This window comes from Euprymna scolopes, chromosome 25 (genome assembly GCF_053919585.1).
Source record: "Euprymna scolopes isolate OS-2025 chromosome 25, ASM5391958v1, whole genome shotgun sequence".
NCBI classification, from domain to species: Eukaryota; Metazoa; Mollusca; class Cephalopoda; order Sepiida; family Sepiolidae; genus Euprymna; species Euprymna scolopes.
Window position 1 is genome coordinate 74,434,299 of NC_136506.1, and position 144,179 is coordinate 74,578,477.

The 144,179-nt window shown below is 32.9% G+C and overlaps 1 protein-coding gene and 2 pseudogenes across 2 annotated transcripts; 2 read left to right on the forward strand and 1 right to left on the reverse strand.

The window, feature by feature from the left end:
- Window positions 1-1,112: 1,112 nt before the first annotated feature.
- Window positions 1,113-111,398, forward strand: LOC145247434 (heterogeneous nuclear ribonucleoprotein Q-like). 2 transcript variants are annotated; one of them, XM_080109198.1, is made up of 12 exons: window positions 1,113-1,270; window positions 48,857-49,037; window positions 77,390-77,616; window positions 81,658-81,765; window positions 87,088-87,264; window positions 88,142-88,277; window positions 89,847-90,055; window positions 94,704-94,877; window positions 95,049-95,164; window positions 96,086-96,204; window positions 106,741-106,862; window positions 110,285-111,398. In XM_080109198.1, exons 2-12 carry the CDS (start codon window positions 48,857-48,859, stop codon window positions 110,609-110,611), a joined length of 1,896 nt encoding a protein of 631 aa, XP_079965324.1. In that variant the 5' UTR covers window positions 1,113-1,270; the 3' UTR covers window positions 110,612-111,398. The 2 variants fall into 2 exon arrangements, with proteins under 2 accessions (XP_079965324.1, XP_079965323.1); XM_080109197.1 differs by having other exon boundaries at window positions 1,117-1,270; window positions 106,738-106,862.
- On the reverse strand, window positions 55,702-55,832 carry LOC145247690 (U2 spliceosomal RNA; annotated as a pseudogene).
- A 17,021-nt stretch (window positions 111,399-128,419) lies between the features above and the next one.
- Window positions 128,420-128,536, forward strand: LOC145247762 (5S ribosomal RNA; annotated as a pseudogene).
- The last annotated feature ends 15,643 nt before the right edge of the window (window positions 128,537-144,179 follow it).

Below are 144,179 nucleotides of genomic sequence, written 5' to 3' on the forward strand. Positions count from 1 at the left end.
TCAATGATTTGATCTTTGAAAACTCTACCAAATTCCTCCGTCAATTTTGGGTCTAAACACTTGAAATTTTAGATTTAGATTACTTGGACATGGATCAAACTTTTTAATTTGATTTGAGCCTAAAAGAATTGGGGTCAAAGTTAAAAATTTTGACCTCTGTGGTCTGTACCAAATTACTCAGCCAATTTTTGGTCTAAATATTTGAAATTTTACATAAAGTGCATTCAAACAGAGCAAACTTTTTAATCGGTTTTTGGCCCAAAATTTGGCTTCCAACGGGTTAAAGTTCAAAAGATTTTACCTTTGCAGTCTCAACCTATTTCAGTCAATTTTGGGTCTAAGCATTTGAAATTTTACATAAAGGGTATTCAGATATGCAGCAAGCTTTTTAATCAGTTTTGGGCCGAAAATTTGGCTGCCAAGAGGTCAAAGTTGAAAGAGTTGACCTTTGCAAACACTGCCAAACTCTTCCGCCAATTTTGAGTCTAAACACTTGAAATTTTAGATGTAGGTTACCTGGATATGAGTCAATATGCAAATAAAGTTATGGACAGTATATAGAGCCCGAGCAAGGCCGTGCTGAATTGCTTGTATAGAAATAAAAACAACAACAACAACAACAAATATCTTCAGGTTGCAATAACAATTTTATTTTTAATAAATCTTACATATTTCATATCATAAGAAATAGTTTCATTCATGTTTATATATATATATATATATATATATATTCATTCATGTTTATATATATATATATATATATATATATATATATATATATATATATATATATATATATATATATATATAAAGAATTACACGTAAATATTTTTACGAAAATTCGGTTTCTCTGTCAATACATACTCACGAACAATTAAAAAAATACAAGGCTGTAAAGGTAAAAACTATACTGTCCGCTATGATCAAAATAGATCACGATTTTTAGTTGCATCATGGTACCTTGATTTTCTAAATAAATAAATTTCAAATGTTTTTTTTTTTAATTTTCTTTATTTTTAGCGGTACTTTATTTTAAAAAATATAAAATAATAAGATATGTAATTTATTTTAGAAGAGAAGAAAATTACTTTTAAATTTTTTGAAAAACGCCTGGTTCGCGGCTAGTTTCGCCCATGTCGTAATAAGTGCAGGACCCGTATATACAAAGTTAGACGCATGTCTCTCGCCATATTATTAGGATTGTGGGTTATCATTTTTAGTTAATTTTTTTCTTTCTGTTTGGCCGATCATTTACCAAATTACATTTAAGGTATGAAAAATTGTTTCTCCGTTATCCTTTTGCTTCGTATGTCTTCTTGTTTCAATTACTTCGGGTTTTTTCTTTTTCTTTTTTGAAGAGCGCTAACCTTCTATAAGAGTGCGCTTTTTTTTACTAACTATAAAAAGTACCGGCTTTTCGGCGCTCTTCTTAATTTTAGGTCTGTTTGTAAATATTAATGAAAATAAACATTTTATTCTAAATTTTTTTTTTCTTGTAATAAGCAACATTTTAAAATGTTTTCGGGTTTTTAATACTTTGTTTACTCGTCAGCTGTTAATTTAAAATAAACGTTATTGTTATGTTGTTGTCACCCCCCCCTCCGGAAATTCGACGCACTTTGAAATTAACCCCAAAACCATTCATTGGCGGTTTTTCTGTAATTATTTTTAACCACATAAAAAAAATATATTTATAAATAAATTTTGGATTTTTAAAAATTTAATTTAATTTTTTTATATCATTTGATCCTGTTAAACGGACTCGCTTTAAGCCTAATTTCTGAGATAAGGTTGGATATAGTAGTTGTGAATGATATTAATTCATTTATTTGAACGAGCGCGGTGTTTCTTCTTGTGATTTAGTTTTGTTTGTTTGTTTTTGTTTGTTTGTTTTTTTCATTTTATAATTAATTTTTATAAATTAAAAAACAAACACTATAAATTGTGTTAAATTTGAATAAATTCTCATTGAAGATGTCGGGGTTTTGGTTTTGTTTTTTTATATATAACAAGTGACCTACATCCTCCATATTGGAGATGATGCGCTCTGTAGATGCATCCTAAGTGCGCTTAAACCTAAGACCTATATACATATTTATATTTTCTTGATACACATAAATAGATAACGAACTTCTTAAAATAAAAGTAAACGATTCAACCTTTTCTTTTATTTTTTTAATTCTGTGAACACATAAAAACTGATTTTAAATATTTTTACTTTCACTTTTTTTTCGGGTGCATTTGCAATTCAGGCTTATTATTAAAGTTGCAAAACAAATTGTATTTTGATTTCCATATTGAAGAAAAGAAATGTATATTTAGGTATGTAGTTTAAGGCGAATAAATGTTCGATTGTGGTTGTAAAAATATTAAATATGATTAATGAAAATCCGATTGGTTATTGATACCGGCGGTATTATTGAATAAATCGATTTTCATTGTATAATGTCACTTATAATGTGTGTGCGTGCGTGTAATGGTATTAGAAGTATTGAGACAATCAACAGGTAATGTTTTAAACAGCCTTATAAATGGAGAATTTAAACGAAATAATTCCGCTGTTACTGTTAACATCTGAGTTGTTTTATTCAAATTCTTGATTGATGAGGCTAAAATCATTTACTTAGAGATAGATCTAATTGATTATTTTGGTTTAAATTATGTTTATATTCTTTGTTTTTGTTTTCAGCTTCCGGTACTTTTTTGTGTGGGTGGGAAGAACACTGATTTTTTTTTTCATTGTCACACCCACTCTCCCTTTATTCCGTTTTTTTTTTTTTTTTTTCAATTAATCTTCGCTTTTTCCTTCAGCGATATATTTTTTTATATAATTAAAATAATTAGTCAAATCACTTATTTTCATGTTTAATTTAGATCCCGTCATAACTAAGTTTTTTTTTTTTTCACCAAGATTCGACCGTTTTATTTGAATAAACGACTTCTAATATAAATACATTTTTTTTATGTTCTTCTTTTTTCTGGACATCTCTGCCCTTTTATTTTTAAGTACAAATAAATTTCTGTTCAGTATTTTATTTATTTTGATGTATACAGTAAAATTAATTTTCTTTAAAAACCGAAAATCCTGAAATCAAATCTTGTAATTTTTGTTTTCGGGGTTCTCTCTCTCTCTCTCACACACACACACACACACACACACACACACACACACACACACACACACACACACACTCTCTCTCTCTCTCTCTCTCTCTCTCTCTCGCCCACTTTTCTTTCAGTCTTTCTTTTTCTCTCACTCTGTATCATTGTCTATCTCTATGAAGTGTTTACATCTTTATTAGCTGTTTTATTCAATCCTGTAAAACATTAAAAGAAATAACCTGACAGAATTTAAGTAGTATATAATATTTAATAATGTATATAAATTCATATTACGTACATATTTTTCGGTATTTCCTGCAACAATACATGAGTAAAGTTTAGCAGTGGTATAAAAATATACTTCCGCCTTAAGTTTATTTTATACTGCTACTATATATGCTATGCTCTCCCTCTGTATCGAGAACTGTTGAACTGAAAATACACACGTGGTTATATAAAAGTAGAGCTGTGTATGTGTATTTCAGCAGCTTTCTTTTATTTAAGCAAGGCCGCTGGAAAAATGGCGGGATCCTTCTATCGATCCAGTAGATATCTCACTGCTGATGCAATTCTCTAGCTATATAACAGCCAGGTATGTCCAAAGATGGAGTACTGTTGCCGCATCTGGGCAGGACTGAGCTGCTAGAAAGGACTTATCCTACCTTGATAGAGTTCAAAATAGACATTGTAGCCTCGTATATGTCCCTTTCTCTTCCCAAGATTTTTTTTTTTTTTACAGTGATCACCAGTCACCACTTATCAAGGCCCGGAAGCCACTCAGGGATAAGGGTTATTGCAAGTACATTACGTTAGTGTGAAGATTTGATGAAGTGTTTAATTAAGGGGGCGGTTCATTAGGAATTTGTTAACATTGGACTTGAAGACATCCAAGTTGTAGTCCGGAGGGAAGCAGGAAGACGGAACAAAGTTCCACAGGCGTGCAGTTCAGTTCTAAGAAAGAAGCTTTGTTCATGGAATCCGCGTTTTGATTTTGTTGCGAGTTTGCTTTATCGTTATTTTCATGGAAAGTGCTCGACTGAGCTTCAATCTATGGTCTCCCCTCACCAAACTTTCACGAAACACTCGTCTAGCTGAAAACATTATCAATAATTCCCCCTACTCTTTATCTGGCCTAAACCTAAACGTAGATTCCATGAACAAAGCACACCTCAGGTGTGTGCCACAGTGCCACACCTGTGGAACAACTGTCTTCCGTTTTCTCTGCTTTCCAGCTGACTACAATATGGTTGTCTTCAAGTCCAACGTAAACAAGTTTTTTATGAGCCGTTCCACTTAAGTTAACAAATTTACCGAATTTCCTTTACTATCAATTATTATATTGTCCAATTGACACACTTTAATCCTTATCTTCGAGTGGCCTCTAGGCCTTGATAAGTGGTGATACCTATGTAAAAAAAATATATACTCATTGGTAGGTGTATCGGAATTTTTGTAGGAATTTTTGACACCCCTAACACGAAACTACAAATAAAATATTAAAAAAACTCGTAATTTCTCTTTTAAAGGTGGGTTGTTTATTTTCTTTATGGATTATACTTCCAAAATAAACTATTAAAGTTGTATAAAAAGTAATAGAAATATTTTTTAACAAATAGTAATGAAATTAATTGAATGTTACGAGTTCAGTATTTTTCAATTTTTAAACTTTAAAAATCTATCAAAATTTTTCTATTGATTCTATTTTTACGATATTTTCAGGGTCAATGTGAAATTTTATGCTCTTTCCAATAAACCGAATATAATATTTTAGACAAACGTTTTTTTTTTAATTCACGCCCCCCCCCCCCAAAAAAAAAGTAGTGTTTTTTAGAAATTTACCTGTAAAGTCCGAAGTTTAAAACCTTTTTTTTTTTTTTTTTTTTTTTTTTTTAAACCGTTTGTTTTTGTGTGTTTTTTTTCAATGAAACCTTGGTCGTTGCTCCTTTAATTGAAAAAAAAAAATTAGGGCTTGAATGACATTTTTCGAGGAGTTATAAGCTTCGAAAGATGGCGGGTGGAATTATTCAATAGTTTTCACGAAATTTCTGACATTGCTAACTCATTAGGCGTTGAGTTCCATGGCGACCAGCAGAAAAAAAATAAGCGTCGCTCCCTTCCTGACGCATGCGCACGTAACGATTATTTGTCACATTTATTTATTTAGAAAAAGTTTTACTCTTTATGAATATTAAAAGGAAAAAGTTACTAAACATTTATTAATAATGTCTTACTTTTACAGACAATTGTTTTTTAATTTCTTTTTAAATGACGACTTTTTATCGATTTTTTTTTTAAATAGCATTTGCGGATGGGTAAAAAACGAAAAAAATAACTAACCCATTTACTGATAATTTCTCACTTAAATTAAATGTTATCAAAGTCAAGATAAGTTACTTTTCTACCTAATTGGATACGTTTTTGTGTTTTTCTTTAATGTAAAATGTTTATCTGGTTCGAAAAACGAGTAATGTTGAACGCTGCCAATAAGTCGTCATTTAAAAAGAAATTAAAAACAAATGTCAGCATACCCATCCGCAAATGCTATTAAAAAAAAAAGTCGATAAAAGTCGTCATTTAAAAAGAAATTTAAAAGCAAATGTCTGTAAAAGTGAGATATTATTAATAAATGTTTAGTAACTTTGGTATTTTTTAGATTAGGCCCACGCCCCACCTCCACAATTTTCTTTTAAATGACAACTTTTATAGGTTTTCGACTATGCTGACTACGAACATTGCATTGAAAATTTGCGGAAATAATTAGTTATCGAGATATAAAAAGTTGTATTATGCATTTTATTTTTTGGCGGCCATCTTTTTTTACGCACGTGCAATGTCAGTCAGAGATGAGTAGATTTGTTTATGGCGCGCATGCGCGTAAAAAATGGCCACCAAAGAATACAATGCATAATACAACTTTTTATATTTCAATAACTATTTATTTCTGCAAAATTTCAATGCGATTTTCGTATTCAGCATAGTCGAAAACCTTTAAAAGTCGTCATTTAAAAGAAAATTGCTGAGGTGGAGGTGGACCTAATCTGAAAATTTACCGTAACTTTTTTCTTTTAATATTCATAAAGAGTAAAACTTTTTTTTTTAATAAATAATGTGACAAATAATCGTTACATGCGTATGCGCCAGGAAGGGAGCGACACTTTTTTTTTTTTTTTTTTTTTTTGCTGGTCGCCATGGAACACAACGCCCAAGGAGTACCAAAAAGTTGTTAAACATAACATTTTCAGCTTTATCTTATTTTTTCGAATTGTGTGTGTCGAAAAATATTCATTTTTCGTCGAATCGTCTCCAGGTGATGAAAACAAATGAACGTATTAAAAGCTGAAAAACATTGTTTACCTTTCTCTTGGAATTGTATTGGTTCGTTCTTTCTGACGTCTTTTTCTTTCTTTTTTTTTTTTTTCACTTGTATAAGCAACCAGAAGTTGAAGTTTTAGTGATATGTATGCCTGAGCGGCAGATTTGCGGTTTAGTTGTACAAATATCCTCGAACCAGGTAATAACTAAAAGAGACACTTCAAAGGGTCGACACCGGTATCTTAGCAGAAGCTTTTTTTTTTTTATATATACATGTTTCATAAACATTAAATGGGTAAAATATAATCACATAATTATTAAAAATGTGATCGATCATGTTATAAAAATTTAAATCAACCCCGTTGTTTAACAAATAATGCAAGGTGAAGTTTTAAAATGATTAAATATATTTTATTTTATAATTTAACATTAAAAACATTGAACAATAAAAATACAATTTTGGGTACTTATGTATTTTTTTGGTACTGTGTTAAAATGTTATTTTGAAAGCCATTCTTAACATGGGGAGGGTGTTCTTTTTTTTTTGTTTTTGTTTTTTTTTTGTAACTATTGTGTGCTTCCACCTTACAATTAAAAAAAAAAAAAAAATCGTGAAACTTTAATTTAACCTGAAAAAAAAAAAAAAATTTATTCGTACCAAAAATGCCAAAGCGGCAAATTTTGGTTTAATTTTACAGTATTGTTCTCGGGTGCATACGATGGGAGATGGGTAATATCCATTGAAAGCGTATGGTGGTTATATGAGACAATAAAGCTGTGTATGCATTATAAATGTTTTGTTCTGTATCTTATGTTATACATTAGTACATTAAGGGTCATTTCGAGTTAAAAGTTTATTTACTACACCCATTTGAACTAGAGAAAATCATGATTTAAATGTGTATGTCTCGTCTAAATAACTAACGATAAATATCTAATATGGCCGACCAAACAGAACGGGTGATCAAAATGTCAGATCGAGCGTACCGGAAAACGAAATGAGACCAAATTGACAACTGGCCTTTTTTTTTTTTTTTTTTTTTTTTTTTTTTGCTTAAACTTTGCGCTTTTCGGATTATTTGGTTGTGTTTTATTTTCTTTGTGGATATTTTTTTTTTTCATTATCAAGGCCAAGAGGCCACTCAAGGATAAGGGTTAAAGAGTGTACAGTAGAAATTGGAAAATATAGTAATCATTAGTTTTTGCCGTTTTGTTGGGCGGGGGGGCAGAGATTATAGTTATAGGTAATTATTAACAACAAAATTGGTGTAAGTTCGTAGTCAGCATAGTCGAAAATCTAAAAGTTGTCATTTGATAGGGTATGGCATAAAGGTTTACTTCACAAGATCTCTAGCTATGGTATAGCTTAGGCACCGTCAAAAATGGCTGAAAAATCAAGTTGTTTTTTAAAACGAAATTACGTTTATTAAAATCCATTATTTCTGAGTAACTTTTTTTTTTTTTCCAGAAAGATAAAACCCTGAATTTTATCATATAGAAAGCAGAATAATGTAAAACTTTTTCTATTTTTAATTAAATTTTAAATGTTAAATTTTCCCCAAAAGTTAACAATTGGCGTTTTTTGTTTTGCACAAAAACGTATATAAATAAGTTTTTTTAAAAAAAGGTTTTTGAAAGAATTAATTTGTTTATTTCTTGTCTAACTAAGATTTAGGGTGATTTTCTATGAGAATATGCAAAAATATTATAATATAAGTACCTGGATTTCAAATAATCCCACTTATTCATATAGGCAAGCAGTTACTTAGAGTCGATTTCATTACTGTTTACATTTGTACTTGATAAAAAACAAACTACGGAAGACCAAACAGACCAAAAAAAACTTATTTTTCAGTGACGAAAATTTCAATGTATTATTAAGATTGAGACTGGCCAGTACCAGATGGGTGACCATTTGTATGAGTTTGGTTTTTAATGTGTATGTGTGTGGGGGGGGGGGCAATTTAAAGCAGAATTAAAAAAATTATTTTAGCGTGTTTGGTCCACCGTAGTCGAAAGGCGGCAAACGTTTCCAAACTTAATCGAAAAAATAATGATATTTTTAACACAAAGGGCACAATATTTATCGAATTTTTTTTTTTTTTTTTTATCGATTCTTCAAAGCATGCCCTGTTTAATAATGGTCATGCATTATTCGGCTCGCTAAAAAGAAATTGTTAATTTATTTATCAAAGTTTTTGAAATGGCTTTTTTGGTATAAATATTAAAAAAAATTTTTTTTGTTTTGTTTTGCTTAACTGAATTATTTTACTTGACATATTCACCGAATTTCACACTTCAAAACTCAAAAGCGGGATAATTAAACACAATCGAAGTTCTGATATTCAGACATCAAAATAAGGTATGCAAACAAGTTTTTTTTTTTTTTTTTTTTTTTAATCTATAATCCCGTCCCTTACAACAACACAATATGTTTTGTTCAGTTTCAGATGATTATTTTAAGCATATTTGGAACCCCCTCAAAACAAGGGGGGGGGGTGTAAGCAAAAAAAAAAATATATATATATATATAAATATTGTTTATGAAAAATAAGTACACTGCTATAAAGTTCATTCTTCTCTTAATAATCGCTGAAAATTTCGTATTGATTGGATAATTACCTGATTTTTGGTAGCTGGAAATGTCTTCTCAATTATTAAATCATTTCTTTCTGATAGGTTCATAAGAGTAGTAGTTGAGGGGCAAAAACCAGAAGCTCACAGTATTAATGCAGGGATCCATCCTGGGCCCAGCTCTTTTCTTTATTTTCTCATAACCAACCGTACGCTTTCAATGGATATTACCGGCAGATGCTATCGTGCTATTTTTATATAGATTTTTTCTTCTTTTTTTTTTTCCTTTCCATTTTAAATTTTAGTTTCACGATACCTTTTTTATTATTATTATTATTATTATTATTGTAAGGTGGAAGCACAGAATAGTTACAAAACATCCTCACCTCTCCATTAAGAATGGTTTTTAAAATAATAACGTTATCATTTCATGGCACCAAAAAACATAAGTACCCAAAATTTCATTTTTATTGGTCAATGTTTTTAATTTTAAATTATGAAATAAAATATATTCAATCATTTTTAAAACTTCATCTTACATTATTTGTTAAACAACGTGGTTAATTTAAATTAAATTTTAATAACATGATCATATTTTCAATAATTATTTGATTATATTTTACCCATTTAAAGTTTGTGAAACATGTATATATATATTAAAAAAAAAAAAAAAAAAAGCTTCTGCTGGATACCGGTGTCGACCTTAAGTGTCCCTTTTAGTGATTACCTGGTTCGAAGATATTTATGCAACTAAACAGCAAATCTGCCGAATAATAAACTCACAAACCGTCTCCAGTCGCATATGTATCTGGGTACGACGTTAGGTGTCCACATCCTCCGCCATACAGTATACTGTATTACAGCGCTTGATATTCCCAAATAGTTACCCATCTGGTATTGACCAAGCTAAATGTTGCTTAACTTTGGTCATCTGATGAGTGGTGTGTCAACTTGATTATGACACAAGTGGATTCAAGTGGAATGAATTATTGATTTTCAGACAAAAATCTGTGATTCTCTTTTTGTTTGTGTGTTTTTAATTTAAATAGTTAATAAATTTGGGAAGTACGTGAGTCATTTTAATTCATAGGTCTCTTGCAGAATTTGACCCAGATTCTCGGGATTTTCCGTCAATTGTGGCTCTGGCTCGACCGGTAATCACTGGATTAAGCCAAGCGTTGTTCAAATGTTGAAACGCTAAATCGACATTGTAATTTTGGTACTCCTGCATAGAGTGATCCGTGCTGAAATAATAACGTTATTATTTAAAAAGCCATTCTTAACATGAGGAGGGTACTGTGTTTTGTACCTATTCTGTACTTTAATCTTACAATTGAATAATAATAATAATAAAAAAATTAAAAAAACTTTAATTAAACGTAGAAATACGATTTTAAAAATAGCGCGGACGGTGAGACCACTCTCTGCATTAGCACCGTAATTTTAAATTATGTTTGCGGTGATAGAGAGGTAATTTTTCTGTTCATTTTTTTTTTTTTTTTTACAAAAAATACTTTGTAAATTTTCTTGAATAAAAACTTTTCTGTACTTTCTAACAATTTACGATTTTTTTATAAGTTTTTTATTTTTTTTAACTTATAAAAAGAAAAGGAAAAAAAACGTTTACTGCCATTTTTTTTTAAAGTAAATTTTTGCAACAAAAAACAATAATACTTAACAATTTACGGATAAAAAAAAAACAATCTTTTCTTGAAAAGAAAATTTTTGTTAGAAATTGCGAAAATAAAAGTAAATAAACAATACAAAAAGCGACTTTTCTTGAAAAAAGATATATATTCAGTAAATTCACAGTAGATTTTATTGCATTTTTATCCTTTCCCGGTTTATTTGCTTGGAAATTCGTCTGCGTCTGTTACTTTGTTCGCCTTGGTCCGGTGACTGCCGGTCGAGCCCGAAACATAATTGACGGAAAATCCCGAGGATCCGGGTCAAATTCTGCAAGAGTACCCTTATTTTGGTAAATATCCAGATACGCTACAACAGAACACCAACCACTCTAATTTGCTTTTTTATAGGTAGTTGGGATACATCAGTAGAGGCGCCTCGGGCGATTATCAATAAACTGAAAAAGAGAAGGTAAAACCTGGGAGCGTTTGACCTAAAACCTCATAGTACAAGCAACATAGCGCAGTTAACAAGAAAAAAGGCCATTTCAGAAACCGGCTAGACTTTGTTCAAATTCTATTGAACAAACAGTGAGTGCTGAAAAAAAAAAAAAACCGCTAAAATACAAACTATACCAATGAGGTCATTTTAACGAGCGTCCGTTTTCCGCCTAAAAATCCCTCTCAGCATTCTTATCTCACGACTATAAATCATCTTCCATTTATTTGTTGAAGGATGAATGTCGCTGAAGTTTAGCAAAAAGCAAAGATAATTAATGTTTCGTTTACTAAATAAAGTTTCTTTTCTTCCCTCCCTCTTTCGTAGAATTGTTGCAGTTGCACCTAAACAGCCACAAAACCAACCATTGACTAACAAGTTCTCCCTCGCCCGCTTCTTTGCACTTTTGCTGCCGTTTAAGCTTTCACATACCTCGCCACAACCCCCCCCCCCCCCCCCCGACTCTCTTTATTTCGCATACTTGACTGAGAATTTTTTCTTTCTTTTCTCCATCCTCTTCTTCACTCCGATGTAACTACAACTAAACCTTTCATTAATTTCCGTATAAAAAAAAAATCTGCGTTTTAGTTCGAAAAAAGGGCGATATTTATAAAATTTGCAGTTTCAATTCGATTTATTGGCGGACGTTTTTGAGAGTGCCCCCCCTTTTAAATTCCACAATTTTCACTTTTTTTTAAAACTTTTTTCCCGTAAAAATTGGTCGTAAATATTGGTTTCAGATTATAAAAAATAAATAAATAATTAATTAATAACTTGAAATAACTAATTAATAACCATGATGAAAAAAAAAAATGGCAACGTTCTCTGTGACCGAAAGGTAGGGGTTAGAACGGAGGGGTTAAAAAAAAAAAACGGGAAGATTTCTTAACCCATCTCTTCCCTCCTCCCATTCTCATCAATGTATCTACCCCCTCCTTCTCTCTTTCTCTCTCATCTATGTATGTATCTATTCACTGTGGTCACAAAGTCCGTGTTCAATTTAGTACAACGTTATAATTGAAAACTGAACCCCCCCCACGAGAATAGTTATAAAAAAAAATTTTCAATTTTTTTTTATAATCTGAAACTTTAGTCTGTAATCGATGATATTAATGAAACTCTTGTCATAAGATTCCCCTTCCCCTCTCTTTCTCTCTCTTTCTCTCTCTTCCTCTATCTCTCTCTCTCTTCCTCTATCTCTCTCTCTTCCTCTCTCTCTCTCTCTCTCTTCCTCTCTCTCTTCCGCTTTCTCTCTTCCTCTCTCTCTCTTTCTCCCTTCCTCTCTCTCTTCCTCTATCTCTCTCTTCCTCTCTCTCTCTCTTCCTCTCTCTCCCTCCCTCTCTCTCTCCCCCTCTCTTTCCTCTCTCTCTTCCTCTCTCCCTCTCTTTCTTTCTCTCTCCCTCTCTTTCTCTCTCCCTCTCTTTCTCTCTCCCTCTCTTTCTCTCTCCCTCTCTTTCTCTCTCCCTCTCTTTCTTTCTCTCTCCCTCTCTTTCTTTCTCTCTCCCTTCCTCTCTCCCTCTTCCTCTCTTCCTCTCTCCCTCTTCCTCTCTCCCTCTTCCTCTCTCCCTCTTCCTCTCTCCCTCTTCCTCTCTCCCTCTTCCTCTCTCCCTCTCTCCCTCTTCCTCTCTCCCTCTCTCCCTCTTCCTCTCTCCCTCTCTCCCTCTCTCTCTCTTCCTCTCTCTCTCTCTGTCTTTCTCTCTCTCTCTGTCTTCCTCTCTCATTTACAACATCCCCTTCATTAGGTACGCGCAAAAAAGTTGAGGGGGGGTGCAGTTTGAAATCCCGGTTATCATTATTTTTTTTTCTTGGGTTTCCGATAACTTTCTGAAAGATTAAAGCCTAACTAACGTTCATTTCCAAAAGGAAAAACATTAAAAAAAAAAAAAAAAAAAGTTATGAAAAATGTTTTCACGGCGACATTCAGAAATCGACAAGCTAAATTTTGTAGTTAAATAAAGCCATTGTAAAAATCCCTTAAAAGATAAATATTAGGTTTCTGGGTCTATTTCAAAAATAATTAGTAAAGTCCTAAGATATTGAATTAAAGTAAAAAAAAACAAAAAAAAAAAACTTAAGAATTTATTTTCACAAAAAACATAGCTTAATTAACCCCCAAAACGAGATTTTCGCTTTGCGCAAACAAAACAAACGAAGTCGTCTAAGAATGACTTCTACGGAAGCCCAAAATGCCAGAAAGTCAAGACTGTCTGAAAATGACGTTAGGTAGTTGAAAAGAGGCAAGGAGTTTTTTTTTTTTTTTTTTTTTTTTTTTTACAAAGGCATCACCACATTATCAAGGCCCAGAGGCCACTCAAGGATAAGGGTTAAAGAGTGTACAGTAGAAATTGGTCAATATAGTAATCATTAGTAATGAAAATTTGGTAAATTTGATAACTTATATGGAACGGCTCATCAAGAACTTATTTACTTTAGACTTGAACACAACCATATTGTAGTCAGCCGGAAAGCAGGAAAACGGAAGACAATTCCACAGGCGTGCAGTTCTAAGAAAGAAGCTTTGTTCATGGAATCTACGTTTAGGTTTAGGCACAGATAAAGAGTGGGGGAAATTATTGATAGTGTTTACAGCTAGACGAGTGTTTCTTGTGAAAGTTTGGCGAGGGGGGACCATAGATTGAAGCTCAGTTGAACACTTTCCATGAAAATAACGATACATCAGAGACAAACTCGCAACATCTCTTCTGTGAGATAGAGGTTGCAAGGAGGAGAAAAGGACATCTCCTACGAGGCTACGAAGTCTATTTTGAACTCTATCAAGGCAGGACAAGTCCTTTCTAGCAGCTCCTGCCCAGATGTGGCAACAGTATTCCATCCTTGGACTACCTGGCTCTTATATAGGTAGAGAATAGCATCAGCAGTGAGATATCTACTGGATCGATAGAAAGATCCCACCATTTTTCCAGCAGCCTTGGCAACAGATTTGATATACGTGTTCCATTTAAGATCAGGAGTAATGGTCAAGCCCAGAAGCTTGTCAAAACTTGAGGCCTCCTGAAGACGAGAGCCATTCATTTCAATTGATGACAAATGTGAATTAGAATGTTGATGATGTAAAGAGAGAAGCTTGATTTTAGATGCATTAAAAGTAACGAGCCACTCCTTTCCCCATTGTGCTGGCTTTCTTTCTTTTTTCCGCAGCCATGCATCCATACATTCCCCCCCCCCTCATGAACCTTTGTATAATTTTTACCACTTTTTAATTTAATTATTTTTCTGTGTTCTTGCTTTTAAATTTTTTTTTCAAGATTATATGAAACTTATATTATGCTGAAGATTACACATTCATTCAGACAAGGAAAATATTAGAATCTTACATAAAAATTATGCTAAAAATAATTTTTAAAAAAAAAAGTAGAAATATTTTTTGCAATTATAATTTGTTGTGTGAAAATATTTAAAAAAACAAAAAAAAACAAATCTCAATTCAATGATAATATCAGTAGTTTGAGAAATGAAATTTTTTTAGCGTTATATCAAATTCGTTAATACGGACTTTAGGGGCTTTTTTTTTTTTTGTAATATTCCTGAAAAAAAAATTTTTTTTGCTTTCATAAAAAAGCAAAAATAAATTCATTTATTTTTTCTTTTTACTACTGAAAACCCTAACTTTAGTAAAAGTGATTTTGTTTAAACAAAATATTACATTTGTACCAAAGTTCAAATAAAACTAATGAGTTGATTATATTCCATGATCATTATTTGATAAAATATTGAAAAATTCATTAAAATTGGTTAATTTCCTGATTTTTGGTGAATGTTTAATAAATGGAGGTCTCAAAATGTTTATACATTTTTTTTGAACATATATATATATATATATATATATATATTGACTGCATAAATTCCCCTCTAGACCAAAGTATTGTAGATTTACAATAACAGATGCCACATGTCTAGGTTATTAACCACTATCTTATGTAATTTTCGAACACAACTTAAGACACATTAAGTCATTAGAATAAAATGCTACATTGCATTCTAGGAGCAACACAATCACAAAATCTCTATAGAAGGGAGTTCCTATTTTTCTCTATGAATATTCAGTCCTCCCACTGCTATTAGTTGACACCGGGACCTATTCCACATTTTCTAACACTGCTTACATTGCACCTATCATAACTGATTATTAGCTACATACACATAACATAATCTTTCCATTACCCGATTACAAAAATAATAAATTCTCCCTTCTAAAAATCCGCCCCTTCTGATTGGCTCAGTTTTATCGTTCTACCCTGTAGTCTCCTATATAATATTTTGACTGCATAAATCCCCCTCCGGATCAAAAGTATTGTAGATTTGCAATAACAGATGCCACATACTAATGCACTACGTCTAGGCTATTAGCCACTATCTTATGTAATTTTTTAACACAATTTTAGACACATTAAGTCATTAGACTAAAATGCTACATTGCATCCTAGGAGAAACGCCATCACTATTGCAACATCTAAAGAGGAAAGGGTCCCTATTTTTCTCAATAGATATTTATTTATTCCTCCCACTGATACTAATTGACACCAGGACCTATTCTACATTTTCCTACGATACTTACATTGTACCTATCATAACTGGGCATTAGCTACATAAATGTAACATAATCTTTCCATTACCCAATTCAAAAAATGATAAATTCTCCCTTAGAATCCACCCCATCTGATTGGCTGAGACCGGACAATTCTGTTATTCCAGAATCCACTTTTTCATACATAAACACACACACGGGTACTTCGTCAGGTGGTAACTGCGACGGATAGGAACTTCGAATCTCCTAACGGCATTCTCTGCAATCACTGCTATCCGTAGTTGTTGTCGTCTCGCCACGTTTTGGCCAAGTATACCTCTGGCACGCTTTTGAGTAGGATTGAAACCGCTATCTTCAAACAAAGGTCAGGAATTGTTGGCTGAAACGTGAAAAACAACAACCAATAAAGATGAAAACAACAACTAATAAAGATGAGAATAATAGTCCGAAATAAAAATAAATTAATATTAACATTTTTTTTTTTTTTTTTACCTTACCTCCACCTCCACAATTTCCTTTAAAATGACGTTTCTAGGTTTTCGACTATGCTGAATAAGATACTCTCTTAAGTAGTTTTCAAGATATAAAGACATGCATTATGCACTGTAATTCAGTTGCCGCCAGATTTGTATGCACATGCGATAACCAAATCTACTTCTCTCCGCCCAACACTGCCACACCCCCAATTGGGGGGGAGGGGGTTATAGTTTTTGCAGGTGGGGATGCTGACAACGAATATTAAGGTTCAATTTGAGGCAAATACTTTGACAACCTCCCCCTCATAAAATGGGTTGTCTATTCCGAAAGTCATTCTTAACATTAGGATGTTGGGGGTTGGCCACCAACAGCGACCATAGTTTAATTTATTACGGGGGGGGGGGGGACTTCCACCGAGCAACGCCGGTTAACAGGTCCTGCTAGTTTAGAATATTTGCCTTTCCCACCACCAAAAACATTTTGTACATATAGTGTGCACAGTAATAAGATAATATAATCTCAATTTTTTTCTTTTCAATTTTCTTATCAGTTTGTTTAATGCCAAACATTTACTCGCTATCTTATATATTCCAACAAAGATCTTTAAGATTCTTGCTGTCCCATTAAGTGCAATTGTTTGAATCTCTCTTGCACTTGGTTCACCAGGTATATTTGCCAGGTAGTTTTTTTAAATTCTTTTCATGTCCAGTTGCTCATATAATTACTGGAATGATAGAGATCTTCCTAAGATTCCAGTTTCTTTTCACATTATTTATACACAAGGCCTTGCTTCTTTCTTCCCTCTCGGTTCTGTTCAATCCAGCATCGTTGGCGACACTAACTTCTACTAAGGTTGTTTCTTTCTCCTTCTTTTCTCATCCGAATGTTTGTGTACATATTATATTACATGAAATATAAAAATGAGCATTCTTTAAATCCCTTCAATTCACGAATTACTAATTTATTGTTTGACTAGCTAATTATTTTATTTATTTATTTTTTTTTTTTTTTACTCTTATTCAGGTTTGTTTTACAATCTACAGAGGCATGAAAAAGTGGTAAAAAAGTGTGTGTATATATATATATATATATATATATATATATATATATATAACAAATAAATTTTATCAAAGGCAAGATAAGTTACTCTTCTACCTATTTGGAAAAGTTTTTAGTTTAATTGATCAATAATCATAGTGTTTATTGATATGTGTGAACAAGAAACATAGCGGCGAGATGACTCCTAAATGTGTGAAGTTTGTAAAATGAATTAAAACTAAAACATTATACAAAATACTGTTTAAAAACCACCAGATATGTTACCGTGATATATATCTGGTGGGTTTCTAACAGTATTTTGTATAATGTTTTAGTTTCAACTCATTTTTCCAAACTTCACGTATTTAAACAGTCAGCTTGCCGCTGTTTGCCTTATTTGCACCTACAGATAAACATTGTATGGTTTTCAAACTAATTAAACACTCTAAAGTGAGTAAAACCACTAAAAACTTTTCCAGGTATGTAGAAGAAAAACTTATCTTGCTTTTGATAACATCTATTTGTTAGATATTTGCTTTTTGGACTCTTTTTTCATGCCTCTGTGGATTGTAAAACAAGTCCTCTTATTCTATTGAAGCTGCTTTATGGTTCACAAGAGTTTCTTATATAAATTATTTAAATTCATGCTAACCAGTGATGCATGTTTTTTTTTTTTTTTTTTTTTTTTTTGCTTTTTTGTTGTTTTTTTTTGTTCATGTTTGTCCTCAGGTCAAAGGAGCCTATCTTTGAAAATCCGTGCATTAAGGATTCTATATTTGTTTGAATTTTTGATATATTAATACTGTAATTTACTCAATTTTTATTTTCATTAATCAATTTTTTTTTTTTTTAATGTATGTCTTTTGGGGTTTTCTTTCTTTATTTTTTAGTATTTATGTTCTAAACAATTTGTATTGTTAAAAATTATTTTTTAAATGAAAATATTTTCATTTTGCAAAAATTTAGTTTCATTGTTTACTATGAACTTCTCATAATTTTTGTGGTGGCATGACTTTGCACATTTTGAAAATGTTCCACTAAATTAATTTCCGTGGCAAATTATTTTGTTTATTGTTTATCAAATATTTATTGCATTCAAAAATGCAATGACATAAAATGAAATTTAAAAAATTACTCTAAGAAAAAAATTTAATTAGAAAAATTAAATCCATCAGAATGCATTTCGATATCTTCATAAACAATATGTTGATATTTAGAAAATAATTTTGGAGCATTTGAACTGTTAGATGGAAAGTCATTTAAAAAATTTGAAATTTAAAAAAAATTTGGAAGCATTTGAAGTGTTGAATAGAAAGCCATTTAAATTGGCTTTAAAGTTCTTAGCAAATCCAAGCTTCTCTCTTTTCATAATAATCTTTTTGACCTCCATCTGGCCCCCAATTGAAATAAATGGCTCTCATTTTGGGGGAGTACCATGTCTTGACAAGCTTCAGGAACCGACCTTCACTTCTGTTCTGAAATGGAACACATCCATCAAATCTGTTGCCAAGATCGCTGGAAAAATGGTTGGATCACTCTACTGCTCCAGTAGGTATCTCACTGCCGATGCAGTCCTCTATCTGTATAAGAGCCAAGTACATCCTACAATGTAGTACTGTTGCCACAATTCCACATCTGAGCTGGAGCTGCTTGGCACGCCTGATCTTGTTTTGATAGTTCAAAACCAGTTCGAAACCTAGTAGGTGATGTCCTTTTATCTTCTCTGCAACTTCTTTCCTACAGAAGAGATGTTGCGAGCCTGTCTCTGCTCTATTGTTATTTTCATAACAAATGCTCATCTGAACTCCAATCTATGCCCCTCTCTTGTCAAACTTTCACAAAAACACTCGACTACCTACAACCACTATCAACAATTTCCCACTCTATCTGTGGTTGAATCTAAACGCAGATTCCATGAACAAAGCTTCTTTCCTAGAACTGCCCGCCTATGGAACACTGTTCCACTGGCCTGCTTCCCAGCTGATTACAATATGGAAGCCTTCAAGTCCAATGTAAACAAGTTCTTGTTGAGCCGTCTCTTTAAATATTTCAAGTTTTACCCAATGTACACTATTAGCAATTACTATACTACTACCTTAAATTCATTGATCCTTATCCTCGAGTGGCCTTTGTGCCTTGATAAGTGGTGACTCCTTTAAAAAAAAAAAAAAAAAAATCCTCACTTAATGAAAAATTGAAAGCAAATCTTTTTTTATAATAATTTCATTCGAGTGATATGATCAAATGTGGAGCTTTCCAAATCCAAGGTAAATTTAGGACGCTAAATCTCCACAATCAAATTCACGCTCTTTCTTTATGAAATTTAATTAGTCATTTTTAAGACTATTTTTATTTATTTAAAAATTGAGTAGAAAATCTTGTTTAACGCCTTAAAATTAGAATGATTCTTAAGTTAATTAGTACAGTCAAAGAAAAGTTAGACCATGAATTTTAGACCATTTTTCAATTTCAAAGTTTTAACGTCCCAAAATTTACCTCTTAAACAAAATTGAAAGGTGAATTTAAGATGCTAAAACCTGCAAAAAAAAAAAAAAAAGTTGAAGATGTCAGCTTTAAGATAGCTGATATTGAAAAGTATTATCTTAACCAAAATATTTAAAGTTTCAGAACAATATTAGGCGCAAGTGCACTTTAGTTCACCTAAAGTATGTTTTTCGTTTTCAGGTGATGTTTTTAGGGTAAAAGGGGAGGCAATCCAAAATTGATGCTTGTGTTTTAATCGAACAAGTTCACGAAAGGAAATATCAAAACAAACATTAAATAATGATACATTTTTTGAGTTAAATTAAAATTGTTAAAAATGTGGTAATAATTGCAAAATAAATTATATAACATTCAGTTTAGAAATGGATGGAATGTATTTTTTGTATAACTATATTTAAAAAAAACATTTCTTTAATAAGTCTTAAGAATTGTAACTGATTTTTGGAACATTTTGATATGTATTAATTTGGGTTGTCTTCCCTTTATGCGAGTAAACCTCTTCCAAAAACAAATGTTTTCAATTAACTAAAATGAACTTGTGCCCAATATTGTTAAATTAATAATTTAATGACCAAACAATACAGTAATAATTAGTTTGTATTAGTAGGGCATAGTTTAGTCAATGGTCATTAACTTATTAATTGAACCAAATTGTTAAAAACTATGACTAATTTAATTAAGAGAATGTTTTGTAATATTAAAAATTCCCATCAGCTTTTCGAGGTCTGTGTTCCTATCCACTTGTCTCCTCACAAAGCCAAAGTTAGACAGAAGGTCAGTTTTTTAATATAGGGGAAAATCTAGTTCCCCAAAAGGAGGGCGCTTTGGTTTGGAACAAAAATTAAAATTGTTCTCCTCGACACTGGCCTTGTTTAAAAAAAAAAATCTAAAAAGATTTCTCCTTCTCTAACCGAGGACAGAATAAACTAAGTGTAGCATCATAAAAGATGCTACACTTTTTCCTAGCCAAAAAGCGTGCGTTAATCTGAAAATAGTACTGTTGCTTACTAAGGCCAGTGAATAGTAATCTGTTTACATTTCAAAATTTTTTGAGATGAGGATTGGTTATTTGTATTATTTGGATTCATCGGACTACTGTTCTCATCTTGAGTGTCATTTTTATAAAGTTTCGGTCAATGTAACCTCCAACTTTTTTCAGGTGTATTTTGTCGAACTCAGGAATGTTTCTGTCAAACTCTGGAATTTGGACGGAATTTTGAATGGAAGCTTTTATTTACTTCACGGGGGTAGCATGCTCTTGTTGCATCAGCCATGAGTGGATAGAGGTCTTAAGTAATTTGCAGTTATATTTTGCAGTCGCCCACACAGAGAATTGAACCTTCAACCTTCAGGAGAAGATCACTTTTACAATTAATTTTTCCAAGTATTATAACCACTGTGCCACGGGTCCCTGTGGACTGAAACGTGAAAATCACACTCCAAATGAGAACAGTAGTCAAACGAATCCAAGTAATTCAAACATTGGTTATTCATATTATTTGGATTTTTCAGATTACTGTACTCATCTTGAGTGTTATTTTCACGTTTTGGTTGATGTAACCACCGAGCTTCTTCAGGCGTATCTTATTAAACTCTAGGGAATTCAGTTGTAAGTTACACTCTTCTGGAGGTTGAAGGTTCAATCCTTAGTGCAGGCAACACTTGAAAGTATGATTGCAAAGTACTTAAGACTTCTACCTAGCCATTGTTGACAGAACGAGAGCATGCAATTCTCGTAGATTAAATAAAGGGTTTTGTTCGAAATTCCCAAGTTCGACAGAAAGATTCTAGAGTTTGGCAAGATACCCCTGAAGAAAGTCTGAGGTTATATCAACCAAAATGTTGTGGAACTAACAGTGAAGACGAGAACAGTGGTTCAAATAATCTAAATAATGAGTAATCAGTTTTTCCTTGATAACTGCTAAAACGTAACAAGTGAAGCACGCATGTTCTCCCGTGAGTGCACGGTGAACGAGGCATAAAAAAAATGACTAAGTTCAGCATTCTCCCTCCCCGGATTTAGCCCCAAAAGTGCTCAAGGCTTTAACATATTTAAATTTAAGTTCAGCACCATGCAAAACTGTTAAGTAAACATACACAGAAAATTTTGGACAAATATGGTAAAATAGTCTCAAATGGGGTGTTTTTTATTAGCCCTAAAAGAGCCCCTGGGGCACACACACACAAGCGTTATCGCGATGTCTAGGCAAACAAAATTATATAGAAATCAGTTAGTTACAACTTTTTAGAAAGTTTTATAAAAATCCGAAGCATCAATTTTTTGTTTTAGTAAGCACAAAAATATCAATTTTAGCCATTTTTAACCCAAAAGGCACTCGTAACGGGCAACCAGTGTTTTCCTGGAAAAGCTGTTCTATTACTTTTTTTACTCGTATCATGTTTAATGTTTGTGCAAAAGTTCAAATATTCCAAGTCATAGTTATTGAGAAAAGTGCGGACGGACAAGGGTGAATTTACAGGTTCGCCCTACTTTTGTCGGGGGACCATTTAATTAAAATGAGATTGTTGATCATAAACAGTTTTGTAAACCTCAATACCATAATCCACACAAACCATCTTTTTCTTTTGTGTTCTAGCGGTAGGTATTTATTTCCTTCCCATCACAGGAAGATGTAAGACAAGGTTGAAAAGTGGGGATAGTCAAACCAGTGCTCCTAAAGTAGGAGCACTCTGTAACATTGCCGTTACGTCACAAATGGACAAACAAATAAAATATCAGTCGGCATTTTCTTTTAACAAAAGCATTTATTACCGTTATATTCCGCACTACTTATAAAAAAAAAGTCTCTTGCTTCCACATGTTCATTTTACCAGGAACTCATTTTTCCTTCCTCTGACCGTATGCTGGTCACAACTGGCCCATTCTCGTCCTTACTATTTACACATCCGTTCTTCTCAACACTGATTTTGTTTGTCCTGAGCACGTGTTGCATTTCTTCTTTTTCTATCCTTCCTCTTCTCGTGCACACTTGCTAATTTGCATATTGTGTGGTTCTGCTACTGCTGGCCATCCTTCACTGCTGCTGATATTTTCCATGTGTTCACACGTACTGTTACATCTGACCTTTTAAAAATTGCCTGAGCAGTCCCAACGTCCTCAGTCAGTAAGCAATAACTTCCTTCTACCCAAGACGGAAGGCAACAATCTGGGAGAGTGGACCTCCTAGGACAACCTAGAACCATACCTCAGCGTGACAGATGCAAGGTCATTCCCTACTCAAAAATGGCAAAGACTGCCAAACTGCATTAAGGATGTATCTTTGACTGGAATGAATATAACCTACCCAGACACTGTCAAATGGCATTACAATGAAATGTAGATCTATAGAAACACTGATTTTTATTAGTTGAAAAAATTTTTCCAATAATTTTTTTAAAATTGTTTATTAAAGTTGTAAATCTATATATCTATAAAAGTGAGAATGTGTGGGAGAGGACACTTCTCAACCTATATACTCAACAAATTTTTAATCTACAGACTTAAAATTTGGTATATAGGGTATTCAGGCATGCGGAAAACGTTTTAATTGGTTTTTATCTGGAAAAGGACTGCTAAGGGGTCAAAATTAAAAAAAATTGGTACATGGGGGGGGGTCATCAGATTTTTATGTTTGTCAGCTGTTTCATGACTCGTTCCCACAGAAGATTACTTATGTTAAAAATAAGCAGGTTTGAACACACCTTTTCAAGATAGTGTCAAGCTGGCCTAATGGTTATCGTAAATGATCTCAGCTTGATTATTTTTTTTTTACTTATAAAAAATAGACTGCTTAAAAAAAATACTCGCATGCCTCAGTTTCTTTCTGTGTTTTTTTAAGGAATTTGATGTTCCATTTAATAACTACGGTATTTCTGTTTATAATAAAAAAAATTCTGCACTAAGTAAAATATAAGTGTGCATATTTTACGATCGGGCAATGCCGGACGACCTGTTAGTTTGTAATAAATTTCAAATCCAGTTATAAAAACACTGTAAAATGACTGATTTTATTTTAAACTAGCAGTGGGTGCCCGGTTATAAAATACACTTCAATATATTTTAATTCATGCAGATTTTGTATTATTACAGAGCCAATATTCTATTCAATATTATATTGTACCTAATATATAGTGATTTCAAAATAACTTGAGTGCCATTAACTAGAATCGAAACCAAAACATTTAGCGCTCCAGCCGTGTTTCCTATTATTTGGAGCTATCGAAAGATAAGAAAGATTAAACCACTTCAAGTTATGAAAGAATTTTTACATATGCACAAAAGTAATAGAAATATGTCGACAAGTTTAAATGAACACTTTGCATTTCAACTTGCCAACTTGTATGCGTTATTCATCCGTCCAAACAAATATTTTACTTATAAAGCATCCTTGGTGTATGATTATTTCTTAATTTCACTCTTATGTGACCAGTGGTTTAAGAGTTTGGTGCTAGTGCACTTACTGATCCGCGCTATTTTTAAAATCGTATTTCCAAGTTTAATTAAAGTTTCATGGGTTTTTTTTTATTCAATTGTATGGTTAAAGTATAGAATAGATACAAAACACCCTCCCCATGTTAAGAATGACTTTTTAAATAATAACGTTATTATTTCAGTATGGATGTGCACTAGTACCAAGAGTTTATTGGTTAAATATTTTCAGACACACACACACATCTACTGTTTTATTTATATAGAAAGTTAAATTGTAAATGTGTAATTTGAAAAAAAAAAAAAAAAAAGAAAGGTTACTCTTTTTTATACTGCAAATCCATATCCCCAGACTATATTTCTCATGAGTGTGTGTGTGCCTATGTATTTTGACAAAGCAAAATCTACCAGAAGTCTCAAAGTAGTTGCTAAAAAAAAACAAAAAAAAAAACACACAAGATGAGAAAAACTTCAGGTTTGATTGTTATGCTGACAGCAATACTTCTCATTTTACTTAAAAAAAAAAAATAAAAAAAAATAAAAAATTCATACGTCTCTGTTCATTCCACTTTTTTTCTCAAAAAGCTACTTGGCCGATGTGACTGAAATTTTGCATGAACTTTTTATATGAAAAGGTGCAGCAAACTAAGTATTGTAACATCCATACGATACACAGACTAATAGGGATTAATCATGACAATACCACATTTACTCTATAAATTTATTCGAAAACTACTAAAGCAATCTTGTTGAAATTTTGTATGGCTCTTTGTTTATAAGGTGTAGTGATTTAAATATTATGCACAATTAAATTAATAGGAATTAATAGTTAATAAAAAAAAATTAGTTCAAATTTAAACATATTAAACCATCAATTTGGCATAAGGCACTCATTCTTAGTCAACATTTTTTGCACATTTTTCACAGACAAAATGTCTAGTGTATGTATGTATGTATGTATGTATGTATGTATGTATGTATGTATACCGGCGACTAAACTGGTTCCCCCACCAGACTTGTTTGGTGAGGATGGCGGCTAGTCTCCCTGAAGGATTAAAAACAAGACCTTCCAAAGGGCGAATGAATTCTTTTTCTGGGTCAACGGCCAACTAGCACCATGTATATTTGTGTGTGTGTATATGTGTATTGGGGTGGAGAGGGCTCCCGTAAGCCGTGGTGAAGGCAACCTTTCTAGGAGAAGCAAATTTCTGATTTAAAAAACCATAAAGCGGAAGACCAGTACCCGCATTAAGCTGGTCTGCAGTTTAATTTGTTGCTGGCTATCTTGCTCTTGCTTGTTGCTGGATCTCAACATTTTGAACCGAGAGAGAGACTTAGCTGTCGTACAAAGCTAAGACTCTGTAACATCATCTTTGTATAGATACTCCCTCAGGTATTTGGGCTCATGGATTTTAAATGTCTGAGGGAGTGGCACTCGTCTGACAAGACGTTGCAATCATCATGTATATATATATATATATATATATATATATATATATATTAATCATTCCAATCCAGATGTAGTTAATTCACACGCATAAGTGTTTTTAGTACATCTTATATGTTCCGTTGAATAGTGGAAGACCACTAAACAACTCTGAGACAAATGTGTGTTACTTAAAAAAACTGTTAGAAAGTTTTATATATGGAACTAGCAGGACCCGTTAACTGGCATTGCCCAGTGGAAACATCACACAGATCCAAAACAGGATCATTAAAGGACCCCCACCCCCACCCCTCACTTGAAAACAAATTAAACTACAGTTGTTGGTGGCCACTTCCGTCCCTGGAAAATAGTGGACACTGGCAGCCGTGGTCCAAATGAAATAATCTGGCTTCCACTATCGGGCATTGTTTTCCAGTGTCAGTTAGTGGAAGCCACTGTCTGTGATTGTCAGCATTCTTGGGTACTGGCGATTAGTGCTGGTTTGGAGCAATAACCTGCAGGTACTGGCAGATTCTACAAAAATGCATTTAAGGGGAAAACGTTATTACATATTTATTTGTCATACCTAAATCAGTATAACTTCAAAAAATTTAGAAAAATGGTCCATAAGAAAATAAGTAAAAGCACTAGTTTTCGAAGTTATGGACTCTCACTGTATATTAACTCTTTAGAGTGATCAAAATCAGTAATGGATAACTTCCCTCTACTGATGACAGGATCTTTCAAGTCGGCCATCATTTTTCCTGATATACTGCATTTTATTTTTTTTTTTTTACTAAAAGCAGCTCTAGCACATCTTTTACTAGTCAACTTTTAGGGCATTCATTGTCAACATTAAGCTCAAGAAGGAATTGAATTAAATTTCAGTTTTACGTCGTCTTTTTTTATCTTGTTAGGTGAAAGTACAGAATAATTACAAAACCCCCTCCCTTCTGCATGTGGAGAATGTGTTTTCTAAAAAATGAAACAAAAATAACGTCTTAGAAGTTTCGATAATTGCTCAGAAAAAGAAAATTTAATAAAATACTCTGCAGAAAGTAAAAGTGGTAAAAACAAAAAACAAATATATAACAAATAAGTGTTTCCGTAGCCTATAAAATTTACTTCAAAACCTACCTGCATAATATCTTGGTGTTTTTAACTTATTTTTAAGCGTTTATTCAGTTCTAATAAGAAAGTGGCGACATAAGTCACAGCTTTGAAGCCAAGGTAATCGGTCAAAAAAAGAAAATTAAATCAAATCGTCAACAGGAAAAAAAAAAAAAAAGAAATATAGCATCACTAAACTCTTGATAATCACTCAAAAATAGAAAATTAAATATTGGTACTCGTAAAAGATTTTTTTTTTTTTTTTTTAAGGGCCGTTTGGGGGTGGGGGGCAGTGGTGTATCGGTATTTTGTGCATTTACATTCCCAAACCAATGTTAAAGTGCAAATAATTCTAAACCTGTTGTTAGAGCTCATTGTAGTAAAATTATAAGGGTTCCAGTATTTTAATTTTAATAATTTTGAGCAAATATCAAAACTTTAACGAGGCTATAAAGGTTTTTTTTTGTTTTTTTTTTTTTTAGAGAATTGCATCATGTTTAGAAGTTGATTTAATTTTTTATGTTTGTGCTATTATCAAGTGTTAAAAGATGTACATATATTTTTTTTTCGCATGTATGTTAACATGCTGAATTATTAAGAATAAGTTGCCAGTATTTAATTTTCTGTTTTTGAGTGATGTTTGTATTTTTTAAGCACTATTGTCTCCTGTAGAGAAGTGTTTTTTTTTTGTTTGTTTGTTTTTTTTTTTTGTTAGAATGTATTCTCAGAATCCACCACACAATTTTGCCACAGTAATCTTTAAAAAGTATATTCCAGTTTAATTTAAGCTTTACAGCATCTGTTATTAATTTGACAGGTGAAAATATGCAATATTTATAAAACACTATCCCCTCCTCACATTTTTTTTTTCCTAGCGACACTATATTGTAATGTTCTGAAGTGTTCATTTAGAATGATCTAATTCCAGGATAAGAGAATTAGTGGGCAACCTATCAAAGGCAGCGGACTTTCCCAAGGGAGACTTTATTTTTTTTTTTTAATATTCTACTACGGGAAAATAATGGTATATTTGTATGTATTGGCCAGTTATGCCCACTGTGTCGAACATGTAGAATCCCTCTCGGTATCGACTGGTTGCAGCAGTAGGTATAAATATTTAGAGGGAAAAATAGGTACTACTTCCTCTAATGATGTTTTAATTGTGATGGTGTTGCTCTAAGGATGTAATGTAGTATTTTATTATCATGATTGACTGTGTCTGCAAAGGTGTTCGAAAACTACGTAAGATAGCGTCTATTAGCCTAGCTGTATTGAATTTGTATGTGGCATTTGTTGTTGCAAATGTACAATACTTTTTTCCAGAGAGGAATTTCTGCGGCTACTTTATTAATATAGAGATGAAAAAAGGGTTTGGGAAAGAAAAAGATAAGACTAAATGGAGATGTGTAAAGTCTGCAAAAATAAATTAAAAATCACTTATTCTAGTGTTTATAGGCACTCCCCCCCCTACCCCAACTCCCCAAAAAAAGAAAAATAATTGAATTCAAAACATGTGGGAAATGTCTTGCATCGTCATAAGTATGTATGTACATTGATAGAGTACAAAATAGGCTTCGTGGCCTAGTGGGTGATGCCCTTTTTTCTTCCCTGCAACCTCTCTCTCCCACAGGAGAGACGTAGCGAGCCTGTCTTTGTTTTATCGTTACTACCATGGCAGGTGCTCGTCTGAACTCCAATCTCTGGTCCCCTCTCGCCAATCTTTCACGATAAACACCCACCTAGCTGAAACCACTGTCAAAAGTTTTCCCCACTCCTTATCTGTGCCAAAATGAAAACGTAGATTCCATGAACAAAACTTCTTTCTTAGAAGTGCACGCCTCTGGAACTCTGCTCCAGTTGCCTGTTTCCCACGTGACTACAACCTGGATGTCTTCAAGTCCAATGTAAACAAATTCCTGATGAACTGCCTCCTTTAGTAAGACACTTTATCAAATTTCCAACGCTAACGTACTGTACACACAATAACCCTTATCCCCGAGTGGCTTTCGAGCCTTGATAAGTGGTGACTTCCTTGTCAAAAAAAAAAAAAAAAATGTATGTATATGTTCCTGTGGAAATATTCTTTATTCACTTATATTTCCTTTTTATATATAACAATCCTTATTTCCGAAGCTCAATGTAATTACAGAGCATATCATGAATAAATGACAAGTCTGTAATCCAAATTTCATGATGCTGACCATCTTAGAATTTATTCTTTTAATTCAGTTGATATTCACAATTCTTGAGTGTTTTGTAGCACAAAATTATTCACTTAATTATTATATCAATTAGTGAATCTATTTTGCCCTTAACTCATCAGAAGAAATAACAATCAATCGTTTGGACATGATTAAAAAAATCTGAAAATTGGAAGAGAAGCTGCAAATACCTTATAGTTTGTTTACATTTTGAACTACACACACATTGTATAGGTTAGCATAATTAATTTGGAGCCAAAAACTAGATCGAATATCTGGAACATTTTTGTTCTCGGGTTTAAGAGATAGTGCTTGATCAACACTGCTGGAGAGCCATCTATAATATAAATCTCACCTGTCTGTTTAAATGTATGTATATATGTATGTGTGTACGTTTGCCAAAAACTTTCAACAGAGGCAATAGATTTTCACAAGATCAGTATCGTTTTGAAACTCGACCCTTCGGACGATAAATTTTAAAAAATTGGCTAAAAACATTAATTCCTTCACAGGGCAGTTTTCTACAAGGAGGGTTTTTTTTTTTTTTTTGCGTCACCATTTTTGCAAGTCATTGTATCGGTTACTATGACTTTACTAATTTCAATGTTCCAAACTTCCGGTCGTGTCATGGAGTAGGGGTAAGGTGTCAGGTTTTCTTTCACTTTCTTTTTCGCCTTCGCGTCACGAGTTCGAGCTTGCCTGCCTACTACCACTTTTTTTGCTCAACACACACTTCCAAACACCTGGGCGATGCCGGACACCCAGGCTAGTAATTTAATATACTGTCTTTTTAAATTCCCAAATCAGTACTGATGAGCCCTGAAATAACATTAGGACTATTATGAATTCATGAAAAGCAAATTTGATTCAGCAATTGCAGGAAATTGACTTACTCACTGGTAAAATAATTTTCCAACAAAGGAGATCACACTAGATTACCCGTGACCCGTTGGGTCAGTATGTTATATTAGCTATGAAATTAATGTATGAGCGTGACACTTGTGACATAAAGAAAATAGTTTTTTTGTGACATAACAGAGACATTTCTATGAAAGTATATTAAAATGAAAAAAGAATAAAGATTTCTATGAGTTGTTCTGTTTATAATTGTTTATTTTTGAGAAAAAAAAAAACTTACAGCCATTGAATTATAAAGTGGTTTGCCATGCTTATAGATAAATGTGCACTGAACAGATACCATAATACTTAAAGTTAAATTCAAATTTTGATATATCTTTTAATTTAAACGCGAAAAAAACAATTAGGACACTGAAAACATACACAGTAAGACAATACGTTTTATTGTCGCGTTGATTATTTATTTGTAACGCAGATTAAAAAAAAAAAGGAACACATTTTTGGGATTATTTATTTATGTTGGTAGTGTAGAAGAAAATGCATGAATGTTTTTAAGAAAGGTGTAGTAAAAAATGGAGAATAAATTTTTTAAAAATGAAGGCGGTGGGTAAATCGCCGTTATAAAATGCTTTTATGGTTGTCAACGGGTTAAAGTAGATTTATTTGTAAGAAAATTGTGTTAAAATAACTTAAACGTAATACAGAAATGAACGCTGTAAAAAAAGCAGAAAGTATTAACAATTGTTTATTTGGATAATTTAAAAACGGAAAAAAAAATTGGGATGCTGAAAACGTACACAGTAAAACAGTACATTTTATTATTGCGTTGATTATTTAGTATTTAATAGGTTGTATATATGAAACGGGTCGATAATTATATGTATTATTTGTAATCATGTTTTGCGTTTGCTTCCCATATTTTGAAGTTTTTTATTCAATAAATTTAAGATATTTGCTTTTCTTAGGATGTCCGTTTGTTCAAACGAAACCGGTCCCACGATTTGTGTTTATTTGTTTACGCTGTTATGGATCTATGTTTATGTACGCATATGCAACCAGAAGTCGTAAACCGGGTGTTGGGTTACAACATCCGTTACAAGGTCATTTGAGTTTTATAATTATATAGATAGCATTACAAGTTGATTTTTTTTTCTTTTTAGATAATTGTTATTTTATCAACTTGCATGAAAAGAGCTATGTAAAAGATGCTTAAAACCGTTTGAATTATGCAAATACCATCAGTAGTTCCAGTTATGAGAATTTTAAGTGCCAAAATTTAGGCTTTTCCGTGGACATTTTTCTTTGGAAAAAGTGGGCGTAATTACGGACCTCAACATTCCAAGAAATTCGGTAATTTCGCCACCATTTATTTATTTTTCAAGCTAATGTAATGAAACTCGGCACTCTTATGTAAAATTGTGTGCTCTTTCTGGTTATACAGTCAAATCTGATGCATCTCTTTACCATAAGATATGAATTATAAATTCAGATGTAAAAATTTTAATTTTTTTAAACTGGTGCATGGTATCATACAGTGGGTGTCTATTCATGTACAAAACCAAGTATTATAGTGGTATTTAAATATAGCTTTATTGAGAATAGGCATTTTCCTGCCTCCTCACTAGATGAGAGCTTAATCTTAAGTGTAGCCATTGAATGCCGAAAGAGCATTCATGGCCAGTATTTACTACTCCCCCTCAAAAAAAAAAAAAAATTGAGTAGATATAAATTAATCTCAGAAATAAATCAAAGAAAATTTTTCATATAAATTTTGGATTTATGTAAAAGATGGAAATTCCCATAGTCGACCAGAACTTATGCATTTTGAGACCAGTCCAATTTTCAATTTTGTAAATCGTCTATCTGGCCCAAAATATACCCCTATTTTCTTAGATTCAACCATAAATCGTACTCTACATGAATCCTCGGTGTAACTTTCACAGTACCAGGATACCAGGAATCCTGATAAGCAACAATTATATATTCACCAGTTGATGGTAATTTTTTGTCATTTCTATTATTGTTTTACTGAAAAATTCAATTATGTAAACAAAGAAATAAAACGGTAATTTTTTACCTTATTTCCACCTTAACATTTAAAATGATTACTTTTATAAGTTTTAAGGTATGCTGAAAACAAATATCGCATTTAAATTTTCTGCAAATAAGTAGTTTTCCGGATATTAAGCAATGTCATTTCTTATGTTATCGCTGGTGGCCATTTTGGTACGCGCAAGCGCAACCCCAAGATAGTCACCATCAATAACGTAAGAAATGACATTGCTTAATATCCGGAAAGATATTTATTTGCGAAAATTTAAATGCAATATTCATTTTCAGCATACCCGAAACCCTTAAAAGGTAGTCATTTTAAAGAAAAATGTTAAGGTGGAAACAAGGTAAAAATTTACAAAATGCATCACAATGAAATTCTTTATTGAACCGCCTAATTATTTAGATATCCTCAGTTAAAAAAAAAAAAAAAACGGGTTTGTTTTACAGATTCGAAAAAATGGTTTTGACAATGAGTGAAAAATAAATTCAAGTTTCACAATATCTTTTTTTATTTAATTGTTAGGTGAAAGTACAGAATAGTTAACAAAACACCTTTCCTTCCCCATATTTAGAATAGATTTCTAAATAATAACGTTATTTCAGCATGGTAGCATAAGTGCACAAGTACCTTTTATTTGTTACAAACGGGGGTACCCGGTGTTGCCCGGGTGTTTAGAGGTATGGGGAGTGGGTAAATCAAAATAAAAGAATAAGCGAAGTAAGAATCCTGTTTAAATAAAAAAAAAAAAATGTTAAAACTTAAAAAAAAATAAAAAATAACGTGATGCAAACAAACGATGTTAAAATTTCTTAAAATCAAAAAAAACAAAAAAAAAAACAAAGCGTGATGGGGAAAAAACGAACGTGATAAATAATGAACAATGTTAAAACTTATTTAAAAAAAAAAAATCTGAAAAATAAAAACAAAAAAACGGCGAACGCGAAAAATGGCATAAATAACTCTGTTTCAATACAGTATTGTTTGAAAATCAAATTTGAAAAACTTGAAAATAATTTTTTTAAATTGACAAGTCAGAATAAAAAATGTCTAGTCTAGTAAGACGAAACAGTTTTCTATTTTTAAGAGAATACTTTAGTTAGCATTAGCGCTTAGTGAGCCGTTTTTCTGTTAATTTCTATAAAAGATAACATCTTAAAGGAATTTCCGCACAATTAATAATTCTCAAATATTTACATATTATACATGAAAATAATTCTGAAACTATTATCTATATATGAAAATGGATGATATATGCCGATTTATCTTATCAATTTTGAAATATTCTTCGTCAACTTTGTTCAGTCATAACTTTGCTTTATGTGGTCGTAAAAATAAAAATCAAACACCAGTACAGATGTACTTCTTTGTTTATATAGCCTGTAAAATTTCAGCCTTATACAATCAAATTTAACCCTCCTGTGCATATGTATCCAAATGTAACGTATGAAATGTAAACATTGAAAAAACTGTTTCCCTTTTTTTGCTGCCGTCATTTTTTACCGTTTTTCATTTTTAACTTGGAGCATAAAAATATTGAATGCATAAAAGAAAAATAAATTAACATCATTGGAATGCTTATTCTATTCTCTTTTCATCAATGTAATCGTTTTAAAAATTGACTAACAAATAAAAAAGATATGACTTGTTGAAGCACATTAGGTATGTAATATTGCCGATGTCCACGAAAATACAGCATACGCTTGTAATGCTAGTACAGGGTGTCCCAAAAGAAGCTGACGGATTTTAAATTTCATTAACTTCCTCAATATTTAAGTTATGCTTACCAATTTTCATATGTAGGTAAATGAGCCCTCCATGATTTTTTTGAGATATAGTAAGATATCATAGTCTACTTATTCTAATTTTATTTGCACAACTTAATCTAGGGTATGTTTTTCACAAGGTCCAATTTTAGTTATGAAAAATGATGTTACTCAAATGTCCACCATTTTCATTTTCACACTCTTGTGCTCTCTACAAGGTATTGTCCAGCACATCACTTAATGTTTCAGGGCTTCTGGCCCTAATTTCCTCCTCTATATTGTTTTTAAGGGTATTTATTGTAGCTGGTTTTATTGCATTGGGAGTAGGGGAATTTCTTGTGTTGAAGTTCCGTTGACATTCTTTTTTGAGTTTCTGATATTGACTCCTTCAACCGAAAATATGACTATGATAAATATCTGCTCCTTGGTAGTGTAACGACTCATGAGGACATTGGAAGGGTTACTCGAGGATCTTAAAAATAGAAAAAAAAAATTATGGATTTAAAAAAAAAAATTTTTTTAACCATCAGCTTTTTTACGACCCCCTGTACATACACACACAGGGGGTTGTAAAAAAAGCTGATGGTTAAAAAAAATATATTTTAAATCCATAACTATATAATATATATATATATATATATATATATATATATATATATATATATATATATATATATATATATAAGAGAGACTGACTTTTCACAATAATGTTAAAAAAAAAAAAAAAAAATTTTACCACAAAAATCAAAATTATACAACTATTTGCCAACCTTAATAAGCAAGTGTACTCAACGTCTGATGTCACATTCTGTATGTAGCTTTAATATTGTTCTAATGACTCCTCTAGTATGATCAAGTTGATTTGTGTTCAAGTATAGTAATAAGTTAAGGACATCATTGAAAAAATTATTTCTTTTATTTATATATATACTAGCGCGGTGCCCGGTGTTGCCCAAGTGTATAAAAAAAAAATTAAAAAATCCTGGTAGGGAGGTAGGCTCGAACCGGAAGCCTTAAGGCGAATAGCCTGACAACTTGCCACGAACTACGCGAGGAGAGAAGTGAGGAAGGGTGAAATTAAATGTTTAAAAAACGAACGTGGACGTTTGGTTTTCTAGGTCAAACATCACACCATAGTAGTAGAGAAAATGAAATCACAGCGCGAATTTTGTAACATAATAAAAAGATACAGACGATCTCGTTTCGTATATCTGAGATATTATAATCTAAACACTATAAAAAGTTGTAAGATTTAGTGACCTCCTCCAAGCGACCCCCCCCCCCAAAAAAAAAGGCCTTTGGCAGACATACAAAAAAAATGCACACAAACACACACACATTTTTGCTTCTTTATTATAAAGTAGTAATATCTATGTATCTGTGTATACAACTCTGCTACAGCCCACACCACTGGACCGGTCATGATCAAACCTTGCATGATGATTGTTTCCTATCTAGGGATGGTGCACACTATTTTGTAAGGTTAAGGTCATATTTGGTGAGGCTCTTCATAAACTCCCCCACCTAGTGATGGTGCACACAGTTGGGGTATCTTTGCGATATCTTTGATAAAAATGTGTTTGTGATACTAAACAAATGTTAACCATTGTGATTCTTTGTAATTGTTTCAATTTTTATGTGTAATGATATAATCGTCAACTTTGATATAACCTTTGCTTTAAAGTTCATACTTGGATTTCAGTCACTTCAGAAGGTAGTAAAATATTTTAAACATCTTAAGCAATAGTTGCTTTAAAGTTCATACTTGGATTTCAGTCACTTCAGAAGGTAGTAAAATATTTTTAACATCTTAAGCAATAGTTGCTTTAAACATCCACTTACTGCAAGGGTTCCCGCGAAACGGGTACCCAAGCATATAGTAAAGTCTTGCACGAAGTGCAGTTATCTTAGCTAGTATCATGATATTTATAGTTATTGTGTGTGTATTGTAACTAAATACCCATTGAAGTAAGTTTTTTGTTTTTGCTATTAATTGAATATTGAAAACTAGAAGAATCTGTAGAAATACCATGGAATAAGAAATATATTTAATCAACAAATGTTTTCATAAAACTGATATTTTCTTTCTGGATAGCACAGAAAAATTTGTTTTTTAGACAGAAAAAACAATAGCCTGCAGCAAATTTTTCTATGAAAATAATGTCTTTTGTATTTTACATATAAAACTTACCCTAATGAGATACTCGGAAAGTAACATTGTGCTACATAGTTCAATACAAATAATAAAATCACATTGTAAGAAACAATCTTTAATTTACTCCTTCGGTTTAGCACATCTTGGAAAACATTTTTTTGCCCGGTTTCTTTTGAATGTTCCCTTTTTTATGTAACATTTTGCTGACTTCTTTCTTCAGTAAAGAACTGCTGCACATTAAAATTAAGAGTTCCTTTCTCACCCCATTATTACAACACTGATCATATGTTATTAATAATATTTGGAAACGAAGATACATCAAAGGAAGGTCACTCTCCTATTCTTATCCAAGGTTGCCAGATTGGCCTTTTTAACGCCAAATTTGGCCTTTTTTGAACCAGTCTAGCATTCAAAAAGTTGTAGTTGACATTTTCAAAGCGTAATAAACGTTCTAAGAAACAAGAAAAATATTATATAGATAAAATAAGTGTAAATTTTTATTATCACAGATATGGTATTTTAGCCAAAAATAAAAATGAGATTCTACTTTTTCAGGTGATGACATGTGAAGAGATTGAAAAAATACATCTGCAGAAAAATGGAATTAATATCCACAATAGGAACATGTAACCAATTTTTTTCTCAATATTAATGAGACATATTGGGAGGAGAGTCGCTATCGCCCCTCCTCTCCATCCTTTATTTTTGTCCCAAGAATTAAACAAAACGGTTTTTGTTTCTTGCATTTCAGTGTATTTAATTTTCTTTTTTGGTTAGTTTTTGGTTATTTGGATGTAAAGTTCTCTTTTCTTTTTCAGTTTTTTTTTTTTTTTAAGATAATTGGGGTAGGAGTAAGGCGTAGGGATGCAACAAACTTTGCTCATTTGCCAATTTATGTTTCATGGGCGAAGGAGTGTGCTCTGGGTTAATTTGGCATCCTTTCTAGCAATACACAAAGGTGGGAGTGGAGCTGACTGTGACGAGAAGCAAATGCTTATATTTTATGCTACATTTATAAAAGAAAGTGATCCTCACTCTAAAGTGTGTATGTGTGTGTACACACACTATCTTTATCCAGTCACGTGTTGTTGTGGCTCAGTGTGGTAAACAAAAGAAAAAAAAAAAGTGCATGTTTCTTATATGCATAATTTCATAATACTTTTGGATACACAACAGCTGACAATCTCACAATTGCGCTCTCCAAATAAAGATAGGGAAAATACTGAATGAAAGCCACTAAACATATAAGGAAATATACAGGAACACCCCATTTCATAAAAACTATCCCAGTTTCAACACTTCCTGTGTTAATATATATATATATATATATATATATATATATATATATATATATATATATATATATATATATATATATACATATATACACGGTGCCCACAAAGTCTGGCTACACTATGCAGCCAGACTTTGTGGGCACCGTGTAGATTATGCAGCCAGACTTTGTGGGCACCGTGTAGATTATGCAGCCAGACTTTGTGGGCACCGTGTAGATTATGCAGCCAGACTTTGTGGGCACCGTGTAGATTATGCAGCCAGACTTTGTGGGCACCGTGTAGATTATGCAGCCAGACTTTGTGGGCACCGTGTAGATTATGCAGCCAGACTTTGTGGGCACCGTGTAGATTATGCAGCCAGACTTTGTGGGCACCGTGTAGATTATGCAGCCAGACTTTGTGGGCACCGTGTAGATTATGCAGCCAGACTTTGTGGGCACCGTGTAGATTATGCAGCCAGACTTTGGACACTGTGTGTGTGTGTGTGTGTGTGTGTGTGTGTGTGTGTATATATATATATATAGATTTAAAAAAAAACTGCATTTATAGAAATGTAATATGAAAATTTTCCTCATTTTTTAATTGGTTTGTGTGCGAAGTACTGAACCATGTAAATGTGTTTTTGTTTCAAGAAATTGTTTTTGTTTTAACACTACTTGTGTTATTTTGAAATAATTAAAAAAAATAAACTTTTATTTATTTATTTATTTTTTTAACCCTTTTGTCATGAAAAATTCCACAATAACAATTCAGATAAATCGTATCAGTTTAAAAGTATACAAGTCGGTAGAAAATTGATTGTGTTTGAAAGTTATTAAATGTAATATTTTGGTGGTACTTTGGCTTGATATCTACAAATAAAATATCTGCACCAGGCACTTTATTTTGATATCTACAAGAAATAGAGGAAGTGCGCTTAAATTCACCAAAAGTAGTTTTTGTTTTCATTTTCAGGAGATTTATAATCGCAGAAAGGAAAGATAATCCAAAATTACTGTTACAATTCTTAAGACTTTTTTTAATCTAATTAAAAAATTTATTTAAAAAAAAAATTTTTTTGTAAGTTATATGAAAATATACATTCCGTCTATTTTTTTATAATCTAAACTAATATTATTTTCAAATATAGAATGCTATATTTTATTTTTAAATTTTGAACATAATTTATTTTTAAATCTTTTTGCTAAATTTTTAACAATTTCAATTAAATTCACTGTTTTGTTATTTAATGTTTTCAGTTGTGATACTCTATTGAACTTGATTTGAATTAACTGAAAAGTTTGGTTAGAAAACAAGAGGTAATTTTGGATTATCTTCCCTTTCCACTAGTATAACTAGGTATGACACTTAGTTTTGACACTCATAACAAAAAAAATACGAGTAAAAACTTGTAAAATGAAATTAATTCATTGTAATTTTTACTCTATATTGAAGAAAGATCAGGGTATAAATCGCTTATTAACATTATTTATTTTACACTCCATAAAGCTAGTGAAATTTGATTTAAATATCGCAAAATGACAAAACCTTAAAAAATTACAAAATATAACAATGTCAGCAAATTTAAAAAAAAAAACATGTAGTAGACTGGTGGATATATTACACATATCCCCCAGTCGTACAAAATAGGAGTAATTAATTGAATTGAGAAAGGAAAAATGAATCGCTTTGAGGTAGGAACGAACAACGCGTTTACTTGAATTAAACGAACTAGGATTTATTTTGTGAAGAAACAAGTGAAAGAAAAGGGTACTACACATGTTTAGTTTGGCGTGTGTCTCTCGCTGTTTACTGGTGAGAAGGAAAGTCTATTGTCGTAGAGAGAGAAAGAGAGAAAGTCAATCCAGTTTGGTGTGCATCTCTCGCTGTTAGCTGGTGAGGAGGAAAGTCTATTGTAGTATAGAGAGAGAATGAGGAAAAGTCAATCCAGGCCATGGAGATAGAAAATGTATAAAGTGTACATACTGTCTGTTAGCTCGTGCCCCATACATAATAGCAGGGGGATGTGACGCGCGCTCGCCTCCCTTTCGGGAGGCGGCTGGTTCACCAAACCTCTCAGCTCGAGAGCTGGTCCAAAAAGAAAGATGCTGCTTATTGCTCTTGCTTTTATAATTGTTTCCAGTGGTCTTTTGCACATGTGTGGATTTCCTTTGAAAGGGAAAGTGACGTTGTCCTTGTGTGCGTACGTGTACGTTAGCGTGTGTGTATACACGTTAATGTGAGTGTATGTACGCGAACGTTAATATATCTACTTGTGTGTACATGTGCGCGTATGTTTGTGTGTGCGTATGTATATGACAAGAAATATGGCTTCAGATGTGAACATATGATAAGAAATATGGCTTCAGATGTGAACACGTGTTTTTGTGTGAGACTAGGAAAGGCTCCCACAAACAGCTAAATTAAGCATTAAAAATATAGGAAAAAAGCCCATACAAATATACATTATACCTTGTTAAAGTTTTGGTTCAATCATTAATTAGTCAAGTGAAATTATAACAGTAAAAGTCTTGAAATATTATGAAGACATAATATAGGTGTGCATCTAAAAAAAATAAATAAATAAAAAAAACTTACCACATTTAAGCAGCCAACACCATTAACTTCCGGTATCCTAAGTGACAAATTTTTCTTTGTTGATAACAATTTATTAATTTTCAATATCGTAATTTGTAGCCTAAAAAAAAATAATATTTTAATTATTTTTAGTAAATACCTCTTTATTCTAGGAAACATTAAATTTTTATGAGAATTTCTGTTTGTATATTTTATTTCAGCTTATATATAGTTCAGATTTTTTTAAATGTCTAAAAAAAAAAAATTTTTGAATTAACGAAATTGATCAATTTGATTTTGCAGAGAATTTTCAAAATCATGTTTTCATTGTTTATGTCAAAATACGTAGAAATAAGATTCAGTTACATTTTTCTCGTTTTTAGCTTTTTGGAATTTTTTTTTAAATTCATCGCTTTTATGGAGAGTAAAAAAATATATATATATAATTTTCTTGAAAATATTGCAAAAATTATGATAAAGCAATTTATTTTACAAGTTTTTATTGTAATGGGGGTTTAAAATTCTGCCTTTTATTATGGTCATACTTAAGTATAACTTTTCGAAAAATGAAAAAATATATATACTTTCAGAGAGTTAAGATGCACTTGTGCCAATCTTTTTTATTGTCATTCAGAAAAGGAGGGGTTAGTTTTAAAAATTTTAATTTGTATTAAACAAGCATTTCAGCCCGGCGTTGGCTGGGTATTTGGAGGTGTATGTTAAGCAAAAAAAAGAGGTCAATTTTTTTTACCTTTGACCCCTATTATGACCCCTTAAAATTTTTTGTTTTGGGCTCAAATCAAGTTATTAAGTTAGATCCATGTCCAAGGAACCTATATCTAAAATTTCAAGTGTGTACACCCAAAATTGTCAGAAGAGTTTGGTAGAGTTCTCAAAGGTCAAATCGTTGAACTTTGACCCCTTAATCGCCAAATTTCTGGCCGAAAACCAATCACATCGATTTTCCCAAATCTCAGCATCCTGTATATCAAATTTTGAGTCTGTAGACTAAAAATTGACAGTTATTGTGTAGGGAAATGTACACACATACACACACAAACACACATTCACAGATATCTAGATTAAAATGAACTGTGGTGCTTTTTTTTTTTTTTTTTAATGCTTTCTCTGTATAATATCTAGTTTAATTGATTATTTTATTCATTCATAAGAATATTTAACACATGTTCAGCATAATCAATATCTAGGGGCTGTCAGTTGAAAACTCTTTTTTGCAGGCACTTGTTCACACTAAAAAGAAACTTCTCCAGTGGCTTGTAATTTTAATAAACTAACACAACAAATAATTACAACACCTTATTCTTTTATTTCATCTTGGCATTTTTTTATTTACTTGGGAGTCACTATTTATGAAGGATAAGGGTTAATGAATGTAAGGTGGTAGTGTAATAAGCATTAATAGTGTAAATTGGGTAGAATTTGATTATTTATGGGAACAGCGCAACAAGAACTTGTTTACATAGGATTTGAAGGCTACCATGTTGTATTCAACCAGGAAGCAGGCCAGCAGAACAGTGTTCTACAGGCAAGCAGTTCTGAAAAAGTAAGCTTTGTTCATGGAATCTGTATTTAGATTTCGTCATAAAAAAAAAAAGTAGTGGGGAAAATTGTTGGTAGTGGTTGTAGTTAGTCAAGTGTTTTGTGAAAGTTTGGCAAGGGAGGACCATAGATTAGAGTTCAGTCGAGCACTTGCCATGAAAATAATGGTATACTGATAGAGTAGACATCATTTTATTCATCTGCTCGATATGCTTCCCATTTTTGCTTGTGCAGTATAATGGAATTTCAAACAGATGCATCTCAAGTGAAAACACTATTATATACTTGCATGCCATGTCGAATTTATAAATTCCAAAAGTTATGAAAAATGATCAAGTAGAAAAATAATTTCAAGTAAAAATAAAATTTATCAAATTATGGTTTTATTGTATATGTTAATGTGAAAGTTCTTAAAATGCAAAGATAACTGCAGTCTTATTTTGACTCGCCTCCCTTGCTCTCCTGGAAAATTTGCCATTCGAAGATAGAAAATGTCGGACCACTCGTATCTATGATTTTTTTTGTAAAAGCTAGATCTAGCACATCTACTAGATCATTTTTCGTAATTTCTGGAATTTACACTAATTTCGACATAACACGTAAGAACATAATAGTTTTCAATGGTGTCATTTCTGATGAGATTTACATGCTTGTCAATCCAAACCTCATTATCTTGACAGACAACCTTTTACTCTGGCTGTTCCTGAACGTTTCTAAAAATATTCAGTACTTTACAAACAGAAAATACAAGGTGTCTTCAATAAGCTTCCAGAGGAACTGGAGATGCATAAGATTTGCACAAATGCACCAGTCCACTCCATCTTTGTCACAGACTATTTGATCAAGATGGGCATCAAGAGGATTCCTCACCATCTCTCTAATCCAGACTTTGCTTCCTGTAACTTTTGGTTATTCCCTAAGCTCAAGGAAAATTTTAGAGGCTGTCGTTATGAGACAATTAAGGACATGAACAGGTTGTGACGAGGGTCATTGATACTCTTACACAAGAGGACTTCCATTGGGCCTTCCAGAAACCGTTAGAGCGGTACAAGTGCATTGTAGCCGGAGGAGATTACTTCGAAAGTGATCAGAGTTTTATGTGTGTACTGTCAATAAAAGGAACCTCATATTGTACCAGCTGGTATACTCTACCTTCAATGTTCAACATCTCCCTTTATTAAGTTAGTTTTTTCATAAAATTTGGTTATTGATAACTTTTTTCTTACTAACTAGATACTTAAATCTGTTTGAATAAAAAAAGATGTCATTTCAGATTCCAATCAATTTTTTTTTTTTTTTTTTTTTTTTTTTTTACATAGGCATCACCACATTATCAAGGCCAAGAGGCCACTCAAGGATAAGGGTTAAAGAGTGTACAGTAGAAATTGGACATTATAGTAATCATTAGTAATGAAAATTTGGTAAAGTTCATAACTTATATGGAACGGCTCATCAAGAACTTATTTACGTTAGACTTGAAGACAACCATATTGTAGTCAGCCGGAAAGCAGGAAAACGGAAGACAATTCCACAGGCGTGCAGTTCTAAGAAAGAAGCTTTGTTCATGGAATCTACGTTTAGGTTTAGGCACAGATAAAGAGTGGGGGGAATTATTGATAGTGTTTACAGCTAGACGAGTGTTTCTTGTGAAAGTTTGGCGAGGGGGGACTATAGATTGAAGCTCATTCGAACACTTTCCATGAAAATAACGATACATCAGAGACAAACTCGCAACATCTCTTCTGTGAGATAGAGGTTGCAAGGAAGAGAAAAGGACATCTCCTACGAGGCTACGAAGTCTATTTTAAACTCTATCAAGGCAGGACAAGTCCTTTCTAGCAGCTCCTGCCCAGATGTGGCAACAGTATTCCATCCTTGGACGTACCTGGCTCTTATATAGATAGAGAATTGCATCAGCAGTGAGATATCTACCGGATCGATAGAAAGATCCCACCATTTTTCCAGCGGCCTTGGCAACAGATTTGATGTACGTGTTCCATTTAAGATCAGGAGTAATGGTCAAGCCAAGAAGCTTGTCAAAACTTGAGGCCTCCTGAAGACGAGAGCCATTCATTTCAATTGATGCCAGATGTGGATCAGAATGTTGATGATGTAAAGAGAGAAGCTTGGTTTTAGATGCATTAAAAGTAACCAGCCACTCCTTGCCCCATTGTACTACGTGCTCAAGATCAGAGGAGAGAGAATTGGAGAGAACTTGGTCGTTTACTGTCTTATATGTGCTACCATAAATGGTAGTGTCGTCAGCATAAATGTCTATAAATGATGTAAGGGTGTGATTTGGAAGATCATTACTGTAGATCAGGAAAACAGTTGGGCCCAGGATGGACCCCTGAGGAACACCGGCATTAATGCTGTGAGCTTCTGATTTTTGCCCCTCAACTACTACTCTTATGAACCTATCAGAAAGAAATGATTTAATAATTGAGAAGACATTTCCAGCTATACTATAGCTAGAGATCTTATGAAGTAAACCTTTATGCCATACCCTATCAAAGGCCTTAGATATGTCAAGAGCAATTGCCCTAGAAAGGTTGCCTCCGTCGAGAGATTTGCTAATCCTATGAGATATAACTGTAAGCACATCAGCTGTAGATCTAGCAGAACGGAAACCATATTGAGTGTCACTAAGAAGGTTATTTTTGTTGAGATGGTTGATTACTTCTGTATTTAACACAGAGTCCAGCAACTTACTCATGACGCACAGGAGACTTATTGGCCTGTACTGAGAGGGGGATGAGCGATCACCTGAATTCTTAAATACAGGGCATACTGATGAAATTTTCCAGGGAGATGGGAAACTATTCTCCTTAAGACAACGTTTAAACAGTTTTGTAAGTATGGGCGCTAGTTCAGGTTGAAGTTTTTTGAGTACTATAATTGGAATACCATCAGGGCCAGTTGCTTTACTCGAATCAAGGTTTTTGACTAGCTTGCCAACATCACGTACAGATATACGTATATCACATAGCATGTTTTCTGATACAGGAGGAAATATTGGGGGTTGGCGGCCTTAATCGCAAAGGGTAGAATTAGCTGCAAAGTTCTTGACAAAGAGTTTGGCTTTGTCTGATGCTGACGAGATTACCTCAGATCCATTGATAATAGTTGGGATGGAGCACATGCTTCTGTTCAGGATTCTGTTTGCTATTTGCCAAAACTGCTCAGCTACTTTGGACTTAACAGATTGATCATACAACTCTCTTGCGTTCTTTATTACTTTCTTACAATGGTTGCTGGCAGTCCTGAAAGCGGCTTTAGTTTCCATACATCTATTACGTTGGAAGTGAAAAAAGTGATTTCTGTGCGCAATAGCAGCAGCACATTCTGGAGAGAACCATGGCTGGCTGTTAGGTTTTTGCTGAAACTTTTTCGAGGTTATGAAACGGTCAATACCTACAATTAACCATTCCGTCAGGTCTAATACTACAGAGGACACACCTTTTTTAAACATGGAATGCAGAGGTAGAGCAGATATAAATGTACGGAAGCTATCCCAGTCAGCCTTAGTGTATCGATATACTGTACGATGGAGAGGTATGTCTGGGGACTTATTACATTTCATTTTTATCTTAATTGATACAACAGAGTGGTCAGAAGATCCAAGAGGCGATAGAACAGAAACTGAACATAGTTCAGGGCAAGTTGTGAGAATAGGTCTAGTAGGCTCGCATACTGGCCGTCATTGTCGGGCACACGGGTGGGTTCCTGAACAATCTGAGTGAGGTCATAGGCAATGGAGAAATCATGACAGAACCTCCCCTCATCATCGGTCTTGTTTGAGTGGGTCATCCATTCGACGTTGTGAACATTGAAGTCTCCACATACGTGAATGTTAGCTGAAGGATAAGCAGATAGGACTTGGTCAATTTTCTCAAATATGCTTTTTAAGATAGTAACTCCGCTGTTATGGGGGTGATAGAGAGTAAATATAAATGCCGTAGTGTGAGCTAAAGCAACCCGGAAGCACATATAGGGTAAGTTAGGATCTTCCCTGGAGATGTCCCTACCACATGGAAAGCTATCTTTAATATAGGCACATATTCCATGCCCATGGCGATCTTGTGGGTCAGATTTAGAAGTTAAGTTAGAGTATCCTTTAATTGCGAACTCTTCTAGGGAAATAGCCTGTCCAATGCCAGTTTCACTTAAAAATAAAAGGTCTGGTTTAGTCTCCTGTAATTGGGTTTCAACCTCTGAAAGGTTATAACGTATACCCCTGATGTTGGAGAAGGAGACATGGTAGTAGGGGTCTACGTTGGAAGTTGGAGAACCGGGTTTAATCGTGTATTTTTTCTTGAAACTTGTCATGATGAAATTTTGGAATTTGTTGACTAGGTTTTAGCAATTTGTGGACTAGGTTTTAGCAATTTTCATATTTAGTCTTGAGAGACAATGTATACACCCTGTAAATGTAGCTGTGCATGTGAAGCAAGGGTTACAATCTCCAATCACACCTCTTCTGAATCAGCACTGCTTTAATCTAGTGGTCAGAAGTCCACGATATTGGAAACAATGCCGAGATAAGTGGAGAGCACATACAGCACCTGTAATTCATAAATGGTCAACCATTTAGTATTGACCATGCTCAAGTTGCTTAACTTCAGTGATTTAATAGAAACCAATGTATAAATGTGATTATGTTGTATTAAATATGATATAAATTACTTCATATAAACACTGTAACAAAGTTAAGCAACGTTGAGCCTGGCCAGTACCAGATGGGTGACCATTTGGGAAGGTTAAGCGCTGTATGTACCTTCTGGAAAAGTTGGGCGTGGGGCTAGCACCTTCACCCTGTAAAAAGAACTCCTTGCTACAAAAACATCTACAAAAGTTGTAGATGGCCTATGCCTCTCCAGGGGCTCAAGGGCTATGGTTCGTTTTTAAGAAAAGAAAAAAAAAAATGTATTTTTGAATTTTTTGTGCATATGTTTATATGTATTTGAATAGGATTCTATTTGTGTGTTTGTACATATATATTTTAAAAGTGTCTATTTTTAGAGCATTTATATCGACATTGGAAACTTTTGTGGTTGGGTCGTCCACAATTATAGCAAATAATTTTATTCTTTTTCTTGAAAATTACTTTTGGGGAACACGTTGCGGTGAAGTGCATAATTTGGAGGTGTCTGTTTTCGCGAAGCATTTTTGAACTTCAATAATATTGCTGGAGTCCCGGGCACGCCGTTAAATTGCGACCATTTCTATCTTACTAACCAAATTAACCAACTAATACCTAACATAATGTTTCCAGTTTTTGTTTTAAAAAAAATAAAATAAAAAATAAAAATGTATATTTGAATTTTTGTGCATATATGTATTTGAATAGGATTCTATTTGTGTGTTTTGTACATATATATTTGAAAAGTGTCTATTTTTATGTGCGTCAAAAAAAAAAACTCCATGTGATTTACAGAAAAAAAAAGATAGCTTTTTGCATACATTATACCAAGATATTAATTCTTTTTGACCAATGAGAATAAAGACAAATCCCCCCCCCCCCAAAAAAAACAATTATTTTATTGTTTTATTTTTATTTGTTCATTTGTTTGTTTTTATTTATTTATTTTTTTTTCTTTCCTTTTCTCAAGTCAAACCAAAATTGAATCTGAAAGGATTTTTCCATTATATAAAAAAGGGGGGGGTGTAAAATGTTTTGGACTCCTAATGGGGGGGAGGGGTTAGAGATTTATTTGCTGCTCACCTCAGCAAAATGTGGCACAAGGTGGGAAAGTGGGAAACCAGCAGGCTCCCCTAAAGGAGGGGCACTCCTGCAATTGTAAAAATTGCCTGAGTAACCCCGTCAACATTCCCCGGTAGGGGCGCCTCAGGCAGTAAGCTATAAACTTACCCCATCGGAAAGCCCAGTGGCAAGGCCTGGGAGGGTAGACCTCCTAGGTATTACCCAGGCGGCGTACCTCAGTCCGACAGGTGCTGGGCCGGTTCCCGGCCCCTCACCTGTCTGGCTGAGTGTCAAGAACGGATCCTTGACGAGTACTTCTACCCTGTCTCCCTGCAGCCGAAGCCGCAAGTAATGGGGGGGGGTATGACACCAATGACTTTGACAATCGTTTTTATAACCACCGGCTGTGCTAACCAACCAATGAAAATCTTCCAAAGTTACTATAAAAATTGTTGAATTTTAGATTCAATTAGTTCGCCGTTAACTACATCACAGACCACATTTGATTCTTGGCCGCCATCTTTGTTACTGGAAAACACTTTAGTCTCAGTATCGAGACTGCACTCTGTTCAACACTTAATAGAGGTTTCCTATCATGAGCTACATTATTACTACGGCTATGACTAGAGAATATTCTTTTCATTATTTTGACTCTCGAGTGTATATCAGTTAATCTATACGATTATAAAACTCAAATGACCTTGTAACGGGGGTTGTAACCCAACATCCGGTTTACGACTTCCAGTTGCGCATGCGTACTTAAATAAATAATCAACTCAACAATAAAATGTATTGTTTTACTGTGTACGTTTTCAGCGTCTCAATTGTTTTTTTTTGTTATTGTTTTTTTTTGTTTTGTTTTTTATTCGTGTTTAAATTAAGATATATCAATATTTGAATTTAACTTTAAGTATTATGGTATCTATTCAGTGCACATTTACCCATAAGTATGGCAAACTATTTATAATTCAGTGGTTGCAAGTTCTTTTTTTTTTTGTTTTTATTTTTTTCAAAATTAAACAATTATAAACAGAACAACTCATAGAAATCTATCTCTATTCTTTTTTTTATTTTAATATACTTTCATAGAAATGTTTCTGTTATGCCACAAAAAAACTATTTTCTTTGCATCACAAGTGTCACACTCGTACGTTAATTCTATAGCTAATATAACATTCTGACCCAACGAGTCACAGGTAGTCTAGTATCTTATATGTTTTTAGATAGTGATGTGGTTCTCGTTAACTGTCTGTGTCGGATATATACTCGAGTCAAAACAATGATAAGAATATTCTCTTGTTACAGCCCTAATTATTACGCAGCAAAATAAATCCTATAAAGCTTCAAACAGGATATCTTTGTAGATGTTAGTATTCACTATTTTTTTTTCTTTTGAGGCAACAGCAAATAATTATAGAAGTTAACTTTAAACATATTAAATCAAAATCTTCATTTGCAAGGTGGAGCGAGAAAATACTTTAAAATTAAACGAAAGAAAATCCCAGGCAATGTGAGATAGATAGTAGTATCTAAATCTATTTGGATGTGAAATGAATGCTTGAAATTAAATTATTAATTTCAGCGCTTGTTTATCCAATGCATTTCAGGTAAAAACATTACATTTGTATTTATCGTGTGTCATGGCAGAATTAGTATAAATTTAAAAAATTATGAATAATAATCCAGTAGATTTGCTAAATGTATTTTTAACAACAAAGAAGAAAAATCATCTACAATTGCGTTGGTTTTTAAAAATAGCAGATCCTTAATTGGTCAATTAATGTCAAGGGTTACCTCCCTTGTTTGTCATGCAGAATTTGTAGCACAACTCTTCCACAAATAATGATTCGATAAATTTTATATTTACTTGTAATTTTCTATTGGATCGTTTTCATAATTTTAAAAATTCATACTAATTTTACCATGACATGTAAGTACTTAATGTCGTCACCTAAAATGCATTGGTTTAAAAGATCGATATAAACAAGCACCTTAATTTCGTTTGCGCATATGATTTAGCTTCTTCTTTTTTTTATTTCATTGAACTGTTCTTTTCTCCTTTCAGATGGCGGAAAACGGACAGGAAGAAATGGACCCCACTATGGAAGATCAGCTCCTTGCTGATGAAGAATTAGGGGGCTCCAATGATGTCATGGAAAATGGCCACACAGAAGATTATCAAAAATTAATAGACCATGGCATTGATAAGAAAGTAGCTGATGAACTCATTAAAATTTATAAAACTGGTAAGTTATTTCAAAGCTTGCCATTCAACAACCTGGAAAATTAAATTATACATAGATTCCCCGTTCTTCCTTGATATAACACGGACTCGTAATAAAATTCTTTTTGTTTAAGGGGTTAACTTATATCAGTGGTTTCCAAGCGTTTTTACATAGTGGCACACCGAAAGTTATCTTGGCGTTTTTGGCTAGGATCAAAGTGTAGTATCTGTTCTGATACTACACTTCGCCTTTTCTGACCTCGATCAGTGTAGGAGAAATCCTTCTAGATTGAGGCAATTTTATTTTTGTTGCTATCCAGAGTTCCCCTTTTTGTAGAGCTGGATTTTCCCGACATTTAAAACTGACCTTGCGTCTAACTCTGCCCTGGTCAGGAGGCAAGTAAATAGGTATGTAGTGACACACCATTGAGCTCTTTAAATTTTCATGGCAAAAAATCAAAACCTTTTTTCATCTATAATATAAATCACACCTGTCTGTTTAAATGTAAAACGTTAATTCCTTCACCCTCAACTGGGCACTTTTCTACAAGGAGGGGTCGCTTTTTTTCGCCAATATTTTCAAGTCCTCCCCTCTTTTCGATTGACTAGCCTTAATTTAAACCTTCGCCACTTCCGGTTTGACGATGGACGCAACGGTAAAGACGTCACTTTTTTTTTTTTTTTTTTCGCGGTACGCCTGTCTGCCTACTACCACTTTTTTTTTTTTTTTTCTCTGCTCAACTCAACACAACTTCAAACACCCGAGCAACCAGGTTAGTTTGCAATAAAATAAAGTTTGGCTTGAAAGCTAGGTTGGTGTTAGTAGTGAAATATTTTTTCCCCTAACTTCAAATCATTGCTTCATTGACTGCACACAATATAAGTTGGAGAAGAAATGTGTGTATCATCAGTGAAATTACATTTCAAGCAATCATCACTATAAAAATTGATGAACTTTGTTTTTTTTTGTTTTTTGTTTTTTTTTTTTTCTCTTGTGAAGTTATACAATTGGTGTTGCCATCAACGCATTTTCTTTTTAGAAATTTATCTACAATTAAATAATGACGTGAATCTAAAGTTGAACAAAAAATATAAATCAAAGAATTTTTATCATATTCAAACATTGTTTCTGAATTTTTGAGATGAGGATTGATTATTCATATTTGGATTCATTGGACTACCATTCTCATCTTGAGTTTCATTTTCACGTTTTGAACGATGTAATCTCTGCTCCGATCTTTTTCAAGTGTATCTTGTCGAACTCGGGAACGTTTCTGTCAAACTTGGGAATTTGGACAGAATTCGAACAGAACCCTTTATTTACTTCACTAGAGTAGCATGCTCTTGTTTCATCCAATAGAGATCCTTAGTAATTCACAAGATACACCTGAAGAAGGTTGGATGTTACATCAACCGAAACATTGTGAAAATGACACTCAAGATGAGAACAGTAGTTCGATGAATCCAAAATTATACGAATATTCAATCATGTTTTTCCCCCAATTAAAACGTTAATTTATAATACTTAAATATCGGAAAAGAAATACTTACAAAGAATCTGTTGATATTGTAAACGAGATTATTGAGATAAAGTATATCAACACTTACAAATGTTTAGTATTGGAAAATTAAAAATATCTAACCATTTAAGCAAACAGTTTACCTAACGTTTTTTTTTTTGTTTATAAATTTAAAATCTAATCTCACATAAGTAATAATGTGTGAGTTAGTATTAATACAAACAATTCGACTTATAACGATATAAAAACATTTTTTCACCTATAATAGCATGTAATTTCAGTCTATAACCTCTTTGCAACATACTAATAATTATTCTATAACTCACTGTGCAGCGGCGTTTTTCGCCAATATTTTCAAAAGTCATCCCCCTCTTTTCGATTGGGTGAGAACCACCGATTTATATTATACTAGCGAGGGTACCCGGCATTGCCCGGATGTAGAGAGGTTGTATAGTACAATCAGAAAAGAAAAAAATAGACGCTGCCTGGATGGAGAAAGGTGTAAAAAAAATTTAAACCAACATTAAAATAATTCAGTTTTTGTTTTAAAAGGAAAAAAATCCCATTATGTAAGCCTCGAAATAAAAAAAAAAAAAAAAAAAAGAGTAGGCAGGCTGAAACCTGTAACACAAAGAAGGAAAAGGTGAAAAAAAGGGAAACCGCTTAATCTGCGCGGCCACGATGACCTACGACTTTGCTGCTGTTCAAATTAAGGTAATCATTGAAAACACGTATGATGACTTTGCAAAAATGTCAGCAAAAAAGCGACCCCCTCCTTGTACAAAACTGCCCAGTTGTGGGTGAAGGAATGAATGTTTTTGGCCAATTTTTCGATTTGTTATCCAAAACATCAAGCTTCCAAACGATACCAATCTGATCAGGATCAATTGCGTGTGTCGAAAGTTTTTGTGAGACACGCACATACACACACATATGCACATACATTTTGTTTTTTATATATATACTAGCGAGGGGTACCCCGCGTTGCCCGGGTGTTTGGAGGTGTGTGTGGTTTTGGGTAAATCAAAACGGGGGGGGGGGTTAAAATAAAAAAAAATGTTTTGGTAGGTAAGTATGAGGATCGAACCTGAACCCTTGAGGCAAAGTTGGAAATTAAAGTGTGAAAAAAAGCAGTGCAACGGTTTTAACCATTGGGCCACCGCGAGATGCTAACGGAAACATGTTTGAATTTATTTAATTACTTGGATTTGGCAGGTGCACGTTTTAATGACTTAATGAGGTCAAGTTTGACTGCGGGGTAGTATTTCATTTACTGCAGGAATGCTTTTTTTTATTTTTATTTTCCCAAGATGTTAGGAAAAAGACTAACCCACATGCAGCGAGCGACAAATGTTGAATATTTAGCTTCCCGAAGTCGAGCAAATTAAATAGACAGGCGAGCTCCGTTGTTAACTCTGAGATATTACGATTTCTATGTGATATAAAAAGTTTTAATAAGTTGTGAACCGACCGACCGCTTCTCTGAAAAAAGCCTTTTGTAGACATACAGAAAAAGCAAACACACACACATGCATACATTTTCGCTTTTATATTTATAGATATATATACTAGCGGGGTTGCCCGTGTGTTTGGAGGTGTGTAAAAGTGGGAAAAAAAGTTTTGGTAGGTAGCTAGGATCAAACACAAAGCCTTGACGCGAAGGTGGAAAAGGGGAAAAAAGAACTGGCATCTTACCGCTTGGCCAGGACGGGAGAGTAACTGAAAAGCGTTTGAATTTAACGATTAAAAACTTAAGTGACAGTTGCGTGAATTTAATGAGGTCAAACATCACACCATTGAAGGAATGAAATCCCACATGTAACTTTTACTGCGAGGCAGTTTTTTGGTTTTGTTTCCCCAAGATGTTGGGGGCAAAAGCCAGCTTCCCATAAAAAGGGGAGTGTCCAAATGAATAGTAATTGTGTGATATAAGGGGTTTCCTACACATCGATCAAACCTCATTGCTTTCTGGACGTTCCTGGCACAAAAGCCGGGAAATATGCCTCCGCTTCTGGATTAGTTTCGCTTTTATATGAAAAAGCCAAACAAACATGAGATGAGATGAAACAGCAAGATTTTTTGTAAAAGTCGATGTAAATAAATCTAGATGCAACGTGCGTTTGCAAATCGTAGATATTACAATATAGGGTGTATATAAAAAGTTCTAAAAAAATAGTAAACGAAGAGACCCGGCAAAAAAAGCCTTTGCTGGATATACAAAATTGCGCACTACTTTTGCGTTTTATATATATAGACTAGCGAGGTTGCCCGGGTGTTTGTAGGTGTAAAAGAAAGAAAAAAAGTTTTGGTAGGCAGGTAGGCTTGAACCTGAATCCTTAAGGCGAAAGCGGAAAAATAAGTCTGACACGTTACCACAACGCTAAGAAGGCAGAGATGTGAGAACGGTTGAAATTAAGCGATTAAAAATTTATGTGACAGATGTGTAAATTTAATGAGGTCAAACATCATGCCATAGTGAAATGAAACTTAACTTTGGCTGCAAGGAAGTTTTTTTTTTTTTTGGTTCTGTTTTGTTTCCCTAAGTTGTTGGGGGGGAAACCGGCTCCCCATAAAAAATGGGAGTGTCCAAATGAATAGCAATTGTCTGATATGACGGTTTTCACTGCATTGATCAAAGCTGTTTTGCTTTCTGGACGTCCCCTGCAGGGAAGCCGAGGAATTGCCTTCATGTCATCAGTTTCATTTTATTTATACTAAAAAGTGAACAAACACGCAACAATGGAATAACGCAAATTTTATAAAAGTCGGTCAAAATAAATCTAGACACGACGTCCCTTTGCAAATTGTAGATATTATGATCTAGTGGGTATATAAACAGTTCTGAGAAATAGTAAACCCCCCACCACCACCAGAAAACTCACCCTCCCCAAATGCCTTTGCTGGACATACAAAAATGCGCACTCCGCTTTTGCCTTTTATATATAGACTAGCAGGGCTACCCGGCGTTGCTCGGGACCGTATAAACAATGAAAAAACAAAAGCAGATATTGAACATATGTTTTATTCTTAGGGGAGAGGAATCTTTCATCTCAAGTTTTAGCGTTACAAACAAACATTTGTCTTTTATATATATAGATAATGACAGGTTTTTTTGGGGCCCCCCCCTCGAAGATAACTGATCAGTTGACCTACTTCTAGTGGTCCGTTTGACGTGAAATTTCGATATTTGTCATCCGGGTGATGGGGCTTCAATATGATACCAAATTTGTCAAGTTTGGTTCCGTCTTTCAAAAGTTTTAGCGTTACAAACAAACATACATACATACACACAGACGTTTGGCTTTTATATATATAGATTTTTTTTAGTCTGTCCGTTCCACTTTTTCTCAGAAACTACTCTGAAAATTAGTAAATTTTTTGCTTGTTACTTCACTTTCTTTTTCACCTGAATGACAACTATGCATATCAGTAATAGCCTTCCCTATAGATTGAATAAGTGTGATGCAGGGTTGGAATTGTGAGTTTTGTTTTTTTGTTGTTTTTTTATCCAGAAAAAGTGTATTTCTGCTTAAATTGCTAATCTTCGCACTCTGTGTCCCATATGAGTTTTGCACCTTTTTGAGTGAAATCAGTTTTTATTAATAAGATCAAACATTGTTTTTAGCCAGATTGCTAGAGCCTTACCTCCTTATTTTTTTTTTCATCACTATTTGGCTGTTTTTTTTTTGTGTATGTTTTTTTTCTTTATCTTTTTTATTTTTCTGTTTTTCTCTCTTCCTTGTCTTGCCTTTCTTTACTGTTAAGTTTTGTCTGAAAATTGAAAATGTTAATTTGGCCATAAAAGGTCAAACTTCAAACAATTCATGGAGGAAGTAAGACGGTTTTTGTTCATTAAAGAATTACTTCCTGTCTCTTTCCCTCTATTCTCACTCAATCTTTCTAAATTTTCAATTTTTTTAGTTGAAACTGATCAGTTCTTCCCACCCCGTAAGCATGGTCAGATAGAAGTCTGTATTATTTCGGGAAAATTGTCCTTTCTTGACTTTCATTCAGCCATGCATATGGGACTGTTGTAGATGTTACTGGTTTCACAGAAATTAAAATAATCTGGAATTAATTTTATTTTGTTTTTAAAATCTATCATTATTATTTAAACTTATAATGTAGAATATTCAATATTTTATTTATTCTAATTTCATTTTTTTCTGCGTATTTATAAGTTAATTTTTTTCTGCGTTCTTATTTAGACTTGATATATGTAAATTTAAATATTTAAAGGGAGACAACTTTGTCAGTGATTAAAGGGTGATAATTTGACATGATTAACCAATTAATGTGTGCGTTTCTTTATAAATAAAAATAAAAAAAACATGCTCTCGCCATGCTCATTGATGAATTCTAGAAAGTATTTTACATGCAAATCAATAAAATTAATAGAATTTCCTATGTACCCTCACTAGTTTATAATAAATACTCTAAACAACTTTTTCTTTTTCTTATATTAACATAATTTTAACTGTTTATGCCTACTAGCACGAGACACAAGTTCTTGCTGTCTCTTATTCTCTATTTGAGCAATCTCTGTTATTTCAAACCGATTCATGTCACTTTGGCAATCTGGGCCTGTCAGTCTGAGGCATCTGAAATAATTCTTGTGGTATTATTTGAAATAAAAATAAAATGGTTTTGATCTCAACTTTGAGTTGTAAAAGTATGGAATCGAAAGGTTGACCTTTAAAAAAAAAAAATACTTGCCAAAAAATAAGTTCTTTATTTTTTTCTTTTTCCCAACCCCTTTAAAAATATAAAAGAAAAATAATGGTTCTTATACATAATTCAACCTAATTTACAAAAAAAAAAAAAAAAAATACAGAAAAATTTTTGATGTACCTGTCATGGAGCAAAAAGAAAATGTTATATTCCAAAAATTGATCAAGTAGGTTGTGTGTGTGTGTGTGTGTGTGTGTGTGTGTGTGTGTGTGTGTGTGTGTGTGTGTGTGTGTGTGTGTGTGTGTGTGTGTGTGTGTGCGCGCGCACACAATCGTTTTATTTGTACAGTTTAATAGTATATGGTAGGCATTACAAGATTGAGTTTGATCTCGGTAGTTTGAATGTAGTTATCTCCCTTTATTTTATTTAGTACCTATTTACTATGCCTCCTCACGGGACAGAGTTAGACACCAGGGTCGTTTTTTTAACGTGGAGAAAAGGTACAAAAATTAAAATTGTCTCAGTCGTGAAGGATTTCTCCTCCACCGAAAGAGAACCAGACATGGAAGTGCAGCATCTGAAGAACAGATACTACACTTTGATCTTGACCAAAAGGCCAAGAATATCAAAACCCTGTTTTTGCTACCTCATAGAATTTGATTTTTCAAATATGAAATTTTCATTGTGATGAGTACGTACATCATAAACATTTTTCTGTATGTTTTTTTTTTAATCTTAATGCATATAAATATGTATAGTAATGAATAGTAAAATATGAATATAGTAAGATAAAAATCTAAAAATAAAATAGGTTTAAGGCTCCTGAAATTATCTGCAAGGACCCGTGGCAAAGTAGTACTTGGTAAAATTTGGTTGCGAATTACATTCTTCTGGAGGTTGATGGTTTGATCCTTAGTGCGGGTGGTCTTGGATATGATCTAAAACTATATCCGATGGTGAGGTCCCAGCTTGCGGGCCTTGGAGTGTGGAGCCACCCTTTAATTGCCATTGCTCCCAGGTCTACTCTGACCCGGAGTGGTAGTACATGTTAGGGTCCCAACTATAGGTTAAATAGAATCCGACTTAAAAAACAAATATACCTCATTAAAAATCGTTCCTCAAAATAACTAGATTCGGTATTAAATAACCTGAAAAAGGTTGATATGCCGTAAAACAAAAACAGCCAAACCAAACCTCAGTGCGGGTGACACTGAAAATATAATTGCAAATTACTCAGGACTTCTACCCAGTCATGGCTGATGGAACGAGAGCATGAATAAAGGATTCCGTTCAAAATTCCATACAGATTCCCAAGATTTCATAGCTCAAAAAGATACACCTGGAGAAGATCAGGTTACATTGATGAGAACATTGCGAAAATGATTCTCAAACTTTATTTCTTATCCTACAGATAATTTTTCTTCCACAATAAATTTTCAAATTCTGAAAGTTCAGGAAAAAAAGTGTATTTTAAAGAAACTCCTTTCGAAGTACAATTTAGATGTTGAAAATCCTTGCTACGACCAAAACTATAAAATGGAGTGTTTTGACTCTTGCATGGATCAAATTCCAAAACCAATTTTAAAATTAGGGGAGGGGAGGTAAGTCTATTACCATTCGTAAATCATATTTATGCCAGAAGAAATTCATCAGATCATTTATAGGTATATTAATTCATGTGTCCACATAAAATGTTATACGGCTATGTTTTATCAATTTTCAGTATTTACTTAGTATTCAATATGCGAGTAGTTAGTAAGTTCTGAAAATATATTGCAATTAAGGTACATAGAATTTTCCATGTTTCATATACCTATAAATAGATAATAAATTGAAGTGAAATGGCAAACGACTGTATCCACAGAATAGCGTCTTCATGGAATAACAATACATAAAATTATATATTTAAAAAAAAATGTACTCTAAGTGTTAAAATATGCTCCACTGACACACTCACCAAACAAAATAGAGGTGTGTTATCCTATACAAAACAATAAAATAGGAAATAATAGTCAGCTGAACCTATGTTTGAGTGAAGGCTGGACATGGGCTAATGGAAACATTAATACATGAGTAGGAATAAAAATGAATTTGAAAGTTTAGCTAAACTAAGCACTAATTGTGTATATGTATAAAAACATAAGTTAACATTAATACTATGTATTTTGTCCTGACCATCTATATCTATCTATCATATATATATATATATATATATATATATATATATATATATATATATATAAATATATATATATATATATATATATATAAACAAAACGAGCGAGTCTTTGTATGCCCGGCGGGGGGGGGGGTACTATTGCTTAGAACTTTTTATATACCATGTAGATCATAATATGTATGAATTGTGAACGCGCGTCGCGGTTAGATTTATTTACGTCGACTTTTACAAAATTATTGCTATTTCGGTTTCTGGCATGTTGCTTGGGCCTTTTCGTATAAAAGCGAAACTGATGTGAAACTAAGGCGCAGTTCTCGGCCTACGCGCCGGGAGCGTCTAGAAAGCAATGGACATTTGATCAATGTCGGTGAAAAACGTCATATCAGACAATTGCTTTCATTTGGACACTCCCCCTAATAAAGAGGGAACTGGTTTTCCCCAACACGTTGGGAAACAAAACCAGACAAAGTTGGGTAAAAACAAACCCAAAAGAACTATCCCACAGTTAAAATTAAGTGCAGAACTTAATTTCCTTTGACCTAATTAAATTCGCTGCACACCTGCCACTTGTGCGTTTATAAACGTTTAATTGAAATTGTTTTAAGTTACCGCTTGCCCACGAAGGAAAAGTAAGTTAAGTTCGCCTCAATGTTCCGGGTTTGATCCTACCTACCTACCTACCAAAACTTTATTTTATTTTATTTTATTTTATTTTTTTCCTGATTTTTTAAACAAGTTTTTTTTTTTTATTTTACTTTTTCTTCTTTTTACATCATGTTTGCTGGGGTTTTTTTCTGGGGGGAGGGTCCAATTTTTTAAAAGAAGTTTAACATAGGGTTTGGATCCCCCCCCCCCCCCAATACACACACTTACAAACTCTCGGGCACCCATGCTAGTCTATAATATAAATCTTACCTGTCTGTTTAAATGTATGTATGTCTGCTTAAAACTTTCGACAGAGGTAACAGATTGTTACAAGATTGGTATCGTTTTGAAGCTGAACCCTTCGGACAACAAATATCGAAAAATTGGCTAAAAATATTAATTCCTTCGCTCTCAACCGGGCAATTTTCTACAGGAAGGAGTCGACTTTTTTGCCGAAGCCCTAAGGTGAAGTTTGAAAATAAAATTGGGCAGCCAGAATGAGTTAGTGAACGATGTTTGAATTTATTTAAGTAAGAACCAAATTGACAGGTGCGCGCCCGGAAGTCGTCGATCGTTACGACGACGACGTAGGTTTGTTTGTTATAAGCGAAGTACAAAAAAAAAAAACGTTTTAATTAAGCGGTTGGGTGGGGTAATCAAAACATCGGGAAAAAACACAAAAAAAAACTAACGTAAGGCAAACGAACGATGAAAACAGAAAAACGAACACGTGAAAAATGGCTTAAATAAGCCTGTTTCGATATTAAAATTAAAAAAATCGGTGGGTACCTGGGTGTGCGGTTGGGGGTGGATAAGCAAAGTAAAAAGAAAAACAGAAAAACAAACGTTACGTGAAAAATGGCTTAAATAACACTGGTTCAATATTTAAATTTAAAAAATCAAAAAAAAGACATCTCACACCACGATTCGAACCCAAAACGTTTAGATAACGAACCAACTCACTAATCAACTGACCTAACGCGACGTGCATGAAATTTGCTCAGTTTTTCAACTATATTAAATAAATCAGGTCATGACGTCATCTGCCGCATGCGTAGATCCGCACGTCGTCACGATAAGACAGTTTTTGTTGACACCCCCCATCCCACCCCCGTCGAAAATTGTTGATTTTGGGGTGAAAAAAATGAACGTTTTTGGCCAATTTTTCGATATTTTTCAAGCGAAGGATGGGGCTTCGATATGATACCGAGTTTGAATTATCGTCACGTCTGTCGAAAGTTTTTAGCAGACACACAAATATACACACATACATACATACATTTTCGCTTTTATATATATAGACTAGTGAGGGGTACCCGGCGTTACCCGGGTGTTTGGAGGTGTGTGTGTGGAAACTCCGGGGGTGGGGATTAAAAAAAAAAGTATGAGGATCGAACCCGAACCGTTGAGGCAAAGTTGTAAATTAAAGTGTGAAAAAAAAAAAACATGCGACGTTAACCATTGCCCCCACCGTGAGATGCTAACGGAAGCACGTTTGAATTTATTTAATTACTTGGATTTGGCAGGTGCCCGTTTTAATGAGTTAATGAGGTCAAATTTGACTGCGGGATAGTATTTACTGCTGAACGCTTCCCCCCCCCCCCCCATGTTATAGGAAAAGGACTAACCCACATGTGGCAAGCAACAAATGTTGAATATTTATCTTCCCAAAATCGAGCAAATTAAATAGACAAGCAATCTTCGTTGTTAACTGTGAGATATTACGATTTCTATGTGATATAAAAAGTTGTGAACCGACCAACAGCTTCTCTGAAAAAAGCCTTTTGTAGACATACAGAAAAGGCAAACACACACACACACACATACATACATTTTCGCTTTATATTTATAGATTTTATGTAAACTTCTTTCCAGTTAACGAAAGAAAAAACATTAAGAAATTTACGTGCAGTGTTTGAGCCTACAGGCCACATCCTTGGGGAAAAAAAACCCCAAAAAACTATCAACTTACCCACAGTAGAATTTTCAAGGCCCATTGTTCTATCATTGTTGCTAAGCAACAACATGGGAAAAATAGCTTTACCGATGATAAATTAAAATAACGATTTCAATTATCAGTAATTATCAGGGGGTATTCTGAGACAAAACTTAAGATCACTCCCAAACTTATACACTAAAGTTTTGTAAATTTTAAAAATCTGTTCGGCCGTTTCAGAGTCTATAAGGAATGAACTTATACACACAAAGTTGCATTTATATAATTGTGGAGATATATATGTATATGTATGATTGTATCGTTTCCTAGGTATAAATCCACTAAAACTCTGGTGTTTATCAAAAAGTGCTCAATGACGAGCCAAGCATAATTATAGCATATTTATTCAGCCAAACATAATTGGCTACATAACTCCTTTAGAGAAGCAGCATTTTCAGGCCAGATTTTATTTCTTATGAAACCAACTTTTCAATAGTTTTTATTTTATACAAAATTTTTCATTTAAATCATAGTAAAGAAATGTATTGAGAAAGGGGTTGAAAGGGAAGGGCTTAAAATCTAGGAGGCTATATCTATAAAAGTGAATGTGTCTGTCTGTCTGTGTGTGTGTGTACATTTCCCTATGCAATAACTCTGTCAATTTTTAGTCTACAGTATCGAAATTTGATATACAGGGTACTGAGATTTGGGAAAATCTACGTGATCGGTTTTCGGCCAGAAATTTGGCTGTTAAGGGGTCAAAGTTACAAAATTTTGACCTTCGAGAACTCTACCGCACTCCTCCGACAATTTTGGGTCTAAACACTTGAAATTTTAGATATAGGTTCTTTGGACATGGATCTAACTTAATAACTTGATTTGAGCCCAAAACAAAGGTTAAGGGGTCATAATAGGGGTCAAAGTTTAAAAAAATTGACCTTTTTTTTTTTTTTTTTTTTTTTGCTCAGCATACACCTCCAAACACCCGGGCAACGCCAGGCTGAAATGCTAGTATATCTATAAAAGTGAACCTGTCTGTCTGTGTACAGTTCCCTACGAAATAGCTTTGTCAATTTTAAGTCTACAGACTCGAAATTTGATATATAGGATACTGAGATTTGGGAAAATCTTTATAATCCGGTTTCGCCCAGAAATTTGGCTGTTAAGAGGTCAAAGTTCGACGATTTGACCTTTGAGAACTTTACCAAACTCCTACGCCAATTTTGGGACTAAACACTTGACGTTTTGGATAAAGGTTCCTTGGGTATACATCTTACTTATTAACTTGATTTGACCCCAAATCTATAAATGTTAAGGGGTCATAATAGAGGTCAAAATTAAAAAAAATTGACCATAGTTTTTGCTCAACATACACCTCCAAACACCGGGCAACGCCAGGCTGAAATGCTAGCATATCTGTGAAAGTGTCTGTGTGTTTGTGTGTCTGTCTCTCTGCCCGTCTGTGTACATTTCCCTACGCAATAACTCTGTCAATTTTCAGTCTACAAACTCGAAATTTGATATACAGGGTATGAAGATTTGGGAAAAATCTTTGTAATCCGTTTCCGCCCAGAAATTTGGCTGTTAAGAGGTCAAAATTCAACGATTTGACCTTTGAGAACTCTACCAAACTTCTCTGCCAATTTTGGATATAAACAATTGAAATTTTAGATATAGGTTCCTTGGACATGGGACTAACTTAATAACTTGATTTGAGCCCAAAACAATAAATTTTAAGGGGTCATAATAGGGGTCAAAGTTTTTTTTAAAAAAATTGATCTCTGCGGTCTCTATCAAATTACTCGGACAATTTTTGGTCTAAACATTTGAAATTTTACATAAAGGATATTCAGAGATAGGGCAAGCTTTTTAATCGGTTTGGGTCGAAAATTTTTAGTTACCAATATATAAATGTATGTATGTATGTTTGCATGTCTGCCTAAAACTTTCGACAGAAGCGTCAAATTTTTACTAGATCAGTATTGTTTTAAAGTTCGACTTTCAGACGACAAATATCGAAAAATTGGCTAAAAACATTAATATCTTCACCTTCAATTGGGCACTTTTCTACAGTGGGGGGGTCACTTTTTTTTCGCTGATATTTTCGAAAGCCATCCTGTCCTTTCGATTGTCTAGCCTTAATTTACACCAACGTCGCTTCCGGTTTGGCGGTGGTCGTAACAGCAAAGACGTAAGGTTTTTTCCCTGTTCTTTTCCTCCTTTGCTGTATGGGTTCGAGCCTGCCTTCCTACTACCACTTTTTCTTTTTTGCTCAATATACTCCTTCAAACACCCGGGCAACGCCGGGCTGAAATGCTAGCATATATATATATATATATATATATATATATATATATATATATATATATATATAGTAATTTATAAAATATATATGGCGATTAAGCTACACTGAATATTCTGCGTTTCATCCACTATAGGATTCGTCAGGCTTATGCGCGAATTCTGTGGTTGCTTCTTGTTTTTATATGTTGAGGATTTCTAGTTAGCCAATCAGCTTTCTAGTATCCACCGCGCCCCTTCCTATCAGCCAATGGGCATGCATTTTATCGAACAAAGGATCTGTTTTAGAACTAGGTTAGTGGTTTAAGGTAGACGTTTTCCTTCCTTTTTTTTTTATATATATATATATAAATATACCTATGTGTACACACACACACATGCACATATATATATATATATATATAAAAAATGTTTATTTAATTTATTTATTTGTTTGTTTTCTATTGTTATTGTTAGTTTTAAAGCTATTTTGTATCGCTATCCTAGAGTAAGTTTTATTTTGTGAACACAGTTGTTTGCTATTTCTCATCTACAGTTTAATAGAATTTGAGGTTCTTTAAAGTACAGGATAACAAATTTTTCATGGAGGCATAATTTACATGGGTCGTCTAAATGTATGCACGTGGTAGCTTGTCTCATTATTTTCCATTCGACTACCGGCGAATGTCCGCTTTCTTTGAGTTCCCAGTATTTATTCGCTGGTGTTGTTTTTATACAGTGTTTTTTATTTTTGAATGTGCTTTTGTGGCCATAGTATCGGGTTTTGAAATCTAAGGAAGTCATGCCTATGTAATATTTCTTGTTATTCGGGTTTTCTTTCGCAAATATTGTTGCTTGATAAACTACGCTTTTTGTTAGGCATTTATTTTGGACTGGGCAAAGTGTGCGGTGTCTACAATTGCATTTATCTTGTTTTATAAATTACTAACTAGCTCTACCTACGTATTGAGCACTTTTGAAGTAAATACGTAAAGTTTACGCATAAATCTATACTTTCGTATATTAGGTTTATGTGAGTAAATGAAGTAGTTATATATATATATATATATATATATTCAAAAAAAAAAATTTGTTTTAATAATTTAATAACACACTTGGTATGTAGATTCAATTATTCCCCTCCAAAACACACACACACACAACATAAATTAGATAAACAATATAGGTTTTATTTCATTTGCCATCAAGGTATTAACTTCGATATAACTTCAAAATAACGTTACCAGTTCATACTGTTTTCAAGAGATTTGAAACGCCCCTCATTTGACAAAGAGGATTTTCCTCAAAATATGTTATGGACCACAGTCACACATTAGACCGCTGCGTGAAAGTTTTCACTTAAGATTTATTCTGGTTAACCCTTGGACTACGATGGTATTTTCACACACATTGCCTACGAGCAGTGTAAATTTTTTCACATCACATAAAATCAAGTCTAGGGTGTTTGAAAAAGTTTTTTTTTTTTTTTTTTTTTTTTTAATCAATACAAACATTAAAACATGGGTTTCATTCATTGATTAATGCAGTTAGGGCAAAGAAGAATTCCATAGTCCTTGTAGAGACTATTGTTGCAGTTGTTTGTAATAGAAAACTAGGTGTTAAAAAACTAACAGCCAGCGTAGCCTAAGGGTTGAAATAAAAAAAGAATTTAATTAAAAAATATATAGATGTATATGAATTTACACAAAAAACTCGTTTTTATCTTCCCTTCTCAACACTGACAACTTTTCCATTTCTTGCAACATGATAGCCTTCTAATACATCTAAGAATATTTCTATCATACGTCATTAGTTATCATTCCAAAGACCAAAAGATGTAATTAATTAATTCATACGTCTTTATTAGTTTTTTTTTGTTTTTTTTTTCCATGCAGACGCCTGAGTTTTTCTTAAATTGGGTCTTACATGCGTTTCTATAAATAGCGGAAAATCACTAAATATTTCTATCAGATAAATGGATGTTCCTCAAAAACTATTAGAAAGTTTATATAATATGAAAAAGTAAATGGAGATATGTAAAGTCAGCTAAAACATAAATTTAAAAAAACTTATATACTTAAACTAAGTACTATATATATATATATATATATATATATATATATATATATATATATATATATATATATATATAAGCAAAAATGTGTGTTAGTGTGTGGGCATTTTTGTGTATGTCCGTCAAAGGCTTTTTTCACCGGGCTTCTCCGTTGGCTCATTCCTTAAAACTTTTTATATAATGTCTAAATCATAATATCTACAACTTAAGAATGAGGGTCGCGGCTATCTTTAATTTGCCCGACTTTTACAAGCTATTTTCGTCTTTGTTACGCTTTTCAGTATAAAAAAAACCGATGATGGGGCGGGGGAAACAGAAACTGGCTTGTACCAGTAAAATATATAGGCCACTATGAAATAATTGGGATCATTAAAGAAGAGCAAATAATCTATCTATCGCAAAAACTTTCAACAGATGCGACAAACACTCACAAAATAAGTATTATTTGAAAGCTCAGACTCTCTGATGACAAATATCTGAAAATTGTCTAAAAACATTCATTCTTTGACTATTAACTGGGCCGTTTTTTTACAAGGAGGAGTCACTTTTTTCGGCAACATTTTTGCAAAGTCATTCACAACTTGCAAAGAATAAGCTTAATTTGAACGTTGTATGTCACGGTGGCTGCGGTGACTAAACCGGTCACTTTTTTTTTTACTTTTCTTCTCAGCGTTACAGGTTCGAGTCTGCCTGCTTCTTACTACTTTTTTTTTTTTTTTTTTTTTTTTTTTTTGCACTTGCATGGGTACTCGCTGCTATTTTCATTTTTTTTAGGGGGTTTTGTAACGGTTTTAGGACTCTGTTGATCAATACCCTTACCATAAAACCTCCACACCCAGGCAACGGCGGGTACCCCCGCTAGTCTATTATATAAAAGGCAAATTGTGTGTTAGTATGTGTTTGTCTGTGTCTTTGTATGTCTGCCAAAAACTTTTGACACCCACAACAAACACTGACAAAATTGGTATCATTAGAAAGATCAATCTCTCAGATGACAAATATCAAATAATTGGTCAAAAAGATTAATTCTTTAACCTTTTTTTTTTTTTTTTTTTTTTTTTTTTAAGGAGGGAGGTCAGTTTTTTGTTAACATTTTTGCAGCTATTAATGCCTCACAATCTCAATGTACATTTAAAAGCCGTTAGTTTGAAGGCCTATGATTTCACAAGTGCACCGTGGCAGTCAGTTAACATGTTTGTTTTTTTTTTTCACCTCCTTCTCCTCTTTCGTGTTACAGGTTCAAGCCTGGTTACTGCAGCTAAATTTTTTTGGCCACACGGGCACTCGCTATTTTTTTTTTTTTTTTTTTTTTAGGGCTAGGGGTGGTTGCCCAGTAATTATTATACTACCTCTCCACACCCCGGCAACGCCAGGTACGCATGCTAGTTAAAGGAGGAGAAAATAGGGAAGATATAGAAGAAAGAAGGAAAGTAGATAGAAACAGTAACTAGAGGATACAAAAGTACATATATAAATAGATTATATTTCTGTGGAAATATTTCTTCAATTATATTTCACCTTTTTTATATACGAATCCTTAATTTATGAAGCTCAATGTAAATGTAGGGCATATACCAAACATGTCAAAAGATAAAATAAAAGGTAATTGCAAGTTGTCTTCCAATTTTCAGATTTTGTAATCATGATGTCTAAATGCATTTTATTTTCTTTTAATGGATTGATTGTTGCTTTTTCATCTGACGAGTTGAGGGCAGAATAGATTCATTGATTGATATAATGATTAAATGAATGATTTTGCGCTACGAAACAGTTGCTGTCAAGAATTGTGATTGTCAACATAATGAAATAAATTGTAAGATGGTCAACATCATGAAATTTAGAATATAGACTTTCGTCATTTGTAATATAAATTATATATGTCTGTGGATTATATTTTAAACTAGCTGTACCCGACCACGCGTTGCTGTGGCTGAAATCTAACAAAACATAATGGGCAAAATGTATGATTCTTATGTTCATGTTTTCAGTACCCGTGGATATTGCTTTTGCCATGTCGTAGTACTGAAAATATCCAAAATGCACGCAAAACGATAATGTATAAGTTAATAATTAAAGGGAATATTTTTGCGCAGGAAATAGAAATGAAACTTATTTCTCATGTATTTACGGCAAATGTCTTTCACATGACAAAACAGAAATGGCTGCCGAAAGCATTTGTTTTGTTGAATCCTAGAATGCATAAGTTAACAATAAATGTAACTTGTTATAATAGTGTTTCTAAATACAAATCAACTCTTTATAATAACAAATAAACAGTCTTATCGGATCAAGACTTCAATAGACCAAAAATGTAAGTAGGTATAATTGTGTTTTTAAATATAATCAACCTTTTGCCTGTATGATCTCGTTACAATAACAAAGCACCTTTTGTAACAGCCGACCCGTACAATGAAGACCCCCCCCCCCACATAATTTGACCTGAAAGTAACGGGAAAAGAATAGCAAGACAGAAATTTAAAAAAAAAAAATACTGAAAATTTACTGATTAGATAGATATTCAATTATCTAAATAGAACTGGCAGTTTGTAATGTTTATTTATTATTTTTTTGTTATTATATTTTCACCCCAAACAAGGCACATTGCCACTTTGGTGTAGGGGGCTACTATCAGGGGCAACAACTACTAGGGTACTATGTAGGGATTTGGGCAGCCAGATTTCTGTTCATGTTACACTTGAACTTCTGCACTTCAGTATAGTTGGGGAAGCAGGGACCTGGAATGGAATTCCAATGATCTTTTATATCTAGGAATCTCTACTGTGTGGGGGTGGGATTTAGCTGCCTGTTGGGTTTGTCGAGGGTGTTTACATCGTGGGGGCACAAGTGATTGCAGTTCGTCAGAGCATTCACCATTAAAATACTCGTAGAACAGGCAGAGGGATGCAACGTTTCGTGGATGGGACAGAGGCTGAAGCTTAGATACCAGTTCAGAGCCTATCAGATTTGCGACTCTCTTTTGAACCTTGTCAAGGAGCAAGAGACTAGTAGCAGATGCACCGGCCCAATATGACAGCAATACTCTATACATGGGCGAATGGTGGCCTTATAGAGGTACAGGATACTTTCGGGTGTCAGTAGTTTTCTAGCATGGTAGATAGAGCCCACCTTCCTTGCAGCGGGCCTAGCAATGCCTTCAATGTAATTGTTCCAACTCATGTTTCCTGTGAATGTTAGGCCAAGGAATTTGAAAGATGTACTCTCAGATAAAGAGTCGTTGGCCATTGCTATTGGTGGTAGAGAAGGCTTCTTGTAATTATTGAAGGAAACAAGTTTAGTCTTGGCAGCATTGAACGTGACCATCCATTTTTGTCTCCATTCCACTACAGATTGGAGGTCATCCTCTAGTGTTTCTGCCATTTCTTTAGATACATGTGCATTTGTTTTCCTGTTGTGCCTGTTATAGAGTGTGGTGTCATCAGCATATATACCCATCTCGGAGGCAATTTTGTCGGGGAGGTCATTTATGAATACCAGGAACAGTAGAGGTCCAAGGATAGACCCCTGGGGCACTTCTGCATTTATATCATATTGTTTAGATGTACGACCATCAAGGACAACCTGGATTTTTCTCTAATCTAAGAAGGATTTAATTATGTTAAGTATTCTACCAGTGATACCGTATGATCTAATTTTCCTGAAGGGACCCTCATGCCATCTCCTGTCAAAAGCCTTAGATATATCTAGAACTACCGCTCTACCCTAGATTACAGTTAGGATGTCTGCTGTGGAATGGGCTTGTATAAATCCATATTGTTGGTCAGTCAGAAGTTTAGCATCTGTAAGGTGATGGACTAGAGCATGGTTAATTAAGGTCTCAAATATTTTGGCAAAAAGTGGGAGGAGGCTAATGGGTCGATAATTTAATGGGTCAGTTCTTTCGCCTTGAATACTGCTACCACAGAAGCAGTTTTCCAACAGCCCGGAAAGCAAGATTCATTAAGGCATTTGTTGTAGAGTTTGGAGAGAACTGGAGCTACTTCGGCTGAGCATTTTTTTAATAGCACAGCTGGGATGAGATCGGGTCCATATGCTTTTGAAGTGTCAAGGTTTTTTATGATATCATGCACCTGAGCAGGGGTGATTTTCAGATCGTTTAGCGTGGCGTCTGTCCGCATAGGAAAGTCAGGTAAGGGGTGGTTGAGAGGGTCCAGTGTGGAGTTTGAGGCAAACCGACGGGCAAGCATGTTAGCCTTCTCGGTTGCTGAGCAAACAACCTCATGATTGTTGGTTAGTGGGGTAATTGTTGATTGCCCATTATTTACTACACTGTTGTAGATTTTCCAGAAGTCACGAGTTCCTAATTTTTGTGCTTCGATGTGTTTTTTAGTGGTTTTAGTAAATTCTCTCTTAGCTGTCGCTATTTCTTTCTTAACGTTACTTCTAGCTTCTATATACTTCTGTCTGTTTGAACTGGACTTATGTCAGTTAAATCTGCGGTATGCATGCTGCCTTTGAGCAATGGCAGTTGCGCAAGTCGAAGTAAACCATTGGGGAGAATGGAGCTTGCTATAAAATTTCCGCATAGGAACATGTGCTTCAATTTAAGTTTTAAACCATTCAGTGGTCTCATTTGCGCACTGTTCAACAGGAAGAGAAAAAATATTTTCCCATGGGGCATCTCTGATAAGATCTCTGATGGCTTCCCAGTCAGCCTTTTTGTAATATCTCGTTGTTTTGAGAACTGGCTCTTCAGTTTTGGCTCTAGAGTTTAGGGTGATTTCAACCATTATCATGTAAGATCGGCGTTCCCAAGTGGGCTGTCGGCATTCGTTATACAATCATCGGGAACTGTGGTAAAAAATTAACATCTAATAAATGTTTATGCAAAGTATTTCAAAGCAAAAGTTGTTTTTCTTTGGTAATGCATGCTGACAAGAACACATGCGCATGACAAGAACACAAGCACACAGAAACATGTAAATGTAAACAAAGTAACAGGCCAAAAATATATTTTTTTAAAAAAAGTTTTTAAATCTAAATATATTGTAAGTTTACCAAATATCTATATTAAATTTTCTCCGGAGAAATTGCAGTGCGATAACATTTAATATATCTGATTGCAAAGCATATAAAAACAAAAGTTGTGTTTTTTATTTACGTACACAAGCTAAATCGAACACGATAATGGGCATGTAAATTTATTGGAGCTCTAAGTATGTGGACATATTTTTCTCCGTAAAAGTTTTGTGAAATATTTTTATGCATTTAATATTTTTTTCTGTGTTGCAATAGTTATAAAAACATGTTGTAGCTTTTGTATCAGGCCCATCGCTGGGCCAAATAATGTTTCTTAGTGACACCGTTTTTTTTTTCTTTTGTTTTTTTTTATTTTAATAACTGTTTGTTTATATAGAGATTAGAATGAGTATATTCAGAGTTCAGCCAATGAGAATTGCCAGAATTTTAGAAGGGAGAAATTATTGTTTTTGAATTGGGAAATGGAAAGATAATGGTATGTCTATAAGTTTATGATTCAGTTACGAAGGGTGCCAGGAAAATATAGTTGTATGTATATTTCTTCTCGGTGATGACTGGGGACGGTAGAATTTAGATTTAGAGGGGGAAAATAGGAACTACTTCATCTGAAGATAGTGCGATTGTGGTGATGTTGCTTCTAGGATGAAATGCAGGATTTTATTATAATGAATAAATGTGTCTAAAATGTCGTTCTAAAGTTACATAAGATAGTGACTAATAGTCCAGACATAATAAATTTGTATGTGGCATCTGTTGTTGCAAACCCACGGTACTTTAGTCCAGAGGGGAATTTCTGCAACCAAAATATTTATATATTATAAATATGTAGATATACTGGCAGAATACTTGTCCTAGTTAATAAAATTAATTTCCTGAGCAGAGCCATTTTGTTCCACTTTTTGTCTCCTTCACAAAGATTAAACTAAATACGCTACTATATCTTATGTCTAGAATCCTTATTCTAGGAAAGTGTCAAAAATGTCATGTTTAAAGCTTAAGCGATCCTTAAGATGAAATGCAAATTCAGGGAATCTTGCTTAATTATTGTGTAGTGATTATGGAGCCAGTTTAATGCACATTGCGAACATTTGAATTTTCAAATGGGAATTTTCTATGCCTATATTATTCTCCCTAACACCTCTTTGAATGAAAAATTTGGGAGTATTTATTAATTGACTAGCAGGGATACCCGACGTTGCCCGGGGCCATAAATAGAAGAAACAAAGTTCCGTTTGGACACGCCTGCTATACTAAAGATGTTGAGCACTTTTTCATAACTATATGTCAGTTCCATCACAGACAACGTCGATACCCTCACCCCTATCCAAGTACATGGAGAGGGGAATTTGGTAACTATACTTTAATGTATAACAATTTTAAAAACAAAAGACACAGTAATCCTATTTAAAAACGGATAATATCACAAAAATGCAATCGCCCTAAAAAAGAAGTACAGCAGAACCCTGGGATGCGGCATTAAAAATTAGTAACAAAATACAGTGCAGCATAGAATAAAGATGTACATAATCAAATAACAATATAAGTAACATCGTAAGGTGGGGAAAATGCCGTAACCAGGCGTCAGACAAACCACATCGTAACCTGAAAAATCGTATCCTGAGGCCACCGTATCCTAGGGTCACCATTGTACTTGATCACCTCACCACCAGATTGTTTGGTAGATTGGATACAAGAAGCTATTCTCAGGATATTGAGCACTTTTTGATGAGCAAACTTTTACAGTTCGTTGCAATGGCCATGTTACTTAACAGTCCATAAACTTCGGGATTTTTTTTTTTTGTTTCCTTCAAAAATAGAAAAAACTTTAAAATAAAACAAACTGAAAACGATTCATTTCTAAAAATAACAAAAAACAAAAAAAAAAAATATATGGCCTATGCTGAGTGCAAACCTCGAAACAATAAACCCGTAAGCGAACAATGATGTTATGACATTGCAAATTTATGATTTTAAAACGAAAATCTGTGTAGATTATAATTATTAAGAAGGAACATTGAAGGCAAGATTTTTACCTAACTTGCCCTTCAAATAAATTTATATTTGTATCTCAAAGAATTGACGTTTTTATTTTTTTTGTTTGTTCTTTTTTTTTTTTGTAATTTTGAGAGGAATCCAGATCCGTTTTTTTTTTTTTTTTTTCAGTCGATATCATATTCATCGTGGGTTGTTTTGTATTTTTTTACTTTTAGCGAGACAAACACACACTAGCAGACAAGTGAGATTTATATCATAGATTTGTGATGACAGGGAGGTGCGTTGCCTGGTCATAAGAAAAAAAAAAAAAGAAAAAAAACAGGACTTTGGTGCCATTAGCCAGAAAAGAAACTAAAGGTAAAATTGGGTAGGCAAAAAAAAAAAAATGGCGCATGCCATGCATGAACTCGCATAACTTAAGTTAGTAAGCAAACGCTTTATCGATCGGCCCACAAGGACACAGATGTTATCGCGTATCAAATTTAGCTATTTAAAATGAAATCGCATAACAAAAATTTGCGCATGTGTGGTTTGCAAACTGCATTGAAAGCAAGTTTTTATCTGACCTCTTCATCAAACAAAACAACAAACATTTCTACACAAAATAATTTACAATTTTTTTCAATTTTTCAATATTATGTGTCTGAGAGATTGTTTTTTCTTACGATATCACGTTCATGCCTGTACAATGCAGATGACATAAGTTTTTTTTTTTTTTTTTTTTTGCAAACATACAAACACATAAACAATTTAGATTTATATAATAGAATAAGATGTCTGTAATATTTATTATGCACAATTTTGATTAAATTTTAATATCTGAATGTTTATGAAGACTTTGTGACTACTCCCATTTCATCAAAGTTATTGTTATTGATCCCGTAATCTGCCAGGGTCATAGGACTGCTGCATCGTGAATAAGCGGTGGACCAACTGGCTCAACTTGGGAAATGGCTGGGTCACATCTAAGCTTTTCCCTGGCCAATCAAGGATGTTGTTGGCCCATTTCTTCATCTATTCGTTATATTTTCTTTTTCCCTGGACTGTTCCTTGCAGGATAGTATTTGCAAGTCTTTCTGAGCATATTGTGCCCATACTATCTGAGTTTCCTCTTTTTCACCATGATCAGTAGGTCTTCATAGTGATGCACTTGAGTCACTTTTCTGCAGACTTCATTGTTGGTGACATGGTCCTTGTATGAGACACCAAGGAGTCTTCTGAGGCATTTCATTACTTGGATCCTCTTTTATAGGCCTGCGTTCAGTGTCCATGCCTCGCATGTGTAAAGCATGATTGAGATACATTAAAGTAAATTAAACTAAATATATCTCACATTTACACCTAGCAGATCTGTTCCAATGATCAGTTAATTAATGCTGGAGATTCTCCAAACACAAACATGTATACATACCTAAGTTATATGGACATCTCTTTACATTGTTTTTTCCATCATTTCCGAATAAATTAAACTTGCTTTCGTCACTGAAAAATACTTTTGCACAATTTTCATATGGCCACATTACATACCTGTTTGCAAACTCTAATCTCTTATTATTCTTCGAACTAACAAGTGGTTTCTTCCCTGGGGTTCCATTAAACAGCTCTATTTCTTGAAGTCATCTAAAAACAGTCTGTCTTGACACGTTAACACATGCAGTACTATTCATAACCCTTTTAATTTCTGTGCAAGACTTAAAATGGTCCTTTAATGACATACGCTGCATTATTCGATTTTCTCTTGCCGGAGTTTTGCGGGGTCTGCCGGTTTTAAAAGCATTAACTATTTTGCCAGTATCATTGTAGGATTTAACAACCCTGCCTATAATACTCTTGGAACGTTTCACTTTCTCTGAAATCTCTCTAATTTTGTTTTATTTTACTTCAGTCGAAGTTCTCAGAAATCAAGGGGCCCACAACCAGGGGCTAACACTTGAAGTCTATATGAGATACATAGATATTCGAATGTTCCAATAAAGTTCTTTATTTCTCAAACACTGAGTTAGTAAAGAAGTTGAGAACATAATTTTCCTCTCCCCCAATTAACCATTTTTATACGTTGTAGTATATCTTTCATTTTGGTCTTACTGGATTCCAGGACAAGAATTTATCTAGTCTGGTGGAGTATCCAACTTCATGCTATTACTTGAGGTAATATCACTTGGAGAAGGTGCACCATTCCTCGGAAAAGCTGTGGGGTAGCCATAGTGAGATCTTATTTGGGCTGCGAATACAAAATGTGATTTTGAATATTTGGTCAGGGTTTACTTCTATGGAAAAAGTATCCTCATGCCAGATTGTTCTGACAAACTCCTGTACAGAGAGACCTTAGACACTCGAGGATAGTGTCTAGTAGGCATTCAACTTTTCCTTGTGTAGCTTCACAATAGATTGTCTCACACAGTAATCAAGTTTTTGGCATTTTGCCATGTTGCCGACTGATGCAGCGTTTACAAATGACTAAGTAAGATTTATTCTTTAGAGGAAATCAAAAAATTTGAATATAGCATGCTGTTTACATTGTTTTTCTCCATTTTATTCCTTACTTTTGGACGTTCCTATTGTGAAAATAAAGAAATAAATGTTATAATTCTTTTCCTGTCCTTTGCAAATGATTCAAATTTTAGTATGTTATTATGGATGATATTTATTTTTAAATGGAAATCGCTCCAAGGCATCAGGGTCAAAAACTAGCCAATGATTATTGTTAAATGCATGGATTTTTAACAAAAAAAAAACAATTCTTCTCCCTTTGCCAGAAATATAACTCAACCCAAAAGTCTATAAACACGTCTAGGATGGTAGATCTCCTATAATTGGACAGGATATCAGCCGTTTCAGTCAACAAGGTGAAGACCAATTCAAAAATGTCTCCAACTCTGTTGGCTTTGGAGTTAAGCCAGGTTGTTTTAAGGTTGTTTTTTTTTTACCCAGAAAACAGTAATTCTTCCCCCTTTGTCAGAAATATTGCTCATTGAGTGTAAAGGACTAAAAGACAAAATAAGGGAAGTAAGTTATGAGGTTGCCGAAAGAAACCCATGATTCACTTTAATGAATAAACTCTTCTGTTGAGAACAATGTATGAATGTTGGGAACTCTGTATAGCCAACGTGACCTTTTTAAATACTCTAAAGAAATGTAAAATTTGAGGACACATGCTTGATTATATTTGTTTTCTGACTCCTTATATTCTACAACGCTATTAAGTCAATTATGTGCATCCTTATATCAGTGTAGCTTGTATAATGGAGACTATTTTAAAAAACTTTCACTTTTTCACCCCAAACAAAGCATATTGCTACTGGGAACGTAAGTGGATACTATTTAGGATCATGTCTGACAGGAGATTGTGAAGAGTTTTTCTTTTTTTTTTTTCTTACAAAGCAGTCACCACTTATCAAGGACCGAAGGCCACTTGAGTATAAGGGTGATAGTGTAGTAATCATTAATGGTGTCAATTGGGTAAAATTTGGTTTAATGCCTCAAGAACTTGTTTATATTGAACTTGAAGGCTACCATATTGTAATTAGCCGGGAAGCAAGCTAATGGGACGGTGCCAGTTTTAGAAAAGGAGCTATGGTCATGGTATCTGCGTTTTAGATTTAGCCACATAGAGTGGGGTAAATTGTTGATTAATAGTTGTAGCTAGTTTTGTGAAAGTTTGGCAAGGAGAACTATAGATTGGAGTTTAGACGAGCATTTGCTATGAAAATAACGATAGAGCAGAGACATGCTCGTCAAGTCTCTTTTGTAGGAAATAGGTTGCAAGGAAAAGAAAAGGGCATCACCTGCTAGGTTTCGAAGCCAGTTTTGAACTCTATCAAGACAAGATAGGGCATGCTGGGCTGCTCCTGCCCAGATGTGGCAACTGTACTCCATCCTAGGACATATACACATAGAGGATTGCATCGGCAGTGAGGTACCTACTGTAGCGGTAGAATGATCCAACCATTTTTCCCACGATCTTGGTAACAGATTTGATGTATGTGTTTCATATCAGATCAGGAGTGAAGATCGGTCCCAGAAGCTTGTCAAGACCTGGTGCTTCCCCAAGACGAGAGTTATTTATTTAATTGGAGCATGATCAGGGGTCAGAGCGATTATGATGAAAAGAGAGAAGCTGTGTTTTAGATGTATTAAAATTAACCAGCCACCTTTTCCCCATTGCACCACATATTCAAGATCAGAAGAGAGAGAATCAGAAAGATCATGGTCATTGTTGGCCTTTGAAGTGTTGCCATAGATTGTGATGTCGTCTTCATAAATGTTTACAAATGATCTAAGAATCTAATTTGGGAGATCATTGATGAAGATCAAGAAGAGAGTTGGGCCCAGGATGAAACCCTGAGGAATGCCAGTATTGATATTATGAGCTTCTGATTCCTGTCCATCAAGGACTATTCTTATAAGTCTATCAGAGAGAAAGGATTTAATAATTGAGAAGACATTTGGAAATTTTGTGAAGTAGACCTTTATACCATACCCTATCAAAAGCCTTTGATATGTAAAGAGCTATTGCTCTAGAAATGAAACCTCTGTAGAGAGATTCACTAATCCTGTATGATATTGCAGTTAGCACCATCAGCTGTAGATCTAGCAGAATGGAAACCATATTGCATGTCACTGAGTAGGTTATTTCTGTTGAGGTGGTTGACCATTTCTCTATTTATCAGATTCCAACAACTTACTCATGACACACAGGAGACTGATTGGTTTGTACTGAGAAGTAGATGACTGATCTCCAGAGTTGAGCAGTGGCATGTTTGGTCACATTGCATTTAAACTTCAGCAGATTAGTACAACCAGGGAAGCAGAGGGAATTTTAACATCTAGCAGTCCGAAGGAAGAAACTATTATAGAGATGGCTCTCTGGCATCTAAGAATCTCAACAGTCAAGAGACGGAATTTTGCCACTTGGTTAGTTGGAAGTATATATGTCGAGGAGGTACATGTACTATTATTAACTAAACTCAATTTCATTAAACACAGAATTTGTCAGCAAATTCACTCCAGCTGATAGATTCACTTGACTTTGTATAAATTTTGGGTTTCTCTTTTTTAATAAATTGTTACTGTAACATTAGATTATTTAGGTAAATTTAATTGTCCAATAGTTCCATTAATTTTATTTTTATTCCCTTCTTTAATTCTGTAATCTGAACTTTCCAGGAGCTATTTGAGGAAGTGACAATCCCTAAGAATGGGTTGAGTTGGTCCCTCTCATAGAACATACAGGATCCCAGATGATGGTCAACAGCAGCAAAGATGGTGATCTGTAGCAGCAAATACTGTGAATGAGAGCTAATTTCAACATCGGCTTTGATGGTGTGTAACCATGTCTTTAACCGGCCTCTTGGGCGTCTGTCAATTCTGGAATGCTTCTGGAGCTACTGTTTTGTGGATGAGCTCTCCTGGGCTGTAGTACTCAACATGACTGAACCAACAAAATCTCTTTTTTTAAAAGAGATTGGTTGAAGAGGATGATCCTACAGCACATCCCAATTTGGGCATTGGAGGTGAAATAGACCCGCAAAGTTCAAATGAAGCGGTATAAGTCAAATACTCCCAGCCTCTTGAAATATGTAACTCTCATCAGCCAGGTCTCATAACTGTAGAGAAGGATCATCCGAACAAGCGTCTGATCTCATATCTAGACTTTTGTGCATATTGTGATCTCAGGTTGAGACCATAAATTGTAGATTTCACTTCCACTTTAAAGCTTACATAGTCATCTCCAGACATGGACCAGACTCTTAAATCTTAGAGCAACTAGTCAAGGAGGTTGAAAAGCTCCAAAATAATCTTGGTCCTTAACATGTCCCAGATTTCTTTTTAAATAATAACAAGTCAGAGATGTGATTGAAAATTGTGCAGCACTTGCTTTATTATAAACACCTTCAGCGCAACAACCATTTGAAACAGTGTCAAAAAAAAAAGAAGCAAAATGAAGAGAGAAATATTCTAAATTAATGTCTTTTTAAAATGTTTCTATTTTTATGTATTTACTTATTTTATTTTTGTTGCGTTAGGTATGTTTGTGTGAATGTAAGTTTTTGAGTAATTTTTATTTTTATTTTAGGTAAACTCTCCCAATGTGATCTCGATGATAGAGCGATGGATGCTTTAAAAGAATTCCCTGCAGATGACGCTGTGTCCGTCTTAAAACAGTTTTGTGATAACAGCTTAGAGCACGTTGCCAACAAGAGTGCTTTCTTATGTGGCCAGATGAAGATGTTTAGACAGCGGACAAAAATTCAAGGGGTACCAAATCCTGCTGCAAAAGGACCTGATGAAGCAAAATTAAAGGTGCCTATCTTTTTTCATACTTTTCTCATTCTCTCTCTCTCTCTCTCTCTCTCTCTCTCTCTCTCTCTCTCTCTCTGCTTTTCTCCCTCTGTCCGTCTTCTCTCCCTCTCCCTCCCTCTCTGTGTCTTTTCTCCCTCTCTCTCTCTCTGTCTTTTCTCCCTCTCTCTCTCTCTGTCTTTTCTCCCTCTCTCTCTCTGTCTTTTCTCCCTCTCTCTCTCTGTCTTTTCTCCCTCTCTCTCTCTCTCTCTGTCTTTTCTCCCTCTCTCTCTCTCTCTCTGTCTTTTCTCCCTCTCTCTCTCTCTCTCTCTCTCTCTCTCTCTGTCTTTTCTCCCTTTCTCTCTCTCTCTGTCTTTTCTCTCTCTCTCTCCCTCTCTCTCTCTGTCTTTTCTCTCTCTCTCTCTGTCTTTTCTCCCTCTCTCTCTCTGTCTTTTCTCCCTCTCTCTCTCTCTCTGTCTTTTCTCCCTCTCTCTCTCTCTGTCTTTTCTCCCTTTCTCTCTCTCTCTGTCTTTTCTCCCTCTCTCTCTCTCTCTCTCTCTCTCTCTCTCTGTCTTTTCTCCCTCTCTCTCTCTGTCTTTTCTCCCTCTCTCTCTCTGTCTTTTCTCCCTTTCTCTCTCTCTCTGTCTTTTCTCTCTCTCTCTCTCTGTCTTTTCTCCCTCTCTCTCTCTCTGTCTTTTCTCCCTCTCTCTCTCTCTCTCTCTGTCTTTTCTCCCTCTCTCTCTCTCTGTCTTTTCTCCCTCTCTCTCTCTCTGTCTTTTCTCCCTCTCTCTCTCTCTGTCTTTTCTCTCTCTGTCTTTTCTCTCTCTCTCTCTCTCTGTCTTTTCTCCCTCTCTCTCTCTCTCTCTCTCTCTCTGTCTTTTCTCCCTCTCTCTCTCTCTCTCTGTCTTTTCTCCCTCTCTCTCTCTCTCTCTGTCTTTTCTCCCTCTCTCTCTCTCTGTCTTTTCTCCCTCTCTCTCTCTCTCTCTCTCTCTCTGTCTTTTCTCCCTCTCTCTCTCTCTCTCTGTCTTTTCTCCCTCTCTCTCTCTCTGTCTTTTCTCCCTCTCTCTCTCTCTGTCTTTTCTCCCTCTCTCTCTCTCTGTCTTTTCTCTCTCTCTCTCTCTCTCTCTCTCTCTCTCTCTCTCTCTCTCTGTCTTTTCTCTCTCTCTCTCTCTCTCTCTCTCTCTCTCTCTCTGTCTTTTCTCCTTCTCTCTCTCTGTCTTTTCTCCTTCTCTCTCTCTGTCTTTTCTCCTTCTCTCTCTCTGTCTTTTCTCCCTCTCTCTCTCTCTCTCTGTCTTTTCTCCCTCTCTCTCTCTCTCTCTGTCTTTTCTCCCTCTCTCTCTCTCTCTCTCTGTCTTTTCTCCCTTTCTCTCTCTGTCTTTTCTCTCTCTCTCTCTCTGTCTTTTCTCTCTCTCTCTCTGTCTTTTCTCCCTCTCTCTCTCTCTGTCTTTTCTCCCTCTCTCTCTCTCTGTCTTTTCTCCCTCTCTCTCTCTCTGTCTTTTCTCCCTCTCTCTCTCCTATCTTTTTCCCTCTTTCTCTCTTCCTCTTCTATCTTTTTCCCTCTTTCTCTCTTCCTCTTCTATCTTTTTCCCTCTCTCTCTCTTCCTCTTCTATCTTTTTCCCTCTCTCTTCCTCTTCTATCTTTTTCCCTCTCTCTCTCTTCCTCTTCTATCTTTTTCTCTCTCTATCTTCCTCTTCTATCTTTTTTTCTCTCTCTATCTTCCTCTTCTATCTTTTTTTCTCTCTCTATCTTCCTCTTCTATCTTTTTTTCTCTCTCTCTCTTCCTCTTCTATCTTTTTTTCTCGCTCTATCTTCCTCTTCTATCTTTTTTTTCTCTCTATCTTCCTCTTCTATTTTTTTTCTCTCTCTATCTTCCTCTTCTATCTTTTTTTTCTCTCTCTCTTCCTCTTCTATCTTTGTTTCTCTCTCTATCTTCCTCTTCTATCTTTTTTCTCTCTATCTTCCTCTTCTATCTTTTTTCTCTCTATCTTCCTCTTCTATCTTTTTTTTTCTCTCTATCTTCCTCTTCTATCTTTTTTTTTCTCTCTATCTTCTTCTTCTATCTTTGTTTCTCTCTCTATCTTCCTCTTCTATCTTTTTTTTTCTCTCTATCTTCCTCTTCTATCTTTTTTTCTCTCTCTATCTTCCTCTTCTATCTTTTTTTCTCTCTCTATCTTCCTCTTCTGCCTTTGTTTCTCTCTCTATCTTCCTCTTCTGCCTTTGTTTCTCTCTCTATCTTCCTCTTCTATCTTTTTTTTTCTCTCTCTATCTTCCTCTTCTATCTTTTTTTTCTCTCTCTATCTTCCTCTTCTATCTTTGTTTCTCTCTCTATCTTCCTCTTCTATCTTTGTTTCTCTCTCTATCTTCCTCTTCTATCTTTGTTTCTCTCTCTATCTTCCTCTTCTATCTTTTTTTCTCTCTCTATCTTCCTCTTCTGCCTTTGTTTCTCTCTCTATCTTCCTCTTCTATCTTTTTTTTTCTCTCTCTATCTTCCTCTTCTATCTTTTTTTTCTCTCTCTATCTCCCTCTTCTATCTTTGTTTCTCTCTCTATCTTCCTCTTCTATCTTTGTTTCTCTCTCTATCTTCCTCTTCTATCTTTGTTTCTCTCTCTATCTTCCTCTTCTATCTTTGTTTCTCTCTCTATCTTCCTCTTCTATCTTTGTTTCTCTCTCTATCTTCCTCTTCTATCTTTGTTTCTCTCTCTATCTTCCTCTTCTATCTTTGTTTCTCTCTCTATCTTCCTCTTCTATCTTTGTTTCTCTCTCTATCTTCCTCTTCTATCTTTTTTCTCTCTCTATCTTCCTCTTCTATCTTTTTTCTCTCTCTATCTTCCTCTTCTATCTTTTTTCTCTCTCTATCTTCCTCTTCTATCTTTTTTCTCTCTCTATCTTCCTCTTCTATCTTTTTTTCTCTCTCTATCTTCTATCTTTTTTTCTCTCTCTATCTTCTTCTATCTTTTTTCTCTCTCTATCTTCTTCTATCTTTTTTCTCTCTCTGTCTTCCTCTTCTATCTCTTTCTCCCTCTATCTCTATCTCTTTCTATCTCTACCTCTCTCTCTATCTCTATCTCTTTCTCTCTCTATCTCTATCTTTATCTCTCTCTCTATCTTTATCTCTCTCTATCTTTATCTCTCTCTCTATCTCTATCTTTATCTCTCTCTCTATCTTTATCTCTCTCTCTATCTCTATCTCTTTCTCTCTCTATCTCTCTCTCTATCTCTATCTCTCTCTATCTCTCTCTCTATCTCTATCTCTATCTCTATCTCTTCTATCTCTGTGTCCGTCTCTTTTTTTCTCCCTGCTTATTAATAACTTATAATAAATCCAGTGATTATAGGTCTTACAAAATATTATTGGATGTAATATTTTATATAAGACTATCCCAGCTAAATAAAATTGCTCAATATACTAGACAGCAAATAAATCATAATTTAGGAATTTCAAATTTGTGATTTGAAAAAGTTAAATTTCAAATATAGAAATTTTATTGCATGCAAGACAAAGAATACAGTATAGTAAAATATATTTCCTTGATACATGAGTTTTCAATGTTTATACATCTCCTCGGAGGAAAATATTAACAAATATTATAAAAGGTTTGCATCTTATTTGCTATAGGTAATAAACATAGAAAATTAAATTAAATGTTTTTAAAAACCTTTAATTTAATTTTCTATGTTTATTCCTATTAGGTCATTGTTTGATCTCGGAGATACAGAAGCACTGTTTTAGTAAGTTTGTGTTCAGATACATGTCCAAACAATTGCATAAATTAGCTGCAAGGAACTATACAGCATTTTGGTTGTTACATGTTGTAGACGACGTATAACATGTTGGTGTATGATCCATTAAGTTTGATTGAGCAACATTGAGATTAAAAAAAGAAATAAAGTTTTTATATAACGATTTTTATGTTTAGTCAAATTTCATCAAATAATACTTTTTATATATATATATATATATATATATATATATATATATATATATATATATAAAGTGAAGAACTGCTTGAAATGATTTTTTTTTTTTTTTTTTTTTTTTTCACTTCTTGTTTTTTTTTCTGCAGGAAATATTAGCCAGAACAGGTTATACGTTAGATGTTACAACAGGACAAAGAAAATATGGTGGCCCTCCTCCTGATTTTACCGGTACACCTCCAGGATCCGGGCATGAGGTAAAAAAAAAAAATAAATCCTTTTTTTTTTTTTTTTTTTTTTTTTTATGCATTAAAAAATATTAAAGAAATCTGAAAAATTTAAGATTTAAGATTTTTCTTTTGTTAATTTATAAAAGAAAATTCTTTAATAAATGATTTTTTTTTTAATTATGTGAAATGTGATAAAATCGTATGCTGATGCCAAATTTTTAAACTGAACTGCGATGGGTAGCAAGCGTGAGACAGTCTTGTGTTGCCCATCTTGGAATCTGTGACAATTGCTACACATGAAATACTAAATTTATTTATTCAAGTAAATCATCTATACTGCTGTTATGTTTCTGAATTTTTTAGATGAGGAATAATTTATTTGTATTATTAAGATTCTTTGAACTACTGTTTTCATCTTGAGTACACATCTCAGCATCACTCAGTCATAAAATATACTCAAATATGATATTTTAATTCATGCAAATTTTGTATTCATTATTATTACAGAACCAATTCTCTATTGCATTGTACTCTATAACAATTACATAACTATTACATTATATTACATTACATTATATTAATTCTCTATTACATTACATTATATTACATTAATTCTCTATTACATTGTACTCTATAACAATTACATAACTATTACATTATATTACATTACATATAATATATATTATATTAATATTAATATATATTATATACAATTACATAACTATTACATTATATTACATTACATTATATTACATTAATTCTCTATTACATTACATTATATTACATTAATTCTCTATTACATTGTACTCTATAACAATTACATAACTATTACATTATATTACATTACATATAATATATATTATATTAATATTAATATATATTATATACAATTACATAACTATTACATTATATTACATTACATTATATTACATTAATTCTCTATTACATTACATTATATTACATTAATTCTCTATTACATTGTACTCTATAACAATTACATAACTATTACATTATATTACATTACATATAATATATATTATATACAATTACATAACTATTACATTATATTACATTACATTATATTACATTAATTCTCTATTACATTACATTATATTACATTAATTCTCTATTACATTGTACTCTATAACAATTACATAACTATTACATTATATTACATTACATATAATATATATTATATTAATATTAATATATATTATATACAATTACATAACTATTACATTATATTACATTACATTATATTACATTAATTCTCTATTACATTACATTATATTACATTAATTCTCTATTACATTGTACTCTATAATAATTACATAACTATTACATTATATTACATTACATATAATATATATTATATTAATATTAATATATATTATATACAATTACATAACTATTACATTATATTACATTACATTACATTATATTACATTAATTCTCTATTACATTACATTATATTACATTAATTCTCTATTACATTGTACTCTATAACAATTACATAACTATTACATTACATATAATATATATTATATTAATATTAATATATATTATATACAATTACATAACTATTACATTACATTATATTACATTAATTCTCTATTACATTGTACTCTATAATTATTCTTTGAACTACTTTTCTTTCTATAATTATTCTTTGAACTACTGTTTTCATCTTGAGTACACATCTCAGCATCACCCAGTCATAAAATATACTCAAATATGATATTTTAATTCATGCAAATTTTGTATTCATTATTATTACAGAACCAATTCTCTATTACATTGTACTCAATATATAGTAGTGATTTCAAAAGTAAAAAAAAAAAACTAGTGTGCCATCAGTTAGAACTAAAACATTTAGCGCTCCAGCGTGATTCATTACTACAGATGGGTATCAAAACTTTAAACAATAACCAACTCTAACATATAAATATATATTTGCGCACACGTAGAGGAGCACTTTGTCGATTTATGCCTTCCAAGTTCCAATTTTTCGATTTTGACCATTTAACAGCTGTTTTTATCTGCTAAAAACCAAATTTAATTTGTTCCACAGATCCAAATCCCCTATATATTAAGTTTCAAGTCTGCAGACCAAAAATTGACAGAATAGTTTGGTAGATACTGTTCCACACACACACACACGCACACAGAGGCAAAGTCACTTTTATAATTTTTGATAATACATTTTGGTTTGATAATTTGAACTACTATTCTCATCTTGAGTGTTATTTTAATGTTTTAGTCTATATAACTTCTGACCTTAAGGTATATTTTGTTGAACTCAAGAATTTTTCTGTTTTATTCAGGAATCTGCAGAGAATTTTGATTGGAACCTCTTATTTAATCCATAGGGGTAGCATGCTCTTGTCCCATCAGCCATGACCAGGCAGAAGTTTTAAAGTAATTTGCAATTAGTGTTTTTGAGATGAGGATTGATAGTTTGTGTTATCTGGATTGTTTGGAATACTGGTTTCATTTTGGTTGTTATTCTCACAGCATTTCGGCCTTCTTTTAGATGTGTATCTTTACAATGGCTGTTATTAATGGCTGTTGTAATAGTAACACCCCTTATCTTCAAGTGGCCTTCGGGCCTTAATTAGTGGTGACCTCCATTTTCACCATTCACGAATAATAGCCATTGTGAAGATACACCTGAAGAAGGTTGAAACGTTGTGAGAATAACAACTAAAATGAGACCAGTATTCCGAAGAATCCTGATAATACTAACCTGCAATTGTATTCATGCAATGAACCGTGGCACAACAGGTAAAGTACTAAGTTAAATTCACTTAATAAAATTTGTTTATAGCTTGAAGGTTCTATCCTCAGTGTAGGTGTTACACTCAAAAATACAATTGCAAATTACTCATGATTTCTACCCGATCATGGCTGATGGAATGAGAGCATGCTACACGCATGGATTGAATAAAGTGTTCCATTACAAATTCTGTGCAGATTCCCGAGTTCGATAAAATACATCTAAAGACGGTCGGAGGTTAATCAGCCAAAACATAAGAATAACACTCAAGAAGAGCAGTGAAAATAATCCAAATAATACCGACTTTTAGTGTATTATCAAATTATTTTACTAACAAAAATATTCTGTAATAATTTTAACAACTTTAATAATTTTAACAACTTTAATTAGTCGTGTGCAGCTCTCATAACAGCTCAAATTGACCCACGTGGTCCTCAGTGGATCCTAAGTTTGACATGTCTGGTGTATAAGAATTAGCACATCACTCGAGTAACAATAAAACGTTTACTTGTTTTTGTTTTTTAATTTGTCTCTTTAGTATTGAAAAAAAAAAAAAGCAATAAGCTTTTGTTAGTCAATCCAAATTTTAGTTATTTTTTTTTTTAATTTATCTTATTTCACTGGGTGTTAAGTTAAAAAAAAAAAATATCCTTCCAAGTTTATGTTTACGAAACACAGTTTTTTAATCATAAAATTTTCCATGATTCATATCTGTATGATTTCTGTATTTGTTGTGGTCCGATGTTGCGATTATTGTATGTGTTCAAACTGTTGATCCATCGATCATTCTACGCCCACACTGGTGGTCACATAACTTGATTGACAACTCAAAAAAAAAAAAACTTACCATGAACAATAGCAAATGTTTGTTGAAACACGGATGTATGATAATAAAAATGAAAGGTCATGTCTCTTTTATCGGCAAGACAAGATAAGTTTGCCTGGTGTTAAATCTTTCTCTTTGCAGATAGAGGGGGTGTCTTATATGTTACTAGTTAAGGCTACAAACCACTCAAGGATGAAAGGTGATGAAATAGATTGTCAGTTGAATAATGAAAAATATTGTGAGGATTTAAAATGATGAATGGAATGAAAATTTGATCGGTTACGAGTATGGTTTATGATGAATATTCATTGACATTAGATTTGAAGATGGCTCCGTAGCCTGGAGGGAAACAATCCCATGGTAATGTGTTCACAGATGGAAGTTCTTGAAAATCTTATTCCATTTAAATTCTGTTTGATATAAAGCACGCAGAGGAAGAAAAGAAAGTTTGGGTTTGTATTACTGTACACATAGATTCGAAAAAGTTGTAAAAAACAAATATATAACAAATAAATGTTATCAAAGGCAAGATAAGTTACTTTTCTACCAAAATGGATATATTTTTCGTGTTTTTATTCAATGTAACATGTTTATTCAGCTCGAAAAACATAGTGTTTACCGATGTATTGGAAAATTCAAGATGGCGCCTGACTCTCTCATTAATACAGTAAGTTTGGGAACAGGTGTTTATAAATAAAAAAACTAGACAAAATATTGTTAAAAAGTCGCTCAATATATGTTACCATGACATAGGTTGACCTATATTCGGCGGGTTTTTACAGTATTTTGTCTAGTTTTTTTATTTATAACACCTTTTCCCAAATTTACCGTGTTAAAGAGAGTCAGGCGCCATCTTGAATGTTCCAATACTTCGGTAAACACTGTTTTTCGAGCAGTAATACAAACCCGAAAGTTTTTTCCTATTGAACACCGTCCATGGAAATAATGGTAGATTAGAGAACGACTAGCAATATCTCTGCTATAAAGGGGGGGGGGGGCTGTAGGAAGAAGAGATCACTTATACTAGATTGCAAAGTTGATTTGTCTCTTAGGAGTATTTGAATTTGCAAACACTTTTTTTTTCTTTTTCTTTTTTTTTTTCTTTTTTTTTTTTTTGCTTTATATTATTAAGGTCAATGCAAAAAATTTAGCCGGTTAAGTTTCCTCTTGAAAATGAAAAACTGTTTTTGAACATTTTTATTCATAACGATAACAACCTTTGCTCTCCAGAACTTTATTTCATCTGTCAACGAGCTTATAAATGCTTTGCTTGTAAAATTCTTTAGGTTTTGATGCAAAATCTGAATAACTTGTGTTCAATCGTCTCTCGTGATGTTAAGCTAAGGCCATCTAAATCGTTTTGTGATTCTCAATATAAATAATAATCAGAGAAAGCTAGGTCAGGACAGGAGAATATGGAGGATGGGGCAAGATTTCCCAACCAAATTCTCCTAGGAGTTCTTTGGTCAATAGTGTTGTGTGAAAACAAGCATTATCATGATGGAAGATGATTCTTTTTCTGTTGACTGGAGAATGATGTTTTGGGGTAAATGTGGGTGAGAATAGTGCAGAAAAATATAAGTAATGCTTTAATAATCTGAAAGAAAAAGTAATCAGGTAATATGTTAAGTAATAACAATATGCATCAAAAAAATTAGTCGTTTAAAATGACCCTTCTACAAACCGACAAAAACTTTTACATGCGATATTCAATGGAATTATTGTGTTCCTTTGCTTATTTTTTCAGGTTTTTTGTGGTAAAATTCCCAAGGACATATTTGAAGATGAATTGATCCCTTTGTTCGAAAAGTGCGGTAAAATTTGGGATTTGCGGTTGATGGTTGACTCTGTTTCTGGCTTCAGCCGAGGGTACTGTTTTGTTACATATTGCGAGAGAGAGGGAGCTCATGAGGCCAAGAAACAGGTTCTTATGCTTTTTTTTTTTTCACCTTTTTGTTTTTAAAACAATGAAAATTAAATACAAAAAAATATAAGCTATAAAAGAAATTTAACATTTATATAGAACTAGCATGGATACCTGAAATTGCCCGGGTATGAAGTTTAGTTTGGACACAGCTGCTATACTAAAGATAATGAGCACTTTCATCGATACCCTCACAACAATTTCAAAAGTAAAAGAAAAAAGAAGTACGTGAGAACCTCCCCCACCAGATATTTTGGCAGAAGGGATATGAAGAGAAGCTATTCTCTGGATATTGAGCACTTTTTGTTGCCAGTGTGCTGGACACCCCCCCCCCCCCCCCCAAAAAAAAAAATTTTTTTTTTTAAGTGCCATCTAATTTCTTATGACATTATCATGTGAACTGCGTGCTTGCACTTGAGACTTAAAAAGTGTCTATTTAACATTCCAACTGACTACTGTTCATGAGCTTTTTTATATCTTAAATCATATTTATCATTTTATATATGATAATATTTTTATTTATTTTTTTTTTTTATTTGCTTGACAAGAACCCAGTCACAGCAAAAGCTTGTATCATATCTTTAAGGTAAATAAATGTTTATTTTAAAGAGAAAAAAACAAATATCACTTTTGTCTTAATTACATTTTAAATTTTAATATTCTAATTCAGAATGATATTTAAAAAAAAAAAAAAAAAAAAAAAAAAGTGCCATCTTATTCAGATATAAAAATTGAAACAAAGGCACATTCCATAATATTATATTAGAAATGGTGGGGGGGGCTGGGCTTGTAAACCTTTTTACTAGAAAGCTGATTTTATCACAAATGTTACAAATTTGTCCTTTTCAAAATGACTAAACTTTCTTTCATTTCTCAGCTTGACAACTATGAGATCCGAAAAGGAAAGCGGTTAAAGGTGAACATTTCAATTGCCAACGTTAGGCTTTACGTTGGCAGCATTCCAAAGAGTAAATCGAAAGAGGATATCAGAGACGAGTTCTCCAAACTGACAGGTAAAGATACTTTCATCTTTCAACATCTCTTTAACAACACAACATATTAGGACATTTTTTTCTTCTAGACTTTTTTTTTCACACACACACACACACGCATATATATCAGTTTATATGATTTTTTTATGTATATTTTCTTTCCATCCCAAGAGATATTTAGATTTTTTTTGTTTATTTATAATTAAAATGTGAAATTTAAGAAATCTACAACAATGTGAACTTATTTCTTTAAAGATAAGTATTTATTTTTCAAATAAATCTTTAAATTAATTATTTTCATTATATTTTATCTTCAACTGTATTAATTTTTAGCACTTCAGGGCAATATTTATTATTTTGGTATTTATTGCAAAGAAGATGCTATGCTGAAATAATAACTGTGACAAAAGAATATTATCATTATTTTGACTCTCGAGGACATATCCATATGATGGACTTAGTCATTTCTTTTTTTTGCATGGTGCAGAACTCAAATTTACATATGTTAAGGCCTAAAACTGCACCGTTTTGTTCATTTTCACCAGGATTTGACATTCTCTGGTAGCTTTTTGGGGCTAAATGGGGGGGGGGGCTGAACTTAGTCATATTTTTTTTTTTTTTTTATTCCTCGTTCACTGTGCACTCACGAGGGACCATGCATGCTTCACTTGTTTTATTTCAAAACTAGGGTTTTTAGCTCCTTTAAAACTAAAAAAAAAGTTTGGTATTTGTACAGTTTAATCAAGACATTAAAAAATAAAAATATCAAAAAAAAAAAAGTTTAAATTGTACGTATCTGTTATGGAATGAAGTTCCCCAGAAAAAAAATTTCACTTAATTTCATCAAGTAGTTTTTATTTTACATCGGAAAAAAAAACAATTTATGATACTGAGGAAAAGGTCTGATTTTTAGAAAGAAAAACTTGTTATTAAAGATGGGGAGGGAGTGTCGGCGCTTTACATGGAGTTATCTCCCCGTGGCGTTTATAAACTCCAAACAAAAATTTAAACAAACACCAAGATGTCTGCCTCCAACGCGCTCTCATAAAAATGTGTTTTTCTGCTGTAAAAAAAAAAAAAAAATACTCGAAATTTATTTTTCAGAGATCTTCATGTCAAAACTGATACGTACAATCTAACCTTTTTCGATATTTTCATTTTTTAATGTCTTTAATAAACTGTACAAGTATCAAAAGTTCAATCCCACTGACTTAGAATGGGTATTTTATACCAAATTGATGGTTGAATATGATTGAATTTGTTCTCATTTTTGCATTATATACTATTTCCTATTAATTCTATACTGTACATCGAACAGAAATTATAACACTTACTTCATTGCACGTTATAACAAAGGTCCATACAAAATTTCAGTCAGATTGGCCGGTAGTTTCCAATAAAAAGTGGAACAGGCAGGCAAGCTAAGAGAAATATAATATAGATATTTTTTATTTTAATTCCTATATGCATGTGAAGACAATTTAATATTTTTGTACTACAAAAAACAAAAAAAAACAACAAAAAAAAAAGTTTTCTAATTGATAAATATATATTGTCATGTGTTTTCTTTGTTTCTCTTCACTTTTGCAGAAGGGTTACTCGATGTAATTGTATATGGCTCAGCTGATAACCCGAAATGGAAGAACCGAGGTTTTGCTTTCCTGGAATATGATTCACATAAGAGTGCATCTGCCGCTAAAAGAAGGTTCACCTCAAGAAGTTTAAAAGCATGGGGCGGTGAATTTGTGGTAGATTGGGCAGATCCTTTAGAAGAACCAGATTCATCAACGATGTCCAAGGTAAAATAACAAACAAAAAAACATCTATATATATGTGTGTGTTTGTATGGCTCCCAAAAACTTTTTTCAGCGGCATCGGACTGGATCCAAACCGGTGCCATCTGAAAGAGCAATGTCTCAATCAAATAATATGTGAGAATTAGAAAAAAATGGTCAATTATTTTCTATAGAAATAGACATTTACAACAAGGGAGGGGAACAAAAAATCATTCCTTCATAATGATTTAGACAAGTACACATGTGCAAATGATGTTCTTTCTTGAAGTGGTTTGAATAGAAAAAAAAACATGTTACTTGGCTGACTTCATCGTGGAGCAGTGGTTATCGAGACCACATAAACTTCAGGTTTCACGTTCACGTCCATGTAACCAATTTTTTTTTTTTTTCTCCAATTTTTTTTTTTTTTAACAATTAAACAGGGTTATTTATGTGAATTTTTTTTTTTGCTTGTTTTATCTCTTTTTTTCCCATCGAGTAACCATGCTCTTTTTTTTACGCCTGGCTTTTGCTCAGTGTCCTTACTACACCACCTCTCCACACCTGGGTAACACCGGGTACCCCTACTAATCTATAAATATAAAAGCGAAAATGTGTGTATGTATGTATGTTTATAAAAGGCTCTTTTCGCTGGACTTCTCGGTCGGCTCATTCCTTAAAACTTTTTATATCACGTCTAAATGATAATATCTATGACTTACAAATGGGGGTCGCGTGTGTATTTAATTTGCCCGACTTTCACTCGCTATTTTTTTCCAGATTTTTAGATCGTCGCGTATATCTTTCACTTTTCAGTATAAAAATGCGAAACTGGATTCAAATCGGCAGTTTCCGGTGGTCTCCGGGAAGCGATGTAAACATTTGGTCAATGTCGGCTTTTTAGCGTCATATCAAACAATTGCTTTCATCTGGACACTTCCGTAATAAATCGTATCCCAAACATCGACCTAAGTTTAAGTAAATATAAAAAAAAACATACTCATCCAATAACTTATCATGATGATCTCGATAAAATCAAAGAAAAGTATCCAGACCACACACACATCTATACAGATGGGTCCAAACAAAATAACGCAACAGCCAGTGCAGCAATAAATCAATCAAAAAACAATCAAACCTCCCAAAAATAACCTCAATCTTCAGTTCGAATCCTAGCTCTCAAACTCGCCTCCAATAACAAAAACAAATTTATAATCCTTTCAGACTCCCAATCTACTCTAAAAGTGATTAAAAATAAAAAGATGGACAACCCCCTTATATGCAAAATTACTCCAAAAATTAACTGAACTAAACAGTAAAAAAGAAATCATTTTCTGCTGAATACCGAGCCATTCCGGTATTAAAGGTAATGAATTAGCAGATTCTGCAGCAAAAACGCCTTAAATCTCCCAATTGGTGCAAATTTTAAAATTCCATACATAGATCTAAAAAGATGTATCAACGCATATACAACAGATAAATGGCAAACCTACTGGAATGAACACCCTAACAATAGACTTCAAAAAATCATGCCAAAAATCAAAAAACAAGAACAAAATACGAAACTAAACAGAAAAGAAGAAGTCAAACTAACAAGAATAAAAATAGGCCATACTCACTTAACCCACTCATATCTCCTAAAAAAAGAAAGCCAACCCATCTGTATACCTTGTCAAACACCACTCACAATCAAACACATATTAATTGAATGTACTGATTTTGTAACCGTAAAAAATCGATTCTACAAAAAAAACAATATTAAAGAGTTATTTGATAAAAACAATCCCCACATCATACTCTCATATCTTAAAAAAATTGGCCTTTATAAAAAAAATTTAAAAGAACCCTTTATACAACGGTCCTGAATATGACCGACAACTATATCCGATGGTGAGGCCCCACCTTGCGGGCCTTGGGGAGTGTGGAGCCACCCTTTAATTGCCATTTCTCCCAGGTCCACTCTGACCCGGAGTGGTAGTACCTGTTAGGGTCCCAACTATGGGTTAAATAGAATTTGACTTAAAAAAAATATATACTCCATTAAAAATCGTTCCTCAAAATAACTAGATTCGGCATTAAATAACCTAAAAAAGTTGATATGCCGTAAAACAAAAACAACCAACCAACCTAATAAACGGGGAGCTGGTTTCCCCCCAAGTTGGGTAAAAACAAACAAACAGAGTTATTGACCTCATTAAAAACTGTCCCGCAGACAATGTTAACTGCTGACTAGCTATTGTTTACGTCATCATAAGGCTCGCTGAAAATGTTAACTCCATGATTTCCACTTGACCTCATTAAGTCATTAGGTGTGGGCACCTGTCAATTCTCTTCCTACTTAAATAAATTCAAACGTCTTTCAGTAAGTCTTTCTTGCTGGCCGAGTGGTTAACGTGTCATGTTTTTTTTTTTACATTTTATTTTCCAACTTCACCTCGGGGCTTCGGGTTCGATCCTACATACCTACCGCATCAGACCAGGTTGAGACTGGTACCATCTGAAAGAGCGATGTCTGCTCGACTAATATGTGAGAATTAAAATAAACGCTCAACTATCTCATATAGAAGTAAACGTTTATAACAAGGGAGGGTCGGAAAAAATCGTTCCTTTTAAAACAACTTTGACAAGTACGCATGCACGTCAGGCACTTCTTCAATTGGTTTAAATAAATAAAAAAAAATGTTATTTCACTGGTAGCGTTTTTTTTGTTTTGTTTTTTTTTAAGTTTTAACATTTAAACAGGGTTAAAAGCTTTTTATTTGCCAAAACATTTTCCTTATTTCGAGGCTTACATAATGTGATTTTTTAAAAAAATAAAAACTGAATTATTTTCAAATTCACTTTAACTCGTATTCATGTTTCAGCATTTTCCGTAAACCGTCCAGGTGATGCATATTTGAAAAATCATTTAAATTTAGCAATTAATTTATTTTTAACTAAGAAAATGTTATGAGTAAGAAAAGGGCATTTTGCATCGCCATCTTGGAGAAACAAAGATAACTCTACAATAATTCAAACTTGCTAAATTAGTGTTATAATGCCTACGATTTTGCATCAATCATTTAAAAATGATTTTCTTCATAAAACTAAAACTACTTGATCAATTTACGTGATAAAGGTATGTAATAAGGCTGCTTGCAATGTGAAAATTAATTTTTTCTAAAAGATGAAACATGAAAGGGATGAACAAAACCAAATAAGATTATATGCAATATTTTTCTTCAAAAGCTTATTTATTTTTCAGTAAATATTTCGCATACTCTTAATAGTGTCCGAGATGGAAATTGATATTTTGGGAGAAACCCTCAACTTCTCAAGAACAAATGATTTGTTTTTTTTTATCTGGAAGAAAAAAAAAAACATCTCAAGATGTTTGCATACTAGGTTCACAGATAATATTAAATTCAGCAGAAAATTTTAATTAAGATATTTTATTTGTTTTGTCTTATTTATGCAGGGTTTTCTGTTGTTATTTTGTTTTCTTTTGCATTATCTTTTTTTTTAAATTAATATATTTATTATTTTTTATAATGAATGATGGTAAATGTGAAGAATAGGCGATTTGAAGTCTGCAGCAAACAATGTCAGATAAAAATTTTGCATGATACTTATTTTTTGCATAAAATAAAAAATAAAATGTTACAGTTTTACTGTTTTGAATTTATTTTTAGTATTTAAAAAATATATTACATTATGAAATATTTATTGATTTTTTTTTTTTTTTTTTTTTTTTTTTTTTTGCCTAACGCCGGTTGCTGTGGACTATGACTCGCCTGTTCTTTGGATTCTCTCTAGGGACTATAAATTCAGTTTACAAAGACTTTATCTTGTATAAAGATATATCTGCTTTTACTAATACTTAAGTTATATAAATCTAACAAGTTTTTCTTTTCTCTTTGATGTAAGCATTGTGTGATGTAAATTTGTACAGCGCAGATTTTTTTTTTTTATTGAATAAACATTGATTTATTTAAAATTCAAAATAACTCAGTTTCTACAATATACATTTTCTGACATGGAGTCAGTTTGTGTTGCTTGAAAATTAAAGCCTTTGTGATCTTAAACAGTGTTTGTTTTGTTTTTTTTTTTTTTGCACAAACTTACTCCATGCCTGATGCAGACGTTTATCATTAAAACGGAGTTGTTTTTAATTTTTAAATAAACTAATATTAGTTGGGGTTTTTTTTTGTTTTGTTTTTTTGTATTGGCTTCTGAACTTATAAATTCAAATTCGAACAACACTTATATCGAAGAGAAAAACAAATTTCTAATTCATTTCATGCGAGCTATGCGTGATCCTCCTGATTGGAACATTTGAAAAAAATAAATCACTTTTAATCCCACACAGACTTTGATTTCCTAATCACACCATGTCATGAGGAAAGAAAAAGGAAAAAAAACAGTGATTTCATGCCTGATGAAAATGTAAATGTATATCACTGAAACTGAGTTGATTTTAAATTTTTAAATAAATTAATATTTAAAAGAAAAAAAATTCATAGCAAGTAACAATTTTTAGCAACTTTTAATTTTATTATACAAGAATTTTGTGTTCTCATTTCTGCATTGTTTTTTTTTTTTTTTTGTTTTTTTTTTGTCACCCCCCCCCCCAAACTGTATCAAGCATAGGTTTAATAGATCTTTTCCTCCTTCTACCATGTGTTTTCTTTAGGTAAAAGTGTTGTATGTTCGCAACCTCACATCCGACGTTACAGAAGACCTTCTCAAAGAGAAGTTTGGTTCCTTTGGGAAACTTGAACGTGCCAAAAAAATAAAAGACTACGGATTTATACACTTTGAAGACAGAGATGACGCATTAAAAGCAATGGAATCTCTTAATAATCAAGTATGTATTTCTCTGGTGTACTCTTCATTTTAAAGTTTTAACTATTTGTCAATATGTATACATCTTTGTTCTAGCATAATGACTGATTTTTCTTTTTTTTTTTTTTTTCTTTTTTTTGATATATTTATATCAATCGATCTGTATATATATATTTTTAAAAAATATATATAGAAAGTAGGTGGTATGGCAATAGAAGTATCATTAGCTAAACCTCCGACGGAGAACAAAAAGAAAGAACAACGAAAAAGGGAACAAGAGCGTAGGGGACCTGTTGGCATGTATCCGGGGTGAGTTCCAATAATCCCTAGTTTATGGCATTTAATTTTATTTTTAATATTTCAAAATCTTTTATGTTTAATTATTATAATTTATAAGTTATTAAAATTGAGATTCTTGTCCAGAATTTCCTCTATATTCTAAAACAAAAATAACGAAAAATCTGTATAATGTACATACTCATGACAAAACAAAAATATCATATTCCAAAATTTATGTAAATTAATTCATTATTTTTATATTTAAATAAGAAAATCAAATTTTATGGGTATTGGAGGAATGACTGTCTGGCCCACCATTTTGTAAAAAAAAAAGAAAAAAAGAATCTCAAAAAAACAAGAGAAATAACTGAAAAATCGCTCAAAACTTGTAATGCATATGAATTCCCATTAATCATTTTAAAGATTTTCCTTTTAAATTTACAGGAATTTTTGAATGACATTTTCGTTTCATCACAAGCACGTAGATAGTACAGATTTTTTTTTTTTTTATGGGAGAATTCTGGACAAGAACCAAAGTTCTTTTTTCTTTTTTTTTTTTTTTTAAGCAAAAAATAATTTAATCTGTTTTTTAAATAAAAATTATAACGCGATCTTTGAATTTTTTAAAATACAATTTAAAGAAAAATCTTATACAAAATCTGAGAACAACTTTAATCTTTTTTTACTTAAATTTTAATTTGTATTATTTGGATTTCATTGTACTATTATTCTCGGCTTGAATGTTATTTTCACAATGTTTCAGTTGATGTAACCCCCGACCTTCTTCAGATCAAACTTTGTCATGAAAATAACAAGATTCCAAATGATACGAATAATCAATCCCTCATCTCAAAAACTTAGAAATGTAAATGCCAATTTTCAACAAGAAAAAATGCCTTCTGTCAGGTTTGAAATATTTAACTTACATATTTCCAAAATTGTATTTTCTAGTTATGATGACTACTGGGGTATGCCACCAGGCCGTATGCCGCCTCCGCCACCCCCAGGTCCTGGGCGTGGCATGAGACGTCCTCCTCCCCCACCACCACCTCCTGGTCGAGGTGGTTATGGTAAGTTTTTGGTTATGGAACGAAAAATTACTGGTTATTTTGAACATATTCCAATTAGTCTTTTGTCTAAGTGGTTTTGGAAACTTTGCATGATATAAAATGATCTTTAATTAAATTTAAACCTTATCAATTGTTTTCTGTAGCTACAAGTAACAAGAAAATGTCGCCTTACCTCATTAAAATAAGCACCGTCTGTTGGCAGATGCAAAATTGGGAATACACAAATAAATTTTTTTTTTTTTTTTTTTTTTTTTAAGATTAAGCGCTATGCAAAAATGTAGTCTTGCAAATATAAAGTTTGCCGTACTTCTGCAAATTAGTGGGATTTCGAACATAGAAATATCATGTACTTACATGTCATGTGGAAATTTGTATGAATTCCTAAAAATTTGAAAAATGATTCAGTGTAAAAATAATTACAAATGAAAATAGAATTTGAGTTTTATTGTATGTTTTTATGTAGAAGTGTGTGACCAATTTTGTATGACGAACCGATTTATCTCCCTTGCTTTCAATTAAAATCCATGGTTTTTCTTTGTTATTGTAACAAACTTTGGAAATTGAAATAATGAATTTTGAGTGAAACTAATGGTAACTATTGTCATGAAAATATTCAAAAATTACAAAAAAAAAAAACAATAAGATAGAAAATTAATTAATGATGAAAACGGTTTTCAAAGGAAATTAGTCAAAATTAAGTTTTGCTAAATTAGCCAAATATTTTCAGTTTTGAAAAAATATTTACCTCCCTTTTGTGACAATTCAGACTCTCCAGTCTTTTTTTTTTTTTTTTTTCAAAACTCAATTTTCACTAATTGTCTTCGAAAACTGTTTTCATTAATAATTAATTTTCTACGTTATCGTTTCTCATAATTTTTGGATATGCTCATTACTGTGACATGACAATTTAGTAGATACTATTGGTTTCACTTGAAATTCAATTTTTTTAATTTTGCTACAATAACGACGAAGAACCAAATCCACTATTTCAAAATACAAAATGTCAAGCATGTAATGTGTATCATTTTTGTTGAAAATACATTTAATAGATTTTCTACTGAATCATTTTATTGGGGGGGGGGGGTAACACTAATTTTGACATGACATGTATGTACGTAATATTGTTTTTACTTGAAATGCATTGATTTCAAATCCACTATTCTGAAGAAGCACAAGTTTGCCGTTATTAGCAACCACAGCTTTGATAGTTGGGCGTTAGCACATAACATTTGGGTTTTGGATATAAACTCTGCGATATCAATCGGGCCACCTCATCTTAGAGGTGAGAAAATATTGGTTTTGAACACTGATGGGTCTTCTATTATATAAAGGACATATGTTTGTGTTTGTATGTCTAAAAACTTTTGTCATCCGCATCTGACCGGCACAAAATTGGTACCATATTAAAGGGCAATGCCCCGGATGCTTAATACGTGAAAATTAGAAAAAAAAGATTTGTTCTGTAGGCGTCAACTGGACCACTTTTTTTTGGGGGGGGGGCGTTTTTTCTGTTTCTTTTTGCAAGTCACGTATACGTATTAAACTAAAACTGTTTAAAACTCTTTTTTTTTTTCTCTCTCTCTTTTTTTTTTTTTTTTTTTTTTTTTTTATCGCACGGGCACTCTCTGCTATTTTGATTGAAAGAAAAGTTGTTGTTTTGATTTATTGGAGGGAGGGGGGTCCAGCGCATGGGCAACGCCAGGCACCCACCCGTCAGTCCTTTATAAGTGATAAAGAAATTTAAACTACATCCAACTGACTATCCAGGATTAAAGCTTTCAGAGTTTTGACACCATTTGGCTGATTATTTTATTAAGTGACGTTGAATCTGGTCAGTACTAGACAAGTGAACATTTGTGAATATCAAGTGCTCCCTCTGGTGCAGAAGTTCTAATAGCTCTCAACAGGTAATTGGTTACATGTAACAGCTTACAAATATAGACTGGAAAGATCTTTGTGGACTTGGCATTGAAGATTTATTTTGAGGTGGCTCAACCCTCCCCAAATGAATGCTTTTCCTGATTAGATAACGTAATCAAGCAGTAAAAAAAGAAATTGTAAATTTAGATACAATGATGATATTATTTGGATTTGAATTTCAAAACTTTTTTTTTTTTTTTTTTCTCAAATTTGTATTCTTCTGTTTATTCTCATCTTGAGTGTTATTTTCACAACCTTTCAACCAACCTTCTTAAGTAATAGAAAAATCAAAGTTGTCCTCGACGGTCGTACATCCAAACAATATGACATAAATGCGGGAGTACCTCAGGGGTCTATCCTTGGACCTCTATTATTTCTGATATTCATAAATGACCTCCCTGATAAAATTGTTTCGGAGTTGGGTATATTTGCCGATGACACCACTCTCTTTATCAGATATGAGGGGAAAACAAATGAACACATATCCAAGGAAATGGCAGAAACACTAGAAGATGACCTCCAATCCGTAGTGGAATGGGGACAAAAATGGATGGTCACATTCAATGCTGCTAAGACTAAGCTTGTTTCCTTCAATAACTACAAGAAACCTTCTCTGCCACCAATAGCAATGGCCAAGAACATATTGCCTGAAAGTACTTCTTTTAAACTCCTCGGCCTAACATTTACAGGGAATATGAACTGGAATAGATACATTGAGAGCATTGCCAAGGCTGCTGCAAGGAAGTTTGGCTCCCTCTACCGTGCTAGAAAACTACTTACGCCTGACAGTATCCTATACCTCTATAAGGCAACCATTCGCCCATGTATGGAGTACTGTTGTCACATCTGGGCTGGTGCATCTGCTTCTTGTCTCTCGCTCCTGGACAGGGTTCAAAAGAAAGTCGCCAACCTGATAGGTCCTGAACTGTCATCTAGGCTTCAGCCTCTGTCCCATCGACGAGATGTTGCATCCCTCTACCTGTTCTACAAATACTTTAATGGTGAATGCTCTGACGAACTGCAAACACTTGTACCTCCCCGACGTAACTACCCCCGACAAACCTGACAAGCTACTAAGTCTCATCCCTTTACAGTAGAGATCCCTATGTGAAAGAAAGCCTTTTACTCCAATAGTTTCTTCCCCAGAACTGCGGGTCTTTGGAAATCCCTTCCGGGATTCTGCTTTCCCAACTGCACTGATATGCAGAAGTTCAAGTGTAATGTTAACAAACATCTTTCTACTCATCTCCCTTCATAATGACCCCGCTAATTAAGTCCCTAATAGTAGCCCCCTGCTTCAAAGTGGCACTGTGCCTTGTTTGGGGTGAAAATTGAATTAAAATAATAAAAAAAATGTAACCTCTGGCCTTCAAGTGTATCTTGTTGCAATCAAGAATCTTCCTGTCAAATTCAAGAATCTGTACAGAATTTCAAAGGGAACACCTTATTAAATCCACAGGGGTAGCATGCTCTTGTTCTATCAGCCATGACTATGTAAAAGTCTTAAGTAATTAAGTAGTATTGTAAGGATAGGTATGAACATCCATAAAGAAAGCATACCCGACCCTGGTGCTCGGCACCGAGAGAGAGAACCCAATATCAACAACCAATCAGTTGTACGATCGTTTCTGTGAGGATACAAGTTTATTTGAATAAATTCTCATCTTCAGCATCGGGATTAGACATCAAATAGAACCCTTAAATATATGATCAACATCAAAGTGAAAATATCACATTATTATGCGGCAAATCAAGATTATAAGCTAAAAAGAGGTAAAATAATCTATTTAGAGAAAAAGCGATATCAGGCAAGTAGATATATAATAATAACAAAGGGTTAAAATAATTTTTATAGGCTGTTAACATTTCAAATATCAAGTAGATAACACGATGACAAATTGCCGAGTAGAAATTATCAATATATATATATATATATATATATATATATATATATATATACACGTAAAATAATATTTAATAATATAAATAAATACGTCCCATAAAAAATAAGGGCGGTCCATTTATACAGCTAGTTTTGAAAAAATGAATACGAAAAGCTTTCTATGTTATTAAAAGCAGCTTGTTAGTGGATAAAAAAACATCTTACTAAATTATAAATGGCAATCGTATTTTGAGTGTCGCCTGCACTGGGGGATTGAACTGTCAACATCCAGAAGAGTAACTTTATTTACAACTGAATTAGAACCAAGTTAGTTGCTGCTTTTTTTTTTTTTTTTTTTTTTTTTTTTTTGTTCATCAATTTTATAAAACCCTGGCTATTCCTTGCTTACAATAATTTTATAAACTTAGCACCATTTTAATGCAACTCTTACATGTCAGTTTTATATGCATTTTGGGTCAATAAATATTCAATATATTCAATGTTCTGAAAGTGCATGTATAACAGAATCTCATATAGCTGGCCACCCAACATTGCCCGGTCATAAAATATGCTGAAATATGGTATTTTAATTTATGCTGATTTTGTATTTATTATTATGGAGACAATTCTTTATCATATTCCAGTATATAGTCATGATTTTAAAAGTTGGAGAGAAAAAATTACTCGGATGCCATTCACTAGAATCGAAGCCAAAACATTTAGCTTTCCAGCATTATTCGCTACAAGCTAAGACGACTTGCATATCAAAGCTTTATAAATGAACTGACTTAAAAGTATATTTGCGCATGCATAGAGAAGCACTTTAAGTCAACTTATGCTTGCCAAGTTCCAATTTTTCAATTTTGGCCACTTAGCAGCTCTTTTTTTTTTTTTTTTTCTTTTTTTTTTTCCTTTACATACTAAAAACCAAATCAAATTTGTTCCACAGGTCCAAATCCCATATATATTGGCTTTCAAGTCTTTAGACTAAAAATTTACAGTTTGGTAGAGACTATTCCACACACACACACACAAGGCTATTTCCATTACGGCATAATCGCGTTGACACTCCGGTTCTCATCAGATCACCAAAGTTAAGCAAAGTTCAGCCTGGTTAGTACCAGATGGGTGACCATTTGGGAATTCTAGGCACTGTATGTGCTTTCTGCTTATCTCGGTATTTGTTTCCTTTGTCGTCCTGTACATACACTTCACTTGCCACTGGTATTTAATAATGTCTACTCAGGAGAGGTGTGGGTGGAGATTGTGCACCTTTTGCCACAATAATTTCACGCACAGACACCCCTTCATGGGTATCCATAGTCTGCCAAAGACTGAAGGAGTGTGCGTGTGTGTATGTGTGTATATACACACACACACACACACACACACACGTGATAGCATCAAGGAGAGTCTGGTGAGCTTTCATATTCCTGTTGACAGTTGGGAGTCCTTAGCGTATGATCGCAAGCAGTGGAGGACACTGATATACATGGGTGCAGAACACTTTGAAGCAGCCAAAATAGATCGAGCGAAGCTTTTTTTTTACAAAGGCATCATCACCATTATCAAGGCCCAGAGGCCACTCAAGGATAAGGGTTAAAGAGTGTACAGTAGAAATTGGTCAATATAGTAATCATTAGTAATGAAAATTTGGTAAATTTAATAACTTATATGGAACGGCTCATCAAGAACTTATTTACTTTAGACTTGAACACAACCATATTGTAGTCAGCCGGAAAGCAGGAAAACGGAAGACAATTCCACAGGCGTGCAGTTCTAAGAAAGAAGCTTTGTTCATGGAATCTACGTTTAGGTTTAGGCACAGATAAAGAGTGGGGGAAATTATTGATAGTGTTTACAGCTAGACGAGTGTTTCTTGTGAAAGTTTGACGAGGGGGGACCATAGATTGAAGCTCAGTTGAACACTTTCCATGAAAATAACGATACATCAGAGACAAACTCGCAACATCTCTTCTGTGAGATAGAGGTTGCAAGGAGGAGAAAAGGACATCTCCTACGAGGCTACGAAGTCTATTTTGAACTCTATCAAGGCAGGACAAGTCCTTTCTAGCAGCTCCTGCCCAGATGTGGCAACAGTATTCCATCCTTGGACGTACCTGGCTCTTATATAGGTAGAGAATAGCATCAGCAGTGAGATATCTACTGGATCGATAGAAAGATCCCACCATTTTTCCAGCGGCCTTGGCAACAGATTTGATATACGTGTTCCATTTAAGATCAGGAGTAATGGTCAAGCCCAGAAGCTTGTCAAAACTTGAGGCCTCCTGAAGACGAGAGCCATTCATTTCAATTGATGACAAATGTGAATTAGAATGTTGATGATGTAAAGAGAGAAGCTTGGTTTTAGATGCATTAAAAGTAACCAGCCACTCCTTTCCCCATTGTACTACGTGCTCAAGATCAGAGGAGAGAGAATTGGAGAGAACTTGGTCGTTTACTGTCTTAGATGTGGTACCATAAATGGTAGTGTCGTCTGCATAAATGTCTACAAATGATGTAAGGATATGATTTGGAAGATCATTAATGTAGATCAGGAAAAGAGTTGGGCCCAGGATGGATCCCTGAGGGACATCGGCATTAATACTGTGAGCTTCTGATTTTTGCCCCTCAACTACTACTCTTATGAACCTATCAGAAAGAAATGATTTAATAATTGAGAAGACTTTTCCAGCTATACCATAGCTAGCGATCTTATGAAGTAAACCTTTATGCCATACCCTATCAAAGGCTTTAGATATGTCAAGAGCAATTGCCCTAGAAAGATTGCCACGGTCGAGAGATTTGCTAATCCTATGCGATATAACTGTAAGGACATCTGCTGTAGATCTAGCAGAACGGAAACCATATTGAGTGTCACTAAGAAGGTTATTTTTGTTGAGATGTTTGATTACTTCTGTATTTAACACAGATTCTAGCAACTTACTCATGACGCACAGGAGACTTATTGGCCTGTACTGAGAGGGGGATGAGCGATCACCTGAATTCTTAAATACAGGGCATACTGATGAGATTTTCCAGGGAGATGGGAAACTATTCTCCTTAAGACAACGTTTAAACAGTTTTGTAAGTATGGGCGCTAATTCAGGTTGAAGTTTTTTTAGTACTATAATTGGAATACCATCAGGGCCAGTTGCTTTACTGGAATCAAGGTTTTTGATTAGCTTGGCAACATCACGTACAGATATACGTATATCACATAGCGTGTTTTCTGATACAGGAGGAAATATTGGAGGTTGGCGGTCTTGGTCGCAAAGGGTAGAATTAGCTGCAAAGTTCTTGACAAAGAGTTTGGCTTTGTCTGATGCTGACGAGATTACCTCAGGTCCATTGATAATAGTTGGGATGGAGCACACGCTTCTATTCAGGATTCTGTTTGCTATTTGCCAAAACTGGTGGGAACCAAGCCTCTGCTCAGCTACTTTGGACTTAACAGATTGAGCATACAACACTCTTGCGTTCCTTATTACTTTCTTACAATGGTTGCTGGCAGTCCTGAAAACGGCTTTAGTTTCCATACATCTATTACGTTTGAAGCAGTGGAAAAAGTGATTTCTGTGCGCAATGGCAGCAGCACATTCTGGAGAGAACCATGGCTGGCTGTTAGGTTTTTGCTGAAACTTTTTAGAGGGTATGAAATGGTCAATACCTACAATTAACCATTCAGTTAGGTCTAATACTATAGAGGACACATCCTTTTTAAACATGGAATGCAGAGGTAGATCAGATATAAATGTACGGAAGCTATCCCAGTCAGCCTTAGTGTATCGATATACTGTACGATGAAGAGGTACGTCTGGGGACTTATTACATTTCATTTTTATCTTAATTGATACAACAGAGTGGTCGGAAGATCCAAGAGGCGACAGAACAGAAACTGAACATAGTTCAGGGCAAGTTGTGAGAAAAAGGTCTAGTAGGCTCGCATACTGGCCGTCATTATCGGGCACACGGGTAGGTTCCTGAACAATCTGAGTGAGGTCATAGGCAATGGAGAAATCATGACAGAACCTCCCCTCATCATCGGTCTTGTTTGAGTGGGTCAACCATTCGACGTTGTGAACATTGAAGTCTCCACATACGTGAATGTTAGCTGAAGGATAAGTAGAAAGGACTTGGTCAATTTTCTCAGATATGCTTTGAAAGATAGTAACTCCGCTGTTGTGGGGGCGATAGAGAGTAAATATAAATGCAGTAGTGTGAGCTAAAGCAACCCGGAAGCACATATAGGGTAAGTTAGGATCTTCCCTGGAGATGTCCCTCCCACATGGAAAGCTATCTTTAATATAGGCACATATTCCATGCCCATGGCGATCTTGGGGGTCAGATTTAGAAGTTAAGTTAGAGTATCCTGAAATTGCAAACTCATCTAGGGAAATAGCCTGTCCAATGCCAGTTTCACTTAAAAATAAAAGGTCTCGTTTAGTCTCCTGTAATTGGGTTTCAACCTCTGGAAGGTTAGAACGAAGACCCCTGATGTTGGAGAAGGAGACATGGTAGTAGGGGTCTACGTTGGAAGTTGGAGAACCGGGTTTAATCGTGTATTTTTTCTTGAAACTTGTCATGATGAAATTTTGGAATTTGTGGACTAGGCTTAAGAGAGCATGTAGGAAATGTCAAACCTTGCCACCCAACCATGGAGATCTCTGGATCTGTAAGGTGTGTGATCGGGCTCTGTTCTCTAAGGCAGGTTTTGTTAATCACATGAAAGCCCACGATAATGCAGGTTCCGCTGCTGTTAGTTTCATACAAATCAGTGAACGTTTTCAGTGTCATGTCTGCTTGAGGGTGTGCAAGTCGCTGGCAGGGCTGAAAAGTCATATTCGGGCACATGGACTAAGGGAGTGGCTCTCGTCTGACAAGACGTTGCAATCATCATATAATAGTAATATTGAAACAGGCTAATTGCAATCATCTCTTTGGAGACAAAACAAATATTCCTTTGAAGCGTTTGCCATGACTATATTTTCATACTATTAGTAAGCTGTACTTCTATTTTGAACATTGTTGAAGTAAATACTAAAAAAGATATGCATTAGATATTATTTGACAGTATAAATATACAATATGAAATGGTAATCCAGTAGTAAATAAAACTGTATCTTTGAATGGGTGTACAAAAAGTCAAATGTTGATCAAACAAACCTGCGACTACAAGTATTAAACACTGATTATCGTAATGAAGAGCAACCTTCTGATGAAAAGCGATGAGAACTGGGCAGCAGGCGTGTATCTGTTGATTTAGAGAAATAGGTTTCCTTATATTAAACTCAAAATGTCAACTTCTAGTATATTTGTGTATTTCTCGCCTATATGTAACTTTTATAAATGCACATTACATTTTTTTTATTATTGTATTCCAATCAAATATTTATTAGAATTAGCAATAAAATATTGTTTCAAATATTAAAAATATGGTAAATATTACAAAAAGTTCAAAGCAAATATACAAACTTTTCTATTTTTTTTTGGTGCTTTTTTTTTTATTGGAAAAAAATTTATACATATAACTTGATCAATCGTTACTTGCTAATTCAGTATTTATATAATATATTATTAAATTTATGATTTAGTATATTTAATATACAAGGATTCATTAATATTCGTAGTATATAGTGATTGTTCCGTTTTCCTGCTTTCCATCTGGCGATTATATGGTTGTCTTCAAGTCCAATATAAACAAATTCTTGATGAGTAATCCTCTTAAGTAATTCAATCACTGTACAGGGCAATTCGTTTTGATTTTTTTTTTTTTTTTTTTTTTTTTTTTTTTTCCATATCAGTGTTTATGCAGAATAAGGACCATGCTATCAGAATTTTCCAAGCAGTTTACATAAAACACTGAAACGTGTCAAAACATTAAGCCATTTAAATCGCAGCATCCGGTGTTATTAAAGAGACATTTATTTGCTGCCATTGTTTTATTTTTTAAAAAATAAACTGAATAAAGAAAAAATATCGTAAAATCTTTATAAAAAAATTTTTGATGTGAATTGTTTGTTATTCAAAAAATAAGTACTCATAAAACTTACCTAAGAATGAATTTTTTTTTTAATTACATTTTAATTTTTTTAAAGTTTGGAAAAAATTGTCCATTATATTTTCTTTGTAACAACAAAAAGAATATTTTCATTTTTTTTTTTTTTTTTAAATTAATTTTTTATTTAATTATCTTAATAAAAGAAATAATATAATTCTCATTGAAAAATTGCACAAAAAAAATATTAAATTTTTGTTTGCCACCTTCCGGCATTTAACATAAATTGCCCAGATTCTTCATAAGTGCCTTCATGTCAGCTTTGCTACAAATGCATGTGTGATCCCCAACTTGTGTTCAAGCATTGTCTTTGCTTGATCATTTATGAGTGTACAATGAAAATAGTCAGATACGTTAAGGTTTTAAGCAAATCTTGTGCAACTGCCACCCTTACTCAAAAATTAAAGTGGCTTCCAAAGATGTAGACTTGCACTATATCAAATCAAGTCCATACGCACCCATGTGAATCATTTACCGTTGTACCTTAAAAACAGATTTCAAATGTTGTAGCTTTATGCGTTATTGCATTATAAAACCTATTTCTTAAATTATTTTCATGTTAAAACTTAATTTTAATGAGATTATAAATTTTTAGCTGCCCTAAATTATTCTAGCAAGGTTTTTTTGTTTCGATTTTTGTTTGTTTGTTTTTCCCCCATTTACTTCCTTTAAGCAGATCCCTATTACGATGAATATTATCCATATCCTGAAGAGTATGACTATTATGGAGCTTACGCACCTCCACCACCACCTGGTCCACCCAGAGGTCGAGGAAGAGGTGGCGCTTTACCACCCCCTGTAAGTATAATCATCACATTTTTTTATTATTAAATAAATAGACCATCAATAACCCATTGGGAAGTGTGTGTGTGTGTGTGTGTGTGTGTGTGTGTGTGTGTTAAATATTTTTTAAAACCATTTCTTTTGAAATTTTCAAATATTTATGAAATTATATACTGATGTCAAGATTGACCTTTCCCTCTGTTTTTCTCTCTTTACCCCATTCTTCTCTCTTCCTCCTTCTCTCTTTCCTCTCTCTCTTTCTCCTTCTCCTCCACTTTTCCCCTCTCTTCCTCCTCCTCTTTCCCCCCTCTCTTCCTCCTCCTCTTTTCCACCCTCTCTTCCTCCTCCTCTTTCCACCCTCTCTTCCTTTCGTCCCCTTTCCCCTCCTCCTCCTTCCCCCTCTCTTCCTACACTTACCCCCTCTGTTCCCTCTTCTCTTCTTCCCCCTCTTTTTTCCTCTTCCCTTCATCCTCTTTTTCCCTCCTCTTCCTCTTTTCCCTCCTCTTCCTCTTTTCCCTCCTCCTCTCATTTCCACCTCCTCTCATTTCCATTCCTCTCATCCCACTCTTTATACTGATATCATCCTACTATTTCTCCTCTTTCTCTCTTTTTAATTATTTACATCATTCCAATCCTCTCACCATTCATCCTGTATTTGTCACTCACCCTTCTCTTCACCATCTTTATAAATTTGTGTACAAATAAGTATGCATGGTGTGACAACATCAATTTTTAAATATGTCATATCAATTGTTTATCAGAAAACTTATGTCGTATGAGATATTAGGGTCTCTTTACAATATCAGCCTTTCCCTCTGTTTTTGTTCACACACACACACGCACGCTCTCTCTCTCTCTCTCACCATGTAAAATTGCATCTCATTATTTTCTACAAATAATAAACTTCAAACGTGCATTTTCACAACGCATTTTTTTTTTTTTTACTTTTATTTTAATTCATGAAATATTGTTACAGGTGTCGCATGTTCAAACTATGCTCACTATTCTAATAGTTGGATAATTTTTTAACCTTATGTTCGATGTTTTCTGTAATTAAATGTCAGATTTTTAAGAGTTTGATTACTCGAGTATTCCTTCCTAAACTTATTTCCACACTAATTATACATACCTAGCATGGCCTGGGCATTTTTTACTTTAAATTGTTTTTTTTTTTTTTTTTTTTTTTTTTTTTAATAGGATTTTACGAGTTAAATTTGATTATAATATACATTATTTTTAAAACTAAATTCAATACTAAGACTTTTTTTTTTAAATGAAAATAATAAAATACTAGCAGGACCTGTGAAGACACCACAGGACTCATTCATATGTAATATATTGATGTTGGCATTCTGTAGATATTCAGTGTTGTTAAAACTGCAAAAGTATTTATCCAAGCTAGCAGGGACACCCAGCGTAGCCAGGTTGTAAAATATGTTTTAATTCTTGCAGACTTTGATTTTATATATATATATATTATGAAGTTGCAATTTCAAAAATAAAAAATATATCTATATGACTTGGGTTCATCAGCTTGAATCAAAATCAAATCCCAAACTTATATATATATATATATATTTAACTTCAGTTCTTTCAGTTTTAATCGAAACCAAAACTTATAAAGAATTCTTGATAAAAATATTTATTAAAAAAATAGATTATGAAGGTGCCCTTAGTTAAAAGTGAAACCAATACTTATGAAGAATTCTTGATAAAATTATTTTTAAAAAATAGGTTATTGGAGTGCCATTAGCTATAATCGAAACTGAAACCAAAACTTATGAGAAATTCTTGGTAAAATTATTAATTACAAGAAATGGAAGTACATAACAATTAAACGACCCTGATGTAAGCGTGACACAGAAAATAACCCTAACATGCTATCATATCAATATATAGATAAAATATTTCCTCAGACTCGGGTCTTTAGTGAATTATAGTTTGTTTTTTTTTCCTGTACATTGTCTAACTGTAATCACACGTTACCAGTGTGCTCTTTTCAGAAAATCTAGAAAATAACTGTCTCTGTTCGACACAAAGAGAGATTGGCTATCACTGTTATTCATCGTTATAGCTCAACAATCAAGAAAAAATTTGTTAAAAATAACGATGTCTGTGACTCCTTGGAATTGGTCAAAGTCAGCCATTCTATTTGATTCAGGTACTTGTACAGTTTGATCAGGACATTAAAAAATAAAAATATCAAAAAAAAAAAAAAAAAAAGGTACGTATTCATTATGGAACAAAGTTCTCTGAAAAAATATTTCACTTAATTTCATCAAGTAGTTTTTTTTTTTTTTGTTTTTCTTTTTTTACAGCGAAAAAACAATTTGTTATGATACCGAGCAAGAGGTTCGATTTTTAGCAAGGAAAGCTCGTAATAAAGATGGGGATGGAGTGTTGGCGCTTTACATTGAGTTATCTCCCCATGGTATGTTAAAAAAATTCCATAATGGCTGACTTCAACAGGATCTCATAAAAACGTGCTTTTCCACTGTAAAAAAAAAAAAAAAACTACTTGATCAAATTAAATAAAATTTGTTTTCCGAGATCTTTACTCCAAAACGGATATGTACAATATAACCTTTTTTTTGATATTTTCATTTTTGAATGTCTTGATTTAAACTGTACAAGTACCTTGATTTATATTGTTTTGAAAAAAAAATCTCTTAGCATAGAATTTGGCTTTAAAAATGATTTCTCATACTTTTTAATTCTACAGTTCTTAAAAATCATAAATAAAGACTGAATGAGAAATTACATTCAAGTTAAAATGCAGAAATTACCTATCTTACTGATATGCTTCAGCTTGATCAAAACCGAGGAGTCTCTCCATTCTGTATTTCTTGATACATAAATCAATTTCTAATAAAATTTGGTTTTGCTTATATAGCATTTTTTGATACATATTGAAAAATAAACAAAAATCTATATAAAGTACATATCCATGATGGAACAAAAACATTGTATTCCAAAATTTGTGTAAAAGATCAAATAGTTTTAGTTTTATTTTATTAGCATCAAAAGTGACTCTAGCTTGCCATTTTGAAAAAGAAAATCTCAAAAAACAAAGGGAGATAATTCCTACCTACTAAATTTATGTTATAATGCCTACAAAAGTCTATTGATCATTTAAAAATAATTTTCTGTATGAAAATGAAATTACTTGATCAATTAGGTGGGGGGGGGTTGTTTGTTTTGTTTTTTTTATTTTCGTTTGGTCATGGGCATGTAGGTCAGAGTTTTATTTTTTTGTTTTTTAATATCAGGAACTTTGGACAAAAACTCATCTTTTTATATTGAAATTAGTCCAATTAATGAATGAAGAGAAATAATTCTTTTTTCGTAGTCAAATTAAAAAATTTAAAACGCCCCCATCCCTTCTCCAAAAAAAAATTTAAAAAATAGATTAACTTTTTTACTGGTGTCTCTTTCAGCCTGCTCGAGGCCGGGGAGGCCCTCCATTCCGTGCTGCTCGTGGCGGATTACCTGTTGGCAGAGGTGCCAGGGGTGCCCGTGGAGGTCGAGGTGGTGTTCCAGCCCGTGGAGGCAGAGGCGGTGCTAGTCCCCAGAAGGCTGTTAGGGGCGGCAAACGAAAGGCTGGTTCAGATTTTAGCCAAGGCCAGTCAAAACGACGTGTGGTATCCGATAATTGGGGTGCCCAACCCATTGCCCAACAGCCTCTGGACCAGTCCAACTATGGTGGTGGCTACACGGGCAATGATGCCCAATGGTATCAGGATTCCTATGGTGGAAACTGGTAGATGCTTTTGTCATCTTGGAAAATATCACTCTTCTTTTAAGAAACAACAAAAAACAAACAAAACAAATTCATCCTTTCTTTTTACTTGTTTTTCGTTTTGAAAACTCACTCACTCTTTCTCTCTCTCTCTCTCTCGTCTCCAAAAAATTTGGGGAAAAAAAATTTAAACAAAACTACTTTTCCTTTCTGTACTAATTTCAATCCATGGAAGTCCGATAAAATAATCCTGTATCAAAATCACGAGAGAACCAAAATTATCCTCTCAAAATTTTTTACCGCTTAAAAATTGTTGAAAAATTTTTAAACGCAGTCCTCTCCACCCTTTCGTTAGCTCTTTTAATTTTTAATTATCTTTCCCCAACCGCTTTTTTTTTTTTTTTTTTTTCCATTTCCATAAGCAAAATGCTGCAAAAACCAAATTTGATCCATTTCATTTTATTTTGTTTCTTTTGGAAAAAGAAATAATTGGATTAGCTACGAGACTCATTTTGGATGAAATTTGTTTTTTTTTTCGCCCTCCATTTTGGTTATTGCTTTCATTTTTAGATCAGCCATCCCTTTTACTCATCATGCATATATTTGGGCAATGTTAAAAACATTTGGCAAATCTTTTCTTAATGTCTATAACATGGCCAAAAAAAAAAAAGAAAGGAAAAACAAAAGATGAAAAACCAAACAAAAAAATTCTAAAATTAAGAAAAGACAAAAAAGCGGTCTTTGTAAGTTGACCAAATTCTAACCAAATTCAAAATTACTATCTTAACCAAAAATGAAAAAGAAAAAACAAACAGAAGAGAAGAAAAAAAAAACCCTGCCAATCGTTTTCTGTCCATTTAATATTTTTGATGACTGTTTTTTTGTTTTTTTTTTCAAATTGTTTTTGTTCATTAATTGACCAATAATTTTCTTTTTCTTTTTTTTTTAAATAATTAATTTCAAACATTAATACATTAAACTCTTTTTCTTTTTATTTAATTTTAAACGCTAAGACTAAACTTTGTTTTTTTGTCAATTTTAATTATTTCAGTAGGGAGAAAATTAAATGTCTTTAGGGTGCCATTTCCTCTCAAGGCCTTTTTTTTATAAAAGTTTTGGAAAATTTATACATTTATCTGCATAAGTTTTTGCTGCCATAAATTATGTTTTGTATAACTTTTTTTTTTTTAAGATCATTTCCTATAGGCTTTCATGATTATAAATTTTATAATGATTCAATGAAATTAATTTTATAAAAGCTAAAATTTTTAATTACAATAATGATTTTACTCCCTCATTTTGTATGTAAAATAATGGTTTTATTATTTAACCTCAACTATTTTTAACAATAAAAAAGAAAATGATTAAATTTTTAATTAACAATAAATATTGACCTTTCTCTCATGTGACCTCATCTTCTATATAAAATAGAGCCATGTTTTTTATTTCCTCTTCCCTTCTTATTATTAATAGCCTTTTTTTTTTTTACTACAAGGTACACAATTAAATCTTTTGTCACTCATATAAAGCAAATATTTGTCTGTTCTAAAAAGAAAATTGTATTTCCAATCCGTTTTAATATTTAATCGTAATCAATATTTTATTTTTGATTAATCATAAAGGGAAGGAGCTTTTTCCCTCGCACTTGGAAGACTTCGCACAATGATCCATAACATCAAAAACAAATTTCATAACAGACAATTTTTGATATTCGCCAGTAGTAAACCATTTTTAAGCGTTTTCATTGGCTAATTTAAAGTGGATTTTTTTTTTAAGAAATATTTTTAAATAATGACCTATTTTAGCTATTTATGGAATATCATAACTACCAAAACAATTGACATATAACTATAAAAATAAAACCGATTACAATAATTATAGTTGAAAATGATAATCTATAGATTAATTTCTGAAGAAACAAATCTAAACTCGCTGTCATCACCAAGCAGTGTCATGTGCATTATAACATGCATTCTGGCTTAGGTAGTTAATGGTGTCACCATTTCTTAATTAGCTGGTGGCTCAATTGGTTAGCGCGCCATACTTATAGACAGATGTTGTGATTTGGAACCTCACCCTGGGGCATAAGTATTATTTATTTTTTTTACTATGATTATTTTTTTCTCCCTAAAATGAACTTCAACATTTCGAATTACAATATTCTTTAGTTTTACATTTATTTATTTTTCTTTTTTCTTATTTAATCTACATAATTCACATAAATTTAGAAACCCAGGTAATGTTGCATATAAAAATTTAAAGGAATGTGAGAGAGCTTTACTCTCACATCCAAAAGTTCTTCCATAACACTGGAAACAAATTTAGTAAAAACAAAATTTCGAAATTACAATATTAAGCTGACTGCTTAGCTTTGTGTTTATTTATTTATTTATTTTACTGTGATTTATCTAATTTACAAAAATTAGGTCCGGTGATGCAGGGTATCCCTGCTAGTACGTTATGAATCTAATCTGAAATATCTCCTTCCCTTCCATAATAAAAAAAGTCCACCTAAATTTTAACTCTCACAACCTGCTATTATAACTTAAAGATTTGAATGCCGTTTATTTTTTATTTTACCTCCACTATTTTTTCTCCAACTTAAATTTCAATCGTTCTCATTTAGGTATTCGTTGCATTTTTAACTTATTTTATTTATTTTTTTAATCAACCTTTTTTTTAAGTAATGTTTGAGATGTACAAATTTTATATTAGACTCTAGAGTTCATTTATGAACCTCTTGTCCATCTGGATTCTTACGAATACATCCCAGTCCTACGCATCCTTAACTCATCCCATCGGATTTCCTTTTCAAACCGGATTATTCAAATTTTTAATTATTTAAATAGATCTGAACCCGTTTTATGTCTTGGAGTCGTTTTCGTTTTGGAGAGAGAGAAAATGGAAATTATGTTGTCTCGAGTTCTCTTGAATCATTTTTACTTGGAAACTTTCTATATGGCGTTGTTCTTTCTGTCATATCGACTGATTCTTCTCCGCGAGAGCTGTCTTAAAATATCGATCCTTTTTAAGAGTGCTTCCTCATTAAATTTTCAACCATTTTTCGGAAAAAAAAAAAAAAAAAAAAAACATACAATCGTTGTTCATTGGATTGAAATATTTTATAAATTCATGCTGACAAAAAAAATTGATTTTTCTGCTCTTTCATATGACAGGAGTGCATTCAAAAATCCAGGTTTTCTGTTGGTTTAGTAATATTAATCAGCTGTAATACTTGACATTTAAACTTTAATTCAAGCCATAAATTATTTGACAGTCTCAAATGTTCACAATCTTTTTTTTTTTTAAGCGACAATTAATAATGAATTAAAATGGCTGACTTGTTTACTATTCATGATGGTGAAATTCAAGTGCTTCTGTAGCCATTAACCAGCATATTGTTGTGTATAGGGATTAACATGTTCAATAATGGGCTGGGAAACCAGGGTTCAATCCATACAAAAAATTCGAAAAAAAAAAAAAATGGTACTTGATTCTTTCTTGCTAAACACCCAACGTAGTTGTGGATCAAAAGTAAGTAAGATCTACCTATGAAAAAGAGTTGCACCATCCCCTACATCTTTATGTAATAGACGAGGAAAAGAGAACATTCAGGTCACCCTCAAGAACATTCGATTCATTTATTGTCTTTTCAACAGAGTAATTTTTGTCTTGAATTTAAAAAAAAAAAGAAGGTAGTCAAGTCTTATGGTTTATTTATGCTCTTAAACTGAGGGAAAACCTGAATTTTAAAATGCAACCCAGTTGTATCAGAGAACCCATTTTTCTGTCTAGAATAATCATTTTTATGTATTTGCTACAAAAACCAAATACAAAATTGGTCTTTTTTTATATAAGATGTGTGAATTCTAACATTTCTTTATTATTAGTGTGACTTTTATCTTGTTCTTCATCAGCGTAAATGACTTGGATTATTATTATTATTATTATTATTATTATTATTATTATTATTAGTATTATTATTATTATTAGTGTTGTTGATGTTTAAAAAATACATTTTCATTCTACCCTCCTCCCCATCCCATTAAAAAAAAAATAAGATTTTAAAGAAACTGCTACCTTCTCATCATCCATTGTATCTTTTTCTCAAGTTGCTGTTGATTCTATGAGGAGAAAGACAATGAGGAGGAAAAAGATATCCTAAATATTGTCTTTTCCGTTTCTTTCTCCGATGTTCATTTCATATAACTGTGCTGAATGCTTCTGAGACTTTGCTTTCCATCCAAACATCTCACGGTTTTTATCTTCCTTCTCTCCTTATTTAAAGGCTTCTCTGTTAGACTCTCCACATCTGTCTGCCTATTACTAAGTGTCACTCTCTATCTCATATATATATATATATATATATATATATATATATAATGTATGTATATGCGTATCTATCAGGTTAATATTTTCCAGAGGTAAAGCAAACAATCAATTTTTAATAAGGTTAATACAAGAGTGCTCAATGTCAAAGTAGGGCAAGATATACTTATTTGTTTTGCATAAGCATTAATATGCCTCCACACATTCATGAGCATGTTTCGGTCAGGCGATATTGTTTATACAAAAATTTATTTAGTTTGTAATCTTACAGACTAAGCTTTTGTACAAGCATTATCACCTGAAGAGGTCTGTAGTTACTAGTAACTAGCTGACCGAAACATGCTCATGAATGTGTAGCGGCATATAAATGCTTATATAAAACAAATAAAAAGTGTATATATAATATATATATATACACACACTTTTTGTGTACATGTTACAGAAGATCAGACCAACCTCTGTACCGTTTGTTTCAAATTCAAACAAAGATGTATATAGTTGGTCACCTATGTCAGTTTCTGTTTATAGCTCTTTCCAAAAAATGTTTTTTTTTTTTTTTTGGAAAGACCAATATGAACAGAGGCAGGAATAAATTTGAAATTAGTGACAATTGTTTGGATTTGAAATCAACGGTACAGATGTTTTTTCTGATGTTCTGTAATATATATATATATTATGTTTTTTTTGGTTTTTTTTTCAATAAACCCCTTTTCTCAGCCTGTTAATTTTTAAGTGAAGCCATGTCTTAGAGCAGACCATTCAACTAAAAATGTTGTGGGAGAATTAACAGAAACTTTCCCTAGAACCATTTTTTTTTCCTCTCACCTTTTAATTTCCTTTAACATTTTTTCTCCCCACCCCACCCCACCCTTTCTTTTCACAATCTGACAATGGCAGCTATCCCTTGATAAGAACAGAATTTTTTTTTTTTTTTACATTAGCAATTTTACAGATTTTTTTTGTCAAAGATTATCTTGGTTTTACTTATGTCTGGTTGAAAGAGCATTTCAGCACTGATAATCTTAAATGAGGATTATCCTTTTTCATATATTTTTTTTTATATTCTTACATGATTGAAACGGACATTATTTCCTTTGAAAAAGTGTCCATGTTTGTTCTCGTGTCATCTCTCACATGTCCTCCACACGTAGTCGATTCTATCGTCAGATTTATAATCATATACTAAATTGTTTAGTCGAAAAAGAAAAAAAACTAAATCAAATGTACAAAATAATTGGGTTACGATCAAACAACTTAAGATGAACCCACATTTCTTATGAGAAAAGCACTAAATGCCCAAACAGCTGCTGTTGTATTCATTAATGACTATATATATATCTCAGTAACAAGACTCAGGTTCTAATTTCTGTCTCATCGGATGTTTACAATGGCCACTGCAAACAAAAGCAATCTTTTTATTCATCAAAATGTTTTAGAATACTATCCTCTTTTCTATCTAGGATAACTTGTATATTGGGTGTATCAGTGATACAGTGAAGGCTGAGCCCTTACCTAGTCTTCTCTCATCCAACTCAACACCAACAGATTAGGATTTGCTGAAAGCATAAAGGTCATCCTAAAGATGAACCGGTTTTACTAGTATGGTCATGTGGGGGCGGTAATCCTCCTGGATAAACCATTGCAGAAACATGGGTGTCTTAAATTGCAGGAACGTTGGCCAACCAAGGAAAATTTGGAAGCCAGTAATTAGACGGAGAGTGGAATTTAGAAACTGTTAAACTGTAAGAATTACATAATATCAAACATCTGACTTCTGAAGGGTGGGGGTTAAAATGAATAGAAGAATTTTGTATTAAAATACTTTTTAATGTTCTAAGGATGTGGAGAGAAGATATCAAGTTTACAATCTAAATTCATCATCACTTGATTCCATCCCCCATGCAAGCCAAAAACAAAAGTGATACAATTCTTGTGACCGGCTTGATGCTGCTGTTGACATTCGTTTCTTTCACAATTCTTTCTAGAATACAGTACTTATCAGGAGATACTACATGAAGGTTGCCAACACCTGTAAATGAAGGTGGCTTAATGCAATGAGCTGGATTTAGATTTGTCATGCTCATGTTGTCCACCTTGTTACTGCCACCTCTCATACCATCTGATATCAAGTAAAGCACTAGGCAAGAAATACTTATATTTTAATATATATATATATATATATATATATATATATATATATATATATATATATATAAACGCAACTCCAAAGCAAAATTAACAGAATACTGTTTGGTTCTATATGAGAATATATTTCCAATAAATTCATGTAGCAAACAGAACCACTTTCAAATTTAGAAAATATATTTAAAAAATAATTGGGCATTTTGCAGTAAAGCCAACAAAAGAAAAAAAAAAGTGGTTAAAAAACAAAAGAATTTTTACTAAAGGCAAGATAAGTTACTCTTCTGCCTACATGGATGAGTTTTGGATGTTTTAAAGTGTTTGTTTACTTTGAAACGTAGATATGTGGGTACCTATTGGGTGAGTTTTTATCAATATTTTGTTTAATTTTCGAGTTTGGAGCAATTAGCAATGCTCAAAAGATGACTTGTCTGACATTTTTTTTCTTGTTCTAACGTAACACTCAGTGCTACTTATGTTTCAAAGTAAGTAAACACTTTAAAATGGGTTAATATATCCAAAACTTATCCAGGTAGGTAGAAGAGTAACTCCTCTTGCCTTCAGTAATATTTATTTTTTTATATATTTGTTTTTCACTTTTTGTTTTGTTGACTAGATTAGTAAAATGTCTCAAATTTGAATTTAAAAAAAAAATAGACTTTAATGTACATGATTTAGAACATGCACATCAAATCATAAACACAAATCGAGCCTATATAAAAGATACTGTAACTGACATTTAAAAGCTCAAATGGCAGTTTATAATAATTTAAGCCACCACCACCCTCAAAAAAAAAACAGCATGCTTTTTCTCTATTCAAAATATTTCTTTAAACGTAAAAAACGATAAATCACATTTTTGCAATTTCAAAAGCAAAAAAAAAAAAAACATCAATGTTTTGTGAAGATAGGTTTGACCAAAATCTTGCATTTTTTCTAACTTTCATGAATTCAAATTTTATAAAACCCTATAAATTTAAATGAAACTGATTTTAATCTATCATACAAAAAAAATGTTCAAAAACAAAAAAAAAAACATTTTATACATATTGTGTTCTTCTAAGTAACAAAAAAAATATTCTGGAATGATTTTATTAAATGACTTCAATTAAACCACGTGCGGCCATTTTGAGAACATAAATATTGATACCCCCTCCCCCATGGCCTTCAGCGGATCCTGATTTTAAAACGTTTAAACTGGAATATTTTGAAAATAAATGATTTTTGTTTGCAGTGACTATTTAAGAACTTCATCCCCCCCCCCCCATCTTTTAAAATAAACCCTAACCCTCTATCTTTATATCTGATAATCCATCATAATAAAAAATAAATCGTACTAATGTAAATATCAATTGTTGAATTGGATTTATTTTATCTTTTTAACTATGGATTTGTTCAGTTTTGTCGTATTAGCGCGAGTCTGTTTTCGTTTTCTGGTTGATAGATTAGTATCAATAATCAATTAGATTTTATTCTCTGTCAACTCTGCGTCAAATTTTTAACATTCCTTAGCTGTAGCAAGACAAAAGTTGTCTTGGTGTCAAAGACCACCCTAACCCTTCCTCTAAATCTGAGACTTTTCATAAAATACCTAATTATTCCATCCTATAAATTTAAAAAAGAAAAAAAAAAAAATTGCTTTATTTCACTGTGTGTGTCTGTCGACAGAAAAACTATGATTAATATTTGATAGCTTTGTGGGTCTTGTGCTCGTTTCAAAAGCCATAACTGTCTACATCTATTCTTTTGATCCTTTTTTACATTGTGTATATATGAACATATTTTTTATACATTTTGTTGATTTTCATTTCTTACATTAACTTATAGTTTTTATTTTTGTTTGTTTTTGGGGGGTTTTTTTCGGTGGGGTGTTTCTTGTTCAGAATTTCCCCTATATTAAAAAAAATAAATAAATCTGTGTGATGTACATACCCTTGACAAAACAAAAATATCATATCCCAAAGATCATGTAACTTGATTAAGTAGTTTTTTTTTGTTTTGTTTTTTTTTTAAGTAAAAAAAAAAATCAAATTTTATGTGTATTCAAGAAATGACTCTCACCAACTATTTGAAAAAAAATATCTCAAGAAGTAAAATACTTCATACTTATTAGATTTGTTGTAATGCCTACAAATTCCCATTAATCACTTAAAATGATTTTCTTTATAAAAATAAAACTACTTGATCAATTTGTGTGATGTTTTTGTTTTTTTGGGTTTTTTTTTATATATTATCATTTCATTTCATGATGGGACATATATCATACCAATATTTGTTTATTTTTGTTTTTAATATAGGGGAATTCTTATAAGAACACTTTTTAAAATTAGTGCTGTTTATTAATTTTATCTTTTTGTCTCTTGAGCCAGATGTCTGTCTTATTTACTTAAACTAGGTTGCATAAGTCCTTTTCTTCTCATACATATGTCAGGCAGATTTCTTTTTTTTTTTTTTTTTTTCTTTTTTTTCTAGTTTCTCAACTTTTTTTTACTAATACTTAAGATTTTTTTTTCTGCTAATGGGGAAATTCATTGCTGCTCCAAAGAGCTCTTTTTATAAATTTAAATTTATGAATATATCTTTGATTTTCTTTGAGAACCCATTTTGGCTATTATTACCAATATCATTTCAACCACAATTATTCAACTATTCACATGTATATATATCCTTGCAAAAAAATAAAAATTGAAACAAAAAAAATACAACCTCCAAATTCCATATATTATCATTCACGCATTTACGAAATCATTTGACTTTTATGTTGCTTATTTTACTGCTTTTTTAATATATATGACATTAATTTTTTTTGTGTAGCATCAGCCTACAAGAATCTCCAGTAATTTAGAATATACTAAATACTTTATTCGAAATGTCCAACCAATTAATCAGCAAAACAATAATTCTGATTTCTGGCTATTGTTATTGGATTTCTTGCAGCCTGAGATTCAATTATAGATAAGACAAATGTTATTTACTAATTTTCTTTGTGATTTCTTCTAAATTCCTGAGAAAAGTCTTAATTTCAGGCTTAAGCTTGTTAATGAAGTAGTCATATTGTTCTAAAACCCATTTACTTTCAAACGGTTCAAAATTCATTCTCAGGGGGTTTAATGTTAAGCCAGCCAAGGAAATTATACAAGATTATACAGAGTAGAATTTTTAGAGTGAGCTTGCGAAATATCAAAAACGTCGTACTCTTGAACAAGGAAAAAGTTATGTTGAATAAAAGTGGATAGGAATAGTATATACTTTTACATATTTATAGTGTTTGTTTTTTTTGTTTTTTTCATTTAAATTATTGCTTAAAAGCATTTGAGTGTTATCTAAATATTTTTAATCTATTACTAATAGTTAAGCTTTTTAATCCTAATTTTGAAGGCTTCGAGAATTTTCAATTTGTTTATTTTCCTTTTGTTTTATTTTAGTGCTGTTGACAAGAATTTTGCAGATTTTAGATTTAGGGTAGGAATGTTATTTTTAAATGTTTGGCTGTTGTACTAGTGTCGAAGTCTGAAACTTCTTATCAAGAAGTTGGGAGACAGTCACAAAGAAAATTAGCAGATAATATTTGTCTATTATTTACAACTGAACATGTCAAAAGTCTGCCTATATATTATAAGTAGAGACAAATTTAATTTTTAGCAATTATCTGTGCTAACTGTTTTCTTTTTTTTTTGTTTTTTTTGGTCTTTTATAATAAAACAAACTTTTTTTAAAACGTAGGAAGTTTTAATTTGTATTAAATTTGATTTGAATTTGTAGATAGTAATTATTGATGAGCTGATTTTTATTGATTTTTGTCTTCATATATACTACCTTGGTCTCTTGAAAACAAACCTTTGTATGCATACATATACCAATACCCACTCTTTAGATATACATTTATTTATGCTAATGCTTTTCTTTTTTTTCTTTTTTTTTTCAATATACTTTATGTATTTTATATATAATTAAGATTACTGCCAATGTTTTGTCATTTGTTTGAAAAAAAATTAATACTAAAATATTTTGTTCTTAATCATTACATAAAACTGAATTTCTATTCAACAGAAAATTTAATAAAAGCAACAAAAAAATTGATGTAAACGACCTAATATTAAATATTGTTTCCTGTTCATATATTTAGACAAACCAAACATTTTTTTTTTCTAAAAAAAAAAAACAAACTATCCATCAATTTTTAATTTGAAATTTTCCTCTCAGAAATTGTTTCGAGCCATTTTTGACCTGTAGTCTCTCTCTCTCTCTCTTCCCTATCTGGCCATGTCATTTGTATGTTAATATTTCTCAGAAATAATGATACAATTAGAAATAAATAAATCTGCTCAAATTGAAATTTTTATCCCTTGTTATTTTTCAAAATCCCTCTTTGTTTCCAAATTTTTTCGTTTATTGTAATATTTAAAAAAAAAAATCGTTTTTTTAAGTTTTGACAAAATTAAAGAAATTTAAAAAAAAAAATTTTAATATAGATTTATAAAAAAAAATTAATTATTAAATCACATTGCTTGTGGAATTTTTCCCCCTAATTTTGTTTTCTCCCCATTTATTTTTCTACTGTATCCAACTGCATTTTCTTTTTCTTGTTGCAAAATATGAAATTTTTTAACTTCATTTAAAAAAAAAAAACAAAAAGAAAAAAAAAACAGACAAATATTTGAAGATCGTCTTGTCTTTGGTCTTGGCAGTACATGAAGTAAAAACAAAATATAATATGTATGAAAATTGTTTTACTTAATTTTATATAAGATAAATGTAGTGAAGTAGTATTCGTAGGGTGAATCGGAAAAACAGGTAACTCAAAGTCCACAGAAAACAGTGGCAGATAAAAAATATTATTTTTCTAAAAAAAAAAAAAAAAATCAATAAATATTTTGTAGTGTATATATTTTTATAATGCTAAAACCAAATTCAAAACGGTGACATAACATTTTAATTATTTGATGCAAAAAATAATTAAATATGATACATATTTTTTTTACCTGTCACTGCTTGCTTTGAGTCGTCTCTTCTGATTCGTCTATTATTAATGTTAATGTGAAATATTTCATTTCAGTTGTTTTTCAGTCATTATTCTTTAATTTTTACACCGGTTTTCTTCATCAAAATATCCTTTCCTCTTCCTCTGGGTGTGTGTCTACTTCTCTCAATCAAGATGTGTATTTGTCCGTCTCTCTTTTTCTTTCTTTTTCTCTCATCTGTGTATATATCTCTTTCATACCTCATTCAAATAGTGCTAAAGCTACATGCATTTTATTACTCACACACATATATATATATATATATATATATATATATATATATATATATATTGTAAATATCTTGCTACGGTGTGCAGACCGTTTCAATCATATTAGATATCAGGCAAAAAATAAATGAAGGTACAACTAAAAAGGTTCCAGACCTTTTCAAATTTGGAGGAGAGAAAATTTGCCATGAGTGGCGATTGGCAAAAATTAAAGTTCTTATCAACGATCCTTGTTAAAATTCAATTATTTTCAATTTTTGGATATCTTCCCACCGGAAAGAGATATATTCTTTTTTCGATTTTTCTGGATATCATTTCCATTCGCTGAGCGGTCTTTTTAATTTTAAAAGAAAATGATAACAACAACAATCGCTTCTGATGATAATCAGATGCACCGATAGAAAGTGCTTGAAGAATATGATCAAACAACTTTTGGGTACCATATTATATAACATACCAGCTGAAATTAAAAAGACCGCTTGGCAAATGAAAAAGATAGCCAGAAAAATCAGAAAAAAAGAATAACTCTGTCGTGTTTAACCAGATGTGCTTGAATAATGACTTGCTGCCAAAATATATATTTAAATATATGTCGGAAAACCCCTAATTTCACTTATAATAGTTTTACATATGTATTGAGCACTTTGGGGAAAAAAATTTTGGTTCAATACATTTGAATTATATATATATACATATATATATATATATATACTAGATAAGACTTTGTAACTGTGGTAAAGGCAATTTATCTAAGATAAAACTCGGACAAAAAAAACGAGCCCTTTCTGATATTGGTTCCTCATAACCAGACTATTTCTGAGCTGTGAAGGCAACCCAACTAAAAAAAAAAAAGTAAACTTTGACTTAAAAACCTGAGAGTCTGCTATGAATGAATTGTCTCATTCAATGTGTCATTAGACCCTCCTTACCTCATTCAAAAAGTGGATTATGTGCCGTGCAAGCTCAATTCCACTGTAAAGAAAGTCATGTACACGTACCTTTCAGAGTTTCCCTTTCTTTTTTTTTTTTCTTTTCTTTTTTTTTTTTTTTTTGTATCTTTAGTACCAATCTTAAAAAAAATCTGACTGGTGGTCACATACTCCACTAAATAGACAGCTATTATTTTATATATATATATATATATATATATATATATATATATATATATATATATATATATATATACACACACACACATATATAATTAGAAACAAGTTTTCTCTGTAGCTGATAATGTAAACATAAAACCATAACCTCACTTTTTGGTGTGTGGAGATAAACTCTCCAATTACTGATGCAAATACTCAACACATCTAACCACACTGAAGACTTGTGATATGGTGAAACAGCTGTCTGTGAATGAATATAAATAATATAAATATGTTGTTATTCAGACTGTTTTGCTACATCACAGCTATTCAGTGTGGCTAGACTAGCAACTGCCTCAAGCCAGGATCGAAAATCTACCACCTAGACGACGGTTGGCTCTACTAACCATTATGCTATATTGGTTGCTGCTAAGTAGGTAGGTGAACTTATAATGATCAACATTGTACAAATGCCATAAGCTCCGTTTTTTTACGCAAAGCGCCTTGCATAATATGCTGGTGTTAGTTAATTTCGCTCACTGATATACTTTCTTCTTTTTTTTTTATTAACACAGGAATCACCACTTATCAAGGTCCAGAGGCCACTCGAGGATAAGGGTTAATGGGTATACATTAGTCAATGTGATTATAGCATAGTAAACATAAGTAGTGGGAATTTTGTAAATTGGATTACTTAGGGGGACGGTTCATCAAGAACGTGTTTACATTGGATTTGAAGACAATTAGATTGTAGTCAGCTGAAAAGCAGACAATCGGTAGAGAGTTCCACAGGCGTGCAGTTCTAAGAAAGAAGTTTTGTTCATGGAATCTGCATTTAGGTTTAGGCACAGATACAGAGTGGGAAATTATTGTAGTGGTTTTGGCTAGACGAGTGTTTTTCGTGAAAGTTTGGCGAGGGGGGACTATAGATTGAAGTTCAGCTGAGCACTTGTCATGAAAATAACGATTAAGCAGAGACAGGCTTGCAACGTCTCTTCTGTGGGAAGATAGAGAGCATCATCGGATTGTTTTGCTGTATCTCTCCCCCCCTCACACACACACTCACATATTTATGTTATTTTGATTGGATTTTCAAATTCCTATTTCTGACACCTGAATTATCATGAGCAAAATTAACTTTAGCCGTATTTGTAGGCAGCTTCACTTTACTTGCACAATATTGTAAACATGTGACACAAAAATTAAACGTAGGCTGAACACTTTTGGTTGTAAGTGCAGTGACTGTTTTGCAGAAAACAAAAATAAAATGCAAGTTACTATGCTGAGTAAGCCTAATCAGAGGAGTCCTTAATGTAGGAAGGATTGTCAGAGTTAACTCCCCTTATCAGATTGAAAGTAAAGATGTTAGCATGACTATTTTCATTTTTTTTTTTAATCTTTCCACGCCTGTTACTGGTTGTGTTTGTGTGTAATAAATTTACATTTCTGTGACCACAAAGTTGATTAACAATCATGGGTTTTATTTTTTGTATTCAATTTTTTTTTTTTTTATATATATATATATACATCTGCAAATTTTTACTTTTACTTTTTCCATAAGTGTCTTATACGTGTTTCATTGTGCATACAGCCGATACTACCATCACACAAATCATCAGACAGATAAATATTTGAGACAGTCACACGTAAGCTCTGTTCAATTAAATTCGGAATGGTGCTGTGGAATGTTTTTTGCCTGCAATTGAGTATATTTATCTTGTAGTGGATATCTTTCTTCAGATATCATTTCTTAGTGTTTTTGAATTTCTGGAATTCAGTTTTTTTCTTCCTTAAAGCAACAAATTTTTTTTTTTTATTCCATCCACTTATGTGTGGCTGTCTCTAATATTTATCTGTCTCTGATTTGTGTGATGGTAATATCGGCTATATGCACAATGACGTTTATGGAAAAAGTAAATATAAAAATTCGCTTATATAAATAATTGATTATAAAAAATTTTAAACTTGATTGTGGACTGACTTTTGTTGGTAACTGGAATGTAAATTTACAATATATATGCTCTGGAGGTGATAATATATCTTCATTGAGCCTATTATTAACATTTTGGGACTATTTTATAAAGAATATATACTTTTAAAAAGTATACATTTATATTCTCTCTCTCTCTCTCTCTCTCTCTCTCTCTCTATATATATATATATATATATATATATATATATATATATATATATATATATATGCACCTTTTTGATTATGTATTGTTATAAATATATGCATGTATAGTGTGTAAAAACACTTGAAATTATTTTGTCCTTCAAATTAAAATTACTGAAAAGCATGTTGCATGATGGGATAGATTTCTCATCATTAACTCTGCTTAAAATTGCATACTAACACTTATCTTTTTTTCTTTGCATGTCACAATACCTGTTTGTGTTCCTCTCAACCCACCTGCCCACCTTACTATCATAACCATATATATTTTTTTTTTCTTTTTATTATTTATTCACAAACACATTTTCTTTTTTTCTGTATCTGATTGTTGCTTACTGGCTTCCCCTTTTATTTCTAACACATTTGGGAGATTTAGTCAAAAGCTCTGGCATAGGTAACGCAAACACCTGGCCTTGCGGGCCGGGACGTTTTGAAGTCAATTAGGTTTGGTCAATGTGGGCGAAAGCCTTCATATCAGACAATTGCTTTTTATTTGGACACTGCCAGAGTGTCCCCTTTTTGGGGGAACTGGTTTCTCTCTCTCTCTCTCTCTCTCTCTCTCTCTCTCTCTCTCTCTCTCTCTCTCTCTCTCTCCCCCTTAAAAAAACGACCCTGTGTCTAATTTGCTTTTGTAGAGAAACAAATACCTATTTAATAATTGAATCGAAAAAGGATGTTTTGAATTCTTTTTTTGTGATGTTTGGTATCTAATCGATAAAATTAAGCCAGTTAGATTTTTAAGTTAGAAAAAAATAGCTAACAAGTCAATATTTGATTCTACCTAGCCAGTAGTTTCAATAATTATCACTGTGCTATTTGTCTACAAATGAAATTCCAATCGATTTCAAAGATTACATGTTTTGTCCAGGCACTCAATAGCACTTTAGCTACATACTGTGCATGAAATTCACTGTTATATAACTGCATTTATTACAACTGAAAAATGCATATGGTATCAAAATTTTGTTGGTCCGTATATGACCGGTTTTGGTCTTCAGTTCTCACTGTTCTTATATTCGTAAACTAATGTCTCCAACCAGTTAACAATGGATAAATACATTTAGCACCGTCATATTATCTCTTTCTCGGTCCAATTCCTTCTATTCATGGCAGGAAGGAATTCTTTATTAGTTTCATTCACAGACTATGGAATTGGATTCAATTCTATCATTTATGCATTAATACTATAATACTAAAGTTATGGGCAAAACAGCAACTTGGATTCTATTAATTGTATATAATGCATCATTTACAATAGGTATCATGTATTTTGGTGTTTAATAAGTGAACTATGGGTTTACTTTTGGCAGTCTCATAACTCTTGCTACATCCCCACCCCCATTCTGTCTTTTAGTTCTAATATTTCATGAACGATATTTATGACAAAGGGGGAAGAGTTGCTGTTTCCTTGGCAAGCTGTTATTTTGAGTGGGTGATGTGAAGATTGTCAATCCTCTCATACTGTTCATCATCATTAAACTGTGAATTTATCCATCTCTTAACCCTTATTCCTCAATGGCTTTTGACGTTTATCAGTATTCTAGATATTAAATGGTAGGAAATGTTGCAGCAAATGTTTTTAGAGCACAACTACAAAAAAGAAATCTTGATCATCGATTGCCAATGCAAATAACACCTACCTGAGAGCCCATCCTTCAAACTCTTCAGCTTAACATACATTGAGGACATTGCAAAGGCTACTGCAAAGAAGGTGAGCTCCCTCTACCGTGCTTGAAAATTACTCTCACCAGAGAGCATCCTATGTCTTTACTAAGCCACAATTCACCCATTCAAGTATTATTGCCACATCCGAACTCCTGCATCTACTACTAGTTCCTCACTCTTAGGCAAAGTCCAAAAAAAAAGTTTCCAATCTAACAGGTCCCGCACTATCGGCCAGACTCCAACCTTTGTCCCATCGCTGCATTGTTGCGTCCCTGTGCTTGTTTTACGAGTACTTCAGTGCAATGTGCTCCGATGAACTCATAGCACGTGTGCCCTTCAAATAGTAATCTCAACTAACCTAACAAGTAGCAAAATCCCATCCCTTCACTGAGATTCCTAGATACCAAAAAACCTACTCTAATAGCTTCTTCCCTGTTTCCTGCTTCTCTGACTGTACTGCAGAAGTTTAAATGTAATGTGAACAAACATCTTGCTGTTTAACTCTCCACAGTTCTGTAAGACATGATCCCAAATAGTAACCCTTACATTATAAGTGGCAATATGTCTTGTTTGGGGTGAAAAAGAAAAAAGAATTATATATAAAAAAAAAAAAATAAGATAAATTGATTTTGGGACGACCATTTTTTTTTTTTTTTTTTTTTTTTTTGTGTTGCTGCTGCTTTGGCTTGATTTTTCAGTTTTGTTCTTTTGTTTGCTATCTGTGGATTTTTTTTTTTTTTTTTTTTTTATGGCTTTCTTCTCCCAAAATATTTTCTTTGTGAAAAAAGAAAATGATTTTAATTAGAAAAAAGAAATCCCTACACAAATTTACCCTCACACACAAACACAGTTATTGTTCTTTTTACTCCTTACATAAATCTCTCTCTCTCTCTCTCTCTCTCTCTCTCTCTCTCTCTGTTTGGATGCATCTCTCTCTTTTCACTTATCTGTACACCTCTCTTTTCACATATACACCCTTTCACTCTCATATATCTACATAGAATCTTGTATATATTTGGTAGCTTCCTTCACTTTTGACAAACTATGAATACCCAGTGTAAGGGTGCCTACACATGAAATTTTTGTGGCAGGAGTTGCACAATCTCCAACCACGCGTTTCCTGATTCAGCGCTGTTAAATACCAGTAGCAAGTGGAGGTTCAGGACGACTGGAAACAATGCTGATGTAAGCGGCATAATCACGTTGACACACTGGTTCTCGTCAGATCACCAAAGTTAAGCAACATTGAGCCTGATCAGTACCAGGTGGGTGACCATTTGGGAATTTCAGGCACTGTATGTGCTTTCTGCTTATCTCGGCATTGTATATATTTGCATACAAACATACATGAAGAAATTGTGTGTGTGTGTGTGTGTGTATATATATATATATACACACACACACACACACACTTAGCCTGTAGGGATGAAACTCAAATGCCTCTGTATAGTTTAGTTTTCATAAATATATTTTCATATTATTTTATTACTAGGACTGTGACAACAGCATATTCTTTTCCTTGTTTTGACACTTGAGTATATATCCGACACAGTTAATCAACCGAGAACCACATCATGCTACATAAAAGCATATAGGGTATCAAGAGATACACACTTGAGTCAAAACAATGAAAAGAATATGCTGTTGTCATAGCCCTATTTATTACTAAGCTTTTTCACATATTGAGCACTGTTGAAGTAAATACTAAAAATCCAAGCACAATAAATAAATATATATATATATATATATATATATATATATATATATATATATATATATCACCTTACAATATTGTGTGTATACTTTATCTACTACTGGATTTTATTAAATACTTGGTAAAATTCAGTTGTAATTCACACTCTTCTGGTGGTTACAGGTTCAATCCTCAGTGCAGGCAAGACTCAAAAATACAATTGCAAATTACTTAGGACTTCTAGCCTGTCATGGCTGATGAAATAAGAGTGTGCTACTCTGGAAATTAAATAAAGCATTCTGTTAGAAATCCCGTGCCGATTCTCAAGTTCAACAGAAAGATTTCCGAATTCAAAATACACCCGAAGAAAGTTGGAGGTTACGTTGACCGAAACGTTATGTGAATAACACTTAAGATTAAAACGATTGTCTAAATAATACAAATAACAAATAATTAAATAACAAATAAATAAATAAATATAAATAACAAATAAATAAAAAATAGCAAATAAATAAATATAAATAAAAAATAAATAAATAGCAAATAATTAAATATAAATAACAAATAAATAAATAAATAGCAAATAAATAAATATAAATAAAAAATAAATAAATAGCAAATAATTAAATATAAATAACAAATAAATAAATAAATAGCAAATAATTAAATATATATAGCAAATAAATAAATAGCAAATAAGTAAATATAAATAGCAAATAAATAAATATAAATAACAAATAATTAAATATAAATAACAAATAAATAAATAGCAAATAATTAAATATAGATAAATAAATAAATAAATAGCAAATAAATAAATAGCAAATAATTAAATAAATAACAAATAATTAAATAAATAACAAATAATTAAATATAAATAACAAATAATTAAATATAAATAACTAATTAAATATAAATAACTAATTAAATATAAATAACAAATAATTAAATATAAATAACAAATAATTGAATATAAATAGCAAATAATTAAATAAATAGCAAATAATTAAATAAATAACAAATAATTAAATATAAATAACAGTTAAATAAGTAACAAATAATTAAATATAAATAACAGTTAAATAAATAACAAATAATACAAATCTTTCATATGCTCTTAGAATATAACAATAAAAAAATTCCCTCTAGATTATGCTGGATAAGCAGCAACCGTGAGGCCATATGTCCAAAATTGTATTTAAATTAAAGATTGGAATGAATCGCATATTTGTATGATAAAAATATTCTGTTATTTATTTTCATTTAAAGTTCAACGAAACGTGCCTCGATCAATATACTGCACTTGTACCTCTTTAACATAAATACTCCCGACCCACCCAACTAACAGCAAAATTCCTTTCACTAAAGAAGTTGCTAGATGCCAGAAGATTTTCCAATCAAATAACTTCTTTCTTCAGATAGTTTACCTCTAGAACTCTTCAGCTACCATCTGTAAACTAGCTTGAATCCAATTTTGATTAAAAACCAACAAACGACATTTTGTGTTAGAAAGGATGGGTTTGAATCCATCAATATGTGAAATAGTCTCAACACTTAGAATTTGCATCATCAGTCTAGAACTCCTATCTTGCTTAAAACATTGATCGCTTGGAAAAGTTCTCTCTCTCTCTCTCTCTCTCTCTCTCTCTCTTTCTCTCTCCCTCCCTCTCCCTCTCTCTCTCTCTCTCCCAAATTTTCTTATTTTGTTTTAGCTGGGGATGCCAGACATTCACCTACTATCTCATATGTTCCAACCGAGAGATCTTTTTAAGATTCTGACCGTTCCTTCAAGTATAATTGTTTGTATTTCTCTTGCACTTACTCCACCGGGTATATTTTCCAAGTAGTTTTGGAAATTATTTTTCATGAGCCTGGTTGTTCCTATAATCATTGAAATTATGGAGATCTTCCTAACCAGTTTCTTTTCATGTCATACATAAGATTTCAGATTTTACTACCTTTTCTTCTTAGCTCTGTTTAACCCAGCATCATTGGGAACACTAACTTTACTAAGGTTGCTTCTTCCTCCTCCTTGTCCCACATCACTATGTCAGGTTTAATAACTCCATTTTCTAGGTACATAGCTGCAGTAATTGCATAGTCATAGTCGATGGTGTATGACTTATTTCCAACTGTTTTTTCTGGTATGTATGTTCCCAGGACTTGCTGCTAGATTCAATATTCAACTTTTTACAGATGTTCATTGGATATATTTACACACTACGTTGTATCGCATTATATAGTAGCCGTCCACTAATAATAGAGATCTTCCTAAGATTTCAATTTCTTTTCATGTCATACATAAGACCTTGATATTTCGTTATCTTTTTTCCTCTTAGCTCTGGTTAACTCGGCATCATTGGGGACACTAACTTCTACTAAGGTTGCTTCTTTCTCCTTATTGTCCCATATTATTATGTCAGGTTTCATAGCTCCGTTTTCAAGGTATGTTGCTGTAGGAATTGTGTAGTCATTGTTTTATTTTTCTTCAGTCGAAGTTCTCAGAAATAAAGTGGCCCACTACCTGGGGCTAACACTTGAACTCTAAATGCGATACATAGATATTCAAATACTCCATTAAAGTTCTTTATCTCTCAAACACTGAGTTAGTAAAGAAATTGAGAACATAATTTTCCTCTCATCAATTAACCATTTTGATACGTTGTAGTATACCTTTTGCTTCGGTCTTTTGGTTTTGCTGGATTCCAGGACAAGAATTTATCTAGTCTGGTGGAGTATCCAGCTTCATGTTATTACTTGAGATAACATCACTTGGAGAAGGTGCACGATTCCTTGTAAAAAGCTAATGTAAGTTAGCCATAGTGAGATTTTATTTGGGCGGCAAATACAATGTGATTTTGAATATTTGGTCAAGGTTTACTTTTAGGGAAAAGTAACCTCATTCCAGGTTGTCTTGACAAACCCCTGTACAGAGAAAACTTAGATACTCAAGGATAGTGTCTAGTAGGCATTCAAGTTCCCCCCAGAAATGTGCAGCTATGTGACTACTCATGATCAGAAACCTCCCATACTCCATACATTTCACTTTCCTGGGTTTGAATTCATTAAAGTTTGAACATCTAGCAACTGACTTAGTAAAAGCTCACAAAATTACTAACCATCTTGCCAACTTCGAGGAGCTTTTTGATTTTCATATCTAACATATGTGAACATGCCTACAAAGTCGGAAAACAGTACAGTTCGCATGACTCAGAAATGTAGATACATATCTGTACGTAAGGTGAGTGGGAGAGAACCATAGCAGAGTGCTTGATCATTAAGATAACTAAAAAGATAAGAACATAATATTTATTCATACAAGTGTGTTACAGAAGATCAGAACAACGTCAGTACGTCAGTTTCAAATCCAAACAAAGAGAATCTATAATTGGTTTCCTTTACTAAACTCTCTTTAGCCTCTGTCTAAGTCTGCCACCACAGAAAATGGTCGCAATTTTCTTGAGAGGGCAGACATAAATAGAGGCTATAGTCTTGTACAAGAGATCAATTATAGGTCTTGTTTGTTTGGATTTGAAACCAAAAGTAACAATAGTGTTTTAATCTTCTGTAGTAATAAATATATATATGTGTGTGTGTGTGAATGCCATTTATAGGTAGTTAATTTCCTTCAACTCGTGTTAATTCCCGGTGCCATAGAGAAAAGATGCTAGCCTACAAAATTAAGAGTGGACATGTCACTGGATCCAAATATACCAACCAGCAGTAATCATCATTTCCTACATTGATGACTGCAAAAGCATGAAACAAGTGTCTGTAGGTATAAAAATAAATATTTATTTAAAAATTATTAAACACTCTTGAAGTAGATACTGAAAATTGATACGTAAAATATACCTCCTCATGAAATTTTATGACTACTTGAACTATATACACACATACACAATTTATTAAAAAAAAACTTTTACATATTTCAGAGATGTACCGTGGTTTCATTGAAGTGGATTGACCTTTTAAAAGGCTGTTAAAAATCCAATCAAATCGTCGGTGATTCATGAAATGAAAACAAATTGAAGAATAGCGTTCAAAACAATATATGAGAAATGATGATGGCTGTGAATTTGTGTTTAAACAATTCCATTGCTTGTATTAATCGATTTTCAACCAATGTTTGTGCATGAAGTTTTAAGTAATAGAAGCAATCTCATTCTCCAAGAAACTGCCACTCTGGATCAAAAAGAGCATGTTAACATCAGTAGAAGTAATGGGTGCCCAGTTATCCTCTAGACCCCTACCTTAACTAAAACTTAAAGGGCATTTCTACCACATGCTCTGACACCAACATGAGCATTTCTATATCACAATCCCTTACAAAAATACATTTTATAGATACACCAGTGAAAATTTGTTGTAGCTGTTGAGCATCATTCAAGATAATTTTGTAGACATTCGTTTCCCCCGATATCTTTTTTATTAATTCTTTCTTGAAGGAGACCGGGTACTTACAGGAGTGACCATACGAAGATTGCCAATGTCCCTAAATGGAAGTTTCTGTGGAACAAACTCAGTTTAAACTTGGCACACCCAAGTTGTCAGTCCACCGAGCCACCATTACCTCTCTGTCCCTGATCTGATTGCCAATTTTGGTACTTTTACATCATATTAGCTAACAACTACCCCAATCTGGTAGATTCAGGTTGCTGCCTTGAAAGCAAGCTGCTACACCTTAGCTTATTATTTAACTCCTTGCCAGAAAGTGATGCAAGGTCAGTTGTGATTTTGAGAAGCCATCATATCATCATCATAGCTTTGAGCTCCTGGTGGGTATAGGCCATCTATAATAGTCTACCAGCGTCCACAGTCCTGTGCAGTTCATTCCAGCTCTCCCAGGAGTAGCCAGTCTGCCTCCAGGTGTTCTTTGGTTCAAGCCTGGTGACGTTTTACAGCACTGAAGCGTCCTTTCGGCTTTGACCCCAACATGTCATACTTTCTGCAGCTGCAGGACCTTCCTCTCTCAAAACTGGAACCTCTCTGGTTTTTGTGGATGCTTTTATTGCGAGTAGTTCTTTTTTTGGGGGGGAGGGGGGGCACGTAACCTTCCCAGAAGGTAGGTGGAGTAGTTTTGGTCTGGCCTCTACCTGTCGACCTATCCAGCATGGGTGGCCCTACCAGAAGACGAATCTCCCTCTGGCTTAGCTCTTGACGTCACTGAGACATATAAGCTTCCCAACCAATGTCAAGGTTCCACTTCCTTTGGGAAGCCATCATATTGTGGCTTACAAAAAATGCCTGAGCATCCTTTTATGCATTTCATGGTAGAGACACGTGAGGCAATTAGCAATAAACCAATTCTTGTATCAGGATGTAGGTAAAACCTAGGGCAAACTTAAAAAGCTTTCTTTTTTTTTTTACACATTCACCCCTAACAAGTCATATCGCCACTTGGACATAAGGGGCTACTATTTGGGACCATGCCTAGGAAAGATTGACAAGATGTTGGTTTACATTACATTTAAACTTCTGCATATCAGTAGAGTCAGGGAAGCAGGTAACAGGAAGGGCTTTCCAAAGTCTAACAAAGATGCAACATTGCGGTGATGGAACATAGTTGACAAAGTGGGACCTATTAGATTGAAAACTCTTTTTTGGACCCTATTCAAGAGAGAAAGACAAGTGGTAGATGCACCAACCCATATGTGGCAACAATACTCCATGCATGGGTGAATGGTGACCTTGTAGAGGTACAGGATACTCTCAGGTGTGAGTAGTTTTCTAGATCGATAGAGAGAACCCACCTTCTTTGCAGCAACCTTAGCAATGTCCTCAATGTATTTTTCCAGTTCATATTGCCCATGAATGTTAGGCTGAGGAGTTTGAAAGAAGAATTCTCGGGTAGGGTGTTATTTGTCATAGATATTGGTGGTTGAAGAGGTATCTTGTAATTGTTAAAGGAGAGCAACTTAGTCTTGCTAGCATTAAATGTTGCCATCCATTTGCAGCTCCATTCCATTATGGTCTGGAGGTCATTTTCTAACGATTCTACCCATTTCTTAGATTTATGTGCATCTGTTCTTCCCTTGTGCATGTTAAAGAGCTGCTATATATACTTTAACATAAGATTTTTCAAGTGCAAAAACTCGACTTATTATATTGAGTTTAGCTCTTCAGTCTCAACCAATCAGAATACTTATATAATTGAACATCCTTCACACACTCTCTTTCTGCCTCAGCACCTCTCTCTTTCTCTGTTTATATTTTCTTTCTTCACACAATGAAATATTTTTAACTTAATTTATTTCTGTGTTTTTTGTTTGAAGTATTCCAACTTTTATTTTCCCACTAATTTTTCTTTTTCCTTTTTTTTTTTTTTCCTTTACAAAAAAAAAAAAAAGTCTTCGCCCCCAAAATTTTCATTTGAAAAATTACAAAATGGAAAAAAAAAAAAGCATTTTTTTCGTATTTTATTTTAAAATATGTAAACGATATTCGGTCACTTTTTGTTTGGTATTTCGGAACTGCAAATGTTAGCGAAGCACCTCGCAAACATATCCAGGTTCAAACTTTTCAAAGATTCATCGTTCTAAACCGTTTCCTGTTATTGACGATGATGATGTTGCCACCTGTGCTGACGATGCTGCTGCTGCTGTGAGAGACGCTCATCATTATCCAACCTCTGCAAAGGCAACATGATCTCTGCTTCTTTCACCGACAGTTTGAGTTCCTCAGGTAAATTATGGTCGTCCTGAAAGGGGATAAAATTTGCAAACCTTGTTATGGACGAAAACAAAATGGCTTCGACAATTGTTATTACTATATTTTCTGTGACAAGGTTTACAATGTCCCCTTTTGATGTTTCATGCATTTGTTCTTGATAATTCTTAAAATGGTAAGTTTTATTTGGAATCTAGGTGCCATATCATGGAAAAATTTCAGTTCAAACTACAAATTAAAAAAAATATATATCTTTTTTTCAAATAAAAAAAATGCAATACAATTTAACTCTTTTACTGTGAAAACTGGACATATTCGCTCAAAATGTTATTTAACTGTAGAAGAAAGCAACTTTATTCTATGGCTTTAAAAAAATTTCGCCATATACCGCAAGAAACGGATACACCCTTAGCAACTTCCCAACGTTGTGATAACCTTCACTGATCCAGTCTGTTTGACTTATTCCAAAAAATGCAATTTTATCCCCAAGTTTCTTAATGTTTTTGTTTTTTTCCACATTTCATCAAATATTTACAGAGAAAGGATTGGTACTTAGGGAGAATATGGACCGTGTTATCATCAGTATATATTGGCAGGTTAGGTAAATTGAAAGAAAGTACCATACATTTTTTTTTTTTTTTTTTTTTTTTTTTAGACGCTAGCAAAACGTTAAAAATTATAGAAAAGGGGGAAAAAAAAAATTTTAAAAACAGTTGTACGTTAATTTCCTTGAAAAAATGTTTTCTTACAAAGAAAATACAATGAAGAACTTACAAGAAAACTTTCTGAAACTACGAAAATTAAAAGGAAAATGTTGAATTAATTTTTATTTTATGATTCCCTTGGTTAGTTTTTTAAATTTACCCACTTCTTTTAACCACGACCGACTAGGTTAAGTTGGGATATGTATTAAAATTGATTACAGTATGAAAAAATGGTAAAAAAAAACAGATATATAACAAATAAATGTTACCAAAGGCAAGATAAGTTACTTTTCTACTTACCTTGATAAGTTTTTAGTGTTTTTAACTTATGTGAAAGTGTGTTTTGAATATGATACGCAAGTAGTAGTGCTGAGTACCTAAGTTAAAATGAAAACAAAGATGGCGGCATTATGCTCTTGCCTTTGGAGCTCTGACTATCGCCTGAAAACTCTAAAATAAATTAAGATGTTGATAGAAATCTACCTACTGAATGGCACTGTCACAATTATTGGGTGGATTACTCCCAGTATTTTTATCTATTTTAAAGTCTTTGAGCATTTCTCAGAACTCCAAAGGCAAAAGCATCATGGTGCCATCTTTGTTTTCATTTTAACTTAAGTGCTCGGCACTACTTGTGTTTCACGCTTAAAATACACTTTAAAATAAGTTAAAAACACCAAAAATTTATCCAAGTAGGTAGAAAAGTAATTTATATTGCCTTTGGTAACATGTATTTGATTCTTAACCACTTTTTTTTTTTTTAGTTTTCACATTTGTGTACTTCCAAACATGCTTGTTTTAAGTAATTTCTTTTTTAGGCGCCTGTATGTACACATGTCTACCAACTCTTCATTTCACCTAGTAAAAATTTCCTCTTGATAAAATTCAAAATTTACTTCCAAATACTGAAGCATGTTCCAATTTGATTGGATTCTCACTAATTTTCACAAATTTACTCAATTTTCTATAATATTTTTATCACATTTGCCAATTGTTGATTGCTGCAATTTCATTGGCTAATCATTTCGATATGTTCCTGATGTTTACGTAACCTGCCAGAATATGCCACTGAAACGTCGGTTTTAGCATGGTCTGTATTATGGATAAGTAGAAAGGGATCAATATGAAAAAGTTACGGAAGAAATGAATTAAATATTTTGGTTGAGAATGACATCATCCTGAGAATGACCATGAAAACCTTAATTATGCGGTAAAAGGGTTAAAAATGAAAAAAAAATTGGAAGAAAATTGTTTTAATAGATATGAGTTTTGATACAAGTTCCAAATTCAACCTAATTAAAAAGCAAAAATACATAAAAATCTTTAATGTACATACCCATCACAGAACGAAAATGTCATGTTCCGAAAATGACATAAATTGATCATGTAGTTTTTTTTAGGGAGGAGTACAGCGTTTAACAATTTTATTAGTAAATCATAGCCATTACAAGGCTGATTTGATCTGTAATTCGAATTGAGTTGTCTCCCTTTATTTATTAAGCATGGTGGATCAAGACAGTATTTCATTTTTTTTGGTTAAAAAAAATACTTTATCAATTTACATGATTTTTGGAATATATGTCTGATTTGCATAAAGAGTTTTTTTTTGTTTTTTTTTGGTTAAACTCTGGATTTGCACCAAAGTTATTTGTTTATTTGTTTGTTTGTTTTTTTTTAGTTATTTTTTTTTTATATGTTCATTTAACATATAAAAAAAATAACTGATATGGTTTTGGCTTGTGAAATTATCGCTTATTGCAGGAGGTAATATTCTTAAGTTCTTTTCATGTCCTCATTTAATATCAATTCATGAAAACTGATCTTGGCCGAGGAGAATTTTTTTTAATTTAAAATACAAGGAAATAGGATAAAATGTTCCAGAAATTGTTTTTGACTCCGGCTTTATATATTATATATATATATATATATATATATATATATATATATATATATATATATATATATATATATTTGACTTCAGGTTTTATTTGTTTTGTTGTTTTTTTTTTCAATATTTTTGATTTAAGCTTTTAAGTCCAATAAATAAGTTAAATTTTATTTATTACATTTATATTTTAAATAAGTTGCCAATTTTTCGTCCATTAATTTCTCACTGAAATCCTTTATTTCTTCAATAAAACATATACAAACTTATTTGGTTATCTTGAACATTCCAATTTTGTAATGGCTGCCTAATATTTTGTCTCACAAACTAAGAAAATCGAATTTTATGACAAGCAAGACGTTTTGATATGCCATGTTTAATAAGGGGAGAACAACTCAATTTAAATTACTGAGATCAAAATCAGATTTTTCTGTATTTTTATTTTTTTTAATTAGGTTGAATCCTGAACCTGTTTTTGTTTTGTTTTTTTTTTCTTTTAAATGTTTTCTGATTTTTGCAGTGAAAACAAAAATACATATATTACATTTTTTAATATTTATCAAAAATAATTTCTGTTTGGCTTGTAAGGTGTAAAACTTGAAAGAGGGACTCAAGCTATGTTTTTTTTTTATGGTAAAATTTTGTGTAAGAGATGAAATAATCATTGATGTGCTGTTTTCCTTTGCTGGTTTGGAATGATATTAGCCATTGGCATTTGTTGCAAATAAAGTGATTGGTGACGATTAAGCCATGCCGTATCAGCAATGTAATGGTGCTAAAGCTATCAGAAGTTTGTACAGCCATATCTTGTCAATGTAGATCCTTTGCTGCAAAAAAAAAAAAAAAATGTCAGAATAGCTTTATGTAAAAACGGAAACCAACAGAAAGTAAAAGTAATACAAAACCAGCAACACTACTCCATAAAATGAAAATTTTTATTTCGTTTCAGTTTGTATTTGTGAAAGAAATAATTGTGAATCCTTCAAATGAAAACTTAAATTTCGACTAATAACCACACAAGACTGTTTTTGTTTTTATTAAAATAAATTTTCTTAAAGACGTCCTTTAAAATAAATACAACTGTTAATGCTTTTTTTTTTTTTTTTTTTAATAAAATTAAATAAACAACAATTTCAGTTTATTGGGTAAGATAATAAAACTTAATATTTCTTTTTATTTTATATAAATGAAAAATAAAATTTTAGTTTAAGTTAGGTCAGTTTGTTACATGAATAACCAGATATTGAGTAAGATCCATTTGTAATGGGAGTAACCCTTCCATCCCCCCCCCCATTATAAAAATTAGATTTCGATTAATAACTACACAAGACTTTTTTTTTTCATATATAATAAATTTTCTTTAAAAAGACGTCCTTTAAAATAAATAAAACTTTTTGTTTTTAATAAAAATAAAATCTTTAATTTCAGTTTATTAAGTAAAGTAATAGAACTGTTAATATTTTTTTTTATATAAATATAATTAATAAAATTTTTTTAAAATAACCAGACCTACCCCTTCCACCCATCTCCTAAATAAAATAAAAAACAAAAATATTAAATAATTTTAAGTATTCATTTTGAATAATGTGCTGGTTTTGTATATAGTTTTACTTCCAGTTTTCATTTTTATACAAAACTCTGTTCTGACACCATCTATATTTTTTTTTTTTTCAGGAAAAGGTCAACATTGCCTATATCTCTTATCATATGATTTAAAAGAAATCACAGTCCTAAGGTTGATAAAAAAAATTATTTAGAAATATGATTAGTTATAACGTCAGTGTCAAGCAAAAGTAAAAATTAATTTTAAAATTTGCAAAAAAAAACAAACAAATAGGATGCATTAATTTTTACCTTTATGCAGGTATGCAAAAAGAAACATTTGGCATTTTGGCAACCATTAGAGTTAAAATGTACAAGATGATTATTTCTTTCCAAAAATATTGTTGATTTAAAAAAAAAAAAAAAAAAAAAAAAATTCTATTTCCTTCCATTTTTTTTTTTTTTTTTTTTTTTTTTAATATATATCCATATGTTTTGTGGGTATTTTTAGGATTTATTTGGTGTCTCTTTAATTGTTTCTATTTTTTAAATGTAAGGATGATTGTATGCATGTTTTCTTTGAAAAATCAGGTAAGTTTCTTTGTTGTTGCTTTCTAACTCACCACCCTCCTTTTTTCTACCACCCCTTTTTTTTATTGGAATTTATCAGCTCAATTCATGTTTAAGATTTAAATGAGAACTTTCTTTACAAATCTTTGAAAAAAAAAAAAAAAAAAAAAAAAAAACTACCCTGCTTTTCCAATAGTTTTCTCTAGGTTTTGTCTCCCATAAATAAATCGCATTTTATTTTTTCAGAATTTTAAGATCGATAATTAGGATTGTGTGGATTACTATTCTTATCTTCATATTATTTGGCTTATTCAGACTGCTCTTATCTTGCGTGTAATTTTCATGTTTCAGCTACTGTAAGCTGCAACCTTGAGTATCTTTTATCAAACTCAGGAACCTGCATGGAATTTCAAATGGAGTCCTTCATTTTAATCCATGAGGTGATTATGCTCTCGTCCCTAAACCATAACCGGGTAAAAATCTTAAATAATTGGCAATTGTATTCTTAGTATCACCCGCACTGAGAATTAAACCTTTAATCTCCAAAAGAGTGTCACTAGATTTTACCTATAGTGGAGCAGGTTATCTCAATATTCCATAAGGATCTTTCACTTAGTGATACAAGCACCAAAATTTGCACAAATGACGTTTAGAATATACATTTTAAGAAAAGAACGTTAGCCATCAAAAAATTCAAGATGGCTGCCAATTTTCAAGATGGTTGCAGAAGCAAACCTGACAAATTTCATTTTGGTGCTTGTATCACTGCCCCACTACTAGTACTTTCAATTCAGTTGTAAGTGCTGGAGGTTGAAGGTTTAATACCCAGAATACAATTGTGAATTACTTTACTCCTACCCAATTGTGACTGACAGACAAGATCATGCCAATCCCGCAGATTTAAATGATTCTGTTCGAAATTCTATGCGGATTTACAATTTTGATAAGAGACATCTGTTTGAGGTTATGTCTGCTAAAACATTGTGAGGATAATGTTCAAGATGAGAAGAATATAAATTATCAGTCTCCATCTCAAAATTTCAGAAACAATAGAAATATTTCTATCTTGGTGTTATTATCACATTTCAGCCAATCTAACCCATAAAAAAACTCTTCAGTTGCATCTTTTTGAATGTGTGCATCTTTCTGTTGAATTTCAGAACACATAAAAAACTAAATCCATTCTCCATTTTGTCAGCTGTGACCTGTTAGAAGTATTAGATGTTATTTTTAATTGCTATCTTTTGTAGTAAGGATTGAATGTCTGACCTCCAGAAAGTATTATTTAGAACAGTTTTAATTAATGTCATCATATGGGTCTGTGCTGTAATTGTTAGATTTAGGAACAGCCGCATCCTGCAATGTATGAGGCAATCAAAGTATACCAACATTTTCGATCTGAAGCCAGATCCACAGCGTTCCTCCAGTTTCTTCTCGTTGCAATCAAATCTTTCCTGATTGCTTTTCCAGTTCCTTTTTGGTCTTCTATATCAGAATTCCATTGCAGTACTAGGTTGGCAATTCTCTTTGGAACCAATCTTAGGGTACTCCAAGCCAGCCTAGACGTCGTTTGCAGATTATTGCTGATACTACCTGCTGGTTAACACAGTATCAATGACCCCTTCATTAGTAATTTGATCCATAGAATCTTTCTAATGCACTTGGAATTGAATGCATTTAATTTCTTCGCTTGGCTGATTTTGAGATGCCAAGTTTCACTTCAATATAGTAGTGTGGATAATACGTTGCTGTTATTAAATCTTGATTCGAATCTGAGAGTGAAATTTTAGTTTCTCCAGATCTTGCAGAGCTGGTTAAATGCTGCTGAGGCGTTGCTTTTGAATTAAGGCATCAGGAAGTGACCGAGAGTAAGATGACCAACATCTGTAACGGTTAGGGTGTAAAAATTTCATAACCAAATAAAACATTAAGCAAATCATTCGCACATGTCTTTTTCCAACAAATGTAGGAAAGCACATAGGCTTTTCACACTTACAAATACTTTTGCACCCATGTGTTATCACTAGCGAGCAATCAGGAAATAATTCAATCCAATGCTTCTAGCATGTTTTGTCTAGGAAGCAAACCCTTGGTCCTTATCGCCTCACTCGCTGAGTGCACTGAGTTTACATCCGTTTGCCAAGTTTCTCTTTTGTTTCATTTTTCTTCAGTCGAAGTTCTCAGAAATCCAAGGGACCCAGGGTCCCCTTCCTGGGGCTAACACTTGAACTCTATATGAGATGCATGGATATTCGAATGTTCCATTAAAGTTCTTTATCTCTCAAACACTGAATTAGTAAAGAAGTTGAAAACTTAATTTTCTTCTCCCCAATTGACCATTTTTATAGGTTACAGTATATTTTTCTTTTGGATCTCTTGGTCTTACTGGATAAGAGAACACGAATTCATCTGGTCTGGTGGAGTATCCAGCCTTGTATTGCACCTTGAAGTCACATCACTCAGAGAAGGTGCACCATTCCTCGTATTAGCCATAGTGGATTAGTCATATCGAGATCTAATTTAGGCTGTGAATACTGTGATTTTGAATATTTGGTCATGGTTTACTCCTAGGGAAAAGTATCCTCATGCCAGGTTATCTTGACAAACTCCTTACAGAGAAACCTTAGACACTCGAGGATAGTGTCTAGTATAGGCATTCAAGTTCTCTCCACTTTTTTTTTTTTAATTTTATTCCTTTGAAGATTGTAACAGTGGGTATGGAGCAGCCAAACCAGCTGCCAACATTGCCCTGTTTTTATTGAAACCAACCGAGAGCTCTTTTTAGTATCCTTGTTGTTCCCTTAAGTGCAATTGTCTGGATCTCTTTTGCACTTGGTTCACCAAGAATATTAGTTAGGTAGGACTTCAAGTTCTTCATAAGTCCTGTGGCACCTCTTGTCCTGACATTTGCTTAATGAAATTTATACTAGTTAACATAATCTCTACTTACCAGTGTAGGGTTCCAATATATAACAAAGTGTTTGATTAACAATCTGTTTTAAGTTAAGTGGTATTGAACCTGGTTGGTACTTAGATGTGTAAATAAATAACTTTGTCAATTTTTGTTTTTTAACCAGCTTGAGTTTTTTTTTTGTTTTTTGTTTTTTTGCATTGCTTTCCCATGGTTCCTTTCAGACTCAGATACTGATGAGAAGGACCACATAAAGATTGCCAACATCCATAAGTGAGCGTGATACTATGTACCAACTGTCTCAGTTCGTTACTTTGTGTTATTATCCATTTCACTAGTGCTCCTTCCCAGTCAGATGAATAACCATTTCGGAAGACTAGGACCTCTATGTAAAACCTGTTCTTAGAGATCTTGCAAACCAAGGGCTAGCTTCCAATCGGCAATTACAGTGAATAATCCTACTCCGTTATGATCTGTACTGACCCTACACTGGCTAGCGATTTCATGTGTTGTAAAGTAACACTTATAAAAGACTTTTTGAAACTAATATGAGCTTTTTAAAACAAAAAACCTTTAACATTTGATTAAAATTTTAACATTTGATGCAAAGAATATTTTTAAAACAAAAAAATTATACCTTTAAGTGACCAAGAACGACATTGGTACAAAACTTGTTTTTGAATTAGAAATTATCAGGAAGTAACCAAGAAGAAAGTTGATGATGATATGGGTAGACTCCCTGTACAATGATCTTTCAGACCAAGCCTGTGATCGTTTAAGTGGAGACAAGAATCCATTATTGCGGATTCCGTTGGAGTACAAAGCAACTAGAAATCTTTAGTAATTTTCATTTATCAGTGTTCGATCATTGATCTATTAAGGTCATTAATCCTTACCCTCAGATGCCTTTTAGCCTTGATAAATGGTGACTCATTAGCTAATAGGGTGGTTATGGTCAGTTAACGTACTTT

Bases quoted from the DNA above. Each gene is read 5' to 3' on its own strand.
- LOC145247434 (XM_080109197.1), top strand. From the start codon at position 48,857: ATGGCGGAAAACGGACAGGAAGAAATGGACCCCACTATGGAAGATCAG. The intron at 77,617-81,657 runs GTGCCTATCTTT...TTTTTTCTGCAG, and splicing joins CTGATGAAGCAAAATTAAAG to GAAATATTAGCCAGAACAGG. The intron at 88,278-89,846 runs GTAAAGATACTT...TCACTTTTGCAG, and splicing joins CGAGTTCTCCAAACTGACAG to AAGGGTTACTCGATGTAATT.